Source organism: Aulonocara stuartgranti (assembly GCF_965226115.1).
Source record: "Aulonocara stuartgranti genome assembly, chromosome: 20".
In the NCBI taxonomy this organism is placed as follows: Eukaryota; Metazoa; Chordata; class Actinopteri; order Cichliformes; family Cichlidae; genus Aulonocara; species Aulonocara stuartgranti.
In genome coordinates, this window is record NC_138956.1 from 4,057,536 (window position 1) to 4,179,431 (window position 121,896).

At 40.1% G+C, this 121,896-nt stretch overlaps 7 protein-coding genes across 10 annotated transcripts; 3 read left to right on the forward strand and 4 right to left on the reverse strand.

Moving 5' to 3' along the window:
- Positions 1–9,976: 9,976 nt before the first annotated feature.
- Positions 9,977–12,782, reverse strand: LOC309697882 (pepsin A-like). Its single transcript, XM_082520090.1, has 9 exons — positions 12,714–12,782; positions 12,366–12,507; positions 12,112–12,229; positions 11,478–11,596; positions 11,177–11,373; positions 10,900–11,016; positions 10,623–10,767; positions 10,326–10,424; positions 9,977–10,229 (listed from the first exon to the last, which is right to left on the reverse strand). Exons 1-9 carry the CDS (start codon positions 12,770–12,772, stop codon positions 10,092–10,094), a joined length of 1,134 nt encoding a protein of 377 aa, XP_082376216.1. The 5' UTR covers positions 12,773–12,782; the 3' UTR covers positions 9,977–10,091.
- Positions 12,783–14,677: 1,895 nt separating this feature from the next.
- prok1 (prokineticin 1) lies at positions 14,678–16,172 on the reverse strand (the record flags this gene model as incomplete). Its single annotated transcript, XM_082520102.1, has 3 exons — positions 16,021–16,172; positions 15,173–15,298; positions 14,678–14,797 (listed from the first exon to the last, which is right to left on the reverse strand). The coding sequence occupies exons 1-3, from the start codon at positions 16,096–16,098 to the stop codon at positions 14,678–14,680; spliced, it is 324 nt and encodes a 107-aa protein (XP_082376228.1). The 5' UTR covers positions 16,099–16,172.
- A 5,700-nt stretch (positions 16,173–21,872) lies between these two features.
- On the forward strand, positions 21,873–26,583 carry lamtor5 (late endosomal/lysosomal adaptor, MAPK and MTOR activator 5). Its single transcript, XM_082517842.1, has 4 exons — positions 21,873–22,016; positions 22,111–22,172; positions 24,618–24,735; positions 26,210–26,583. Exons 1-4 carry the CDS (start codon positions 21,982–21,984, stop codon positions 26,268–26,270), a joined length of 276 nt encoding a protein of 91 aa, XP_082373968.1. The 5' UTR covers positions 21,873–21,981; the 3' UTR covers positions 26,271–26,583.
- Positions 26,584–26,934: 351 nt separating this feature from the next.
- On the forward strand, positions 26,935–56,356 carry slc16a4 (solute carrier family 16 member 4). Of its 4 annotated transcripts, XM_082517964.1 has the most exons (11): positions 26,935–27,320; positions 27,682–27,759; positions 32,107–32,244; positions 40,504–40,636; positions 40,773–40,905; positions 41,089–41,232; positions 41,399–41,560; positions 41,659–42,309; positions 48,955–49,166; positions 51,700–51,793; positions 53,042–56,356. In XM_082517964.1, exons 4-11 carry the CDS (start codon positions 40,520–40,522, stop codon positions 53,248–53,250), a joined length of 1,722 nt encoding a protein of 573 aa, XP_082374090.1. In that variant the 5' UTR covers positions 26,935–27,320; positions 27,682–27,759; positions 32,107–32,244; positions 40,504–40,519; the 3' UTR covers positions 53,251–56,356. The 4 variants fall into 4 exon arrangements, with proteins under 4 accessions (XP_082374090.1, XP_082374092.1, XP_082374091.1 ...); XM_082517966.1 differs by lacking the exon at positions 27,682–27,759; XM_082517965.1 differs by lacking the exons at positions 26,935–27,320; positions 27,682–27,759 and adding an exon at positions 31,739–31,839.
- A 3,597-nt stretch (positions 56,357–59,953) lies between these two features.
- Positions 59,954–64,734, reverse strand: rbm15 (RNA binding motif protein 15). Its single transcript, XM_082517963.1, has one exon. It carries the CDS (start codon positions 64,562–64,564, stop codon positions 61,997–61,999), a length of 2,568 nt encoding a protein of 855 aa, XP_082374089.1. The 5' UTR covers positions 64,565–64,734; the 3' UTR covers positions 59,954–61,996.
- Positions 64,735–67,445: 2,711 nt separating this feature from the next.
- On the reverse strand, positions 67,446–92,113 carry alx3 (ALX homeobox 3). Its single transcript, XM_082519879.1, is given in 7 exon segments — positions 67,446–68,140; positions 68,293–68,418; positions 68,565–68,839; positions 72,239–72,554; positions 74,375–74,408; positions 74,410–74,566; positions 91,972–92,113. Coding segments are annotated over 6 exon segments (1,167 nt in total). The 5' UTR covers positions 74,475–74,566; positions 91,972–92,113; the 3' UTR covers positions 67,446–67,789.
- Positions 92,114–96,963: 4,850 nt separating this feature from the next.
- On the forward strand, positions 96,964–121,010 carry slc6a17 (solute carrier family 6 member 17). Its single transcript, XM_082517968.1, has 12 exons — positions 96,964–97,274; positions 101,041–101,447; positions 108,175–108,332; positions 110,108–110,234; positions 111,795–111,976; positions 112,754–112,864; positions 114,044–114,285; positions 114,379–114,571; positions 115,779–115,971; positions 116,049–116,208; positions 116,361–116,523; positions 116,683–121,010. Exons 2-12 carry the CDS (start codon positions 101,147–101,149, stop codon positions 117,043–117,045), a joined length of 2,193 nt encoding a protein of 730 aa, XP_082374094.1. The 5' UTR covers positions 96,964–97,274; positions 101,041–101,146; the 3' UTR covers positions 117,046–121,010.
- Positions 121,011–121,896: the final 886 nt, after the last annotated feature.

Sequence of the window (121,896 nt, forward strand, 5' to 3'; positions counted from 1 at the left end):
AGCCTTAAGTAAATGAGATGTACAGACCGCGATCTTCGCACTCTAGAATCTTAGATTTTCAAAGTCCTTCAAATAATTTTACTGAAACAGAAACGTCCACAATGGCTGAATTTCAGACTACAGGCTCTATCCCCATTATTCCCGAGCATATTTTACCAGCTATAACCAAGTGTTTCGATCAGTTCTCCCAGGTACAATGGGGAATGATTGAACAGGGAATCTGGGACTCTGATCTCCAAGCATTACTGGCTGATATGATAATCGAAATCATTCAGATAGTTTCTAGCGGCATCCTGAAATCTGCACTTCCCACACTTCAGGAGTTAATGACAGACGAATTGTCCCAAACAGGTATCAGCATACCTGTGGCAAAAATAGCTCCGTCGCTGGGAGACTCTCTTTCAACCAGCATTGGCATCGCTCTTAACATCCCCCATGAAAACTGTCAGTCCAGTAAGAAGCTGACAAAACTGATTGAATTGGAGATCTCAGAAAAGGTCGACTCAGCTGTGACTCTACTCTTGAACAACCCGGATTTACGGTCAGATCCTGCCGTTTATGTCAGTGGAAAAATGACAACCACAAAAAACCTTCGACGCATGGTCTCTCACGCAGCCTCGTGTTTGGAAAAATGTGCAGCTAAGCTAAGCAGCCAGTGCATGTCAAAGGGCGGCGCAGCTAGTTCCCCTAGCCCGTCTAATTCAGAGAGTACTGAATCAAAGATCTCTGAGAAGGCAATGGTTGTTGAGGAGGTGAGCAGCGCTCTCACCAAATGGAGCACAGACACAGGAATCACAGAGGACAATAAGGATGAAAATGACATGACGCCTGTAGAGATAAAAGAAAGTGAAACTGGAGAGATGGCGGAAAGTCGTTCCAGCACCACAGGTGAAGTGATCGTGGCTGATGTTGTCAGTGCAATACTTGACACTCTGAAGTATTCGAATGCCGAAGATGACACAGAGATAGAGAAGTGCACAGATGCTGAGACAGCTGAAAGTCTCCAGCGTCCCAGCACGCCAGCAGAAATAGCTGCAGCTGACATTGTAATCACAATAATTGATAATCTGCAGTCTTTTGATGGTGAAGATGTCACATCTAGTGAGAAATGTGACTCACGCGAATCTGCTTTTAATGTGCAGTTAAATATCCAAAAGGTGAAAAACTTTTTCACGTCATGCATCCCATCCAGAAAAAGCAATGACCAAAAGCTGCACAAAGACCACTTCTGCGCTTTTGCCAAAAAGCAGTTTTACAAAATGATCAGAGAGATAAAACACCTGGTGAAGAAAAACAAAAGGTTCTTCATCTGTCTCCACGAACCGGTCAAGTCTCTTGATGATCAGAGAGCAGATTGTATGGACAGCTACAGTTCTTTTTGTAGCTATGTAAACACACCAGTGATGGATAGCATGTTTAAGAGTTCTTCCCCAGTTGATTATAACACCATCAAACCTGTTCTTGAACAAATGTTTAATAAATTAAACGGGCCAGAACATTTGAACCGTATCTGGAACCCCCTGGAAAAGATAAAGGAAATTGAGATGTTTTCCAGGGAGTTGACAGATAAAGTGTATGACCATCTCCAGTCAACTGAAAGATATGTACTCCCTGTGATGCTATCAGGAAAATGTCTTTCAGACTCTGTCATCTCTAGGTCTGCAGAGCCAACAGATGAGTTACCCTTTTCGCCCGAGGTCCTCTATGTGACTGTAGAAGACTCAGTGCAAAAGTTTTTGCAAAACACTCTTCTGTGGTTAGAGAATGATGCTTTGGATCAAACTGTTCAAAGTGACAAGATTTCTGGTGCCGTGGGAGACATCCAGGATGTGATTTTAAGAGCACTGACTCCAACAGAGCAAAAAGAAAATGACAGACTGTCTGAACCAGAGTCACGTCCAGATTGTCCTCCCAAAAATGAAACAGTCTCCTGCGTGAGTGTACTAGAGCAGGGCCCACCCCCAGAAAACAGCCCTGAGCCTGAACCAATCACTGAAGCTGGGCTTACAGAAGCTCAAAGTCAGCCATCAACCTCTGAAAACTTACAGGAGGAGTCTGAGAAAATTGTCAGAGACTTCAGTAACTGTCTGTTAGATGAGCTCCTGGAGAAATGTCTTTTCGACACAAACTGTCTGAATATAGAAAATTACGAAGCGATCACCAGGCGTCTTACAGATCTGCTTCTAGATAAGGTCAGAATCCCAGGATATCTGAGTGCTCTTAAAAATAACAAACAGCGGATGCTAAAGAAAATGAGTAAGGCCCTTATAAAGGAGCTTGACTCTGCAGATCAGTTTGTACATTCGGCTCTTACACCAGATGATTACACTTTTGATGAACTTTTTCTGGATCTCCTGGACATGATTATTGAGGTTGCTTTGGATCAAACTGTTCAAAGTGACAAGATTTCTGGTGCCGTGGGAGACATCCAGGATGTGATTTTAAGAGCACTGACTCCAACAGAGCAAAAAGAAAATGACAGACTGTCTGAACCAGAGTCACGTCCAGATTGTCCTCCCAAAAATGAAACAGTCTCCTGCGTGAGTGTACTAGAGCAGGGCCCACCCCCAGAAAACAGCCCTGAGCCTGAACCAATCACTGAAGCTGGGCTTACAGAAGCTCAAAGTCAGCCATCAACCTCTGAAAACTTACAGGAGGAGTCTGAGAAAATTGTCAGAGACTTCAGTAACTGTCTGTTAGATGAGCTCCTGGAGAAATGTCTTTTCGACACAAACTATCTGAATATAGAAAATTACGAAGCGATCACCAGGCGTCTTACAGATCTGCTTCTAGATAAGGTCAGAATCCCAGGATATCTGAGTGCTCTTAAAAATAACAAACGGCGGATGCTAAAGAAAATGAGTAAGGCCCTTATAAAGGAGCTTGACTCTGCAGATCAGTTTGTACATTCGGCTCTTACACCAGATGATTACACTTTTGATGAACTTTTTCTGGATCTCCTGGACATGATTATTGAGGTTGTACTCAATCCCCCACTGAAGTCTAAAATTACAAGGTTCTTTCGAGCAGTGGGAAAAGCTTTAATGAAGCCGTTTAGGAGCTGCTGTAGGGGCAGCAGCGATGACTAAAAGACCAGCTGCACCCCCCCCCCACACACACACACACACTACAATGCTTCTTTAAAGATCTCGAAGCATTTAATAATTTATTCAAAAACAATGTAATTGGCCAACAGAAGTATATTTCATCTTGTCTCCCTATATTGTCTCTCCATCACCCCCAACCGGTCGCAGCAGATGGCCGCCCCCTCTTGAGCCTGGTTCTGCTGGAGGTTTCTTCCTGTTAAAAGGGAGTTTTTTCTCCCCACTGTCGCCTAGTGCTTGCTCAAAGGGGATCTTTTGATTGTTGGGTATTTTCCTGCTAATACTGTAGGGTTTTCACCTTACATTATAAAGCACCTTGAGGAGACTCTTGTTTTGCTGCGATGCTATATAATCTTAGATTTAACTGAATTTTAAAATCATCCATTATAGCATCAAAGTAAAACAAAATGAAATTTTAAGAAAATTGATTTACCATCAAATAAAAATCCTAATCTCAAACATATTCTGATTTTTCTTGTGTTTTATTGTGTTGTCAAGTATGAAAAAACAATGTTGCATTTGTGCACTCTGGTCATGAGTACTGGTATTGTATTAGAGCAGAATTTAGAGTAGAATTTGATAAAGGTGGTTTGGGTATGAGATGAACACAATTCATGAAACTATTAAATGTTGTTATTATAGACACTAAGTGAATATCTGTGGTAAGTTTAACAGTTTTCAGGGTTTTAGGCACATTTCTGCACATAGATTGGTCCAGAATGGAAAGTCTAAAGCAAAAAGCCTGAGTGAGGTGGACATTTTCATCATGGTCTCCAAGGCCTCCTTTGCGACTTGCCATTTTCTGTCCCTCTCCTCCTTGTTGCGGTTTCCTGGGTCCTCACCCTCCAAACTCCATGGACCTTTCAATTAATCTTTAGGAAATGAAAAATAATAGCAATTAAACAAAAAACACTTGGGAGGTTTAATGTGTTTATTTTAATTTGTTTTTCACCTGTTGTACATGTAGTGGAAAATGATTCTTTGCACAAACTGACAATGCTGAAAAAGCCTGGAGGTTGTGTTCTTTTGCAGGAAAAAATTAATGCTTTCTGAATTAGGGTCATGATCAACTTGTAATGCTTTTTAAATCTTGCTTGAGTCAATACCTACTAGACTGCAGCACTCTAAACCTTCATTTGTGTAATTTAAAGTACCACATGGGTTGACACACTGAATCAAAACATTGATTTGAGGAGAAATGTACAGCTTTCACACACATACAATTCCACCTGACATAACTCTCACGTTATTTAATTTTTTTAAATCGCCTTTTAAAGTATTAACCTAAAACAACAAAAGGAACGGGAGGCAAATGTATATGCAATGAAGTGTCAATTCCATGTGCACGTAGCAGAAATACAGCTGGCCTGTAAACCTGGACCTGCATTTTAGCTGAGCCATATGTTCCAGTAACAGTTGAGGTCTTTCTTGAATGCAAGGTACATTTGGGGTGGTATGCACGCACAAATTAACTGATCCGCTGTACAAAAACCACTAAAAGATCCCGCCACATATCATTTTGGGGTGCAATAAGACACCACATGCACGTCTTTGTACCAGATCTCTTGATTCTACAAATGCTATGTGATCTGCTCTGTGATCTTTGAGAGTGACATCATAATGAAATGGCTGCAACCCTGCTTCTTAAACAAACTGACATAATGTGCTTTAAGTGACACAAATAGTAATACTGGGAAAATGTTGGTAGCTGTGATCATATGCTTGTCCATACCTGCTGTGAAAACATCCATTCTACACTCATCATAATGTGAGTACGCCGGGGGCTTCTTTCGTTCTAAATTGTTTAGTTAGTAGGGAAGTTACGTCTGTGTCGAGGCCTTTGTCGTTCTTCAGAATGTCATTTAACCAAGTACAACCGAAGCCCCCTTTCTCTTAAACAACGTTACTCCCTCGTTATGTCATTCAAGCTTTTGAAAACACATTACAGAATTCCAGGCAGTGTTTTATGTGATCTGGGTCTGAGGTGATTCCGAGGAGAATGCAAGCACATTATGGAGCCACTAAAATGTTAAAATTATCAGCATTTTGTGAGCATGTGACATCTTCGCAAAACAATCGTAGAGTGGATGGGTTGTTTCATAAACACACACACACACACACACACACACACACACACACACACACTGGACCTCATACGGGTATTCTGCAATTGATACATGATTAACGTTCACATACTCACTGATATATCACAGCAGGGCTGTTGTAGAGTGAATGACCAGCAGATGTCAGTATTTCCAAATGAGCTGTTGAATGGGGCTTTGTGTGATCTGTGTTTTGGCGAAGCAATTGGCCGGACAGATTCGACATATTCACAGGGTTTTATCACAGCATCACTAGTACTGTAGTTAGTGTAATGACACCCGATTACAGAAAAAGCAATGTGAATGAATGTGAAACACATAGTCACATCAGACTACAGCAAAACAAATGCAAAAACAAAACAAAAGATCACGTGAATGTTTCCACGATGAAAAGAAGAAAAGCTTGTTCAGTGATCACTCGAGAGATCCGGGAGTGCTTTACTACTATTGTTTAGTTCATAACAGATTTGGTAAATCAAACTTTGTTTCATTTTTTCTCTCTAGGAGTTTATTCATCTCATATACCTGTTTTTAAGAAACTCTCATGTAGCTTTGGGTTTATGTCCAGGCTCAGTGGGTTTTATAAAAGATCCTTTTCTTGTATTTAAAGTGATTTCATGTTTGTATGCCAGCTTTACTCACAGGAGTGTTCCAAGATTAATTTATCAAACCAACAAATTGTGCAAAAAATTGTATAAATAGTTTTGTGTATTAGAATGAATACAAATCATACTGATACAATGCTTAAAACATTTATTAGACCAGCAGTCATTAATAACAGGAAAGCACAAATATTGTTTTTAAATCTGGCAAAAACTTGTTAAAAACTAAAAGTCAAAGCCATGGAACTGAATTCATCTTTTTATACCCATATTTTGGCCTGCACACCGGACCAGTCTGAGAATTCAGAAATTAATCAGACATAACATTCAATCATTAAAACAATTTTTTTCTAAAGCAAATTAATCAGATCGACTCGCCACAGTTTGCCACAGTTTTCAGGGTTTTCCATTATGTCACAGTACCTGGTACTTGGTACTAAATGGTGCCTGCTTGGCCGGGCTTCGAAGAGATCTGAGCAGGTACTAAAATGTGATGAAGTCAGACTGCATGCCACCAACTGATATGTGTATATATATATATGTATATGTATGTGTATATACATACATATGTATATGTATATATAGCTTGGGAGTCATTTGCAGTGACTCCCAAGCTAGGCTAGTGGCTCCAGCAGATCCTGGGAACAACATCGGAGATCTCTGTCCAGAAGAGCGCAGTCCTAGGAACAGCTAAGATCCCCTCAAGCTCCCAGGCCTCTGGTAAAGGACCCGAGCTTGAAGGATTGACCACCCGCAGGGGCGAGCGGGGAATAATATATGTATATATATACTTCAGTTAATAGAAGTTGCCTCCGATGTGGTTTCCTTCTTGGAGTTACTGTTGCTTTCTTTTCACCTTGAAGCAGTCTGGCCTTCTTCCTCTGACCTTTGATATCAGCAACACATTTTCTTCTGAAGAACCTCCGTTTACTGGATATTTTCTCTTACAGATGACTGTGTGGGAAATGCCAGTGGATCAGTGCTTTCTGAAATACTGAAACCAAAACCAACAACCACGCCACATTCAAAGTAAATGCTTGGTTTAAACTTAAGCAAGTATCCTTAAATTTTGACTGTACCATCCAAATGTCTCAGCAGAAATATGTTTTCTCAATACTCTGTTTTCCAGCTTTGGTAAATATTTGTTTTAATGTGCAATATTTTTGGCTCATGTGCAATTAATTTGGTCCCAGTCTGTTTCAATGTTTCCTACACATACACCATGTATATAGTTCCACTCACATATGTATACATATACACTGTTTTTTATTTTATTATATTTATTTAATTATTTATTTATTTATTTATTTTCCGCCTTCGTTGTATATTGGTTTCTCTTCTTCTTACTTTACCTTTGTGGTCCAGCTACCCAAGAAAATGCACAATGAGAATAAAAAGCTCTAAGTAAGTCTAATGACCTCACAAAGTCACTGGCAGGCATAGTTGTAGTTTATGACAGTATAACTTGTTAATGGAAATCACAGTATATGGTAAAATCTTTTAATAGTATTGGAGGCTGAATCACTCACACACACACACACACACACACACACACACACACACGATGTAATAAACACAAATGTTGCATCAGAAGTGAACCAGTTCGGTTAATCTCCTTGTGTCTTTGTCTGTGCAGTAAAATAAAATAAAGCTACCAGCATATGTTTCATGTAGTTGGTTTTATTTTATTATTGTAACCATATAAAAAAGCAATAGTACATTTTGTGTTTTGCAAGATTTTAGTCATGCAACTTAATGAGCTGCTAAAGCGATCACATTCTTGTGTAAATGCAAAACTATGAGACAAATGTTCGCTGTTGGATATGAGGTGAAAGCATTTTCATATTTCTTTTCCAGTGATATTGACTCTCCATTGTCCATTTCCATTTGTGTCCATTTCCAATATGCAGACACATAACACAGTCAAAAAAAGAATCAGCCACAGAACTGTTGTGCCACAGACGTGTCCAGCAACAGTTCCCAAAGCCTCGTGAGGAGCACGTCTTTGACAACTTCCTCTTCTTTCCTCTTTAGGAGGAGCCTTCAATCCTGCAGCAAGAATTCAAAACTAAAACTGTCCCAAAGTGCTGAGAATTAGCGAGCATCACAATGAAGATGAAGTTTTCCATTGTTTTTATTCTTTTAATAGGTATGAAAAAAAAGGCTATTCCACTTTTTCCAGTATTTGAGAAGTTGTATTGACAGCTGTTTGTTTTCCAGATATCTGTCATCTAAAAGGCCAGGAGAGGATTAAAGAGTTCGAGCACATTTTCCTGAGACTCTCCTTTCCTTCATTTTACAACAGTTACAACAAGGCTTGCTGTAAACTGTATCCGGGAGGCTGCTACAGGCTGATGGACAGTTCAGGATATACCTGTGAACTTTTGAAAGGAAGAGTGACCAAAATAGAAAATGATGGCTGGATTGAATTTAGAATAGCAAATGTGCAATTTGTAGATGGAGGCTTTTACAGGTGTGTCGTGCTGGGAGCCCCAAATCACATCTACAGGGACTATTATGTAGAAGTGTCTGGTGAGTATTCTAATAAAACTTTTGACAGGATGCTCTAAATGCATTTCATGCAACAGTTGTTACTGTCATTGTTTATTAGCTGTATTTAAGCATGATTTTTATTTGACTTTGTTATATCTGAAATTTGCAGAAGTTTCAGATCACTTCAGCCATTCACAGCCTCCAATCACAGGGACCACCAAAGCCCCCGGCACATCCACAGCACTCCCAGAGTCCACTAGACCTGCTTTAGCAGAGGACCACGGTGACAGCAACAGGTGGTCACTCTGCACATTGCTCGTTTTTGTTGTTGCTCACTGGTCAAATTGTTCCTGTGTCTGAAACATGAATAGTTTTTTCATTTTTGTGCTCTGCTCCTCTTCAGAGTCTCCTGGAGTTTTAGTTTGCCACTGGCTGTCATTGTGGCAATTACAGTGATGATGTTCATCAGTTCAGTGATTGGTGTTGTTTGCTGCAGAGTCAGGAGAAAATCCAAACTGCTAGGTAAGCAGTTCCCTGAAAACTGCTGTCGCAGAGCTCAGACTGTCTGCCAAAGTTTATGATAAAATATATTCTTTTTTTTCCTCTTATAGAATGGGTAAATGATGTGAAGTTCTGTTGTTTTTCTTTGTAGACAAATATGGACAAACTCACCGTGACTCACTGAACCAAGAAGCTTCGGTACGTGCTAAACAGGGAACAAGCAGTCGCTGTGACTCACTATCATGTTAAATTGGAGACATGTTTATACTTTAAACTTCCTCTAAAATACTGTCTCTTGGCAAAATGTGTCTCTACTAGGAAACGAGCAGCGTAGTTTACACAATGGTGGACTTCAGGGCTCTGCAGAAGCCCGAAGAAGTGTATGCAAATGTGAGGATGCACAACGCACCAACAGGAGCTGCCGACGAAGAGCATGCTGGGATGGTGGAATACTCCATACTGGCAATCCAACCGTGAATTTGAGTTACAGATTTTAATGTCTGATCCACTTTAATTCTTTTGTCAGTGTTTTGTTGGAAAGTTTTTATGTATATGTCAGTTAACTGCTTAAATACTAAAAGATGTTTAATGATCAAGCAGAGACTGATCACTTCTACTTTGTTTTGATTATTTTGTATCCCAAACCTTGAATGGACTGTAAAATCTGAAATCTGATGATGTTTATAATAATGAGCTATTAATGGAGAAATGTTGACAGCATAAGAAATGAAATTAAAACAGTTAACTCTGTCTCTGCAGTAAATGTGTGCTTTGTCTGTGTTTGAGACTTCCCCATTCTCATGTTCACAGGTTGAGATAGCAGCAGAGTTGTGAAATCATGTCATCAGGTTATCATCTGTTCTATCAATGTTTGTCCTTATCAGCTTCTTCGATGTCAGTGGCAACCTGCCCTTTTTTCTTCTGAGAGCAGTTGGGTCATTTTTTTCTTAGCCTGTTGTCCTTACCATAAAAAAGTGAAAACTTTCAGATCCTTTGTAAAAGGTCGAGTGTATAAAAGAACACACTGGACTGATTCTTGTTCCTGTGACATTTCAGCACAACACAGAAACACTTTATTCTACTGATGTGCGATAATAGTAGATAGCCATGCAAGTCCAGTCGACACAGATACACACACACAGAGAAATGCTATGCGTTGCTATAATCTGTTTAATGTAAAGGCAGCTACAACATGTTCACATGCACGTTTTCCACAAACTCCTGTTTGCATAAACTCTCCCATTCCATTAAAATACATGCTTGGAGTATTTATGAGATTACTGATGTCATTACGCTGACTTGGCCAGACCAATGTTCTGGGACTGGGCATTAAAGACGGCATAGTATTCCCGGATGAAAACATCTCCCAAGATCCAGAGCTGCATGGTGCCACCCTGACCAAAGCCAGTCATACAACCAGAGGAGCTCTGTGGACAGGGGAGAAAGAAAAGATATATTTCTTCAAATCTTCATTATTGTATTGTATTATTTGGTGCTGTGGTTGGCAGGATGGTCTTACTGACCTGAGAAACATAGGCAGATGCAGGGACTGTGAAGGCGTTTCCATTGAGAGTGAAGGTGACATCGGGCATGCTCGGGATGTTCTGGCAGTTCACTATAGCCTGTCAGCAGAACAAAGTCAGAGGCCATGAGGCAGAAGAAAATCTGTTTATTGGTATTTTACAGTTTTCCAACTGAAGCAGCTATCCGAATCCCACTTAATTATTTTTATTTCAAAGTTCTGACGTCAGGGTCTTAAATGTCTGTTTACTCTGGGTTCAGAAAAAGGGGAAAATTTGTGTCACGATGGTATGACTCACATCTCCTGACTGGTCGGTTGAGGCTCCAACCCAGCTATTCAGATTGTTGATGTCAGTGGTTGGACCAACAATCTGGGAGGTGCCAGTGTCGATGATGGCCTGGCACCCGCCAGAGCAGGCTACAGTCTGCCCGTTGATGGTAACACTGTGAAGTGGAAAGTTGAATTACAGTCAAGCCAAGAAGTTTTATAACCTTGTGATTTTTTGTGTCTGATATGAAGCTGTAAGCAAAGATGTTGGCTATGAAGAAAACAGCTTTTGGATGACTTATTGGCACCTGTCCATGTTGATCTGCCAGTAGGTGGCAGAAGACAGGGGGATCCAGGTGATTGTTCCAGTGTAGTGGGTGCTGTCAGTACCACCAAAGACCACCTCGCTGCCCTGTTCACTATTGCTAAGATATTACACACACACACACACACACACACACACACACACACACACACACACATACACACACACAGAGAATCATATCATAAATTCACAAAATATACTCAAAAAGAAAAACCCAATAAAGATTTTCCAGCCAACTGAATTCCATTTCATTTCAGTACCCGCTCAGGTAGACTGAGAAAATGGGCTCTGACACCAGCCCCTGAGTGATCATGTTGTTAAAAACTGGTACAACATTGTCAGAGGCGATGCTCTGGAAGGCCAGTCCTAAGATCCCATCAGCCTGCATGTAAGTCATGAAAGAAGCCTCTGTCTCACTCAATCCAAACACCTGCTTGGCCACAGAGATGCCGCCCACCTGGACATGCAAAACAGCTGTCACTCACAGTTCAGCAAACCACAAAGAGATGCCCATCTGAAGTCTAAATAGACTAAGTTTTTTGTTCCACGGGTTTTGGTTACCTCAACAGTGTCGCTGCCCAGTAACCCAGTCATGCTGCCAGTCCCGTACTGGATGGACAGAGACTGGTCACCCCACTGGAAGGTGGATGACTGTGATGGGTTGAATTGATTGTGGTTCTCTGCAGAGGAATGCATTTTTAAGTTTTGCAATTTTATACAACTTGGATGTCTAGCATTTCAGTGATGGCAATGAGTGTTGTTCTGCTGGTAAAGTTACAACTAGAACAAGCTAGAAAGAATGTGCTACCAAAGTAAACCAATTCATTATGTGGAGAATCAGAGTTGCAAGTGCAAATACTGCATAAATCTCAAGTCACTGTGATAATCAAACTGTGCTGCTCTGTTATTATTGCTAAATGACTTCTACTAATGCTCGAAGGATTCCAGTGTTGCTAGCGGTCAAGTTCATCTAGGCTTGTATATTGATTTCGCCTCACGAGTTAAGAGCATATTTTCTGCTGGAAAAAAGTTACATTATGGATAAAATTCATGAATGAAAAAGAGCCTAAAATGAAAAAGGGATATTTTTGAACAGTATCTAATAACAGAAGTACACATTTCTGTATGTTCCAACCATACTGGCCAGGTTGTACCATGTTGTCTGAGCTTCGGCAGTCATCATAGTGGCACTCACCACAGGCTGAACTGTTGCAATACACTGAAGGGACCCACAAGTTGGAGGAGCCAGTGTCAAAAATGACAGAGAAGGACTGAGGAGGGGTTCCAATGGAGATCGTACCATAGTAGGACAACTAGAGGGACAGATAAAGAAGGAACAAGTACACAGATGCAGATTCAGATTTAAAAAGACAATTTTGAAAAAGTAAAGCAAGGTATGTTTTCAACGACATGAACAAAATCTAAAGCTTTTTACTAATCTGGGCTTACGTCAGCGTCATTGGTCATGGACTCGGTGCCACTGCTGTAGAACTTGGCTGCTGGGTTGTATGGGTGACTCTTCCTGTACTCCTCCCACAACCCTTTCTCTTTGAGGGTTTGCCTGGCAGATTTTCCCTTAATCAGGGGCATCCTACATGTAGCAATGTGAGCAGAAAGTCATGCAATGAGCAAGGCAGGCCTGAACTTTACAGCTGGAGAAATGTCTGTGCGATATTCAGGTGAGCAGGAGGACCTTTAGATCTCCTCATAGGAACACGGAGAGTTTCACAATTTTTTATGTATTTAATGTCAAATACATAAAACAAATAAAGAAACAACCAATCAAGTCAGACTTACTTATGGAGACATTCAGCGAAAGCCACGAGGGCAGCCAAAACGACCAGCCACTTCATCATGTTGCTGTCTCTACAGGTAGACTCAGATGAGTGAACGTCCAGTTGCTGAGGCCAGCCCTTATATACAACTAATCAAGGTTGTTTTTCCGAAATGCCCTTTCCTATAAGCTGATATGAAAGATGGTGATAAGAAGCATATGATTTAGAAAACAGACTCTTATCTGGGGACAAATATCCCATTAAGCTTGTGAACACTGAAAGTGTTCAGGAAGATTGTAAAAAAAATGTTTTGTATGAACTTAAAAGTTGCAACTCTAAAAGTCAAACTTGTATTTACAGGGTATCTACTGAAAATGACAACTAACTTCCAAAGGATTGACTTTATTATTCGTCACATCATTTAAATACACTGTAAGTGCTAAACAGGTACACCAATGTGTTGGTGTGCAGTTCAGGAGATATGATGTCCAGACCTTCTACTTAATACCAGTATGCAAACTTTCCTCAAGGTTTCCAAAGATGTGAGCTTGAATTACTTGGAAAGGTTTATCTGATAACAATAAAACAAAGGTAGGACAAGCAAAGATGTAATCATGTGAAAGTGTGAGCCGTAAATTACAGAAACTTGTTTCCACCACTGTATTTATTTGCTTATTTTGCCATCCATAAGTCAAAATTTCTCATTATTATCTCAAAGTTTTGACTTAATAAACTGAAATTAGGGTTAGGTTTAAGATTTAGACAAACACTTTTTCTCAATTTTCATAAGTTCACTGAAAAACAATAGCTGTTTTTCTGTACTACGCTGCAGTAACATTTAACAAATTGGTAGCATAAAGTATTCACACCCAATAGAAGTAGCAATTATAGTACTCCAATCAAAACATACTCAATTACAGTTAGCAAAATGTAATCCTACATTAAACAAATGATGTAAGTGGCTAGTCTTTGAATTTATTCTGGTTTATTATTATTTGCTGTGCATTTATGTATAAGTGGTGTTTTATGCTGTAGCTAAGGCTGCAGCTCTTTATATACTGTAACGGTGAGCTGTATTTGATGAGCATTATAAATGTTTTCTATGTGGTAACTCGACCTAAAAAGTAAGTAGTTACTGCAGATGTCAAATAAATATAAGTACAAAGGACAATATTTTACACAGATGCAGTGGAGTATAAATATAAAGACCAAGTAGAGTAAGTAAAGGACAGCACAAGTACCTCACAGCTGCAGGGTAATACTCCCAGTTCATAACATCTCTGGTGATCTATACTACTTTTTCCCTTAATGTTTTCCTGTTATTAATTTTTTATTAGTTAAAGCTTTTGAAGTCCACGTGTCAGGTCATGATTTCACACTGGACACGGTACATTTCAATTTAAGACAGAAGAAACAAAGAACTACTAACGATTTAACATGAGGGAATTTCACCTTGACTCACGTATGCACTAATCAAATATATTATACAAGGTCAGTTTGCGTGTGAAAGTATTTGCACTAAGATTCTGTTTATGACCGTTATCACACCGTGATTAAAACCAGTTGACATTTCCATTCCATACTGAACATAATGTTTTATGCAACAATATTAACTGAGCCCTCTATAAAACACAACTTTATGTATATGTTTATTGACAGTAATACTCGAACACGTCTCATGATAAATTAATATAAAATGAGCATGAAAGAAACAGCAGATGTGCTAAAGGTTCACAAATAACTCTCGGGGTAACATTTGGCTTGTTAAATTAAAGCTGTCTCATGTTTATTGTAGATCTTGTTGGTTACACTTCCCTGTTTCTTTTTATGTGCTTGTTGTGTGCATCAGTAGAACCTATACATTTTAGTGCATAGAGTACACAAATGAAGAATAAAGTCACTGAAGAAGATTTTGATCCGCAGGCCGTTCAGATTTCCACTCTGTTTGCTGTTGTGCTTGCATCATTCTCGGTGTTCTCTCGTCCGTTAAAAGTCCATGTTTTTGAAGTCCTCAGTACACCTGTACTTGCTGTCAGCATACCTGGTGCACACCAAGTGGGGGAGACAGGGGCAGGTGTGATGTTGCCTTTTCCCTGGATAGGGTACCTGGAAGCGTGAAAAAGGGGAAAGGGAATGTAGCTTTGGGGTAATCTGACAGCTTAAATCCTTTATGAGCTGACAACTGGAACTGCAGGCCCTAAAGCTTCTCTTAATCAGTCTGAGTTTCAGAGATGGATGTGGTGTTAGTAGAAGTAATCGTCGCCTGTTCCAGATAATCAAAGAGATATATGGCTCAGATCTGCTGAGTAGAATCAATACCCCCTGCACTTATCAGCAGCTTTTCTAAGGCTTCAGCCAGCTTGACAGCAATCAGAATTTCTTAAAACAGGAAAGAAGGATAAACGTGTGTGTGTGCCTATGTGCGCGTATGTGTGTGTAACACTGGAAGATTATTATAACTGACATCACATTTATCCCCACCTTGTGGCTAAAGGGGTGGCACTCATCCCCTTCCACACCTCTTGGGACACACATCCTCAGACCCCTCAGCCATAGACTGACAGCACAGCAAAGGCCAAAACCACACTGCACATCTCTCTCACAAGCCTGCAGGAAAGATAGAAGGACAAGGTGGCAGAGGTCTAGACAAAAAGTAATAAAAGCAATTCTATTGTTGCCAGTAAATCAGTTTCATCTTCATATATGGTAATAGATATAGAGTTTATCTTTTCATATATATAACTTTTACTTATTGTAATAGAGATACCCTCCCATGTTTGGCGAGTGAAATCCATTTGATTTATTCCCTGTCCTCTCCCTAAACCATTTACAAATGAATAGCATTCAGGGGGCTGAGATAATTTCCTCTGATTTTTCCAGTTAACTTCAAGCGGGGGAGGATATGATCTGTCATTAGTCATTTGTAATGAAATTTAACAATATTATCCAGAGAAGTGATGTGTTCAGTTTTCATCCACACACAAAAATGTAAGTTAAAATAATTTAAAATAAAACTAAAAATTTATATATATATATATATATATATATACATATAAAAGGATTTTGTGATGATGAAAATATAATGATAGAAACAGACATTTTAAATATTTTTCTTGATTTTTTTAAAAATTATTTGAATATACTAGTGCCCCATTCCACTTGGAATGGGGCACTGAACTGAAGCAACAGTTACAGTTATGATAGACACAATGTAAAATGCACTTTCAATATGACAACACACAGATTGATGAGTTGATTAAAATATTGCTTTAGTCTGATAAATCAAAAACCTTAACATTGAGTTGCTCCATTAGAAATTTCCATCTTACCCCTGTGATAACAGCTCCTCTGCACCAGCTCCCAACAGACAACAGGAGGAAGGACAGCAGCACCTCCCTGAAACCCATGACAGCAACAAGAGAACTAGACTCTCTCAGCACCCCCAGCACCACACAACAACTGTGAACTGTCTCTGTGGCACGTCAAGCTGGTTCCCCGACTCTTCAGCCACTCCTCAACGTTTACTCAACTCCTTAGAGAAGGCAGCCTCCCTTTCTCCTTCTCTTTATCCACCTGTGACCCCCCCACCCAACACTCTCCCCTCCCTCTCTTCTTTCCTCCCTCCTCATGCCAGAAAAATCCCCCTTACACCCCTTCTGCCTGTCCACTCAGAAGCTCTGTCATCTCACCTATCCAGATGATGGCTTACGAAGACTCACTTTAGGGTTCGACTACATCGTCTCTGGACCGGAGCTGTAAGAGTTTCCACCAAGCTAGCAAAAACAAAAGAACCAATTCAGGAGTTGACAAACTAAAATAAATCTGACATGTCTGTGGAAGAAAGGGCACAAGTCCTGAGCTATTTGTCAATCAGAAGTGATCAAGACAAAACAAATAAAAATCAAAGCCATCTAATGAGTTTACTGACATTACCACATTACTGACTTGTGGGTTGGTCTTCTGGTAAAACAGAAACAAGAACGCAATATTTCTTATTTATCACATTACTGTATGGCAGGGGTAGGCAACCTTTCTGATGACGAGTGCCATTTAAAATTTCCTCAGAAGTCAGTGTGCCATATGATTGCATTAGCAATAAATTTAATAACGCTCTACATGAACAGTTACACACTATATAGAACCACTTTATAGAATTATATTTGTTCGCAGATGTTGGCAGCTATCAGTGAATAGTTATCAGCTATTTTGAAACAAAAAAAGACTTTTTATCCATGACAGCAAATGAACTGTACAACAGAAAATGCAAATGCTATTTATGGTCTCCTCACAACAATGATAAGAACAATAAACTGGGCCAATATGGCATGTCTGTTAATACAGGGAAAATGTGATCTCTGGTCTCCCACTCAGAGACACAGGTCTCCGAGTGTCCAGCATTCAGACGGCTGCCTGAGGACTCATGTGAGAGAAAATCCGCTCACACAGATATGTAGAGTCAAATACTGTCAATAAGGCCTCTGCAATGTTCTGAAGACAGTTAAACTTGTCAGGTAGTGATGTCCAGCAGGTGAAAATGCAGCTCCATGAACACGCACAGCTGTGGATTCCAGCTGCTTCGATGTTGCATTAACTGGCATTAACTCAGCCAGTTAATGTGAGACAAATCCAGCTGCTCATTAAAGATTTCTGGTTTGATCAGAAAAAAAAAATTGGTCCATACACCTGAAAGTCCCAAAAACGCCTTGTGTCTCAAGCCTACGGATGTATCCGTGTATTTCCGTGGTGCTGATGCTGTGCTGAGCGGACAGCTCCTGAAGCTTTTGAAATGTCGGAATATGGAAAGCTAACAACGACCCTCTCACCAGTAGGCTAAGTTGGGGTTGTTAGCTAAGATACCGTCATGAAGAAGCAGCACAACTAATGTGTCTATGAGAGCTAATTTGCGATGTGCACCGCTGACGCGGCCATTTATTTTTTAATGCACCTTCTCATATTAATTCACTGCGTGTCGTGCCCAGGGCTGGACTGGGACAAAAATCGTCCCGGGCATTTTGACTAGAGACCGGCCCACCAGGTATTAAAGCCATTAAGCCTTTAAATGAAAACAAACGCTGTTGTGACAGTGATGTACAGTCTTGTTGGTATATATATGATTTCTATATATTTTACGTCAGATAAAAACTTTGGTTGTAAGATTCAGATAATTATTTAATAACAGACATTTTAAATGAGAATAAGAAAGTATTTCTTTGTGCCCCCCTCTCCCTGTTAATGCCCTACCTGCCCCCCTGGCAAAACTTTGCTAAACCCGCCCCTGCACAGTTACCAGCTGTCAGCTAAGTAAAAAAAGGATCCTGGTGTTATTTGTCTCTCAGAAACAGTTCATAACTTCCCTTCAACTCAGTCATGTCACCTAAAAGTTAAACCTGTTTCTCCATCACAGCTCTGATGATTCAGTAAGGACATCTCCTGGTTTCCTCTTCATGTTTCCCTCTCACCAGATAACCAAACCGACATCATGACCAGCAGCTTTACAGCTGTGGCTCCAGCAAACATCAGCTGATACTAGAAAGTAATATTAAATACATTCTAACAACAGCTGATCAAGCTTAAACGCGCTGCTGTTGTTTAGCGCGACATCCGGCGGTTTCCTCTTTCTGGCACAAAGTGGGCGATAAACAAACAAGAGAGAAAAGCCGATCAGCTGATCATTGATCAGTTTCATGATTGAAGTAGCAACAGGAGAGGGAGGGGCAGAGAATGAGAGGAGAAGAGGCAGCTGCAGCGTAAAGACACAGAATAACTCCAGCATTGTGTCTTTTTCATTGTAGCTGAAGTCCGGGACAAACTGCATCCCTTCTCAGCTCAATACGAAACACGTAATAATTTCTCTGAATACGGACGATTCGTCTTTTTACTGGACAGTTGGCAACTCTACTAACTAACCTTATGAATAAAATAAAGTTCAACATCAGTAACATCATAGCACCCACCCAGCTGTATAGAAACTCCGTCATGCTAGCTAGTACGCAGTACGAGTTACTGTAACTGATTGTAAAAAGTCAGCACAATGAGAATACTCGTGCCATCAGTTAACCCTTTCGCGTGCCAACTGTGGCACGCGTGCCTAGGGTTGCCGACCCCTGCTGTATGGTGTGTGTCATGATGCTATGTGTTTTAAAGAGGTTTAAATGAATGATTAAAACCTCGCACCACTCCTCACTGAGACGTCGAAGCTACAGTGCCACTAAAGTGATACGAGAATAGGAATAATGAGTCTTAATGTCTCTGAATTATGGTAGTGAGGATCGCAGTGATACATCGACTCTGAGTCAGGTCTCTATTTCAGATCCAGCTCATTTGCAGATTTACTGCAGCTCTAATGTATAGGTCACGAATAACTGGATTTATACCAACCTCTGGTTGTACAAGATTAAAGATTTCCTGTGTGTGTGTGTGTTTGTGTGTGTGTGTGTGTGTGTGTGTGTGTGTGTGTGTGTGTGTGTGTGTGTGTGTGTGCAGGCCTGTTCTACTATCTTTGGAGGACAAATTTTAATTTGAAATTAGGGAAAAGACTTAGATTTAGGGTTTCATTGAGAATTCAGTAAGGTTAGAGTGACTGGCTTTGCTGTGACGGCTAAGGTTACAGCAATGGGCTTATGGATTTAGTATTTTATTGGCTGTCCTCATGAAGATAGCAGGAGTTACTGTGTGTATGTGATGTGTACGTGATACATGAGCATGCATGTATGGCATAAAAAGCAGGCTGAAAATTGTTCCTTATGCACAGACTTATACTTTTACATGCGTCTGTGAGTACGTGACTGCTTGGACAGTGATGAGCAGCTGGTTGTCAGAGAAAACGGGCAGACTGTGATTTAAGTTGCGAAAAGAGAAATATGAGCGAGAGAAGACGAGAGCCAAAGACAGAAAAAAATTAGAGGGAAGGAGGGAGGGGGAGAGCACCCCTTGGGTTACTCAGCAGGACATTACCCTGCTGCTGCACAGGTGATGGATTCCTCCAATGCAGTGGCCATATAATTACATTCACCCATTTTTGCCCTGTCAGCAGGAGCACTGAAGCCAAGCCATCCTGGGACAGGCAGCAGAAATCATGTGGAGGTGTGCCCAGAGGCCTCACACTAACTTCTAAAGAAATTGCATTAACAAAATCTGCCATCAAGAGGGTACAAGAAACAAGATTTCTGTTTTAAACCCAAAGTATTATTGCTATATTTTACATGCAATAAAAGCCATTGTTACCGTCCTTGTATTTATTATGCTGAGTCATTCTGTTATGTTACATGGATGGTGAAGATTGTGTTTGAAGGGGTGATTTTGCTTCTCAGTACCGAGGAGCACCTTCGACATTGGAGTTGTTTTAGGCAACCTCAGCTTATTTGTGGGTGTCGAGTGACTGCTCCATAGGAATACATTGGGAAGTGAATAATCAATAAATATATTCAGAAGAAAAACTAAACTAATCTGATTTTATATTTATACACCTCTGAGTACCAAAATCAATTTCTAGTGGAGGTGGGTATGAAGAGAGTAACAGATCAATGATGAAATATAGAGGAGCAAGGTTTCATTACATAACCTATCTAGTGTAGACAGTTACTTCAGTGAATGAGGACCTCGGGACACGGAAAACTGTACTGAATATTATACTCATGAATCAAACACTTTTCGCAGAGTGGGGAATATGAAATCTCATCATGATGTAAATGTTACGGTCCTGTGTTTTGTCCACTGTTTGTTTTTTGTTCAGTGTTTGGGTTTTGAATTTTTCCTTTTTATATTTGAGTCTATTTGGGTTTTTGTTTGTTTGTTTATTCATGTTATGCAAAGTTGTTGTTTTGTTTTTGTTTTGTTTTTTAGTTCTGGCTACTGTTTAGTTTTCATGGTGTTTTGGATGCCTTTTCAGATGGGTAACAAACTGCTTGTTTTGGATCCATGATCTTTATTTAGCTTCAGTTCCTAGTTTGAGTTATTTCTCATGCGTTAACTTCCTTCTGTGCTTGCCTCTGTTATTCCCTTCATCTTATCTTTCTGTGTCCTCCAGTGTTCCCTTCTCCAGTGTTCCCTTCATTTTTAATATGAGCTTTCCTGTCTCTGTGTTTATTTGTAGCTTTTGGATTGTTTCCTGCTTTAGTGTGATTTATTTCTCTCTGATTTCCTGTTTTTGAATCGTATTTTCTGTCTGTTGAATTGTCTTGATTACTTTCATCTTTGTCATGTTGGTGTTTTGTTCCCTGTGCATGTGCTTTTGTTGTCTTCAGGTCTCCTTGTATTCTTTGTACTTTGTGCTTTTGGACTTATTATCAGCTTTCTATTGACTCCTCTGTGTTGTGTCCTGCATTCTGGCTTCATTGCACACAAAACTGTGACATACACTCACTGGCCACTTCATTAAATATGCAAGTTTGATGACTCTTTATTTAGGCATTGAGATAGTCGAGATGACATTTTGAAATTCAAACTGAGTATCAGAATGGAGAACAAAGGTGAGCTGTTCTGAGTTTTTCAGAAACTGCTGATCTACGGGGATTTTCCTGCACAATTAATTCTCTAGGGTGTAAATATGGAAGTTACAAAAGTGTATTAGCAAATATCGATCTATCTAGTCACAAACTCTGTGCTTTATATGAACGTAAGAACGGCCAATATATTATGAATTAGATAATATGGAAGTTAACCCCATAGAAAACAGAAAAGGCAAATGCAAGCAGGCAATAGATTTTAAACTGGGGAGTGTGAATCATCATTTTAAATGTCAGAAATACATTTGTATTTGTAATTGATTTTTTAAATCCATTTAGTGATGTCTCTTTTAAAAATTGCATTTTTTCAAAAGGGTTTTGAAAAAATAGTTTTTAAATTTGGCATTAAAAAATGTTTTTTTTATTAAGCTTTTATTTGTTAGTTTAATGCCATTTTATTTTAAATATTTATTAAATTAATGGATTTATAGTTCATTTAGAAATATTTATTTATGATCAGTCCTTTTATTTTCGATTGAATTATCAAATAATTATTGACTTTATTAATGCCTGAATGTCCAATAAATGAATGAATGAGGGAATGTATTTTGATGCATCATTCATCATTAAATCGAAAACGAAACGCTTTATTTCAATGCGCATGACTCACTTGGTCCTACAATACTATTGTATATTTCCGCGCTTGGCATATTTTGGTCCTCATATGGACCCTTAGTTCATGTGACAGTCAGCTGACTCTACCCGGAAACGTTGAGGTAGCAGACAACAACAAAAATACAGCTTCATTGAGCAAACTTCGATTTAAGTTATTCCCGATTGATAAGAATGGAGTCGACCCTCGAACAGCATCTCGATGATACGTAAGTTAAAACCACTCTAGCACTGAGTATATGTTTTACGTTTTTGTGACCTTTAAAGCGACTTTCGCTCCTTCTGTGTGTTTGTTTGTGGCAGCATGAAGAATCCAGCAGTGGTTGGTGTGCTCTGCACGGATCAACAAGGACACAACCTGGGCTGTAAGTGAGGAAACCCCAAACTAGTTCACGTTAACTGGCCTTTTACTTGTCAAAGTGCACTGGTGTCACTGCTCAGATGCTCAAAGTTATGGGTTATTTAGCCATAAGTCATTACGCTTTGGATGGGAGAGAGAGTACCGAGTGGTGTTGTTTTCACGAAAACATTAAGTTCTTATTGATCAATACTGGTCTACAAATAAGCATTTAAAGTAATACATAAGACAATATAAAACAGATTCAAGAGCAAAAGAATAATTCAAATAAACAAAGTAAAAACACAAGTATTAATTAAAAAAAATCCACGTTAAGCTCCTTCATAATAAAAAGGTTGTGGGCATTTCTTTGGAAATGTGGGGATTTTTTTTTTTACCTGCAATCTGTTAATTGTTGAAGCTCAACGGCCATACTAAAATTTCTACCTAAAGCATTGATCATAATGGGTTAGTGACGTTTGTCACTGCATGAAACAGAAAGACGCACTTACATCATTATGAAGGGAAAAAATATTCAAAAAGAATAGAAGCTTCTCAACTTAAAATTGTAGTAAAACTATATTGTATACTGATCTGAGTATTAGCATTGTACATACTGTATTTGTAGTCAAATGTAATCATTAGTTTTAGAATAATAAGTTCTAAGTTGTTTTTAAACCATCCACTACTAATACATTATTCTAATACAATAATAAAATACAATAATTAAAAAACTTTAACTATGTTGATGGAGAATTAATTTTCATTCTGCATATAAGTCAAGTGAGAATGAAAGACAATTAATTATGAAAGCTGAAATTTTGGGAATTTGGTGGTCTGCAGGATTCAGGTGTGTGTTAACACACAATGCCACAATCTTCCCATGAGTGGATGTCTCATGGTAAATGTGTTAAATGTTAAACATCATGAACAAGATGGCTGCAGTGTGCTCCACCGAGTCCCGTGAAAACATTCTTTTTTTACATGACTGAGAGTCAGCAGCCTGCTCCTATGCTTGCTCTATCAAGGATTAATAAATGTTTTAGTGATCCCTTGATTAACTTTGATGTAGTTCCTGTAAAAATCATCCAAACATGGGTATAAATGTTACAGATGGTATTTTTCAAATGTACAGTGGTCCCTCGTTTATCATGGGGGTTACGTTCTAAAAATAACACGCGATAGGTTAAATCCGCGAAGTAGCCAACTTCATCTATAATAATTATAAAAAATAATCTCCAGTATTATAGAATGAAACCAAAGGCACCCGCGGTCGCCCTTGACGGTGCAAAACGTTTCGTTGACATTGTTGTGTTTGTTGGGGAGAAAACATACAAACATACAGTACAGCACTTCAGAGTCACACTGCTAGCGATTGAAGATTTATGTAAATTTGACAAGCTGAACGATTGATTGACAATGGTCTACAGCCAATCAGGACGCAGAACACAACGTGCTGTAAAAATAAATAAATAAAATAAAAACCATGCAAAATTGCACAAAAAGAATCTGCGAAACAGCAAAGCTGCAAAAGGTGAACCGCGTTATAGCGAGGGACCACTGTAAATGTAAACGTTTTACTAGATTTTCTCTGATACAAAAAATTGCTGCTCTTTAATAACAAATTGTGTGTCGTGTATCTTTCATTCAAAAACATAATTAGCATATTGATAGTGGTATAACTCAGCTGGAAGGGTTATCACTTACACCAGATTATGTGCTGCTTTATCAGCATTTGCGGATTTTATTACATTTGACCAACAGACTTTCATATCATTGAAATACAAGTAGACTCTCTACTCACAGGCTCACTTTTCACTGCGATGGAATGTCCACTGTGTGATAGTTGTGTGTATTTGAAGTATATGCTTCAAAACAAACAAAAGAAGATCATTAAAATATTATGAATAAAATCTTACTGGCCAAACAATTTTGCTGTCTGACTCTCTGACAGCTTTCTGTATTGATTTGACTTCTTCCTACATTTTAGTTCAGTAGATTCACAGCACTCTCATGTCTGCGTAGTAAAGTAGCAGCCACTCAACTTACATACAGACTGTCTGTCCTAACGTAACAAAATCTACAGACAAATCCAACTAATTATCCACATAATGCTGTAAAATGTTCATTTTTGTTCATCTTACAAAAACTGAAGTGCAGAAACAGCAAATTGTGTTTTCCAGGGTTTTCTTGACCAGGTGCAGAAACTTTCTGGATTGTTGCTAAGAGTAGGCCTGGAAACGCAGTGAAGTTAGTGTGCTTGTCCAAAACCGTGGATTTGTTCCTTCAGGTGTAGCCTGGTTTTCCTTATCAACAAAGAAATGTGTTAAAATCAAAAAATGTTGGTTTGGCTCCTCAGCTAGAAGCTAGACAACATGAGTTTGTTAGATGCACGATGACCTTAAAGAGAAATTAATCAACACTGGTTTGAGTGTTTTTTTTTTCTTCTAAAAAAAAAGTCTTTTATTTCCAGGCCGCGGGTCCCTGTCTGATGAACATGGCGGTGTTGTGTCCGTTTTGGCCAAACAAGCTGCAGCTCTCACAAAAGACCCAACAGACACTCCAACCGTATGCCTGGAGTCCGAGTCGGGGTGAGCACTGACACGACTCTTGTCTTTTTGGTTTTTGTTTGACTGACTTTCATCTCTCCTTTTTTTCTCCATCTCAGTGAATTCAAGCATTGCACTGATTAATATGCAGGGAGATGAGCACTGTTACGAAATCAGTTTCACCCCAGTTCTTTTTATTCCTCGGGCATCCAGAGACGGCACCGGAAATCAGTAGTCATTTTCACAAAACCTTTATTCATCTTCATTCATCTTCAGTTAAGCATGCATCTTCTAGAAGGGAGGACGTGCAAGGCCGGTGTCCCTCTGCAGATCTTCACTCCTTTGTCTGTGAAACACAGTTTTGTAGAAGCGACTCCATCATAAAACCACCATGGTGTGCTGCAAACTCTGTGTCTGTGTGTGTATGCACGAGCATGTGAGTGCCTGTGTGCCCGCGTACCTGTGTGTCTATGTGAGTGCACGTGAGTGACTGTGCATGTAGGTGTGGGTGCGTCATAACAGTCAAAGCACTGTGTGTGTGTGTGTATTTGTGTACGTGACTTCCTGCCGGTCATAAAAGTAATCTCCTCACCTAAGCTACACCAAATTCCTCTACACAACAGAGAACACAGAGTTAACATATTACAAACACTGAGACCGCCACCCAGGTCTCACCTGGGGAATTTCCACTCAACATTAACTTCTCTTTGTCTTACTTTCACAGCTCAAGTGGGGGAAAGTCTCCTAGAAATCTACTCCTAAGTTTATGACACACTCAGGCCTTTATTACATCGAGGGCAGTGTTAGTGTCTCTACAATAATTCTACATTTCTGAACTCTAAAGTAGGCTAAACATATCTTCAGTACCTCCAAAAAACATCTGAAAACAGGCCAAAATCAAATGATTAATTTCTCTAACTGATCACAGGCTTGACAAAAAGACTTTATTTTTGCAGCTCTGCTGCCCCCTTCTGGTGTACCATTAACATCAGCTCTCAAAATACTTGTGACCATAAAGGAGAAGTTATTAAAAATAAAATTAAGACTTTAAAGTGATAGGATAGAGACAATGGATGAGCCTGTTTTTTGTTGTTATTGTTTTTTAACTGTTTCCTTTTTAAAGGTGGTTATTTATTTTGTTCTGATTATTTCTAGAGTTTGATCATTTGTAACCACTTGATAAGAACAAATTTGTGGTTTTGTGATGAAATCTAGGAAGTGGTGCTTTCTTTCTGTGCTAGTTTACCTCGTTTACTGAAATTTGTGGTAATGATGATGACAAAAAAATTTTTTTGAGTAATAATCATTGATTGATTGCTCATACTGATCATCAGATTAGCAGTGTACGACTGACAGGTTGAAAAAGATTTATCAGTCAAAGGTGAAAACATGTCATAGAGAAAAACAGAGCATTTCCTGAACTTTGTCACCTTTGACTAATCCCTGTTTGTCAGTACAGTTTTTGTTTATCAGCTCAGAGTTTCTACATTTTTTTTTATCTTTATTTGTTCTTTAGGAACATTCTGGTGAGGAGTCACGGGACCATCACAGTAGCAGTTCATAAGATTGCATCTTGAAGACAACCGACTCGCTGAGGATTTTTTTTTCTCTCTTTTTGTAAAGAAGTGTATGCACATTAAGTTTATTCACGCAATCCAAAAACTGATTTGCTGCTTCTGTATATTCAGACTCCATATTTCAATAAGAAGATGCTTGTTCTTTAAATTGAATGGTAAAGGCTGATCTGAAAGTAATACTGTTACTTTGATATCGTTTCCAAAACCAGCTCCGTGCTTTGTTATATCAACGCTCTCTGTTCCTGTGTCTTTTTGATTTCAAGGCTGTCGTACACAGAGTAACAACCCCTAATAAACTTTAACTTGACTTTGAGATTGCCTAATGTGTGTTAAGTATTCATTGTTTTCTCCTTTGCTCAGTCTTACATGGTTGAGCCATTTTCTTGGAAGCTGGATGATATTTGGTGCAGAGGTGAGAACAAACTGGTTTCAGTGTTTGCAATCATTAAACGGAGCTGCTATAAAGCCCCAGTCGTTTTGAGAGTAGGTGCAGGTGGGAACAGGTATCATCTGGGTGCTCTCCTCTCTGTAAGAACTTACACTGATTTTGTAATATTGCTTGCAGATGGCCTATTTTTAGATATAGTTCCCGCCTATCCTGCTTTCTATAGCACATGGTCTCCTATTCACATACTAGACCGTGTAATGTGAGTAAAGTCTGCCTCGCTCTAAGGTTCTGACCGCAGAGGGGATTTTTTTTTCCTTCCTAGTCTCCGAGCTTTCAGATTGGGGCTCATTGGTGCTACAGTCACGTGGTTCTCCTCCGCGAAGGCTTTGCCCTCTGCAGCTCCTCGGCACAGAGAGCGATGCTGAGGCTGAGATGTGAGATGCAACTTAGAGGGTCCCGCGCATAGAGGCAAAGTTATGGCACGATCATCCCCGGAGAAAAACGTCCCGCAGCAGTCTCTCTGTGCCGAGAAGTCCCTCAATGGTGACGCGCACGTCTTTCATGGGCGCAGAAGCTCTGAGCGAGAAAACCCCAAATTACGCGTCAAAACAAACTAGTTCAAAGCGGGACAGAAGCAAGTCGACGGCAGGGGGAAATCAAAGGTACGAGCAGCTTTTTCTTTAACTGCAAACACGTTTCAACTTACTTATTCCTCAGATGAGTAAACGACATGTTCGGATTACATTTTAACCGGATTTTTCTTTTATTGGTAAAGATCTATGTTCTCCCACACACAAAGCTCAGACACGGACAGAAATATAACTGTCCAAAAACAGACCGGTATCCTCGTTGACCCATGAAAGTTATTTCGGGGTTAAGAGAGTTTCACCTAGATTGCGTCAGTCCAGGTTCGGGCCTCTTTTTTTGGTCTGGTGGATAAGAGATATAATCTCGTGTCAGTGCCATCCCATGTCTGCCTGAATTTTCACATCTGTTTGAGCGACCCTTCTCTTCACTTCGCAGCGGTGCTGAGTTGAAGTGAGCGGCGCAATGCAACCGGCCTGCGAAGTGAAGATAAGGACTGGCTTGCAGCTACACAAGGTAAGACCACCCTGTTTTTTCCTCACTATAATACGACTGCAAGTCAAAGGCTTGCTCCATAATCTCACTATTCCTGATGTAGAAGCAAGACTGCTGGATGATATGGGTTATTTTGATTGATGGGACCAAAAGTCATAAAGACAGTGTCACCAAGCAATAATAAACGAAGTATAATTAAATTAACTTTTTTGTGAGTTTTAGCAAAGTCGTAGTTTATGTAATCTCCTAGGAGATGTAAACTCCCATTTAATCTCCCAGGAGAAAAAAAAGTTCAGCTATCGATGCATAATCCACACAAAAGTATGTCACTGGCAGTGAACAGGCCTAATTACTAATACTTGTGCTTTGTTAACACTTTATGTTGACTGGAGTACTCCAAATAAAACATGTTATGATGAAGTGGTTGACTTGTTCCTCTGCTGATCACCTGGAGACTATGAATAGGACTTTGCATCTCCGGTCCAGGGGCGATTCCGGTGTGGTTCCAAAGCCCTGTGTGCATATGAAAAGTAGCACAGGTGACCACAACTATGTCCATCACTATTTTTTATTTTCACAGGTTTTGCATACAAGGGCATGCCTTTTACTTTTAAGTGGAATTATAAACAAGCAAGTCTCAGGTCCCAAGCTGCACACGAGGTGATAAATCTATAAGAAGAAACTTAATGCGAGATAATTAATAGGGAACAAGGTTAAAGGTTGATCTAGCATGTTTAAGGGTTTTAAATAATCTGAGTTGTCTTTCTCACTAATGCAGCTATAGAACACTTTTGGACCGGATGACTGTTTTTCACTAACCTAGTACTTTTAGGTCTTCTATAACTAAATATTGTTATTTACTAAGTCTGCATTCACAGAACAGTGTTCTCTTAGTTACTGATGGTGACTGTAGCTAGGATCATTGGAGTGAAAGATCAGATGCCGAGGCTCACTAATCGCAGGTTTGACATTATGCTGTGCGCAAAGATCACTAATTTAATCATTCATTCATTTAATCTTGAGTCTATAACATCATTAATCTAGTAAATACCTCATCCATACCTGAAAAAAACTGAAATAATTCTTGACTTTTTATGTGACCTCCGCCTGGAAAATGCATCTTTTCCAGCCTGAGGAAACACAAATAATGAACAATCAAATCTATGCAGTGCGTGTTGGATAAGCCTGTTAATGACAGAAGGGAAACTGTGAAACTTAAAGTGCAGGACACAGAAAGTCAAATCAGGTATGTTACTTATCAACTAAAAGCAAAACGTCTGCTCTTGCCACACCTCTGTGTGCCACACCTCTGTGTGCCACACAGAATCTTGGTCGGATAGGACGCCCATCATAACAGACACATTCACAGGATGTTCTTATTGAGGTTAGCGCTGTGTTCTTGTTACCTATTTTCCATCAAATAGGTTGCAAGCGAAGAAGGCAAACATCTGTGTAAAAGCAATGTATTGATGAGTGCATCTTTCACATTGAATTGGTCAAATGCACTCTATCTTTGCTACAAACAGCATTTCCAGTGAGGGTGCAGTGGACTTTTGACTTTTGGCTTTACAGTGTTGGCCTGTAAAGCTAAAAAGTCCACTGCACCCCACTGCACAAAGCGTCCCTTTCCATTATGAAAATGCTTTCAATCCCCAACGAGAGCATGCTGTTCCCTGCCGAGTTAGAGGGACACGTCTTCCGTCAAATCGAACCCACCTATGCCCTATTCACTCCACCTCTAAAGAACTGCCCCAAAATTCATTGGGTTCTCATTTGCTCATGTCCCCTCTCCCCTTTATCCCCCCCCTTCCCCCCCCCCCCCCCCCCCCCACCCCTCCAGTTTCATGAAATTGGATCCAGCTTTTCTCATTGGCTGAAACAACTTTAAATTACCCATTTTTTTGTATGTATGGTTAGTCTACAATGTTACTAAAGCATGTAATGCTGTATTAGTGACACTACAAAGACTGTCATCTATTTTTCTATTGTTGTGATAGTGCAAACAGACCTGCTAGTCTGGATACTGTTTTAGTGACTTCACCTTAAACAAATATGGATATGAACCTGCTGCAAGCCACTTGTGACTGCTTGGAATAGGTTGTGATTCTGCCATGGACATGCCAGTTTATAATTACTTTGATAACTGTGTTGTCTTACTGTGAGCATTTTACACTTATAGACCTGGTTTAAAGACTTAATGTATATAATTAGATGCGTTTTTCTTATTATGTAAGCTTAACGTTAGTCTGATGTATACAGTTATACAGTATCCAACCAGCTACATTTGTTGTGCCTGCCAGCAACTTATTCTTGTCCTGTTTTTTTTCCTTTTACATATAGCTTTTTGTGCATCATAATGAAGACTGTCCTACTTTTTTATATGGATTGGCTGCTGTCTAGAATCACTTAAAACGATACTACAAAGGAAAAGGAATGCGCGTGACTACTTGATGCCACCTAGTAAAATAGCTATTAAAGTTATACTGTATACATTATTGTATGGACCCTCAGTAGTTTTCCTACCTGTTGCTATAGAAGTTGAATAGCCCTGCTGTCAGTCAGCACTGATAACGGATATCTCGATTGTGCCCCTGTTTTCTGTAAACAGGTCCTTAGAGAACTGTACAACCGAAGGTTTGAACATACGTCATGCATACATAGGTTGCATCCTCATGAGTTTTGGGTAAACCTAATGGAAAAATAATGAAAAAAGATCAATTTCATTAGTCAATGCTAAAATAAATACAGGTTGACCTTTTTTGATCAAGTATCGCTTTTTATTAGGGGCCACAATTAATGGCATTTGGGCAAGGTAATTACCCAGCTAAGGGTGGAAGAAGGCAAAGTCACACAGGTAGGGGACGAGGAGTAGGTGTCAGGCAGGCACCCACTATAATGAGGGGCACAGAGATCACGTGGGCATTTCTTTGTGCACAGAGACACCTGACACAGCAGCTGAGGCCAGCTGTGGCTGGGAATTTGAATCGGTAGGCTCTCAATTTAAAATATTTTTAAAAGCATGGCATTAACATTGAAACTGTAGAACCATTCAATAATTATTTAAGTGCATAACTTTAAATGATAAAAGTGTTAAAAATGTGGTTAAAAAGTGTGTTTGGTGAAGGAACTTTAGAACCTTGGTCAAGAATGAAAAGTTTGGTTAAGTTTTTTGAGAAACAGGTTTTTAGTTTTTTGATGTATTATCAAAACAATTCCTCTCGTCTCTGACAGAAGAGAGGAAAGCGCTCCAGTTCAGCAAGTTTTAAATGAAGGCACTATTAAAGAAGCCAGTTGTTGTTTTTCCCACACTTGATGTGCCTTTAACTGATTAATAAATGGTAGTTTATGTGTAGTTATAAGTAACATACCTCCTCCTTTTAAGACATTTGCCCTTTTTAACATGAATTCTGCGCTAACCTGCTTTTCATTTATACTCCATCCCTCTTTCATTATGGCCTACATATGGAGCTCGGTGCTACCCAGTTCAATAGAAACATCCTTTGATTTTTTTTTTAATCAAAATCTTTATTTTTTTAGAGTACTTTTTGGATTCAGTTGATTTTGGATCTTGTGGTCAAATGAAACCCATTTTACAGGCTCTATCTGACAGTAGGAATGCAGCACAGGGAGATCATTTCACCAATTTCAAATCATGGTACTATAAATATTACAGTGATAGAGTATGTTCTCAAACTATCCTGTTTTTCAGACTCCTACCCAATCAAATGTTTTGCCATATGTGAGTAAAGTGTGTTACTATTTTGGAAGTGTGATCTTTGTTTGACCCACTTTTTGTACAATTGCTGCACCGTGAAGCTGATTTTCCTGTATTAGCCCTAAGCCTTTAGACAGAGCCCACTTAAGTAAGAAAGTTATTATTCGCTGTTTAGCCTGTAGCTATTCACCACAAACTACACAGAGTTAACTCTAGTCTAGTAAAAACCTGTTAAACAAGATAGGCTACCTGTTTTGTTTTGTTTTTTAAGCACAAACTCCTCTGTAGGCGTTTACACTTCTCTCAAAGTCATAGTTTAGAATTCAACAGCACAGGAACACATGGATAACTTGATTTAGACTTTTTTGTAGCTCGGGATGAGAAAGGTAAGACACTTCTCTGGGTGAAATAGACACATTTATTTATTTATTTTACCTTGTTCTAGATCTATCACTACATCTTGATGGGTCTTCTTTACGACTGATGAACAATAATGCAACTAGTTTGCTTGTATTCTAATGTAATGGATTTCCCTACAGGCTCTGTGGTTTTATTTATCTTTCTTCTTTCTAAATGGTGCCTCATTGACAGGTGCTAAAACATATGCTTCAACACAATGATTTCTTCTGTTTTTATTTCACTTATATTTGTAGGTTATGAAGCTGATCTTGGTGCAGCTGTAGTTCCAAGTGCCCTTCAATCATTCTGAGGGTGGTACTCAGAAACTAGGACTTCTGAGATTTATCTTCACCTACAGTGCCTTCAGGGCTTCTACCTACAAAACATAACAGGTAAGCTCTACTAAAGGAAGATTTTCATCTGAATAAGAAATCGATTTAAACATCTTAAAATGTAATTCGAATTAAATAGTCATTCACAGCAGGTGAAAAGAGAACTGTTACTCTGCAGGATGGTGGAACAATAATGGAATAATAATTATATTCTGTCTCCATTTCAGTTATTATGCATATATAATTAGTGGAGCTTTGATTTTTTTTTCTTTTTTGTATAACGTTGATGCTTTTTGAATATTCTTTTTCTGCAACCTCTGAATATAAGACCTCACTGAAGAGATCTGATATCTGCAAAGGTTTCCTTGATCTCTTTAGTGCCATGTGTTTCTAGAACTAGTGTGTGTGAGTGTGTGTGTGTGTGTGTGTGGGGGGGGGGGGGGGGGGGGGCAGTATTGGGGTCACAGAAAATGCTATTAAGAGGATACACAACTTTCTGTTAGAGTCTGACATAATTTCTAGAGACAGACAGTCTTTGAGTTTACTGTGCACAAGTCCAAAAGACAAGAACTTGTATGAGTTGGGAGTTTGAAAACCACGGTGCCTGGTTTTTTTTGGTGCCATCAGAACTTCAGCTCAAGCTGGAAGAAATTTATACTGTTATGCTATAGGAACCTCCTGATTCGAACCCTCCAGCTGCTAAAGTCTCATATTACTCTTAGCACGTGGTTCTAAAACCATGAGCCGGGCCCCATAAGTGGGGTGCAGAGCTACATCAATTGGGACACAAATAACCAGGTGAAAGATTTTGTGGGTGTTATTCTAATGATATTTTTAACACTAATAATTTTTTTTAAGTGTGTTAATGGAGCACTTTTTTTTGTTATTTTTTAAAATTTGACACAACATTTTTGGGAAACTCTACCTGAAGCAGAAAACTCAAGCCTCTGTGGGCAAGAACTTCCAACCAGAGCAGAATAAACCTGCATGTATGATTCTAAAATAATGAAACATATCACATTTTAAGATGTGTACTTAATTAAGCTGTTTCTCACCTCTCCTTCAAACTGTATTTGGCTTTCCTCGGGTTTGGATCCAGTAGCGGCCAAACCAGGCTGCTTTTATAATCAAGATCCCGAAGTAATGTGCCAACTGCAGTACAAAGGAGGGGCACATTTGGGAAAGTGTTGGGTGATGTGTTGATTTTAAACAGTCTGAGATTATGTTCATTAATATGCTTTTTGTTAAACACTGTTTACCTATTTACAGTTTTCTTTTGGATAACAGATGAAACACAGTTATGAAATATTTCCTGGAGTGAACTTGAGGATACATAGAGACGAGTTTAGCTTCTTGTAAGGGTCAGACAATGGTGTCAAACAGTGGCTGTACTTCAGGGGCCGCCCTGAAATGAAGTTGTTTTTGTCTTTTGTTATATTTAGTTGGCAATTTGTCATATTTAACTTCATAAGTTATTTTCTTTTTTCTCTAGTTTGGGTTGTTTTTCTTAGCCTGAGTTTATCTGCAGGTTCCGACAAACTGACCTGCAGGCTGCACTAGTCCACTTCTGTAAAGGAAAAGGAGAAATAAATAGAAACTTAGAATGCTGAAGAGTTAAAAGACCTTTTATTTTTGCCGTCATTTCTAAGCAAGGTATTAATAGAGAAAAAAATGTCAATACTCAAAATCAAGTGCTGTCTAGATTGCAAATTGGAAACGCAAACTCTTGAATGCGATTGCCTTTTTTGCATTTTCATCTCAAATAAGGTTAGTCCAGTCACCAGTGATTGCCATTGTCCTGTTCACAGTATAAAAAAATTTAGTCCAATTCATAAACCAGAAATATTATCCCACAGATCAGGTTGCCATAGATACTGCATAGTGGAGAAAAGAAACTGTTGAAATGAGTTAATTGAGCACAAAAGGGGGTTAAGTGTCTCCCCTGTACTCCAAAACATTTGTCTTTAGAATCAGGTGAATTAAAGTTGACACATTCTTCCATTAGATCCCTGAAGACCCCATACCTCTTCTCAGAAGTTCATCCTGGTAGTAAAGGAAATAAAGCACGTCATTTTATTTATTCAATTAGCTCTCCCTTCAGAATGAACAAAATGTGTCTCTAGTGAGCACTAAACTGGTCTAATAGGTGTACTGTCATGGTTGGATAATTTGCATAAAGGCCTTTGGATATTTTTAATATTCTATACTTCAGAGTTTGAATTATCTCACTGGTTTAGACCCCTGTTTAGGCTAATTGTAACCAGCTAAACTTAAAGCAGAGTGCTTGAGTGTGTTCAAGACACGGTGACTTAACATTAATGTTGGATCTTTGAATTTTGATTTTATAGCTCCAGTTTGCTCTCAGGTTAGAGAGAGGCTTGCATGCTGAGTTAGCATGAAAACTTTGTTATTGCCTCACAACAACAATAGCTGGCTGATAATAAGTGGGTTTATTTTGAATAGTACAAAGCCAGGCTAGGTGTGTCTGCCTGATTTGACCTTAAAAGGTGCTCTAGGACTCGACTCAGCTGTTACTCTGTGAAAGGTTTCACAAACAAGGTCATGTTATGCAATGTGGAGGTTACATGCAAATATTTATGGTGATTTGCCAGTCAGGAAGCGGGAGACTGTAATTCGGTATATATGAATGTGCTGAATTGTTAGATGGATGTCATAAATACTGGATTTGCCATACTTAAAAAATATAATTGCAATATAATTGCAAGTGTTTCATGGGAAAGTGCACAAGTTTGCTCAGTGTGGATGTCATGTAAAGTCTTGCACTCAGTGGGTGGAGCTGCAAAATATTTGTTCTCATTGTGTTTTGGTGGGCAGTAGTTTCATTGATAGCAGTATGAAGGAAATGTAGGTGCGGAACAGGTTTTGGAGAACATTACACACACAGTAACCTCAATGAAATGCAGTATTAGACCAGATGCACATATGAAGTCTTGCAAAGAGAAGGTTTGCATGAAAGATCTGCGGTAACACAGTGTGAACACCACACTACAAAGTGCTGGACTCCAGTCCCCTGTCGCTCAAACCCTGAAACTCGGCACATTCACAAACATGCGCTCAAGCACTCTCTAAGGACAACTTGTTAACCGCACATAGGGGGAAATACTTTTCTTGCACTACACTGGCCCAATTCATTCCCATTTAATCCGCTCTGTGTGCTCTCTCTCTCTAGTTTGGGCCTGGCTTTTTATACATTTCTAAGTCAGACTGAGTTAGCAATGCTGGCTACAAAAGACTTAGGGTAAACAGGTGGTTAGGACTGCTCTCTGACAGCAAACAGTTTCGAATAACTGCCTTTATGTCAGTAGTAACCGATAGTTATAGACTGCTGTTGTGCCATTTGTTTAAATGCAGCAAAGGTTTAAAGTTGTTGTGATGCTCATATGGTTCAACTGGTTTTGGGTGGTCCTTTGAAGCTGTTGGTTTTTAGTAAACCAAGCGGGGAACAGCTGTGAACACCAAACACAGCTTCACCTACTGTTAACTTTAAAAAAAAAAAAGTCAAACATGGATTTTGTTCATTAGTTGTTCATAACATTATTAATCTCATATGCTTCTTTACCATATAAACTTGTGTGCTCTGTAGGTTTTATCCAGCAATGCAGTGTTAAATGACAGGTTTACAGATGAGGTCAGACAGAAGTCTACATGGGCTAAGATGTTCAGACACAACATCGTGTTTTGTAGTGAGAGTAGGGAACAGGTGGAAGAGAGTGTTGAGAGGTGGAGGTATGCAATGGAGAGAAGAGGAATGAAGGTCAGTAGAAGCAAAACAGCTGTGTGTGACTGAGAGAGAAGGGTGTAACAGGAAAACTGCAAGGAGTGGGGGTAGTGAGGGTAGATACCTTTAAATACCTGGGTTCAACCATTCAAAACAATAGACAGTTCAGAAGGGAGCACAGGCAGGGTAGAGTGGCTGGAGACGAATATCAAGACTTTTTACAGAAGTGACTAGAATGGACAGGGTAAACATGAGTATGTCAGAGGGACAGCTCAGTTTGGAGACAAAGTTAGAGAAGCAAGGCTGAAATGGTTTGGACATGTGTCGAGCAGAGGTAGCGGATATATCAGTCACAGGATGCTGAAAATGGAGCCTGATTAAAGAAGAGGATCTCAAAGAAGATTGGTGGATACTTGACTCCCACAATAAAAAGTTTGGAAACTTGAAATACGAGTGTTAGGTCCCCTTTGACTCAGCTGCTACATCCATCCATCCGTTTTCTTAAGCCAGTGTAATTTAGGGTTACCCGCTACATGACAAAACTTGATGGAACATCTGTGTCAATACAATATAATTCATATTAGAATTCATCATATTGTAGTTATCATAGAAACATCAGTAACTTGGTTACTCACTAGCAAACGAATCATCTGAACAGCTTTAAAAAAAAAAGTAAGGTTATTGGAGAGTCAGCTGCATGTGCGGTGCCCTATCTGTCTGTAGTCACCACTCAACATCAGCTCTTTACTGCAGTGTGAGAAATGCTCATTAAGAATGTATGGGATGCATCAGGCAACAGTGGCAGTGTTGAGGAGCAATGACTTTGGCTTCTGTCCAGCCGGTGCAGCTGCCTTGTTAGCCTGAGCCAAAACCCATCTGTGGTCAGTATGGAATCACTTTAGAGTTGCATTGTTTAGACTTTAGGATAGCTCTGTTCAAATATTGTCTTTACATTGCACACTGGAATCCTGCTTTCACGTCCTCTTTTTCAGAGCTACGTGAAAGACAGTTCTGCCCTGTGTTAGACTGTCCGGTACCCTTGGCACAGGACAGGCAGTTACAGCTAATACTTTGGTAAACTTGGAGTTTGCCCCGTGGTTTTACAGCTTTGCTCGTTTCTTGAAGTACCGTCTTCTTATACACATATTATCTCTTTCTGCAGAACTTACGATTAATATTTAAAGTCACAGTCCTTTATTCTGCAGATACAGCAGAACCGAATGGCTTACTTATTTATTAAACCTTCATCGACAGCGTATATATCTCTGGTCACAAATACGAGGCAATCTTATGTAACTGACTGTCAAACACTGAGCAGGGACGCGTTAGTATTTTATTGGGATAATTTACCATCATGTATTCTGCTGCAATCACAATGGACAGGGGGCTTTATAGTGTAAAACTTGCAACAGTTGCTGAGATATAATAACAGTTATGTTAACGAATGAATATTGATTTATTGTAACACACAGTTATTATAACTTTCTGAAGATAGCGCTTTTCAAGGCACCCAAAGCACTTTACAATGCCACTATTCATTCACTCTCACACACTGGTGAAGGCAGCTACAGTTGTAGCCCTGGTGCAGACTGACAGAAGTGAGGCTGCCATATTGCACCTACTGGCCAACACCAGTAGGCGGGAGGGTAAAGTGTCTTGCCCAAGAACACAACAACCAGGACAGAGAGCCCGGGGATCGAACTGGCGACCTTCTGGTTACAGATCCGCTTCCCAACCCCCTGAGCCACTGTCGCCCCAAGATGAGGTAAATTGTGATTTAACCCTTCAGTAAGATCCTAAATGCATGTCTTTGCCAACTTATGAGGTAGTTGTTTGGCACCTCGCTGCACATTTCCATTGGCTGTGATGATTCAAAGCTTTTAAAAATGAACACGCCATATGATACATTTGGTGAGGTCTAAAAGGTCTTCGTGTAAAGGATAGCTTTGCCGATTATGGTAAGGACTGCAAAAAATAAAGGAGCTTTTGAACAAACATGTAAAACTTTTCAAAAAATCCAATTTGCTTGAGAATCATGGATTGCTTTGAATCCAGGCTGATCCAAGAGATCACCGTAACTCTTGTTTGAAAATTGGGCATATCGTTCAGAAGTTAGGCGCAAATCCAACTTCAGCCCATTAGTGGTGCTAGAGTGCCCAAGGCCCAGACATGAAACTTTGTAAAAACAATCAAGGGACTGACCCCAGTCAGCTCCAGCTGCTGCCATATTCTTCCATGGCAGAAGAAAAACAGAAGAAACATTTTGGGGGTACCTAAGCGCTTTTATTGTTTGGTTGCTAAATAACATGTGTGGCTGTCAAAGCTATGGGTGGATCTATGGGTGGAGATGGCAACTGTAAAGATATGAAGTTTATCAGTCAAGGAGTGTCTAGAGCGCAGTTTGGAGAGGAAGCTATCACAGTTTCTCCACACCAGTAAAACAACAGTTACAGGTAAAAGAGGATGTTAAGGATAAACCATCACTACGAAAGCTAAAATGCACATCCTTCTGTGTCTTGGATCTCAACACAGATGCTTAACTTTAAACGAGTTTCTAAACTTACAGCTGAGTTTGTTTACTGCTGTCTGCATTGTTGTTGAGATGCATTAATCTGTGCTGCTGTTTGCCCTTGTGTTTTATCGCTGACCCTGGCACAGCCTGCATTCAGCTGCTGACTCAGTTTGTCATTATTCCTTATTGTGAGAAAGTTTTCATTTGGTTTATTTAAACTTAACTCTATCTAGCTGTTACCTTTTCACCTAAAATCACTTTTGCCTTTTTTTGCCTCCATGGATGAATTTTTTTGTCTTGTATTTTCAAATAAGGGTGATTATATATATATATATGTTTGCTAATACAAGTCAGCGTATTTGAAAACATGTTCCAACAAGGGCCCGAAGTAATTCAAGGTCACATGTTGCCCGTTGGGAGTCAAACTGCAGTGAAGCTGGCTCACAAAAGAGCAAGTCATTTCTGAATCTGTTAACAACAGAGGCATGGGTTCATTTGAAATAAGCCAAAGTCTTACAGCTTAAGTCTTAACTTGTTTAGTTACACATAGACCACATAGACACACACACAATACGTGTGTGTGTCTATGTGTCTATTGTGCTACACGTATTGTGCTACGTGTAGCACAATACGTTAAAAATCATTTCATTATTAAACCACTCACTAATCCATTATTATCCTCTTTCACCTCTTCTGGTATCGGCCAGTGAGGACATCACTACTAGTATAAGTTCATTTTATTTTAATGCTGCATTTCTGTTTTACATTTCTACTTAATTACCAGGTTATCATGTGCATCCCTTTGAATTCAAACAGGGAAGAAAAGTCAGTTCTGTTTAAGCTACAAGCCAAAAACGATAGTTTGACAAATGTTTTTTTTAACAAATAACTCTCTCACTGAGCTAACGTAGCCAATCCCTCCACATGTTTGTACTCTCTGCTCATATTACCTTTATATTAAATCATTTTTTGCTTTTTAAAGAACTTATTTTAACAGTGCATGCAACAACAAACAAATCCTCCCCAACAAAAAAGCCAAATTGCATTATCTTTCTTCATGTCAATATACGGGCCGCAAGTAGGGGTGATGTGGTCCACAAGTGGCCCCCAGGCCAAGTTTGAGACCCCTGCTTTAGAATGTGTAGTTTAAAATTGTTGAAATGTTGCTTTGTAGCTGTAGGTTTACTTTGCTGCTGGTTTAAGACAACTACTTCTCTTTTAGCTGCCCAACCCAACGAACCATTTTTTATTACATAACAAAGACAAGAAATCATCTACCAGGTACACACAGGACACAGTGTTAGTTCTAACAGGGACTTAGAAGATGCTGCAGTCAATAATCAACACTTACACATTACACATTGGTAGAGACAATATCTCAGCAGTGTTAGCATTATATCCAGTCCAATAGCTGAATAGGGTGCAAAAGAGATGTTACCAGGTCTAGTAGTACTGAGGTCACCCCACTTCACAGCTCAATGAAATGAAAAAGTAATAGAGTATTACTCTTGAATATATCTGTCTGTGTGGGTTCTCTCTGTGTACTCCCGTTTCCTCCCACAGTCCAAAGACATGCAGTTAGTGGGGTTATGTTAAATGGTAATTCTAAATGTGAAATTGCCCATAAGTGTGAATGTGAGTGTGAATGGTTGTCTGTCTCTCTATGGTAGCCCTGTGACAGACTGGAGACCTGTCCTGGGTGTACCACGCCTCTCGCCCTATGGTGCCTGGGATGGGCTCCATCCCTCCCATGATGCTGAATTGGATAAGCAGAAGGAAATGGATGGATGTTTTATGTCAGTATCATATATAATATCAGACTTTACTTTTATTGATTCGAAATGATTTAACGTTTTGGCTTGTGGGTTTCTGTAAAGTTAAATCAAAAAGCAGAAAGTCACAGTTTTATTTCGAACATTGTTGTTCTATTGTTTTATTTTTTCATGTCTGTTTGTCTTTACTTGAAAAAACTCTGAAAGGCTTCTTGGTCTTATGCTGAATATAACTTCTGATATGATATCCTTTTTCTGCAGCTTTGAGGTGATTTATTTTATCTTTCTTCTCCAAGTGAAACCAGGGCCATAATGAACCTGTTCAGGAAGGATGCCATGACCTCGAAGAAGGACAAAGAGAAAGAGATCCAGTATGAGGACCCTCCAGATGGGGGCTGGGGCTGGATGGTCGTGCTACATTGCTTCCTGGTATGCGTACCTCTGTTCTCTATAATCTCCTTTTTTTCCCCACTGAACCATTTATTTATATGTAATTAACTGGAAAGTTTCTCTCAGAGAAAATATATCTGTCATTATCTGTATATTCTCATTCGTGTCTGTGCAGGTAAATGTCCTCGTTATGGGCACCCTAAAGAGCTTTGGGATCTTCTTTGTGGCGTTCCAAGATGAGTTTGGTGGCTCAGCAGAAAGTATCAGCTGGATCGGTTCCATCATGTCAAGTCTGCGTCTGTCTGGAGGTTCAAACTAAAAAAAAAATCTTTTCCTTCTATTGCATCACATCTTTATCGTCATTTTCCACAGTTTTATTTTCTTGTGACTTACTGTCTCTCCTTCACAAAATGTATTTAATAGCCTTTTGTGGTCTGTATGTCTGCATTTAGCTTTTTGTCGTTGTGTTTCGTCTCCTCTCACTTCTGTAGCGCCCCTCGCCTCTGTGGCATGTGCCAAGGTGGGAGCCAGAGTGACCTCGATCACCGGTGCAGTGCTGGTTAGCGGAGGCTTCCTGTTGAGTATATTCGCCAACAGCGTGGTATTCCTCTACATCAGCATGGGCGTGATAGTTGGTGAGTTTAACTAATTGCTAAACAGTAAAGTACCTTAATGTTGCTGTTTCCACACGAACTCTAGTAACAAGACGACTTCTGTGTCGTGTTATTAATTCGTAAAACCAACCTGTGTGTCCCCGTGACTGACGCAATGTCAGATAATAACATTGTTTGCTCCTCTCAGGAATGGGGTTTGCACTACTGTATCAGGCCTTCTCAGTGGTCACAGCACTGTACTTCAGAAAAAGGTTAGCAACGGCATATGCTATTGGACGCTCTGGTATGGGTTTGACCTTTGCTCTTGCTCCCTTCACTCAGCTGCTTCTGGACCGGTATGCTTGGCAAGGTAAGAAGGAGAAATTTTGTGCCTAAGTGTAGAAATACAGGCCATGGAGTGATCTAAAAGTGATGTTTTAGATCCTAAACTCTCACTGTCATGTTTAGGAGCCATGTTGATTCTCAGTGGTCTCATGCTGAATCTGGTGGCCTCTGGCATGCTGCTGCGACCCATCAATGTAAAGCCACCTGTTTCAAACCCTACCTCCTCTGCCATCCAAAAGAGTCCTGCTGTTTCTCTCAAGAGCTCCTCAGAGAAGGAGTACTCCAAGAACTGTTTGAATGGGTCCACTCACGTTTCCAATGGCGTCTCCAAATCAGACTGTCTTCAATCCCCTCCTCCCTCTCATAGGGACACCGTGAACGTGGGGGGGCAATGTACTCAGGGACTCCAGGACCAGTCAGTGAACCCTGAACTGACCAGACTGGTCCTGAATGGAGTAAATGGCCATGAGCCCCATCATGACCTGGGTCAGTGTAAACCCACAACTCCAGATTGCTCAGCGGAGCTCAATGGCAGTATGAATGGGTCCACGATTGTTGGATTTTCCTCACATGCAAACTCGCCAAGTGAGGTGACTGTCACAAAAGCCAAAGTACTGGATTTCTCTTTGCTGAAGGACCCTTTCTTTTGCATATACACTTGGTCTTTGGTCTTCAGTCAGCTTGCCTACTTTATTCCCTATTTCCACCTGTCTGCCCGAGCCAGAACCCTGGACATTGATGCCATGGATGCTTCCTTTATCATCTCTGTCGCAGGTAAGGTTTATGTTGGCTAATAGATTCTCTGTGTTACTCCAAGCGTTTAATGAGCAGTGTGATATTTTGGAAAATAGAACTCTCTTGTTTTTTTTTTTTTCGTCTGTGCTGTAAATAATTAGCTAGAGCAATACAGCTTATGGCCTGCATGTGGTCTGCAGTCATGGTGAGAAGTTTGGGCAGTGGGACAAATTTTGTTTTTATACACTTTTCTGCTTCCTTTGCTTTTGCTTCCTTACATGTTTCTGTGATGTAGTGAAGAACAATTACAAAGATTTGATAAGTTTCAAAAACATTTATTTGAAAATACATTTTTAAAAATATTTTAGCAATAGTATATAATATAAAATTAATATAAAATTAAATTATTATGAAAACACAATTTAAATAAATACAAGCCATCTAAAGTCATCTATAAAGTTTATCAAAAGCTACAAATATTATAGGGTTTCTGGGGTCCAAGCCTTTTTAACATCACTGTTGAATTAAAGATATAAAAGCAGACAGTCACTTGCAGATTACAAGATCACATCTGTAATCTACAGCCAGTGGCCCCCCTTTTTAAAGAAGAGTCATCAATATCAAGCTTGTTTCCAACTTAATGAGAAATATTTATGTGTAACTTTTTACCAAAAATGACTGTTTCTAATCCACTTAACTCTTGTACCAATGAGAGAAACATTTGCAAGCGTCAGTTAATTTGCAACACTGTTGCACTGTTGCATGACTTCTAACTCGTTTAAGCTGGATCAATGTGGAAACTTATTGTCTGGTTGTCTTCTGGAAACAACTGGCAGTATTTCAGGGCGTTCCAGAGTGTAGTTACAATATCTAAGCTACGCTGGCCATGTTTCAAAAGCATTTAAAACAAAACAAATAAAATTGCTGATAGTTTTGAGGTGGCTTTTCGGGAAAGGTTTCCCTTCTGTTGTTATCCACATGGATTTTAACGTACATGTGACCAGTGCCAGCTCAGCTGCTCTGTAGTACTCTGACTACAAAAAGAACTAAGAAAGCTTTGGTTTCCAAAAATGTTGCTATTTGCTTACAGGTTGTGCATGTTCATATGCAGAATCTCTGTATGTAGATTAAAGTAGAAGTGAATTTTTGGCTTGATTCTGCAGCACTAGAGTGCTCAGACATCCTTAAGTTTATGACAGTAAGAGTTGAAGTAGTTTCACAGATGTGACAAATTTAGAATTAAACAGCTATGTCTTATAAAAAATAACCTTTAGTAGTGACCTTGAAGTATAAAGATGAAGTTCCAGTTTAGTTTAGTTTTTTCAGACTGAGTCTGAGGAGGGATGCAAAAAAGTGTTCAGTCAACCTCTAGCCATTAATTATTTGTGAGCTGCTCAGACTCTGCAGTCTTATGTAATGGATGTTCTTACATAAAAGCTGAACTTTGGTCTACTGGCCAGGGTGGGTGGGTTCAGCAGTGTGCCACTGATGAGGCCACTCCATATGAACAGAGAACAGCATTAACATTATGCACACCATGCATGTAATTCTGTAGATTTATGAATAACTGAAAAGCTCCATGTGTGGTTGTTTTTAACCACTTTGTTTTATAATCTGTCCACTGATAATCAATAACTGTTACCCGATAGAGACTGTATTAATATTAATGAAAGGCATACTTTAGCTATAAATAATGACACATAGGTACATCTATTATTGATTGGTGTAGTAGTGATAAGGGGTTTGAGAGGAAAAGGGGGTATCAATAAATCAAACTTCTATTATATCACAGCTCTTATGTGATAGCACAACAAAAGTGCATTTGTTTGTTTGAATTAAAGCAAAACTTTTTGTGTACAATTTTTTTATTAGTGTCAAAATCATGCATTTTGTGCGTTCAGAAAAAAAGCCCATCTTTTTGGTTTTAAAATTGCCTGTAGCCAATCTGTGTCAGCATTAGTGGGTGGGAGAAAGGATCTCAGAATTAAATCACAGGACATCTAGAAAATGTGATGCTTGCAGCTTGCAGGCAATCACATTAAATGTAAATTTTCCATCCTTAATCAGTGAGCTGCTGTCACTGATAACCTAATTCGAAGTGTGACTATACTATAACAATAATGCAACAGCAGCATGTAGCCCAATAACAGTCACTCAGCTTTAATGAAATATCAGTGTTGTGTTTTTCCTGGATATTTTAAGTAAAAGTATAAATAATAATTGCTGAGCACATAGTTTAACAATAACTAAAGTGATGTAGCTTTGTGACTCATAAGGAGCTGCATAATATTATCACAGAACATTTTCTATCTAAAAGTTTTTTATCTTGGCTCAAACTTTTTCACCATCTGCTTAAAGCCCTGCTCTTCCACCAGGTAACCACATCTGTAATTTCCATCTACTGTTTGCTCTTTGTGTCATATGGAGTGCAGCTAGCAAGTGGTCCAGTGACACTCACTAGTGCTGAGTGATACTGCAAATTTTGGTATTGATCCAGTATCAAGTAAATACAGGGTCAGTATTGCCAATATCGACACCGATTCTGATACTTTTAACCTATAAAGGCAGCTTATGTATGGGCTAGCAGTTCATAACTTCCCTTCAACTCAGTCATGTCACCTAAAAGTTAAACCTGTTTCTCCATCACCTGTTCAGCTCTGATGATTCAGTAAGGACATCTCCTGGTTTCATCTTCATGTTTCCCTCTCCCCAGATAACCAAACTGACATCATGACCAGCAGCTTTTACAGCTGTGGCTCCAGCAAACATCAGCTGATACTAGAAATTAATATTAAATCAATTCTAACAACAGCTGATCAAGCTTAAACGTGCTGCTGTTGTTTAGCTCAACATCCGCTGGTTTCCTCTTTCTGGCCCAAAGTGGGCGATAAACAAACACGAGAGAAAAGCCGATCAGCTGATCATTGATCAGTTTCACGATTGAATGAGAGAAGAAGAGACAGTTGCAGCGTAAAGACAGAGAAAAACTCCAGCTTTGTGTCTTTTTCCATCCTAGCTGAAGTCCGGGACAAACTGTGTTCCTTTTCACCTCAATACGAAACGTGTAATATTTTCTCTGAATGCGGGACAATTCAGTTTTTTAGGGGACGGTTGGCAACTCTACTAACTAACCTTGTGAATAAAATAAAGTTCACTATCAGTAACATCATAGCACCCACCCAGCTGTAGAAACTCCGTCATGCTAGCTAGTACACAGTACAAGTTATTGTAACTGACGGTAAAAACTCAGCACAACAAAAATAAACTCCACCTAAACTTGGTTTATATCTGACCCAGATAGACTGCAGGTCATAACTTCTTACCTGAAGTTCAGTTCACCTGACACTCGGACCAGCGGCCGCTTCGGATCTCTGCTCCTCCTGCCTCCCCTCTCCCTCATCCACCTGGCCTCTTGTGGCAGCTCCGCCATAGCCACCACCAAACAACTGAGTTATTTTTACACATCTGCCAGCTTCTGGCCAATCCATCACCTTTCATTGTTTATACTGTTATAAAAAAAAAAAGTCATCGGCCCATAAAAATGAAAAATCACCATCAGCCCACTGGACAAATGCCCGGTATGCCCGATGGCCAGTTACTATAGTAACGTGGCGTTACTATAGTATTGTTCTCCTCATATAACTTTTAAGTCTTGTCGCAATTTATATGGCGATCATTGTGGACGATATGATGTGGCACAGACCGAGGCAGTATTTGTATGGAACAGCAGCATTTGAACTGGAGCCAGATTCATGCAATTACAGAATATATGAAGATTAACTGTCTGTTGTTTCTTAAAGCTGTAAAGCCAGAGTATAATAGTCTGTGGGTTTACTCCGAAGAGCTTCCAGAAAGCAGCAAGACAGGTTCTTTTTTGTCAGCCACGTTTTTTCTGTCACTTTCTCTGCTCATGTGCTGTAATGGTGGAGAAAGCGAGACAAAGTTAAAGAGATGGGGTGCTGCTCACACCACAAAGCCACCATCCCAATGTCCCGCTGTCCCTCTTTCTCTGACCCAGTGCTTGTCATTGAGGCCCATTAACTTGGCTCGGTTAGAGAGGCCACTATCGTCCGGGTCAGTCTTTTCGTCAACCCTCAGTCACCAGCACTGGAACAAACCGGAGTCGCTAAGCAACAGCTAATGGAGTAAAGTTGTTGGCGTGTTGACAAGTGGGGCTCCCAGTTTTTTGTTGTTGTTGTTGTTGTTTTGTTTGTTTGTTTTTTAATTTTGGAGCCCAGTCCTGAAGTAGCTGATACTTTGCAGAGGAGCTCTGAGGCAGAAGTGTGTGCAGAAGAAGAGACGAGACGAGAAGGAAGCAGTTTCATAGAAACTGGGAAAACCAACATGCCCCTCCCCCCCTCATGATCTGTTAATTCTCAGAGGCATTCACAAATGTCTGTACCTGGTAGTACTACTAACAGAACTGGTCAAAACCAGTGTACCACATGAACTTGGCATAAGGTGCTACTTGGTGAAGCCTAATTTAAATAGCAATGTGCTGAGTTTGAACAAGGACAGCTGCAAAGCTGAATCGACCTGCTGAGGCTAAAACACACAAACAAACTCACAACTTGTCAGTATGCAAGCAGGAGACACTGCAGGATATGTCTTGGATCACAAGAGGAGGACACATAAACAGTGAACAGCTGCCTCATGTCAATTTTCTAACCTCCATGGAGAATGCTGTCATATAAAGAAAGCACAGATGTTCGATGATGAAGCATTTTATAGTCTATTCTTTTACTAATTTACTGTTGTTACTTGACATCTGCATGTTAATGTAGATTAATGTAAGATTTATTCAAATTTGCTATGAAGAGCGACACTGTAAAACATAAAGTGGGAATTTAGACTACGTAAGCTCATATTCAGCAGGATTTTTATATCATGCATTGAAGTTGAGAGTTGCCTACAGCCTGCGGAGTTGTGCTGCAGAGGCTGTGCAAAGGATGGATAATTCTGAATCCGTACCGCACCAGTTTGTTTCATTGATTAATTGCTCAGCACTGCCTGCTTGTAGCTATTCCTGCGACGCTCAATACACCACTGCAGTTTCCACATCACCTATCGCATTCCAGTTGACCTCAGCAGAGCGCAGTCCATATCTGCCCAGTCATCATACCCAAGTAGAGCAAACAATCAGTCAGATGAGAAGAAATGCTTAATAGGTAGTTTGCTTATTGTTGCTGGTGTAATGCAGATGTTAACAGGTCGGTGTGTTGCCACCCACTGTGCCGGTTACACAGTATTCTTGTGTCAAGAGAACAGGAGCAACAGGGAAGTTAGGTTGGATAATAGTGACCTATTTTATTTAGTTCAGTTTCCTTCTCCTCACAGGCTTTCTTTACCCTTTCCTTACACATCATTTATCTGCACAGACACCCTTCACATTGAGAAATGTACTCACAGTTCCTCCTGGCGTTGTTTTCGTTAAGCACATAATAACTGCATCAACCTGTAATCCTAATTCTCAACACCAGAGTTAGCCTCGAACCAAGTTCTAAAGTAGTAGTTGATGGATTTAAATTTGAAATGTGAGATCTCAATTTCATGTTAATCCATCTAGTTGTTGTCAAGGTATTTTACTAAAAACACAACAACCTTATTGTGGGAATAGAAGAAAGATCAGGAGATACAGGGCTGTTCAAAACGTCATTTATTTATCTGAAAAAGTGTTGATAATGACCGATCATTAAATGGCTCAAAGTGTCAGTGTAACAGACTCGAGGATCATCTAGTTCTGCCTGGGCCCCTTCCTTTCGAAAGCTGAGCTTGTAGATGATTTAACACTAAAATGTTTCATAGATGTCGAAACAAACACACTTGAGGAATGCAGTCCAACATGAAGCTGCTTCTTATAGCGTTAATACTGAAATTGCAATGAAATGTTGCATCATTTTTATGCAGCTGTTATGCATGTAAGTAACAGCTAGTGGAATATTTTTCATGTCTTTGTGCACTAGCCTGTATATAAAACTGGTGATCATTTGGTTTGTGGACTGTTACAATCCTGGTTTTTGGTCATGATCTTTTTGGTTTTTTTGTGGGATTTTTTGGCATCTTTGTTTTAAACTGAACATAATCATTTTAGAGAAGAATGTAGAGCTAGGAAGTTCCATCAGCTCACAGTCCTGCAAAACTAGCTAGATTAGTGCTTCACCTTGATATAAAATGAATTGAAAGCTTATTTAATTAGCAAGACAGGAAGTAATGCACTTACAAAAAAACCTTAAAGGTTTTATTAGAACATTGGAAAAAAAAACATTAGTTACCTGAGAAGTGGCCACACCCGTATGTATGCAAGATTTGCATACTAGTTAAATGTGTAAATTGGCTGGAATTTTAATAAGGGTGCCTTGAGACTGAGTTGCTTTTAAAACTATCTTCAGCTGGATCTTTGTGAACCAGAGAAACTTCAATTCAATTCAATTTTATTTATATAGCGCCAAATCACAACAACAGTCGCCTCAAGGCGCGGTGAACTTCTGTGTTACCTTTATTTTACAACCACAACATTCTAAAATGTGAATCGTTTTATTCATCGTAACACTCTCTGCTGTAATGAATTCATCAGTATAAATGCACAGATCAAAAATGGCCCTACACACATTTATATCAAAATTTAAAGTCATATAAATATATATCTTTCTCATCCAGTTGTCTGTCCACCTTTGCCTGTTACAGGTATCACAGAGACCATCGCCCAGTTGGCCTCGGGCTGGGTGACAGACAGGAATCTTTTCCACAAGTACCATTTCCACAAAGCCTACCTGATCCTGTGTGGCTTGGTCAACCTGCTTTCCCCACTGGCAACTTCTTACATGCTGCTGATGGTCTACGCAGTCTTTTTCGCCATCTTCTGTGGTGGCTACATGGCTCTGCTGCTGCCTGTTTTGGTAAGTGGGATGCATGCATCTCTTTGGAAACAAACAACCTCAATTATCTGTTCCCCATGGTTTCAACACTTTATGTTTTTTTTGTAAATATATACAGTGTATATAATAAAATGAAATATATAAATACATAATTCAAAATACCATCCCTGGAATAGACGTGTCATTTAATATATGTTTAAGATGAAAAGGTTCAGTTGGTGCATGTGCAAATAATCAATTCTAGTGTCCTTTAGTCAGTGAACAACAGGTCAGTCTGCAAGGCTGTGCAGGTATACCATTTAAACACTAATGTCAGCATGCTGATATGACCACGGTGATAACAGCAATGCTAACAAGTGTATGTTTTTAAGTCTTGAGTATGAACAGAGCAAAATTCTCCAAAATACTCCAAAAACACTTGGAAATGACAGAACCAGAAAACTAAAATGTTAGTCAACCTCGATGAACAAGTCACGAGGTTTAGACAATGTTTCATCCATGCAATAGGATTAAAATTGTTGCTTTGTTACACCATGCAGGAAAAGATTTCTCAGTGTTTTTCTTTTTAAAAGAAAATGCATGAAAACTATTAATGGTGGTTAAATGCTACATATTCAGTGGTATCTTTGGAATGAAACGCAGGGTGCTCTCTTAGTGTTGTTTGACTTTTTACCAAACCTGCCGCTATCACCCTCACTATACTGTTAGTCTGTAGTTCATTCACCTTGCAAAGTCAGCAATATCAGATTTGTCTGGCAGTTTAAGGGCCATGTAAAGGTGAACTGGCTTAGTAATTAGATTATATCCCACATGGAAAGAAAAACTTTGAAGCAGGTGGTATGAGATGTTTCCTAACTGCTATTATGGGTGGATCAACACATTAAGTCAGTGGGTATCCAGTGTCTTGTAGATATATCACCCCTCAAAAACAAAAGCATGAGGACACACGTTTGACCTCACTTGCCAATGGTATGGTCTCAAAGGTCAGGATATATCTATGGGCTGAAGGGATGACGTCCGATTCGTCTTTTTTTTTAGAAAATCTGACTGGAAGAACCAACAGACAGTGACAAACAGATAAAACCAGCCTGCTGATGGAAATTACTTATTTTCCAGGCAAAGGTTTTCTAAGAAAGGAAGATCATAGCAGTAATCTGTAATTTATTGATTTATGAACTAAGAGTCTCTCCAACATAAAGTGCTTATGTGAAGAATGCTGTCACTATTAAACTGAGTGGTTTATCAGCGCAGCGGCGGGGACTATACAACAACTAAATGCAGCTAAAGCTTTTTTTTTTTTTAAGATCAATAATGTTTGAGGAGCAGAATCATGCTGGGTTATTACAGATATAAAGGCACAATGCGGGTTTATCTTTATACATCTACAGTAGAGTGCAAAAGTCTTCAAACAGCATTTATTTCTGTCTTGAGCAAGTTTTCCATTCTTTCTGAAGGTCTTTCAAAGTTTTTCGTGGACATTGGCTGTTTTTAACAAATTTTCAGTCCATTTTGATCTTTTTTTTATTTCTTTTAGTAACAAAAAAGAAAACAAAATTATCTACAGCAGATAAACAGTAACTGATAGTCATGTCCTTAAGAAATAAGAAAGAAAAACGGGAAAGACCTGACACACAGCCAGAGAGATGCATCTAGCTCTTCTGTTCACTGAGGCCTCATCAGGAATGATCTCTATGGCATGGTGCCTATCAAGAAGCCATTCTTAAGGAAGTGAAAGAGGGAGGAAAGGCTGAAATATGACTAAATACGCAAGAACTGTACTGAAAATCAATGTCATGAGGTCTTATAGAGTGATCAATCCAAATTTGAAATTTCTGGTGCAGAACATCACCAGTTTGAGGTCAGGAGAGAGGTACAACAGTGAAACATGGTGGAGGCTCTGTCAGCAAAACTTTATCTTGATAGAAAACGATAAAGTCAGAGTTTGGACTCCCAGATCTCAACATTATTAAAGTAGTGTGGGATCATCTTGTCAAATAACAGAACCAAAGGCATCCAAAATCCAAAGAGGAGCTTTGAATATCCTTTAGGAAGCCTGGAGAACTATTCCTGAAGAATACTTAAGAAATTACAAGAAAGCTTATGCAAGCGTATTCAGGCTGTGCTGAAGAAAAAAATGTGTTCTTACCAAATATTGAATTTCAAGCTTGTTAGAACTGTACAAACTGGTTTTGCCTTATGTACTGTATTTGATTTATGTTTTATGTTTTTTCATATAAAGAAAAGATGGGGGCTCAAGACTTTTGCACAACACTGAAGGTCATGTTTGCTGTACATGGAAATTAGGGACTGCAGAAATAAAAGTGAAGCATTTTTTAAACACATTTAACACATATTCCATTATTTTGAACTGGCTTTTCTATCGTTATCGGGCTAAATTTTTCCAGTTTCTCGCTTTATTTAAAATTGTTGTGCTCTCAAATGTTTGTTGGAAAACCTGTAGTAATGTTCATGGTTTGTAGTGCTGCAGAATGGGCTGTTTAAAATGCAAATAGATGGCAGTGACAAGTGCTTGGTATGTTGTTTTGCCCCGCAGGTAGATCTCGTGGGGTCGGAGAAGCTCAATAACTCCATGGGCTTCTCAATGTTCTTTGTCGGCCTGGGCTGCCTCACAGGGCCTCCTTTGGCAGGTGAGTGATTCACATCTTGGAAAACATTCAAGCATGTTCTGTCTCACTTTTCACTACATCTGTATGTGATGTGATGATAGCAAAGATGTTACTTTTGTGTGTGTCTGTGTGCTATTTCTGACATGGAGTGAGTGTATGTATGTATGTATGTATGTATGTATGTATGTATGTATGTATGTATGTATGTATGTGTATATATATATATATATATATATATATATATATATATATATATATGTGTGTGTGTGTGTGTGTGTGTGTGTACATATTTTCCTGGGGCCCTGAATTCCTTGTGGTGCTTCCCAAATGTGTGTCAGCCTGTCTGGGTGTATGCAGTCACTGTGGAGTGTGAAAACTGAAACACAGGAGAAAAACAACCTACAGTCAGAGCTCGCCTGGAGACATCGAGACTAACTGGAATTTCAGTTTAAGGAAATGTATACAAAGGTTACAGGGTCAGATTGCATTCTTCATGTCAAACCCTTAGAATAACAGCGATGTATCCATGGTAGGTTTGAGAGAGCTGCTTTGTAAACGGTATTATTGTTACACTGATTTTGCAGCGTAAGATTGTTGCAGAAGTAACATCTGCCTGTGTGCTCAACTGGCAGGCTGTCTCCTTAAATATACAAAATGCTGAATCATAATACAGATATAGTGCCCTAGATTTTTTTCGTCTTCATATGTGTGAGCTACTTCTAGGAAAAATAAATGTATCTGGTAACATTTGGCCCACATTAAAGTGAGAGGCTTTGAACCCACTCACACTGTGTTGAGCAATCCCCACAGAGGAGCTTATGGATTTCGGGAGTTTTAAACGTGAGTAATGGCCCCCTTTATGGCCGTATGGAAATAACGTGTGGCTCTGTTTACTATCCCTTCTGTTTAAACGTTTGGCAAGCCATGGCCCCTGCCTCGGGCTGTAGGGCATTAAAAAAATGTTTTCAAATATTACAGTCAGGATAAACGCTCAAACTTCAGATGGCTGTGTAATGTGTTTACACCTGCCTTTCTGCTCCGTCTCATCTGCATTCGCATGCTTGTATCAACACGGCTTGTGTAAAGGAAATAAATAGAAATACAGGAATGAAGAAAGTAACAGTTGAGTTGCTTTGTAGTTTATCGTGAAGTCATGACCCTGTTTTTAAAAAGGGAGTGGGGGTGGCCAGAAGAAGAAAACATAATAACTGTATTCACAGATGAACACACAGGCTCTTAACGCATCCTTGTGATCTTTGTGCTTTCTAGGGTTCTTATATGATTACACTCAGACCTACGACTGTTCCTTCTACCTGGCGGGGCTCTGCTATCTACTCTCCTCCCTCTCTCTGTTTATGGAGCCGCTGGCTCAGCGCTGGAAGGCCAAGAGGAAACTGTCCCAGGCCAAAAGAGCAGAAAGCAGCTGTAAGACCAATGGCTGTTTCACCCCTGAGCACCTGCAGAACGGCGCTGTGTAGGAATTAACTCCAGGGTTCAATCTGGAACCAACGCGCTCACGATGACAGACCTGCCCACTGTTCACCTTGGACTCCAGCTTGAAATCGGGACCTTGTCCGTTCATTTCAGCGGGAGCATAACGCGGGCTGCACAGCAACACGATGTTTAAGAACTTACAGTAGTCGGGATGTCGATGAGGAAAAAAAATGACTTTTCTGAACCTTCAAAGCCAAAATGTTAGTGCTCTTCAAAATACTTTATCCCCTGGTGTTCTGATGAGAGGCACACCGATTCAAAACTGGAGAAAATCCTTGCGTACAACACCTGCCACAATTTATTATACGCACATATGCAAGCATAACTTATTGGGAGAGAAACATAAAACTGCACTGACTGTGCAGAAATGTTTTGTTGCTTATTACACTGCTCGGAAAGAAGCTCTGCAGTTGAACTCGAAATCCTGTCTTCTGTTGAGTTTCCTTTCTTTTCTTTTTTTTTTTGTTATGATCCATGGAAGCACGCATCCATGATAAAGTACTTTTCACCTGATGTCTTTGGGAAGCTTTTACCTGTATCTGGTAAACATTACTCACTGATATGCACTTTGGGCCAGCTTGTGATTATGCTGCATGACATTCTCTCAAGATAGCCGAGATACCGAGCTGCCGTATTATTTCAGCCTGCGCCTGTGAAACAATACATAATCTGTAATACGAAGCCAAAAAGCCTGCATTGCTTCTGCAGTTTAACCGAGAAAATGTATCTCTTTGCTAAGTTGATTATTGTAGGCGTGTGGTTTACTGGTGTACTCACTTTGAGACTCGCAGTGGCATTCTTCATTTTTCCAAACACTTTTTTTGTCCGTTGAGTATTTCAGCATCTTTTTATGATGACACAAAATTCAGTCTTGTTGACCTTTTTCTCAGATGTTTGAGCATCATGCTTTCAGGTTTTTTCCCCCCACAGAAATTGTTCTGCTGTGCCTGTCACCTCTGGATTTTTTTTTTTTTTAACCACATTCATACTTATTTTCAGTTGTGCACAGATGCTAATGGTGGCATTAGCTCAGTTTTTCATACCTTTCATGGTTTTCCTGGAGTCACATGAGAAGTTTTATGCTTTTTAGAGCCCAGGAGTTTTCATGGGTGTGCATTGTGCCGTGGGAGGGTCTTCAGACAGCTTGAGCATTTAAGGGCTGCAGGACGTTTGCATGAAACGCAAGCTGCTTGTGGGGCGTTCACTTACCCCAGCTCTTTCACTGTTGTCATGCAAAGTAGCCCTTTTAAAGCTTTTACACATCGGCTCCTTTTAGCAGTAAATGCATCTGCTGAAATGTTTGTCCCTTATTTTTAACTGACATTTAGGCTGCTTTCAGCACTGCAGGCTGACACTTTAACTGATTCTACTCAAATGTCTATTGAACTATTTTAACCGACATTCAGCTGCTTACATTACTCACCTAATACTTTCACACCGTACTCTTCAGCTATCTTTATTTTATTTTTTACCGCTTTAATCACTCACTATTTGCTTATAACTTTCTTATGTAACACTGCAAATTATTATTCAGTTACTTTCTCCTGTGAAGTAACTTGTTTTACTGGTCAGTAAACTGAGAATTCAGTTGCAACACTTTGAGTTCGCCTAACCTCCTTTCGGTGCTTCAAATACAGTTCAGACGTACTTCATCTTTTTTGATCACATAGGATATTTTAATCTTTTACACAGTGATTACAGCTGCAATCTTCTGAAGTATTTTCTTCAGATTTTTTAAAAATGTATTAAATTAGAACCTTAGGTAGTTTATAATTATATAAGGAAACAACTTTCTCCTTTTCTAGGTCACTGATGATGACAAAAACATTCAGATGTCAGTTATCTTTAACTTGTCAGCACACGCTCATGAGCTGTTCTATGCAAATGCAGAGAGAGAGAGATTTTCCTTTGGTAAATGCGCACATAAACACATGTTTCCTTCTCTGCAACTATCACCAGCTCCCGAAAGCCTGTTGTTCAGTTAAGGTTTCAGTGTTTTCTATGTCGCAGTTAGACTGAGGAGTGATGGAGCTGACGAGCTCCCCTGAACAGCAGCATTTTGTTCTTGTTTTGTTTGTTATTTTGTCATCCTTGTACGTCCTTGTATGTCTCTGACCAACTGTGTTGATAGTGTAATGTTGACCATGTAAATGCACAGTGCCACAAGTGGACTGTTTAAAACTGTTGCCCAGTCTTTACAGTGCCTGCAGGCAGCCAGTGAATGGCAATGCAACTTCTAATGATATTGTATTTGTACATGGGAGTCTTAAATCTTTTTTTTTTTTTTTTTATTGTAGAGAGGGTTTTGTTTTGTTCTTTGTTTTCAGTGGATTCCTTGTTTTTCACCACTGTTTGCCTTACAAGGTAATGTATCTTTTACTAACTTCCTCTGATATCAGCCAAAGATCACATTAGAAAAAACCTTCAACTTGAAGCTTATTGCTGGTTAAAAATGTACGTATTTTAAACCACTATGACCACCCACTATTCAGTTATTTTTAATGTCTTAATTGAATCGTGCGCTTTGTTTTGCTGCCCTCGTGTGGCTGAATGAGGCTTTTGCTCAAAGAATGCTGTCTCAATTAGTACCAAATTATTCCCCCTCAACTCTTTTTCACAATACTGAGCGAGGTTCTTTGTATTGTTTCTATAACAGCAGTCATGCACAAAGGCTCTTTTGGCTCACGAGTTGCATTCACCATCAGTATGCTTTTGTGATTTAGTTCCACTGACTATTTTGTACTATAATGCATCTTTTATGAAAAGTATTTGATGCTTTAAAGGTAGATTTGGGTTAGGGATCATTTTACTTGCTAGTTATCTGGATATGTTAAGAAGCTGTACGCTTAAACAATATCCATGTGCCGTTTGATGACATTTGATTGGATGCTTTTGTTGCAGCAAACACATTATTCGGTAAGGTACTTATTTTAAATTCCTGACTCTCACTCCTGGATTTTTTTTTTTAACTGATTGACTTTAGGAGATATGGTTAACCAATCATAGATTTCTGGTTCTAAGCCAGTAGAGTTCATTTTTAAGCGCTGTAACAGTGTGCAGGTCAGCTGTAATAAACTGATGTGTACCTCAGTCTGTTATTGTGTGATTCAGATGACAAACTAACACCAGGCCAAGAAACACAAGTTTTAACAAATAAACTTGTTTTATTGACACATTATCAGGACATGCTAAATAAGAATTACACTCATTTTCCTAAATACCAGATATTCATCTACAGCTGTCACAGATTTCATGCTACAGCTACTCACAACATACGGGGTACTTACTGCAGATGACACCTGGTGGTGTGTCAAGTATCCTGGGAACAAAGAGCTGTCCAGCTGAACCCTGAGAGGAAAAAAAAAAAATACAAACATGGTTTCACTCATAAAAGGTGCAAAATGATTGCAAACTTTAACACTTTAAAGTGTGTCAGGTGAAAAAAAGAAAAGAAAAAAGTTATATTAGAAACACTTATCAAGAAATAGGAAATCTCACCAGCATAAAATGCTAATATACAAATTGGTGCTTAACACTACAACGAACTACACTGCAGTCAGCATGGATACTACAAGCAAGTATGAATATGTGGTTTTTGTGGCCATAACAGCAAATCAGATCATCTTTTAACAATAATGTATTAACAAGGATATCATATCGTACCTCGGTCTTAGAGATTTATTTCACAGTGTTATACTTCGCTTCAGATTATTTGCAAAAATACTTATGTACAAAAAAGGTGTTTGCAAACATTGATTGCACAAAATCATGTAAGTAGTGACACTATAACCAGAGTCAGTATAGTTGGATGATATGCAGTGCTTAACAGAGTTTTGACTGCACGTGATAAAAAATGAGAAAACAAATATTTTAGAAATCTGTCTAAAAAACGTTTTTTAAAAATTATGTCTTGTTTGTTTTTGTTAACAAACTGAATTCATGTTTTTATGTCCAAATTTGAGAAGTCAGAAATTAATCAAGTATAACATTCAACCACTAAAACTAATTTTTCTTAATCAAAAGTTAAAAAATAACATCATGTGCTTAATTTTTTGAATTCATGGATAAAAATAACAGGTACATTTTAACTATTAAAATATTTTGTGCATACTGCTGGATTAACCATTACAGAAACATTTAAAAAAATATTGTGTTAATTACCAAAACTGTTAATTTAGTTGTGGCATGAACCTTACACTGGGTGGTGGTCTAATAAGCTGCATCGGTTTCAGCAAATAATCTTGGAAATGTGTGAATCTGCAGAATTCCTTCTCTCAAAAAGTTAAAAACTTTATACAGCTGTGATTTAAATAATCTTTCTATTTGTGTAGATTTTTCTATAATTGGGAACATTTAAAAAACAACAACAACAGAAGAAAACATTACCAGCTATGATCTTGCTGCTGACCTGTAAGATACATTAGTGTACAGTGATACCTAATAACACTACTGCACTCTGCTTTGACAGTATCTGAGCTCCCTGTTTCTGTTTCTATTTACACAGCCTCAAAAAAAACACGCACTGAAGTTCTGACCACAGATTGGACTTTTTATTTTTACTAGCTTCAGCTGCTCTATGTTGGATTTAGAGGATCTGGGACTAGATCTCTGCAATCAATCAATTAATTTTGCTTGTTTTTATTAACTGGAGACTATAATATATTAAAGGTTTCTGCATGCATAATCATTAATATTATCTATGACAGAAAGTACTCTTAAAAGGAACTACAGTGATTTGAAACAATTTTGGAAGAAGTATTTAACAACAAGTATTATAAAATACAGATTATAATTACTCATTCACTAGTGTCTGCATCTCACTGGTAAAGGTGGGGCTTACATTTAGTTATTTTATATTCCTATACATCAATAAAGTGTTGTTTCACTTGTAATTTAGTCAGAGTAATTAAGATCTGCACAGGAATCCGCAACTACAGGTTACAAATGCAGTCGAGTGAAAAAAAAAAGGTCTCTAAATCTCGTATGAGCATACTGATACATACTCAAAGCACCTCAAATTTCATACTAAAGGATTTGTTCAATAATGCATTCATTTATCACCAATGCTTAAAGCCATCTTTTGCCACACAATAAAAGAATGAGATCCTTATAACTGAATTTATACCAGTAACTTCACAGAGCACAATATTAGTGTTGCCTTTAGTGCCTGACAATCAGTGACATGATTGATCTCTGAAAGAATGATATTGACCTGAAAGCTGCAGAAACAATACCCAGGATTTTGTACGTGATCTAGAGGTGTGGCAGTTGCAGTAGCCTAACAAGCAAATGTTTCCACATAATTTATTAAATTTTAATTTGCAATTGTTGAATTGGGACAGTTTATCTTTTTATTTAGCTTAATCTTAAAACTGGCGACGGTCAGCGCAGTACTGTATTCTCATTCTGTCCTACATGCCCTTTGGGATTCATGCCAATTGTCATTAAAGAAAAATAACCCCAGTAATGAAAATCACCGTGCTGCTGTCCATTTGTTATTGGAAAACGTGAGGTGTTGACACTCAATACTCACCACTGCTGCCAAAGCCAACGATACAGACCTGGCAGGCAGCGCTCGGTCACCTTACTCACCATCGTGCTGTCTCTGTACAGCAGTTTTAGTGATAGCAGCTCTGTATGGTGTCAGGTAGATGGTGAGAGAGGAAAGCAGGTGCTCCGTGGTCCTCAAGATGGCAATGTTTCTCTAGTGAAGCAAGGGCTCATCCTCAGCACAGAACACAGCATTTGCTTTCACACTAACATGACTATAACAGGTTGTTGGGGGAAATGGAAGCTTTCTTTCCTCTTTTTTTGTCTACAGCGGTCTTAAACTTATAAAAGGGAATTGTCAAAATAAACAAGTCTCCTAGATGAATTTGGGGAAGTGGTGAGGTGCATCGTAGATTCCTTCCAGCGATGCAAAAAAAGGGTAAAGGATTAGGCCTGCTTGTGTTTCAGCTCCATGCAGCAGCAGCAGACCTCGGGTGATGACGGCATACGACTTCAGAAAAGCAAACGAGCTTCCTCACTCGTCTCCTCGGAGAGAGTTCAATCAGAGGAGAACACAAACAATATTCCTAGCTGAGGTTTGGCCCAATCCTCTTCCCTGATACAAACATTTAGTCAAATCAACTCATATAACTGGGCAAAGTGTAATAAAGACAATCAGCCCAGTGGTTCAGCTTGGCCTCTGCAGTGAGAGTGACAGCATGAACTGTAGATGCTATGGAAATTTCAGAGCGGCGTCGCCCACAATCTCCCGAGTGGAGTGTGCGACGGAGGTGATGAGCTTCCCTCGCCTCGTATTCAGACCCAGGAACACTGCACATGAAACCTTTAGAGTAACAATCACAGGAGACAACAGGATACTGGCACGTGCCGCCACTGCAAACTGGACTCTGGCTCCTCGATCCTGATCAGTCATTCGCATGCCAACAGGAACAGTTGAGGACATAAGCAGGAATCGTGAGGGAGGAAGTAATTTAGGCAACTGAGGAGGTCAGAACTGGCCTGCAAGTAAGCAGCAATCCTCACTCGAAATGGGGGTCTCTCTTCACTGGTGCTAAAACTGCAAATCGTCTCCCCTCTCGTGTGCAGAAACAAAATTTCAAGTGACAACTCCTTTTTCGAAACACAATAAGGTACGGGCAGCTCGTTTCTTCAATTCACTTCCATCGAAGAAACATGTTTCCCTTCAAATGAACAATTTATTGATAATCGGTCACATTAAGTGCCCAAATGCACTTGCAGGTATGTGAACAGCTTCGCATGGGCTCTACGGATTTTCCTTCCCCATGACATCAAAGTGTACATTGCTCAATTTTTCCATTTTAAACAGAAGTCATCACAGGTGCAGATGGGCTACACAACTTAAAAGCTGCCTCATCAGTGAGGACTCACAACCACCAGGGTGCCTTCTCTGCAGAGGTTTTCAGCTCTGTGCTCGTCTCCTCAAGAGTCCAAAGCCGCAGTGGGTGTGATGTTCACATATACAACAATTTTCTTTTCTTTTTTCCCCCCCCACATATAAATGTTTTCAATACATATTAAACCAAATTCAGCAAATTATAGTGCATGGCAGGTTACTACTACATGGCAAAACTACACTGGCAAAACAAAACAGGGTAGGCCTTGGGGAAAAATAAATAAATGTTGGCAAGCGTGAGTGAAATACTGTCAAATTTAGACTGCTAAAATAAAATCAACATTAACTGTTAAGATACCTCTAAAACTATAAAATTGCACAGACCTACTTACTGTACAAATATTAGGTTTGTACTGGCATATTTAATATTATTATTATTGAAGGACCTACTGGTTTTAGGGTAAATAAATGAAGCAGTCTGTCAAATCAACACAAAATCCTCTAAGCTTTTTATCCATTACTATTATACTTTTTCATAGTTCACATTTTCACAACCATTTCTAAAGACAGGGATGCACAAAATAAAATATTTTGTGAAAAAAAAAAAAAAATGTTAGTAGCTGTTTTTTTGTTTTGTTTTTTAAACTACGCTATGTGTAATGGGCTGTTCCCTTGAAAATAAATTCTGTTAGTATTCAGCATTTCATACAGAGTTGACATGACCATTTAGCTTTACCAGTGGACTCACACTGAGTTCATTGTCTATCTTGCAATTTTGGCGTTCCAATTCAGAGGAGTACAAGACAAATACACCTAAACCCAAACAAGCCTGAACATAATCTGTACTTTTGTTCCAAACTGAATTTCTAATGCAATTAAACTGAGCTGTATCTAGGAAAGTTGAATCTGCTGACCTTCACAATGTTTTCCAGTTTTCAAAATCCACAGCGACAGACAAGCATGAGCATCGTAACACTTAAAAGGCATTGCACAACTCTTCCTCAGTGAACCACACTTCATTTGCCTGACTTTTTGTTAAGGATGAAAATAAATGAGAGATGGGACAACGCTGTAATGTGGTGGGTGAGAGAAAAATTGTGCAACATGTTTTGACCTTGAAATGTAACCAGAGATAGTTCACCGACCCTCTAACACAAAAAAAGAAAAGAAAAACAATTCAAATCGCGTTTGTCTCCCTTCATCAAAAAGTGGTAATAGTAGACATATTATTGCACTGCAATTCAAAGCTTTGAAGAAAAAAAAATTGTATTTTCTGAAAGCCTGGTGCAAATATCAGGACACAATAACAGCACCTGTTTGTCTAATGCATGACATTATAATAGAAACATGTCTTCTTCTGTTACTGTTAGCGCCCTGTGGAAGGTGAGGTTTCAACACAGAGTTTGTGGTTCGATTTTAAATGGAGCTGTTATTGTGTCCCCTTCTTAAACTTCTAACGCTCCTGCTTTTTCTTTTTTCCTTTTTTCTGTTGCAGACCTGGATGGCTAACATTTTAAATCTGCAAATGAACTACAAAGAAAAATATAGTCTGCATGACTTCTCTGTTCATAAATTAAGCTTACTAAACTTTAACCGCTTTACAGAATTTTGGCTAAATTACTGCAGATTGATGATTGTGACTGACACCTCTGAAAAGTAACTTCAGAAACACACATACTTTTAGCTTTGCAGGGGGGCACTGTTTGTCCTTTAAGTGGTTTACATGGTAACATAACACTCAATAACCATACTAGTGTACTCCATGATGCAGAACACACAGCATGCAATAGTTACTGACATACAGCAGATCCTTTTTTTTTTTTTTTTTTTTTTAATTCCATTTGAATTTAGTGTGTTTTGTTTCTTTAAGATGCTCCGCGGACCACAATCATGACTAGATAGTCCTCTTCACTTTTTGCCAGAGCTTTGGCAGAGGAATCCAGGAACTGCTGGGAGAAATCACAGGGAGGGAAAGCATGAAGAACCCCTGTGTTGTCTTTATCTCTGCTTCCTCCCACAGGCAGGCTGATGACTCCAGCCGCTTGTTTTTGGTTGAGGTAGGACACCAGGTTGCGAAGCGGCCGCTGAGTTGAAGCTGCAGGGTCAGATGAAGATGCATCCTCTGTGGTGCCGGGAACCGCCAACAGGATTGCGTAGCCGCCCGGACCTGCCACCTTGATGCGCCGAGACACCTCGTCGAGCTTGGGCTGGTCCAGCCGGAGTCGCTGCGTGATCTTTAGCTCGCTCACTCGCCTTCCTGTAGCGCTGTCGACAAGCAGGTCGCTGGCGACGTTGTGGTCTCCCTCTAACAGGTGCATGTTGGCTGGAAAGTTGCTGTTCTTCAACAATAGCATACCATGCCAGGCCAAACTGAGTTTGGTGCCATCCAGCTTGGATGGCTGGCCTCCCTTTGAGCTGCTCTCAGAACGTTCTCTCTTGGCTGGTCCTTTGCCACCATCGATTGCCTTGCGCTTGCGCTCTCCAACTGCTGAAATAATGTTGCTTGAAAGTCCCTTATCAGACAGACTCTGGCTTTTGGGCCTTCGGTCTGACACGCTTCTTTCAAGGCTGCTGTGGCGTTCTGTCGCAGGAGAGGCTCTCTCGCCCCGCAGGGGGCGTTCTGAGTCACTAAAGCGCCCCCCATCTCTGCTGCTGCCTCCAGGACTGGCATCTGGAGAAGCACGTCTGCGTCTTACTGTCCTCTCAGTGCTGTCAGGGGAGTGGTCTATGTGGCGTCCGTCCTCCAATATGCGCCGCTTTCGAGCAGGCTCTCGCCCCTGCAGCTCTCTTTCCAAAGACCAGGGCTCACGAGTTCGCCTCTCACGGTCCAAATGCTCCAGAGGCTCAAAAGGTGAGGCACGTACTCGCTCGCGAATAGCAGGATTGGGCCAGTCAGTTCCAGGAAACAGCTCTCTCTCCCTGAAGTGAAGCGGCGGTGGAGTTCGTTCCCTGACCCTCAGTGGTTCAGGTGTGGCACGGTGGACAAATGACTCAGCCACCATGTCAAATGGTGGTATTGGGAGAGGCTGCAGGAACTGCTGCTGATAACGATGTTCAGTGTCTGCAAAGTCCACTCTAAGTCTTCTCTCTGGACCTCCCAGTGGGAAGCCTCTCATGTGTGTGCATGCTGCTTGTGCAGCATCTAAACTTTCATACTGAATATAGGCCCAAGTGTCCCCTTTTCTGTAGTCAATGGTCCTTATAGTGCCAAAGCGATCAAACTCTCTTGCCAAGGCAGCTAAGGGAACCCAAGGTCCAAGACCACCCACCCACAGGCGCGTGGTTGGTGTTGCTTTCCCATAGCCTATTTTTATGGGATTGCGGCCCACTATTTTACCAGACATGCTAAGCTTAGCACGATGAGCCATGTCAAGATTCTCAAATTTCAGAAATCCATACGTGCTGGTTTGCCCCCGTGTTGGTCTCTTAATGTCCACTTCTGTTATGACTCCAAACCTGTCAAAGGCCCTCCTGAGGTCTGCTTCTGTGACAGTTATATCCAGATTGCCTAAAAACAACGTCCTGTTAGCTCTTTGGTCATCTTCTGGAGAAATAAAATCCTCTTCTCGGAAAGCTGCCCGTTCTGCAATGAAGGCTGGGCGTGCTCTGGCTTCAAACAGAGCGAACTCCCTATCCCGCTCCAGTTCTCTCGGCAAAGGTGGGGGTGGGGGTGGAGGAAGCCGTCCCAAGGCTAGCTGCTGCAGCCGGTAGTCTCTATATCCCAGCCCGGTGGGCGAGAGGGGTCTCTGCAAATGTCTGTGGCTTTGAGCCGCACCGTACACGTCTCTCTCCACCGGAGACCGACTTCTCCTCCGGTTGATGTAGACCGCCTCGATTTTCAGCGGCCGGTCGTACAGCACCAGCCGTCCCCTGGCGTGCTTAGCCGCTCTGGCGTCCTCCGGCTTCCTAAAATTTACGAAGGCTATCCGCTCGTCGTTGCTACGACCTATCTTGACGCTCACATCGCCAAATTTTTTAAATTCGTGAAAGAGTCCGTCCTCGATGTCCTCGTCGCTAAGCTGAGTGCCGAGGTCGCTGATTTTAAGCGTTTTGTACTCACTCTCTGTGCTGGGTGGCTGCAACCGCGGCTCACCCCGAGAGGTGGTCCTTGGTGAGGCTAAATCCAGCGTCAGGCTCAGGTTGTGGTTTTTGCCCACGGAGCTCGCTGCAGCGGCGGCGGCAGCTGCAGACTGACAACTGTGATTATTTCCAGTCCGGCTGTGACCGTCGAAATCTCGGTCTCTTTTTTCCCCGAGGAGACTCCGTCTTGTCGAGCCGCCGTCGCCTTTGGACGAACTGTTTCCATTATTACTCCCACTGGAAACGGACAGAGCCCCCATTTTCTTGCTGGTCGGATGGCATCCTCCCCTGTCTCGAATATCGTCCAGGGCCCGGGAGCGTTTTTTAATCGGCGACCGCTCTTTACCTTTCATTTCGGCCCACTCGGTGTCGACCGTCGGGACACTTGCTCTTCCTTGGTGCGATTTTTTCTGCAATTTAATGCAGAAATTTACTGAAGTGAAAAACAGGTTTATTCACTGACCCTGCGGCAAAACAACAACAGTCGCCATTTTGTAAAGATTAGCTCGAAGACCCACCCCTTCGTTCTGATTGGTTAGAAAGTGGGTGGGAAGCTTTAAAGCGCACGTCAATCACCCAGCGGCAGGCACTATATTTTTTATATTTTCTTAATAAATTGAGTATAAAATAAAAAACTAATAAATAAGTTATCGAAATTGTTTGTGTTTGTTTAAATATAAACGTACATTTTACTTTATTTGTATTTTGTATTCCTTTGAAATTTCAGAAAAGCTTTTACCTTATTAAGACACTTGCATTGTCATATTATATTTTTATTTTGTTGAGCTGTATGCTATTCTACTTATTTAAATAAAAGTGGCCTATTTGTTAGGTCTAAATGGCTGCACCTTAAGACTTAAGATAAATCTTATTGCTTATATCACAACGCCAGTTTCTGCTGTCCATTCACTGTTAACTGTAGCATAATACTGTGGGCAGGTTTTGTAAGAATATTATTCATTTCGTTTTTCCCGGGAGGTGAGACTTAATTATGGTGTCGGGGCCAGCAGATAATCCTTTTATCTTCAATTAGATCCAATACCACAAGATGGCAGTATTGAACAGAAAGTGCAGCAGCCCACTCCCCTTAGCGTTGAGCGGAAAGGGCCTTTCCTGGCAACTATATGAGCAAATCAAGCTGCTGATATTGACTAATATCTGCTACAGTGTAGGCCACATGTAGCAGTAGATATTACAGCCTTTTCATGGAGACGATTAAAACACTTTAGTTTTTAAGTTGAAAGCATCACAACCTACTAATGTCTGCTCTTTAATGTCTCACAGTATTTCCCCATTTTTTACAAGTCATGCTTTGGCTCAAATCAAGCACTGCTGTTTGCACTTCGGCACAAACATTTTATATTCTGAATATTTGATCTTCTCGAATGAACTGCCAAAACATTTTTCCTAGCGATAAAATTTTGGAAGCAGCCTTGACAAACTGCTGAAACCGAGTCAATCACACAGTGCACTACTTTGTTTACCTTAGTGGGATATGTTAAATAAAAGTAGCTTATCTGTTGTGTCTCAATAGCTGCACCTTGAAGCCAAGATCAATCTTGTTGAGATCAAAGCTCAGAGCAGTGGCCAGCAGTCAGCTTTACAGACTTTAATGAGCCTTAAATCATATTTTTTTAGTCAAATAATGAGGCCGAGGGTATACTAGCTTCCAGGCTCTTGTGACAGTCTACAGCTAGCAACCGTGACATACTGAGTGATGATTAGCTCTAGCATTGTGCAGCGATGACTCATCATTTTTCATTTCTTTCTGAAAAACTCATAGAGGCTCTTTGGATCCTGATACATTGATTTAACACAGATCAAAGCCAATGCAACAGCATGATAACTTTAATGAGAGCTTGATGAAAACCTATGGCCCCCTATAGTGAAATGACATCACCGTGTGTTCACTCTGAGACATTTTTGAAGTAGAATAAGCCAAACTATGATCATGAGCCCCTGAGTTAATCTATTACAGCTGTTCTGACTGTTTTAAGGAATAAAAATATCAAAATCAGTAAACCACCAAGCTTCCTCTTTTGTTTATGGGTGGATTTGATTAACCTGCTCACACTGTAAAAATAAATATCAAAATTAAGCTCTGATCCACCATCTGCTATTTCTCTAGCTTTCCTAAACACAGCAATCTCCTCAACCCCTTATCCCTTCTGACAGGTCTTCTTATCTTCTCCTCTTAATCTGGGAATTAATCAGGGGGACTATGTGACTGCAGTGAGAGCTGCCGTCTCCCAGGGACTGGCTGGAATTTGAAGCTGTGGGTGTGGAAAGTGTTTCTGATGGCTTTCTGCATTCTTCTATTGGAACCACATGTTAGTGGCTCTCAGGAAACTCCGGCACAGACTTAGGGGAAGGCAGCTAATCCGCCCCTGCATCGCTGTCAAACCGAAGCAGGCAAAGACAAAGGGGAGCCAATATATTCCCCTGAAAGCCATGCACACTCCCGGGGAGTGAGTTCAGCTTGGCGGGACTTTGTCCCACAGTGAAACTCTTTTTCTCAATTCACATCAGTCTCACAGATTGAAATGTTTGCCAGTTTGACATGAATGCACTGGAATTTAGTAATTCACACCATATGGGATGTACCGTGCAATTCAATGTTTCCTTGACAATAACATAAATTGTTTGGGGAGATTTTTCTGAAAACGATTATTAGGACAGCATTCAGGATAATGTGAGTATATTCTGTTCTATTCTGCTTGTACACATGGATGCAGAAGACATTTGACCTTGACCTGGCCTCAGCATACAAAATATGCTGCGAGCCACAGTAATCGATTAAACACCTCACATGGTAGGACATGCATGACAAATACATAACCATCTGTGGTTATCTACTTTATTATCAGTAGTGAAGTGTGGTCACCAGGTTAGTTTTTCCATTATGAACCTGCCACTTTCCCCTGATGCATGGAGTGCAACTTGAAGTGAAGCCTAGCGGGCTGCACATTCACTCTGTACACTTTCCGCACAGCAGAAACCTTTTTTTTCTCCACAGTCTGTAAAGTATTTTTACCTCATAACCACATTGCCAGTTATATTTGCATCGCAAACATGGCTATTATTTTGCAAAAGAGTCATGGCTAAAATAATTATAACTGAGATGGTTTTTGTTCATTTTGAAAAAAGAAAGAAAAAGAAAATCCATCTTCCCCAAAATAGTTTGCTGCTGAATAAGACAGTTAAATTTACATGGAGCCCTTTATTACTCACGCACAACACAACAGACATTAAAAGGGATTAATATGATACATTTTTTACATGCTTAAATAATTCTCCTCTTTGGTCTCAGTACTGTGATACAAAATAAGAACTGGAAACAAGAATGTTTGTATTAATAAGTTGGGTTTTGTGCAAGATTCTCAAGTTGGCCTTATTGTTTGCAAAATGCCTGTTCCAACAGTTCTGAATAGCAACACGTCTCTAAGTTGATTTATATAAATGTTTGGAGGAAATATTCGAGTCAAATCCACAAATGTACATCTGGGATCGTGTATGGGTGACGACTGTAATATGCTGCGGCTCAGTCAGTGCATAATGGGGAGCTGGCATTATTATGGTCATGTTGGCCAGGAGAGAATGCTGCCTGGTTCTTTGGCTTTCATCCTCAGCGCCACCAGGCCTGTTGGCTTGTATTCGGTCTCGGGGCCCTCGATGGAAGGCGACCCGAGGCCTCCTGGGAAGCCGTGGAGAGAATAGAGACTGTTGATGCCTGGATGGTGAGGCGGGTGATGGTGATGGTGCGGGTGGCTGGAGGATGTGGGCATGCCCATGAAGCCCTGCAGATTACTGTGGGGGTGAGGGTACGGACTCATGCAGGATGAGGAGATAGAGTCAGCCCCTAGGACACAGCCTGCACCCGAACCACCGCCTCCTCCTGAAGCTGCCCCCGGCCACAGATTGCTCTGCATCTGGATAGGAAGAGATTTAGAATGATATCAGCAAAAGTTTTAATATTGTTCAGTCCTGTACAGTGAAAACAAAAAGCAATCTCTCAGCAGGTTTTATGATGTTAAGTTTACGACTAAAACATGCATGCCATGTGAGAGCTACATTGGCCTACCTGGTATGCGTCATGGCGAGGAAGAAGAGAAATGTCATATGTAGCAGCAAAATGGTTGCGAACCTCCTGGATCTTCCCATAGCGTTCTCGTTTCCTCCATTTGGCTCTGCGATTTTGGAACCAAACCTTTTAAAAATAAAATATATTATAACACAAAATAGTATAACAGTAAATTTCCAGAAGACAACTTTTTGTTAGGGCATCATACTTTCTTCTGATTACATTTAGAAAATAAAAAAGCTGTCAACTGTGATGGAGTTGCCCTGGCATACCTGAACCCGAGCCTCAGTGAGCTCCGTCCGCAGCGCCAGCTGCTCCCGGGCGTACACGTCGGGGTAGTGTGTCTTTTGAAACACTTTCTCCAGCTCCTCCAGTTGAAATGTGCTGAAGGTCGTGCGATTACGTCGCTTCTTGTTTTTGCCAGATAAGTCAATGGAGTCAGCGATAGAATCTCCTTGTAAACCACTGCCTGGCTCTTTGAGCTTGCCACAACAGTCCGTGACAATCCCAGGATAGCCCATGGTTTTTGGAGTGTCTTTGTCCCGAACTGAAGCAAGGCAGGAAAACGCAAAGGAAAAGTTACACATCCACTAAAAAAATATAAAATCATATACAAATTCTAACAGTTTTTTCTAAGTCCATCTGCATCAATATATACACTGAAATTTAATCATTTGAGACTATCATTGCCTGAAGATACAGCTTAAATGACTTTTTATGGAACGCCAAATTTTATTTAGATTTTACAATTGTTTAAGTACAAATCTCTGCAAACATAATGAATGATCTGGTTTGTTTGTCTTGCTGCTGCTCATTTTGGCCTTTATGACCTGTTGGTCAGAAAGAGTTGATTTTGTGTACTTTCCTTTTTCTTTTCACATAGTTTATACAAAGTTGCTGAAAGCTTTTTCAGGCCCTTGTGCAAAGAAATAGAGATGAGCAGTCCTTTTTAAACCAGCACAGCTCACCTGGAAACAGCTTTGGCCCACATGGACACATTTTAAAACCAACACACTGCAGTTAAAATAAACACAAATTGTGTATCACATCAAAAGTTTTGTCTGTGATGTATGTGACTATTTTCTCAGTTTGAGAAAATAGTCCCAAATTATACTAAAAACTGTGAGCCGCCAGAGAAAATGCACAAGCAACACAAATTCAGATTTACTCCGATTAGCCAGACGAGCCATATTTAGGTAGAAAATACTCAAAAAGCTGGCTAAACTTTAACCTGCTGATTAAAATATGCAGAACAAAGGGCATTTTCAGGGTCACCTACACTTGATAGGAACTTGTTGAAATATGTCACAAATATCTGAAGAGAGGAATTAACTGTTATTTATACAGCAGCAATACACAGCAACAGTCCCGCCCAGGCTCTTTACATTGCATGTAGAGAAAGTCTAAGAGAAACACAATTTTTTTTATCTGTTAAAGCACATGATTGTTTTGGACTAATTCTATATATTCTGCCATTTACATTCAGGAGTGAGGGAAAATCTCAAAGCGTTACTTTCCTTCCTGTTAACAGACCATGGAAAGGGCTCCTCCTGCAGTGTTTGGATGTTGTTGTCCAAGTTCATTATGTTTAACCCTGAGCTACGAAACAAAACCACTTTCCATCTTTCAGGAGGCACTCACTCACTCTGGGCAGCTGAAACACTACTTTGCTGTGCTCTTAATTCAATATAGGGCCCAACAGAGAACACTCTTTATTGCAACATTAATTTCCTCAAGTCCATTAGTTCCAACCTTACACCACATGCTGAAAATATACTCAACTGCAGGAAAAAAAAGGGGGCATTGAGCTTTTACCTTGTCAAGCACCCATATCCGCTATGACTATACTCAAGTGTAATTGGAGATCTATATGAAATGCAGGAAAAGGCAAAAAGGAGATAAGTTCAAAATGAAAAGGCAGGAATATCATGCTGCGAGCACGATGAGCTATTGTTTTGCGACTGTGGAAATTTAAATGGCATTTTTCCAGGCATTTTGCTATGGATTTTAATGTTTTAAATTTGTCTTAAATTTGGACAAAATGTTACTCCGAGGTTTTAAAATATTCTGAATTTGTTCAGTTCTGAATAAAGAATATTTATTAGCCGTGATTGGTGTAGTAAGTTATTAAGTTGCACAGTTAAAATATTAAGTTATTACAGCACATGGTATCTGTGGAGTATAAGAAGGTTAAACATGATTGGAAAAAAATGAAGGTATGTGTGGCATATTTCTGAGGAGTAAAATAGGAATAATAAAAGAAATATTAAGCCTGTGCATGCAGTTTATCTAAAAAAAACTCAACTGTGGCAGCTACGCCACAGTCACAAACACAAACAAACAGACGTAAAGAAAATGAGTGTCAACGAAGATGAGTCTAATAAATACAAAAACAACGTGCAATCATTAAAACTGAATTTTTCTCTTTTCACCAAAAGAATTTACATCTTCCCAAATAACAAATGAAAGAAAGAAAAGCAAAAATAAAGGACTGCTTTTGCATTTCAGAATCGTTGGGTTTTTTCTATATAGTATTTTTAAAATTTTAATCTTTTAGTGCCCGACGATAAAGCCACAGATCGGCTAATCACCATAACTGAGTTAAAATCTGACCGTTCTAATTTTTTTCAACTTTTATAGTAGAATATAGCTGATTGCGAAAAACTAGAAAATATTACAAACCAATGTAAAAAAGTTTTGGGTTTTTTTACGTTAAACTTTCCTCTCACTGCAGACGAAACAGGAAGACGCGTCTGCTTTTGAAAGTTTAAAAGAGAAAACGTAAGAACACACACGCGCGCGCACGTGTTCTGCAGGTACATGCGCTGGTTTACACACTCGCACCAATAAGCATTAAACTGCAAAATAAATCAAACTATTTAAGTAGTTATGAGTGGAAATCTTGCGCATGTCTGTGTGCGCGCACGAGATAAAGACAGAAAAGGAAAAGGGGAAGCACGCACACCTCATTTTCCTTGAGCAAGAATTAAAATAAAAGTTAATTTCGAAAGAAGCCGGCTGATATTATCGTGTTATCATAAGTAATTGTGCAAAAGAAAATTTAATGAATGTGTTCGCTGTCTTTGGCATTAACTTGAATGAAACTAATGTATATTATTCTGGACACTGATATACCGAGAAGCTTATCGGGGCTGATATCCTCTGCTGCTTTGCAGAATCATCAGCACCAATAAACAAGTGAAAGACCACATAATTTCTTCAGGCTTCAGTTCAACATATACAGCGGTTGCTTTCCTTCCCAAGATGGACATTTGTGGGCGATCGTGTCTGACATTTGTGCAACTCCGTGCTTGCAAAACAAAGTCAGTTCTGTTTTGTGTGACCAAAAAGTCTGCAAAAGAAGGAGAAACTGAAAGCGTGAGCGTCTGCAAAAACACAGAGATACCAAGCTGAGTGCTGGCCTGAAAAGAAGAGTAGTAGTCTAATGACACAAACCAACTTGCTGTTAGGCTGACCTTTAACCTCTGTAACTTCACATCAAGGACTGTTAAGTGAAAAAAGAAAACTTGGTGACATTTTTATTGCAACCACACTTTTCTTTGCATAAATGCACTTTTGTTTTATTTTTATTACTATATGAAAAGTACACAAAATGCAGCATACTAAAAATTATTTGTAAAAAGGATCCACTGAATTGAATAACCAGAAAAAAAAGTGTAAAATGATTTCCATATTTGATTTTCCCATTTACTTATTTTTTTCAACCAGTTGCCAAGTGAATGATGGCGAGCATTTTCTTTAGAAAAACCTAAGTTACAAAAAATTTAAAAAGGGGGTGGGGCAAATCAAACGTAAAGTACTTTTAATGATTCTTATTTGATCCAAAGCCCGCTATCAAGCTACTGCACTTTGTTTTAGTTAAAACTGAGATAGTTAAGACGCGGCTAATTCCAGTAAATGTTCACTCAAAAACTCTTTAACTCACCGTCCGTGTTGTTCTCATAAAACGACGGTTTGCCGCTTATTGCCACCCCTTTCTGGTCCTGGTTGATACTGTCCAAGAACTTGCTGTGTTTGGACGGTGAACCGGTCGGGTTCGCTGGAGAAGCGCCGTGCGTAAAGTCCACCGCAGCATCACCAAACCTCCCCATTGCGGTCGCGTAGAGATCCCCTCTCAGGCTGAGACGGTGTGGAAGAGAAGGCGGAGGAAGGTGCGATTTCTGGAGCTCATCGCAGGGGAGAAAGGAGCTGGAGCCGCCGTGCTCGAGTCCCGGAGAGTTTGTTGGCGTCCTCCTGCTGGTCTGCGAAGAGAAAGGCAAACAGCTCTCCGTCTCCATCTTACAGGTCCAGCAGGCTGTGTCGACAACAGCAACTGGGTGCCGTTAACGTGGGCGCCCGAGTGAGAGATTTTTTTTCTCCTCTATGTTCATGTCAAGTGGGTGGGATTTAACAGATCAGAAACAAAGACCCGTGAAACCGGGACTGATCGCGCGCTCGCGCACATGTGTGTGTGTGTGTGTGTGTGTGTGTGTGTGTGTGTGTGTGTGTGTGTGTGTGTGTGTGTGCGAGCGAGAGACAAACAGACAGACAGAGAGAGAGAGCAAGACAGAGAGAGAGAAAAGGAGCGAGGTAGGGGGAGAGAGAGAACGTTTCTCCACAAGTCTGACATAATCCGCCAAAAATTCAATCACGTGTGGTTTCTGTCCTTCCAATTAAGCATTTAATTTCTGTTTCATATGCTGTTACGATCCTAATCACGAAATCAAGCGAGACAGGAGAGGCAGGCATCAGACGGTGCAGTTTACGCACAGAAAAGTGACAAGATAAAATAATAATAATAATAATAATAACGATAAAAATGGCGGATACCATAACTCTGCCCGTTAGTGTTTTATTTCATTGAACTTTTTTTTTTCATTCTAATATATATGTTATATGCATTAAAATTATATATATTATAATTCTGATCTATATGAAAAACAGGTATGAAGTATTGAATACGTAGCAACGTTATTTTCTTTCTTTCTTTATTTTTTTTGTACATCCTATTGATGATACATATACAAACTTGTCCTGTGACCAGAAAAGGTGACATATATATCTTTTTAGATAAAAGAAAACAATAGTATTCGCTGTTTTGTGACTTTTATTTGTGATATTAAAATGACTTTTAACAAATGGGGAAAAGCCCTAGTGTTGCTTTTGGTGTCTGCGGTGTCCATTCAAATGAATTCCGACGTCGCTGGGACGATAAAATTGTTATAAATGATCAAATAAGGTAATTACTGATAAAAAACATTAAAAGTGGGGTTTTTTCCACTGTGATAACCTTTTTTTGTTTGGTTTTGTTTTGTTTGTTTTCTTTTATTTCTTTTGTTTTTGCTTTTTTTTAATAGATCATGAAAATTATAAAATTGTGTTCGTTAAAAATACGCTGTCGGTGACAAAAAAATGTTATAAATATATATTAAAGAGTACATATCCTTTCCAGGAGCTCGTTTGTAAAGGACGAGATTTTAGAGGCGGTATGAAATGCTTTTTTTAACCGCAAGAACATTTCTAATCCACTTACAAAATGGGAGTAAGAAAAAAAAACACCTCAATAAGCAGCCATCTCTGAAACAGTAATCGGCCGAAATATCGGTAATTGTTACCGTAGAAGTCAGACAGATTAAATGCAAAATACCAACTTTGTTGCATGTGTGTGTGCATGAGTCTTCAGTGTGTCGTTCTCCTCTAAACTATGAAGCCGAGTTCATGCGGCTGTGCTAAATAATAGTGAAAGAAATAATAAAAACAAAACAATAGTTATGAGGCTCATAACATTTCCCTGCTGATACACAGTTTTAATTATGCCATTTTATTCTTAGATTGTGCGTTTTTTTCTTCTTTTTGTCCTGTTAACTACGTGACATCGGCTTTAATAAGAGTCTTCTACTATAAAACAGCGATATCAAAAATAAGGTCATAAAATTATATTTTGTGCACTAGATCAATGTTTCATTTTTGCCCTTTAGATGAAAACATCCTCAGAAACAGACTCAGCATTAACTGAAAAGGCTTTTTGATTAACACCTTATCTCTGATCTAGACAAACCTCATGTAAACACTGTGCACTTACCAGGTTCTGCCATGGTGCTGTTGGGTTTGGGGACATCTCTCTGGATACCTGAGGCCTCACACGGCTCCAGTGATGGACAAGTGCGTAAACAAGGGTCCATTTGGCCAGAGAGGCCACATGAGCTTCCTACAATTCCAGTTTATGCTCTTCAGTATCAGCGTATCCACCTTTCGGCTGAGTGTGGGGAATTCTCTGCAGAAAGAAATTTGCTCACAAAGTGAGCTACAAAAAAATTAAAGAAATCTGAGAAAACTTGCAATTCTTTCTGTAAAAAGAAATAAAACAAAAAACAAATCCGCCAAATGAATCAATGAGAAATATATTAATAACAATCACTGTCCATTATGGAGTGAGCAGATGATAAAAAAAATAACCTCCCTCTTTTACCCATTCTCTCACAAAAAGTGTGTTTCTGGAATAAAACAAAACTTTTTCTGGACTCGAATCTCAAAGACAATGCTGCTTGTATTAAAGAGAAGAGCCCCTTAAAGTTTAAAATGATTAGTGACCTTAGATATAAGGCATAATGACATTTATGAGTAACATGACTTAGATTAACATGTGTGGGTCAGTCGAGTTGTCATGTTAATCACAACCACAGTGCCACCTTTTATCCTCCCACACTCTAAGTGTGTTCCTCCTCATAAATTTAAGCTTAGGTGTAGTTGCCTACTTGTCTGGCTGACCACCATTAAAAACCTCTTAACACCGTTAGAGGTGTACAAGTTTTAAGATGTACACATTGCAGCCACGTATATATGCTCCTCAAATCTCATGACAAGCATGCCCTCAGTGGCCCGAGGCAGCAGAGCTCTCTTTCACAGACCCAGCTGAGTAAATGCATTCCAGAAATGTGGGCAAGAGGAAGAAGGACCATGCTATGATCTCTGAGCTGCCCCAGGTTACAGTGTTTATATGAATATTGCATCAAGAGAGCACAAGATGCAGTGGATTGTGTGGGTATGTTAGATTTGTTGAGGAATCAAGGTCTTCTTTAGGTCTATATAGAAATTCATGTGTGCTGTGGCTTGGCTAATCAATCTTGGTGTTGTGGAGGATCCATTCATTCAAGAACTTAAAGCTCCTACTTTTAGACTAAAATAGATGTTGAAATTCCAGCCTTAAACCAAGTACTGTACTTTTCCATTATTAAACGAGCACATTATGTGCAAATCTGAGTAAATCAGACAGATATGTATGTATGTAAGTATGTGTTGGTTAAAAACACTGAAATAGCAGAAAATAGCATCAACTCTCCTGGTATGTGTCATGACCAGTGCCGCTTGCTACTCCCTGCGGTCTTAAACCCTTGTCCTCCAAGTCTGTCCTGGGCATGACCCTGTACAGGAAATCAGTTCAGCCTGGTTGGGAGTCCTACAACTCCCCACCACCACCCCAACCTCCTTCCACTGCCTTCCCTGCTCTGGGCACAGACAGATAGGATAAAGGTGACCCTGCACTCTCACTGCACACTGTGCAGCCCTCAAGCTAAAGTCACTTCCACGTCTACAGGGCGACCTGTGAAACCTTACATCCTCTCACTTACACACACACACACACACACACACACACACACACACACACACACACACACACACACACACACACACACTTTAATAGTCTGCTGAGTAAAATATTCAGGCTCTAATGCCTTTAAGACGTACATGCAATAATTTATCAGTGCAATATGAAGGTGAATACAGTTTGTCACATGTGACCTAGTCTTTCTCAGTAACCCCCCCGCCCGCCCCCCAACACCCAGACACACACAAACACACCCCATCCCACCCCAAAAGCAAGCAAGAAGATGGAGGGGTTGCTACGATCCACCTGCCACATGGATACCATCACAGACTGCCAGCTAGAATGAAGTACAACTTTGGCTGTCTTTGTCCGGGTATCAGTGCCTGGGGCCTTTCCTCTCACGTTCAGGGTGGCAATTCAACCTGAGGTTTGCATTAGAATAGGAGAAGGATTGCTAATTTAATTAGGCACCATGAATGCACAGAGATGATCCCATATGCAGAGCCGGGGCTCCTCTCAGAGGCCTCCCTCACATCCTCCAGTCAATGTCCAGAAGCTGTAGAGCCAGCTGAGGCTAAGATTGACAGCTGCCGACCTTGGGGTCAGTTGGCTAGAGAGGTGCATTATGGGAAGCTAAAGCTTAAGTTGGTCTGCTGTAGTGGTGCTTGTTTGGGGAGTGGGGGGGTGAAGGAAAATGGGAAGTAGGACTGCTGTCCTCTCTCTGACCTCATACGAGGCGTCATAGTGCACACTGGAACCCAGTGAGTGTTAGCAGCAAAAAGGACCCACAGCCACAACACACAGTAGAAGACCTGTCCACATCAGTGATGAAGGGACACAGACTTACGCAGACAAATAAACTATAAATGTTTTGTTTTTTGTTTTTCTGATGAATTTGATTGCATGAAACAAAACTATTTTCCATAGAACTTTGCAGGAGCATAAATCGCTGAACAGAAACATTTTTCCATACTTCTCCGCTACAAAGATCACCTCATACTAAACTGCTCAGTCAGCCCCCTGATGATTTTCAAACCAGAAGACACCGTGTGACAGTCTGCACTGACAAATAGTGCAATATTTCAGAACTAATTAGAATGGAAATTGGCATTAATATGACTAATATATCAATCAATCAATACATAAATAAACAAAATAAAAAGACTTGTTGCAATATCTGCTCAGTGTAGTTCTCTCTGTGTTTTAGAAATGAGGGATTTTTTGATTAAAATTCAAGGCAGAACTACCATAAAGGTGCATATAGGCCACAGCAATACTAAAGTTTATGAAAATTGTCAGTTCTGTCAGTTTAAAATAAAAATAATCACAATGAGAACTTTTATGTTATACATTTTTAGCTTTTTGGCGCAAATGCACAAAGGAACCAGTCTCTAACAGGCCTAGTTTAACCAAAAATCATTGATGTTATCTGAAACATTTGCAGCTGAAGGGTGCAGTCATACAACAAGCTAAAGGCCCCTTGCAGGCGTTATCTTCAACTCTAACGTCTCAGCACTTTAAAAGGAGCATTTAACATCCTCTCTATCGGCCATGAATGAGGAGGCTCGCTCTGCACAGTAGCGCAGACACAGAAACGCTGTGTGTCCGGCAACATGTCGTTATGAAAGCGCAGTCTGTCGTGATAAAAGCCTCCATGCTCTGAGTGGCTTAATGAAGGACAGACCGGTGCAGCCTCACTCCGCACAATCTCCAGGAATCCGTAAACATACACTTCAGCAAAACCATCTGGATGTATCGGCAAGGCCTCGATACAGCGGACACACGCCAGAGCCAAAAATAAATAATCCCTAAATGCGTTTAAAAGCAGGCTGGGGACTGTTGGCAAAGCGGCTCTGATAGGCGGTGACGCATGCGTAACGGAGACTGAAAAATAGCCTGCAATTTCCCGTAAAACAAATCTGGGTCGTTTGTCAAGTGTCAATTTATGTAGCCGCATATCAATTCTTATTTTTATGATTTAAATGGATACTTTGCTACTCTCAGCTGGTCCATTTCCCCCGAATGAAGTCAAACATAAACTAGCAGACAATCAACGTCGCAGGTTTAAATAAGCATTGGATTAGAAATGGTCAATAAGGCTGTTTCCTTGATGTCGATGGATTTTTTCTGTAGGAGATTTGCGTCTGATATTTGTTTGCTTTAACCACTGGACAAGTTTTTTTGAGTTAGCATTTTTTTTGAGGTAATGGTTTATTTCTGGGGGAAATATATAATATAGGTCCAACATTGGACAAATTGCTCCTAAGCGCTGGCTCTTGAGGTGAGTAGCCCAAATTTGATTGATGCTGGTTTAAATCTACCCACGACCAGAGTCTCGGAATTGAATTAGATGTGGTGACCAGCAATGAACCGCACGGACCGGAGATCATGGGATTTTCATTATCCAGTGCTAGAAAACAGGAACCTCCCCAGGTTCTCCTGTCCTGCAGACACTGCGGGTTTCCGGTGAGATGATTAATAAAAAGGTCCAGATAACCGGTGCTGCTAAATCTGGAAATGGATAAACAGCACGCAGAAAGCAATGTCAAGTTGGCTCTGACATGAGTTTCAAAAATATGTAGGTCTAAATAAAATAGTTTTTAAAATGCATATGCAAAACCTGACGATGACAAACGGAAGCATAAAGCCGATTGGTTTATCGCCACTTCTGTGACATTGAAATAAAATCGCTGCTTTAATACAGAACTCCAAAATAGATTTTTAGAGACGTTTTTTATATTAATCATTTCTTTGAAGAAGCCATTGAAACGTATTTTCTCACGTGTACGAACGTCTGCTTTAGATATTTAAAAAATATTTATGGTAAGTTGTATTTTTAAAAGAAAATCGGTAAAAGAAAGAAGAAAAGGGTTTATTTTGTTTTCCTTTTTAAAAAACACATTTTCGTTGCGCGATAATGAATTGTAACATAATCAAAGAAATACAATTTATTTCTATTTGTTTATTGAGTTCGATTTTTTGTAAAGAAGTAGAATAATATATATGTAAAAAATGCCAAATACATTTCAACGAACGAAATGAGATATTTACCCTGGAGTGACGCTGAAATTTAGTGACATTAATTATGAACTACACGAAAAGAAAATAGAAGTTATACTGCAACCACTTGATGGTCAAGTCTGTGCAGATTAAAACATCGAAAACATGTCTTATTATTTATTACATCATTATTATTTTTTAATTTAAATCAATATAACAGATTTGCAGCTCTATTTGACGGAGAACGTCAAATAGCTGTGTTGTTGAGTTAATGTTCCTCGTCTCATCTTCTTCTTCTTTTTCAAGATCGCAGCTTCCATTTTACCGTGTGACAGTCTGTATGATTTGTCTGGCACTGGCACAGATAAACAGACGCACACAGGTCTGTAATCCTGAGGCTCCAGACAGGACCTGCGGGTTTGGCAGCGGCTTCCGTCTCCAACGCATCAAATGAGAAAACTGACGCACAGGAGGTCTCCGGTAGCCCAAAATCTTTCAGCTATATATTCTGGACAAATACTTGTAAAAGTCTCCAGAAGAAGAACACGAATTTTTTTGTTTTGTACTTTTTTTCACGGAGTGTCTCGCAATAAATCAGCCTGTTTGGGGAGTTCAGGGAAGGGAAGGGTTGACAGCTGCAAAAATGATAACCAATTAAACGTGATAATATTTCTCTGTTGCTGTAATAGACTATAATAGCATACTTAAAGAGGTTTTACCAAGCTAGATAGATAGATAGATAGATAGATAGATAGATAGATAGATAGATAGATAGATAGATAGATAGATAGATAGATAGATAGATAGATAGATAGATAGGAAATGTTGCCTGATAATAAACATTCAAGTGAACAATTCAAAGTAATGAAAAATTTAAAAAATTACATTTTTTATCAATTTTTCCATGTAACCTTTTTTTAAATCAATTCATAATAATCAGATTAGAGAGCAGAGATCACTGCCTGATGAAATATATATATTATACTGATGAAATATTGATGAAAATATAGTTCTGATTCAAATCAGAAAACAATCAGTTCCTATATCTGCTGAATTCCAAACCCCCTGCTGCAGCACATCCCTTTGTTCCTGTCCAATCAGATACAGCTGTACAAGCCAAACTCCACAGGGATAGCGGAGGTCAACCTCCCAGCGGATGCTCTGGCCCATCCTGCTACTGGTGCCCCGAGGGCCTGGGCACAGTGCACGACCCCCAAGACAGCCACCCAGACACACCATTCAACCACTGAGTTCATTGAAGCCAACATGGTGGCTCTAGCTTTTTGTGTCAGCTCTGACTCAAACACTTCACATTTGCTTTTATTGTGTGTCAGAAGATGCTGCCGATCAACATACATGACATGCAGTGGACACAGAGATTCACACTTTTACATTTTCCCTTCTCCAACCTGGAAAAGATTACTTAAGAAGGGATCTTTTTCCATCAATGCACAAAGTCATCACTGTGTGACCTGAGCGAAAGGCTTCATGCCGGTGAAAGTGGTCCTGTTTTTTTCTCAACAGATGGCTTCCAGAGAAGGATGAGTCTGTAAATGAAAAGAACTGTGACACATCTGAATCAGACTGTCACAGCTCTGCTGGGGAAGAACAGACCAGCGTGGCAAATTAGACTGAGTGGAGTTCCACCAAAAAGGACATCTGAGAATTCTGCCTGTTTATAAAGAGAAAACGCAAATGACCTTGGGGGCTGAAGTGGCTGGATAGAAAATAAACTGTTTGGAATTACTCTGCACATTGAGGAATAGAAAGCAGCTGCAAAAATCTGAACTTACTCACTTGATTTCTCAGTGATTTGGAAAAGCTTTCAGCGGGCATATTACACTAGCCTCTAGGCTTAAAGTGCAAAAGCATGAATCGTAATGTTTTCAACATGTTCTCCACATTCTTAAAGCATATAAATTGTGCTGCTGGTGTTCCGAGGTATGCTCAAATAGGGTTTTTTTGGCATTGAAATGTAGGGAAACAGCCCTGCTACAGACAAAAAGAAAATAAAACTAGCTGGTTGCAAACTCAGATAAGTTGAGTTACGTGACAATGGAGCAGCAAAGTTTAAGGGGTTTAGGTAATGATAATGAAAGCTGCCGTGGGTGAGTGGTGCTCGAGCAGTCCAGTGAATGACACACTGGAGGCTACGCTTGCACCAAGTTTCAGAAAATCTAATTTATGGCCACTTCGCAGCAGCTGGATTTGCACTTCCGACCAGGGGATACTATTACCAAACACCACGGAGAAGGCTGATGGATATGCAGAGCGTAGGAGTCTTGGTCTTGTTATTTTGCCTTTTTCTGACACACAAATACACTGTATATTTACAGAGACGTTCACTCAAGCAGATATGTGCTCACAAAAGTGCATGCTTGTCTAAAGGTTATGACACCTCAACATATTGTGTGATCTTGATTTGAATTTTTCCCATTAAATATCCTTGCTCTTACTTTCCCCACTATGTGTAACTAAATTCTCAGTAAGTGGGTGGCACTGAAAAGGAAATAGCACATATTTATATGCAACGTGTCTCACTGAGTAATTTAGAACTAAGTAACCTAGAAAGACTTAGTAACACTTAGATCTGTGTTCTGGGGATACCCTAATGTCTATAAATTGAAGACTGACTTTGAAGTCTGAAACGTACTAAAAACTATCACTGTTTAGTGCTATTTGGTGAAGAATCTGACCTTTTTCCCTTCCTCCATTCATTATTCAGGGGAATTTGACAGTGCTGATTATAGGTATGAGTACTTTTTAGTCCAGTCCATAAAATATTGACTCAATGGTGTATCACAGTAAGGATTTTAAGCCCTGCCATGGAAAGTCTAGTCAGCTGTGACCATAATTTGTTCCCCAAGAACCACCGGTCACTGCCTCTGTGAGAGTGTAATCTTACAATAGACCTTTCTACGTTTGACAGTGTTGTTCTCCAAGAATAATATGTATCACCGGCGCTAAATTTATTATCCGATGTGCTGAGGTTTATAAGTTTGTTGATCAGATAATCCCCAAAAAGACATGTACAGTCATCATTTAGTCTCAAATTTCAAATGTTCAAAACATTTCACTCCTCAAAGCAACAGTTGTTGCAGTTTTGGACTGGTTAATCCTCAGTGTCTTCAGTGGTACTTTTAGTCTGATGGTTTGTTGGTGTAGTGTGGAAAACAAACCCGCTACACTACATATTTGTCAAAGGTCATTTGACGAATGCTAGGCTAGTGGAAATGGCCACTATGCTCTCGGTTTGGAGACCTGACAATGAACTCGGAAAGGTCAACCACCCCCCAGACTGCTTCCCCTCTGGCCTCCAGTCTCCACTATCCAGTCATTGCCTGGGGACCAATCACCCCGGCTGCCCTCTCTGTCTCTCTTTCCCCCTTTTCCTTCTTGTTCGCTATCTGTCTCCCTCACTCTCACTCTTGCAGTCCCTCTTTCTCTCATTTTCTCTCTCTCCAGGCTCTCTTCACTTAGTCCTTTCAAGAGCTCCCTGTGTCACCAGACTGATTAAAACAAACACTGACCCTATTTTGCTATCTAATCCAATTGTGCTCTTTTTCTTCTCACCGGCCCTGGAGCACGCAGAGTATTAGGTGTCCTGGGAGCCACAGGGCCCCCTTCTGTGACTGATCTTAGATTTCAAACACTCAGGAACATCACATATGGTGGGCAAAGAGTAAATAAAGTCTTATTAAAATCAATTTTAGCACTCGTGCAAACAGGATTTTGCGTGTATCTTGAGTACGATTCTTTAATTGTTGTAGTTGGTGAAACTGTGTCTGACTGTATACATTTGCATAGTTAGTTGCAACTGAGGTAAAAGTAATGAGATTCAAGCCTTGGTTTGAGCCCTGCTGGTGAGGTTTGTTGAGAAAAGACTGCTGCTTATTGTTTTATTAATAAGGGCATGTTGGTCTCAGGTCAGGGCTTTACCTTTGACCCTAAGGAAAAGACTACAGAGAACCAGCTTTTGAGAGTCAAACAGGCCACTGTGCTTACTGAAGTCTGTGTGTGTCCACGAGCTTTAACAAACCATTACATTTTTAGGACACTATTAATTCTTATTGCTTTACTTTTAGGACTTCATGTATAAGTTTGCTACTTGTTCTGTCGAGTTCCTTGCTCTTTCACTGTGGTGTCAGAAAATATTTCTTGCACATGAAAGCCATTTGACTTTTTTTAGTTAAATTAACTTTATGCTATCTATAGAGACAGCCTAGGAGTGTTGTTTGTTTTGTTTGGCTAGCTTCAGCGCTATTGTAGATATTAGATATCTCTGTGGATTTTAATCATCATGCTCTGAAACACAAAATGAGTCTTCGCAGTCAGCCTGAGCGTTAAGAGCCACGTCACAGTAAAGTAAAACAGGGTTTATGTGCATGGAAATACTGCAGGATCACGGTAGTCCATCTCACGGAGCAGCATACAGCTTGTGTCTCCAACTGTTGGGAGCCCGCAGCAACATGCTGACACTTGAAAATGGGTGGACTCTCAAGCTTCAATTTCATTACATCAGATCATCATCCACAGTGACATTATTGATACCATCTAGTGGCGATCAACAGTTATGTCAACTATAATTTAATGTCTTTTCATTTCACCATTCATTCTGTGCTTGAGGGCTAACATAAGGTACTGCACTTTACCTTAGTTTAAAATATAAACATTGAACTTTTGAGTTTATTGCATTGATTCAGGAGCTTTACTTAGAGATTACATTACATATTAAGAGGTTACATGGCTTAATGCTTCACAAGGACTCTTTTCTGAAATGTGTTTAGTTTCACTGGTAATACCGTTTTATTACGTTTTCAGATCAGCCCTGTTACTAGTAATGAAGTGATTTTTTTTTTAAATCACTCTACTGTATCTTTATTTTGTGTCTTTAACACATTCGTATCCAGTAAATATGTATAACATAGTTGTGTTAAATGTTAAACACAGAATGTGCCTTTACACTCTTAAGTAACGATGAAATTATATCATCAAAATTCTGCAACTCCAAATTATTTTGCTCTTAAGGTCGGCTCATATATCGAGAGCTGAGAGTGTAACAAGCATGCAGCCAGACAAATGGCCTGTCAAACAGGCACCTTCACTGTATGGAAACCAGCTTTGATTATGGCCAGAAAGTCTTTCGTGGGCTTTGTGAATTATGGCCAATTACCTTTACTCTCTTATAATAATCATTTGTTTTCCCTACTGTCACAAGCAGGACCTTGGAGTTGCTATTACCTAAAGCTTCAGTAGGCGACTACAGGTTGAAATATATGGCCATAATCATTCCCACTAATGGTCGTGCAGCTCAAAGCAAAGGCAGTATTTTTTTTTCTTACAGAACCCAGAACTGTACATCAAACTCAGAGACCAGCAGGATTTTATGGCCAGGTCATTTCTCCCTTTACTCTGTTGTTTATGGTTTTAATGGCAGACTGTTGCCAGCTTTCATGGCTGCAGTGGGTGATTTTAACTCAAAGGCAAAGTGCTGCTGACCCCAAAGTTAAGCATCTTTACAGCAGGAATGACACTCTTGCTTAATCACTTGAATCATTCTGTCAAAGCAGCAGCTTGTGGATATAACAGAGTTATAACCAGCATTCAGCTTGGTAAATGAACTGGTACTTATTTGGTGCCTTTCTACTCAATTTGAGCACTCTAACCTCATTTACCCAATCACACACATTCATACAGTGCTTTTATCTTTATCTAAGCACTTTTATCGAGCATTCACACATGCATCAGGGGCAACATGGGGCTCAGGTTCCTGCTCAAGGATGAAAGGAGGAACTGGAGAATGATCCACTGACCCTCTGATTGGTAGACAAGCTGCTCTACTGCCTGAGCCACATCCACCTTCTTGTTTATTGCTGGTCAAGATGCTAAATAGGAGGAACACTTATCAGTGAGTACTGGTATTCTAATCTATTTCTTCTTTACGATCATATCCATTATGTTATTTAACATTTGCTATTGAGATCACTATTTGTCTTCATTTTATAACAGTGTGCATATGTGTATGCTTGTGTGTGTGTGTGTCTTCATGTCAAAATGGGCTGCTAGAGACACCTACTGTGGCAGAAAATTACTGCAAATATGGTTTTAATTAATTTGTCAGGTGTTAATATGTGTGTCTGAGACTTTGTCAATTTCATGGTGCAGCAACCATGCAGCATCAGCAGCAACAGTCACAACGATTTTCAGGTCTGTAGTTGAGATCACAATAAACACTGAGTTTCAAGGTAAGAGTGGTCTGACCTGTGAAAACGGAGTGAACGTTAAAGTGAACTCACCCCCACCTTATGAAATTCTCAGCACACCAGCTTTCTTTAAAAAGCATAGATTACGTTTATAGACTCTGTAAAGAAAACTGGTGAGAGAGATATATATCTAAAGACCCCGGAACAACTGCTAAGACACTCATGAATGACAAACGAAGAAAAACAGTTCTGCTGAAGAGACACCTTATAACCAAGCTGAAGCATGCTAAAGTTAAAGAGAAAGATTATGCATACTGGAAGCATGTCCTTTGGTGAGTAAACTAAACTAAAACTCGAGCTCTTTTGCCACAGAAACATTGCTTGTGTTTAGAAAAGGATGGGAGAGGCATACAACAGCGTCCCCACAGTGAAGAACAGCGGTACACTGTAATGTAATGTAATATAAAAGTATTTTACTGTGTATTTTACAGTTTTGTACTATTCTTCTAGAATATTATTAAATTTACATAAATAGACTGTGATTTTACATTTCAAATGTAAATTAACGTAAGATCACTGTAAATGTAACAAAACATAATTTTCTTGTTTGTTAAATGTATTTGTCTGTACATATGCATATTGAGATTGTTAAAATACATTCACAAATGTATCATAATTTCACAAATATTTGTCCATTATTTGAAATTGAACTGTTAAATTCAAATGTAATGCTATGGAAAAATATATAAAATGATTCTTATAAATTTTTTTACATCAAATAATAATAATAATTATTGTTATTTAGGGCGATCGCGGCTCAAGAGTTGGGAGTTCGCTTTGTAATCAGAAGGTTGTCGGTTTGAGCCCCGGCTCGGACACTCTCGGTCGTTGTGTCCTTGGGCAAGACACTTCACCTACTGGTGATGGCCAGAGGGGAATTGTAAAGCGCTATATGAATGCAATCCATTATTATTTAAACTAACTGTATATTTAAGTATTATTATTCATATTGCCGCATTCATTGACCTTATTTATAGGTAATTTCATTGTTTAATCACATTAAAATGTTCCTAATTTAATGTTTAAAAGCACTTGAAAAAGGCAAAATCCCATGTAAATTAGGGCAACAAACTGTATTGTCATTACTGAAAATAACCGTATTTTCATGGGAAAGTTATTTTCTGTTATTTTATGGTATTATTTTGGCGCCCCAGCTGTTTTTTTAGGATTTTCTTTTTTTTACGGTGTAGGAGTATTATACTATGGGGCTGAAACTGGGAATCTCATCAGTGTGGAAGGAATGATGAAGAAAAAAGGTAGGTGAAGATTTTGAAAGAAAACTTCAAGCAGGCAACAGCAAAACTGGGTCTGGATTATCCCTTTGACCCAAAACATACTTTGCTTCTTGTCAAGAACTACCTGCGGAGGACCAAAGTGAACATTGTTGACCAGCCTGCACAAAGCCCTGACTTGAATCACATTAAAAATCTGTGGTGTGAACTGCAGACCAAATTTCATGCCAGAAGACCCTCAGATCTGGAGCAGCTCGCTCACTAAAGAAGAATGCACCTGAACTGCCCAGGATGTGTGAAAGACTTCATAAGAAAGTACAACTGCTACAAGTGTAGCCTGTTACCAGGAAAAAGGGTACACAATTGGTGATTAGCGTCAGGGTGGCTAATATATTCTGAACCTGGCAGTTTTTGGCTTTTGTGCAACGTTTTTGTTTCTGTGAGCAAAATAAAATAATGTAAGCATAAAAACAAACAAACAAACTCAGATGTTTGGAATTTGAAAATACTTTTTAAAAATGAAAATTTCATGTCTGCCTAATAATTATGTCCTCATTTGTAACTTGTAACTCTTCATGTGAAGCATCTTAACCTGGCACAGACTAGTGTGTGTGGTCTGTGAGCTCACTGACTTCTCATTGCTCCATTATCTTTGCTTTTAACCTTTGCAATGACTTTAAGGTCCAACTACAAAAGAAACACCAGACTGCAGTAGAGACATCAAGATTTTGCCACCCTGCATTCCAATCAATAAGGCAACGAGGGGTGAAGAAAACAAATTAAATGAGGTATAAGAAGAGGGTGGGGTGAAGGGAGAGTGAGACGGGAGCAGTCATAATCGATGGCGGCCGCGGTGGGATGACAGCGATGAGGTCGTTTATCTTTGTGAGAGGGAGAGAGAGCGACACACAGAGAAGGAGGGGCTAATAGACAAACCTGTCTGCTGAGAGAGCCGGCAGCTGGCCAAGCTTTGTATGAGGGCATCTGAACAACTGCGGTATTTGTCACAGTGACTGTTGGCCTTGTTACTGATGAAGACATGCATCTGAACAAGGACAGCGAATCAAGCCGAAGAGGCGGGTACATCAGACATATTCTTGGCTAAATATTCAGACGAAGCACCCAAAAAAAAAACAACCCAAAAAACATTTGTTCATTTCCTATTGCAAGTGTATATGCCTCGTTTGTGTGGCACAATGTGCACACAGATTTGCTCATTAGTGTCATAGCAGATCATGGAACAATGCTCTGCTGTAGCCTTCTCTCCTATTTGAGAATCACTGGTTTTGGTTCTTGTTTTCTGATTATATTACCATATTAATTCCCCTCTAATCCAAGCTTTTTCAGATGCACTGTTTTTGGTCACTATGTGCAGTAAACACATCCCTGATTTGAGCTGTAACATGCTATAATCCCAGAACAGTTTGCAAAAAGGCCTTGAAGCTGGATACTCTGCAAAGCCTGGCATCTAAAGCCAGGCTTTGTAACTGCAAATGGTTTTAGAGATGATGTCTTTGATTTATGCTATGGCCATACCTACATGCCATCTTGGTTATTTTGATGGCTTTAGTTTTTTTTTCTTTGTCCTTTCCGATTATCCTCAGTTCTAAGCTCTGCAGAAAAACAGGCTTTTATTCACCCATATCTGGGGTACATTTGCTGGTGCTGTCTCGGTTGCCACTCCCTGCTGCAGCCCAGATGGCAGTGAAGCCCTCCCTCCACAGCAGAGGTCTCACCAGCCTGCCTCGACAGCCGGAGAGGAGATGGAGGGAGGAGCGAGGATTACGATGGTAATCGTTCTGAGACAAGAGGAGAATTGCGCAAACCTGTGGAAAAACACCAATCAATATTTGAACATTTCTGATGTTGTTAAACAGCAGACTCAATAAAACACTTTAAATCAAACAGTGTTAAAATCATCTCTTGATGATATTGCATTAATATGTGTAATATTTTCTCAATTCACCCTCCCATTTATTCAACAATGCAGACATAACAGGACACTAGCTGTATTGTAGTTATTTAATTACCTAGTTTATCTTTTCACATTGCATGGTGCTTTCACAATTTTAACCAACAGAGGGCACAACAATATCACAGTGGCTCTCCCAGAATCATGGAGAACACACTGGTCACTTAATTAAGTAAAACGTCTCAACTGTGTGTTAAGGCAAATATCTAATCAGCCAATCACATGGCAGCAATTCAGTGCATTTAGGTATGTAGACATTGTCAAGACAGATAGCCAAAGTTCAAACCGAGCAGTTGGGGAGAAAGGTGATTTTGGTGGCTTGTTTGTTGGTGCCAGATGTGCTGGTCGGAGTATTTCAGAAACTGCTGATCTGCTCTACTGGGATTGTTCACGCACAGCAATCTCAAGAATTTATAGAGGATGAAAGGAAGAAAATATCCAGGCAAAAATGAAAATCCTTGTTAATGTCAGGTGTCAGGAGGAGTATGATCAAACTGCTTCGAGCTGATAGGAAGTCAACACAAGAACATATCTCAATACACAACATGTCAAATCTTGAAGTAGATGGACTACAGCAGGGGAAGATTACACCTGGTGCAACTTTTGTCAGCTAAGAACAGAAAACTGAGGCTCCAATTTACCAAGGCTCAACAATCTTTTGACGGAAGTCTGGAAAAACATTAGATGGGCTGATGACCCTTGAATTCTGCAGCAACATTCAGGTAACAAGTAAAATGTTGATGTAAAGAACATGAAAGTATAGCTCCATCCTGTAATGTGTGGAGGATATTTTCAGGGCAGAGAATCAGCTAGTCATAGTATCATTTATATGTCACATCCTAGCTTAGTATTTTTACTAACCATATCTATTCCTTTGTGACCAGAGTGTACCCATCTGATGACAACTGCTTCCAAAAGGATAGTGCACCATGTAACAAAGCTCAAAATTATCATTACACAACTAAAATCAAGGAGAGCAGAATGATGGCACAAAAACTATGACTTAATTGATAAGAGACAATACTGCACAATGTATTTTAATAATTTAAGGTATTGCCCATTGAGTAAATATTGCACTTGGCTGGAACATTACACCGGAGAGAAATTATTGCAGGAAGAGGAAGTGGAGGTAGTGGTGATGGGGAGGAAGAAGTGAGGGTTTCATTGTTGTTATGGCACTTGAGAACAGCCTGTTTCTTAGTCTGCTGTCCTTTATTTTAGGAGCCTGTAGTGCAACAAGGGGGCAGCAAGTTGAGCAGGTGAGAGCCATGCTTTCTATGGAGGAGTGGAGAAAGGTGACCAGCAGCTTTTCGCTCAGGTTATTCTTCCTGACCTCTCAGGAAGTGAAGTCACTGCTGAGCTTTTTCAGTTACTGCTAAGGTGTTTGCAGTCCAGCAGAGATGAAGATAGCCCAGAATTTGTTGGTTGGGTCCCAGTCTGCAGCGTTCTTCCTTAACTTTGCTTTCCTGATGTTCAGTGTCAGGTTGTTCTCTGAACACCAAGCTGACAATTTTAGGATCTCTGTGAGCAATCTCGCATTCTAAGTCACTCAGTGCATTGGAGAGTTATGGCAATGGCATCCTCAGGAATATGTGTTGAATGTGCATGTTGAACATAGGAGGTTTGATATGATGTGAAACCAGCCTTTCAAAGCACTTCAGCACCAGAGATGTAAGTGCTATTGGGGTATAGTCACTGACATTGTCATTTTTTTTATTTTACAGAAATGATTTTTGCAGTCTTTTGTTGGTGAAGACGTGATAGTTGGTCAGCACACACTTTTAGCACCTTCTCGGTAATCCTGTCAGGACCAGTCTTCTTTGTGTTCCCTAACCTGAGGACCTGGCTCATTTACTGTTGTAATTGTATAGAGAGTCTGGGCTCTGGAGTGTGGAAGTGGCTGAAGGAACGAGACTGGGTGCTGCTGTGATTCTCTCAGTGTCTAGTTCAGTTCTTCTGTCAGTGGGGTTGCCGAATCCACGGATGTTGTGTTGTAGCCACTGTGCGATATCCTCCTTTCCCTCCCACAATCACCTCCATTCAAATTGCCTCCACAGGACCAGATCTCAGTCCAACAGAGTGTGTTTGGGATGTGATGGAATGGAGATTTACATATCATCTGACATATGTGCATTTTTAAGCATTACTCTGAAACAGCACTGGCTTTACATAAGCTTAGAGTATTACCCACCACAGTTGACGCAAATAAGAGCCTGGACTGTGAAGCTGAGGAGGAAAATAAGGATTTCTTATATTGACCGAATCCAAAAATCCTTTAGGACTTTGAAGAATAATGTCTGATGGATTTAAAAGAAACACACTATTATCTGTAATAATAGTAAAACAACTTCCTGTTTTTGTGACATCTTTACTTGACAGCTCATTTAAAGCACTGTCGGCCATGCAGACCGGAGGCAGCGAATCATGAATCACCCGGTGATCTGTTTGTAAGCAGTGACCTTTACAACAGGTCCATTAGGTGTTCGTTCATGAACAAAATAAGCCATAGGTTTTGATGCTAGAATTGAGTAAATTAATGCCATGAAAAGCTGAATTCATATTACTGATGTGACATATTGACAGCACAGGAAGTTGATTATGAAACCTTGATAGAATAAACAGTTGGTATGACATGAATCCATTTGGGTATATCACTGAAAAAATGACAAAAAAAGAGCTTCCTGCAGCTTACATTCTTAATTGTCCTACAGCATTGACTGTGGTTTAGGCTGGTTAACCAAGACAGACATTAGCAGCACGGGGAGTTTAGTTAATACAGCTGTACAAAGCATCTCCAACAGTATCCAGACACACTGCACACTCACAACACAGTGCACGTACATACACTCACAATCTCCCCAGGGAGTATAGTTTTTTGACATGAATGCAGTGGACACGGTGCCAACATTTTCTCCAGTCTTTTTTGTTACAAAAAACAAAAACGATGCATTTTCTGCTTCTTTAAGTACTGCAGTGCCCTCCTGGCACACATCACCATGGATTAATCATTGTGAGGTGGCATAGAAGTGTCAGTACAGTCAGAGGTGGACTTTTCACAGGCCACTGACTGGGTCAAGATGGTTTTCATATCATAGTCCCTGTTTACAGTGATCCTCTGGTTAAAATGGTTAATATAATAGTGCTGCAGCTGTAGTAATGGTTCTGTATTATGTGATGTTGCATAATAAAGCAATAGGCAACCATCACAAAAGTAACATGGGTTAAAATTTTGCCTTTTAATAAGACTGTTCTGTTTGTAGTCTTTTTTTTATAAACTTAGGAGGAACAACCCTGGACCAAAAGTTTTGTTGTTTCTATCCAGGCATCTTAAAATCAACAAGGGCCAATCCGGTTGTTCAGTGATGACGCGACGAATCCTACTTCCGGGCCTAAAGTAGTCTGCGTTTAATATGGCTTTTGTGTTGTTAACATGTTTGATGTTATGTATTTTCTTCTATTTGATCTCAAAAAGCTCCTAAAACAGTCAGTGATCCCTGTTGACCTCCCTCGGCTTTTATTACCGCTAATCATTTATTTAAGCTCAGTTTTTAAAACCTTAGGATCTAACTACAGCCCAGCCCATGCAGCAGTATATGAATGACTAACCTCGTATTGTGGATGGATTATCTCAGTTGTTCTCCTGGCTGAAGTTTGGTCCTTTTACAGCATCCTGCCATGCGATTACATTTGTTCCTGACCACCGAGAACACTCACGTTAACTTTTATCGAGTGGAAAAAAGTTAGCTTGTTTATATTATTGCTAACATAGCTGTGTCGCTAGCGGTCACATATCACATCATTATATACCAGCTAGCCAAACTTCAGTAACCCTACAAACGTCACTGCTGTTTAGTTTTCTGTCTTCATTTATGTTGGAAGTGATAACAGAGCTGTACGTTTTAATTTGTTTCCAAAACCCCGCAGTCAGGACATGCTATATTGTATTTAGATAGAAGCTGGCGAGCTAACTCCCTGCTAACTTCTAACTCCGTTAAATGTCATAAATTCCGTTTTCGTGGATGCCTGGATGTTAAACTCAATTGTTACACCTGGTAGAGCAGAACGCTGATCATTTTATTAAAGATGAAAGACTTTAGACAGTTTTTCAACTCTCAGTAATGCCATAGTGATCGTTTGATATATGGACCTGCAGCGGAGTTTAGACCCAGACACGGCTAGTGACGTCAGACTGAACAATCGGATAGGTTTCCTGATGATAAGGCTCAGTGTACAAGTTGGATGTTCTCCCTGTTTTTATATTTCTTTTAGTGTAAAGTCTGAAACAGTGAGGCTAACTGTCTATTGGAGAGCCAAACAAGGAGGATAAGTGTTTACATAAAATTGTTGCTGTGAGCGCGTTATGCTGCTGAAAGAGGCCACAGCTATCAGAGAATACTGTTTCCATTAAAGGGTGTACATGGTTTGCAACAATGCAACAATTGCTTAGCTTGGCGGTACATTGCAATAATAATAATAATGGATTGCATTTATATAGAGCTTTTCGGGTCCCCTCAAAGCACTTTTACAATTCCACTATTCATTCACTCTCACATTCACACACTGATGGAGGCAGCTACAGTTGTAGCCACAGCTGCCCTGGGGCAGACTGACAGAGGCGAAGCTGCCATATCGCGCCATCGGCCCCTCTGGCCATCACCAGTAGGCGGTAGGTGAAGTGTCTTGCCCAAGGACACAACGACCGAGACTGTCTGAGCCGGGGCTCAAACTGGCAACCTTCCGATTACAAGACGAACACCCAACTCTTGAGCCACGATCGCAAAGTAATATCCACCTGGATGTTGCTGTCCCAGGTGAACATAGGTGAAAGCTGCATCTTTGGAGATGCTCTGAGTCATCTAGCTGTCACAGTCAGGCCCTTGCAAAACTCATTCAGATCCTTGGGCCTTTTTTCGTGCTTGAAGCAATTGTTGAGCTGTGATGTTGTTTTCTGTTTGACAGCTTTGCCAGTGATCTCAGTAGGTCTAAAGATTACCTTTGGTGGAAGTTTGTATGGTGTAAAAAATATGGAATCTATATTAAAAAGGTTGAGTTCCGCTTAATTTATGGAATCCACTGGAACATCCTTTTTCAAAATTACATGTATGTTGTAAAAGTTTAGTGCATCAATGAAGAACAAGTTTGGCCCACTGCTGGAGCTTAAATGCTGAAGCAGCTTACATGAAACTTGTGAAAAGACTTAGGGGACTTGTCTCAGTCGGTGTGCCATGTTCTGCGTTTTTTTTGTATTACTGTTCTTGGTATAGCCATTGGCACCAATAGAAGACTAAAGTGATGTATGAAAAGGTAGAAACATTAGATGCCCATACAGCTTCACTGCTTGGCTCCTAATTAGGCCATAATACTATACTGCTGATTGGCTCAAACACCCTACACACAACTTGCATAACATATTCGACAGAGAATACAAGGGTTGATGCAGTAATCCTGCTGACATGATAAGCTGTTTGATCTATTTTCAGCAACCCCTGCTTTCCACACACCCACAGACATGCTATGTTATAGGATACCACAGAGAATAAGGCATGCATGGTAGATGCACTAGAGCCATAATCTATGAAGTAACTGTTGTGAGCGAGTGCAGTTCTTATGATTGAAGGGGGAAAAAATCACAAAAGAACTCAAGCAATATGAAACTATCGCCGCATTTTAAACAAGCAAAGGGCAGCACATAAGGACCTGCAATCATCAACAGCATGAAGCAGTGGAAAAATGAACAGGCGTGATTTTTCCTTACAGCTGAAGGTTTCTCTTGACAAGAGGTTGTTTTCATTGTCTATTTATATTATGTATTCTTCTGGGAAGCAGCAAGGCTTCTTCATATACGCGAAAGAAAAAGAGCCTCAAATCCAAGCTTCTATTTAAGCAAACATAAATTGTCAAATGATCATGCACCATCATGAAACATCAGAATGAATCAGTCTCACAGCTAAATCACTGCAATTGATTTTACCTCCCCACATTCATCACAAGTATCAATACTCATGCCTGTCCTCTTGTGGTCATGACTTTGGTGTATTTTTCTTTATCTCAGGAAGAGCAGTGAAGCTTTAGCAGAGTGCTAATGAGCCTCTTGTCACCTGAATAACACGGACAGGTGATTAAAGGGAAGTAGGCAGAGGCAGGTGAGGAATACAAATGAGTTATTTCTCCTCAACAACAGTGTACTGCCCTCTTGGTGATGTTGCACGAAAAAGGCCCTTACTGCAGAGTACAGTTGCCCTGCAGCACACTTCTTTCCCCTTATTCACAGACAGAAAGGCAGCAGTTCAGTCAGACTGGCTGCATTATCCATCCCTCCTCATTTGCTCACCTCTTTCCAGTGTCTGCACTCTCACACCCAAAGGGGAGTAGGAAAGGTGTCAGCACACTAGCAGAATTGAGACTGCACCATCAATAGCCAAAAAAAGGGGGGGGGGGGGGGAGCAAAGAGACAAAATTGAATCGTAAGTCCCGACGAGGCTGAGCTACACAGAAACCCCCCCGGAGATGTGGATCACATTTTACCCGCTGGTGCTCGTCAGCATGTTTAATTCGTGACCTGGCAACTTGGTTCTCCTGAGGGTGGAGGAAAGGAAAGGGCTGGTGGTCCACTCACAATACTATCTATTATATAAACATCACCTTCATTCACAATTATCATTCAAGCTGAACAAAACCATTACACCTAATTGAGCAGTGAAGTGGGTAAGCGGGTTATCCATCACTTGCTCAATCCTATATTCACATTCAGAATAAAATCTATATTTGATGGGGCGCTCTTTGTAATTTAGTACAAGAGCACTGAGATGAAATTGCAGTCGGTCTCCGCTTCAGTGTGTCTCAATTTTCTGGGTGTTTAGCAGTTCATCTCCACAGAACTAAACCCTTACAAATGATCTTAAAAGGCTCAGTAAATCACAGTCCAATCAAGCGGCTCATTACCCCTCTGTTCTGTGCTCTAACTTAACAACATGTGAAATATTAAGGCCGTATCCATCGGTCTCGCCGCAGCTTGTCCCTCACCTACTGTCTGTGCTGTACATAAAAATAACCCGGCACAGGGTTGAGATGTTTGAGATCAGAGCTGTAGTGATGGCGAGTCATGTTCATGCCCATAACATAAATTTCTCCTTTGCCACTATTTGTCACATATGAAATGTGATTTTCATCTAGTTATTTAAAGCCATCACTGAGAATTATAGCTTGTGGTTATTCATGAAGCTTTAGGTGATTAATGCTGCACTAGAATTGCGGCTACGACAGGATGTGGGAGGACACTGTGTCTTCTGTTGCATAATTTAAAGGTGTGATAAACTCTATATTTACGAGTCGAGTCACACATCAGAAGCAATGAACCACAAGCAGGAAAATCAGTCCTGCAATAAGTTTTTATTTTGTAAAGTGGAGGGATGTTATACTATACTTTAGCAGGTCATTCACTGCCGTGGTGCAGAATGCCAGTAGGTACTCGAGAGGAGGAGGAGGAGGCTGGAAAAAAAAGAGAAAAGAAATGAAAATGCTCACAGGGTGAGTAACCATCATATGATCAGTTGTTGCTATGGCAACTGATCCCAGCAGCCAGCCCTTGGAAAGTGAGTCACATGAGTGAATTGAAGGAGACAGGAAGCATACTGTGCATACATGTTGCCAGTTAGATGCGGTATACTTGTGAGTGAGAGAGGGAGGAGAGGGAAGTGTGTGTTTTGTGTGAGTCTTGTGATGGAAGCAGAGATTATCCTGAGGTTAGCACGTACAGAAGGGTTAGACTGTCCTCCACATTTATTCCTTTTAAGGTTTCTAATCATAGGGTGGACTATGGTGCAAAGTAGTAGCTGAGAATAAACACCTGAACTGTGAAGACCCAACATATATCTGGCTCTATGGGCATATTTTGGGTTTGTGATAGTTAATAAACTGTGACTGTATCCTTGTTTAACTCACAACTCCCAGGCACAGGCAGACGATGTTACCAAGAGCATCTACCATGTTGTCATCCGTGTTGTGTCATCATCCAGCAAACTACTGGAATGAAAACTACAAGGTTGTGCAGCAGACCTGTCTACTGTATATGTGGTGGTGGGGGGCGAGCCACCCAGTGAGGCAGGAGAGCCACACGCAGAATAAATTACTAGTGTCAGAGAGAAAAATGACTCTGCCATCGTTTCACACCTATTTTAATTGTGGGTACACATCGACACGCCTGTTAGGTAAGGACCAAAGACAACTGAGCAGTGAACTGTGAACTTTAAAGAGTGTGGGGAAAAATCTGGCCCAATGCATTAATAATAATAATAATAATAATAATAATAATAATAATAATAATAATAAGAAGAAGAAGAAGAAGAAGAAGAAGAAGACGAATGCAATTTGCACATTAGCATATTCAGTCAGTTCCTTTGATCCATCGGATTAAAGGCTACCTGTGTGACGCCCCTATTATCTTAACATCCTGGGACCACTGCAGATGTTCGGATCAACTGCTGACGTGCGCACGAGCGGATGAGTCAAACCTGCGTCAGACACCGTCGTGACTTACCATAGTAATTTCTCCATCCTATTGGGGGGTGATTTATTCCACAACACAGCCATAACCACGTGGAAACCAGAAGCGTGAGCGGGTGTGTTTTTCAGATCTAGAGAACATTACATAGAGAGACAAACGGTTGCAATAAATTGTTACCTGCTCAAGTTAATGTGATTATAGGAGCCCAAACTTGTGGCAGGCGCCGAGCTCCTGCGTCAGACTTTACGCACCATGCGCCCTATGTGACTGGAAGCTGTGATTTTGCATCTCTTTACGCGCAGAGATGGTGCATACGGAGACCGTGCCTGAATGAAGCTAGTTTATCGTACGTTGGATGTATGTTATCACAGTGAGTCGTTCTAACCGATTCTACACACAGCAAAAGGTAAGAAACGCAGTCCGGTAACAATTTTTGTGTTATTTATTAATGCATTCGTGGTGTCGCTCTGAGACGAGTAAATTGTTTTGTATTGTCGCGATGCACTTGCACAGTTGCAAAAACATCCTACTTGAAGTCATTTAACAGAGAAGAGCGACAGCTTTCAACACATCACCTGACAAATGGTGGCTTCGCCGCGCCATTCACGGTGTGCGTCGTTTATTAATCCCTTGCTTGACGCTGTCGCGCCATGTGTGTCCAAATTTGACTCAAATATAACAAATTCTGCGGGGAGGCGGATCATCTGCTGACTTACATCGGTGCCTTTTGCAATTCCGCATTTTTATTATAAGGTGGTTGGTTTGACCTTGACAAGGTATCAGAGGTTATACACACGTATAGAGTTACTTCTCGTGCTTATGACCACGGGCCTGTGTAAAACATGCCTGAAGGATGCTTGAACATGGCCACACAGGTGATGTTCTGATCCCACCTTCTGCCTCTTTGTTGTTCAGGAGCGAATCAGTTTCGTGGTCCCTGCATGGCATCGTGCCATCTAACCAAATGCAACAGTGACACCATCTTCTATCCAGAAATGAGTCAAATCTAAGATCTGCAAGTGAGACAGTTTGTGATTGCTGCCTGATTGACAGTGCAACAGATCCCACAACAAACTGTCACCTTCAGTATTCCCACTCTCTCCTTCCCACTGTTCTGTCACATTAGCTCTGTGTTATTTGCAGCCGTCCTTCAGGGCATATTATGTCTGTCCATTTGAGATGTTGAGAGGAGAGGCAGGCGACCACTGATGCTGCAGGGATGGGATTTCAATTTTGCAGGAAGAGCCATTGCTTAGCAACCACACTAGATAAAAGTGGAGCATATCTTTGTAGAGAACCTGCGCTGTTACATCATCAACACAAAACTGTCTGAGGAGAGTTGGGAATACAGTTCCAGGAAGAAGAAGCAGGAACAAGCATCTGCCTCTGAGGAGGCAGCCACACACACGAGCCACAGGGGTCTATTGCCATCACTCCTTTGGAAAGCAAACGCTTTAAAGTCTGCAGCACATTATCCTTTGCATGAATGTTCTGTTTTCTGTGCAAGCACAATCATTTTTCAAAGTATTCTGAAAGAAACAAAAACACTTCTTGTCACTTTGTTTCCCTCAGATGGTGATTGACAACTGAGTCATAATCTGTAACAGTGTCTTGCACTGTATGTGAAGTCCTGCTGTCTCTGTAATGCACCATCTGTGTCAGCACATACTGTGAAACCCAGAAAATTGCTGTGTACTGCTACAACAACATCGAAAACTTTCACCACACGCTATTAGTAGGTCACAGTGGCAATCCTATCTGCCATTTGTGTCTAACAGACCACCATCATCCCAACCCATAAGTAGAAATTAGGCCAGTTTGTTACTAACTATACCAATATTTCCATTCGTTTGGAAAATAGGGCAAAAACATCATGTGGACATTCTTGCAGGGCTCAGGGTTGCAAGTGCCAAAACTGCAGCTGAGTCAAAAAATAATTTTGTTTTGCAAACATGCACACTGTTGTTTCACACCTCATTCAGAGAGTGTGTGATGATGAGTCAGTATTGTGCAGTTGTAGACCGCTGTGGGAAAGGTCACCGCTGTTCTGGGATCTGTTTCGAGCACTCAGCTTCCGAGCTGCTGCGTGTCGTGACTGCAGTTGAGGAATTTGATGTGCGTGCTACTGGTTCAGACTTTGGATGGGCTTAAGAGTCTGGCTGGCTGGCAACTATTCTTTGAGAAGTCGCTGTGAGTACAGGACCGGCTCTGATTTCAGTCGAGTGCATCTGTTTTTTAAGATTAGAAGTTTTGTCTTCAGATCAAACACCTCTGGCTTCTATTCTCTGTTCTTGAACTGCCAGAGTGAAAAGTCAGATCAAACTCCTCCCACACAGCGAAACAACAGCAAAAGAGGGGGTAGGAGACAGGGCAGGTTGAGGGGGTCTGCCTTCAAGGTCTGTTTTCATTCATCCACTACTCCTTTAGCAGCTCTTTTGACATTTACAGCAAAGAGTAACTTTCTCACAGTGTCTTCACGTGATTTTCACACCAGTCTTTGAAGGTCAAGCATGTCAGTTTGAGCTTTCATGCTTGCAACCACAAATTTACATTTTAATTTAAAAAGAATTAGGTTGCTGGTGTTTACTGGGTTTCCCACTGTGTTTTATTGCAGGAGTAGATCACCAACACAAAGACCACCCCTCGTCATGTGCAGTGCAGCTATTTCACTCAACACATTCGGTATAGTTTAAGGCAGATCTTCACTTATTTTACTCCCTTTTTTTAATTTTCATGATTTTCAGTCATTTTTCCGATTGAATATCTGACTAAACTGCGGTCAATTTAGGAACGGAGGTGAAGGTAAACAAATTTTTGTGGGCAAGACCAGACTAACACCGGTACCATACCACTAATACTCAGATGCTTGAATCATCAGTGACTTATTATAACATACATACAAGCTGTTTTTTTTTGTTTGTTTTTTACTTTAGCCGCAGTTAATTACAAATGCAGCTGAGTTGCTTGAGCTGAGTTTTTCATTGTCAAAAAAGCTCGGGACATAATTACAGTAAAACAAGGGCTTGCCCTGTTACACCGTGTCTTTGTGGGGCTAACTGTGGAAAGATGACCCCACTAGATTTCAGACTAGTTCTGCTGCAAGCAAAGGTGTTGCAGGAATATGCAACAGTGGGCAAGTATTCCTGCTCTTGTTTGGTGGATGTGTCTGAAGTGTTAATAATCCTGTGCTGTGTTTCTATACTGCTTCTGCTTCCATAGAAAACCAAAACATGAAGTAAACAGGATGTTTAGTGCATAAATGTCCATCGTTGCATATGAGTGTAATGCTAAATTTGGGTTTGTTATTAAATTACTTAATATTTATAATAATATGACAGCTGGGATAGGCTAGGACCCTTGTATGAATGGATGGATAGGCTAATATTAGCGCAATTCCAAGAGACTCACATCTTCTGGACAAAAAGTAACGGGCCTCTGAAAAATTAACACAAGAAGTTATTACTGTGCTCGATCAGCATCAAAAATGTTAAAATAACATGTAGACAAGATTTTGAAGTTGTGCAATAAGAAGAAAAGTATACAGACACTAATAACTGATGAAATCTGCTCAGAGGCCTTCGTTTTACTGCTTTTTCTTGAAACCAGTAGTCACACAGACAGGCTTTATGCTGCTGGTCATCCTATTCACATGACCCAACTTTAGTAAAATGGGCCCTGCTGTGAAATGGATTGTGTTTCAATCTTTGTACCTCATTCACCACAATGAATTGGATTACTGAAATGCCTCATGGCTCTGAAGTGCTGCTGTTTTTAGAAACGTTTTGAGTTCTGGAAACTAGTTGAAGCAACATGCTCTATATCATGTTCCATTAGTGTGGCTCCTGAATTGGGCTTGTGATGCTTTATAGGCCTGAAACTAGCTATTTTTTAACAGTAATTTTTCTTCTTTATATTCTTGAATTAATTGCATTTTTTAAAGAAAACCCTGGTGCCACTTTTAGCTTGATTCTGGCTGCAGTTCTGTACTGTATGATTTTCCTTCTGTAAAATCTTCATTGTGCAAAATTCACAAAAAACATTGCTTTAAAAAAAAAGAAGAAATAATGATGGATGAACAATTACCAGAAGGAGTTTTGTACATAAAATATCATTATATCAATCATAATGAAAGGTTAGATTAAAACTTTGGGGGTTTTTTTTTCTCTTTGCAGACCTACTAAACCACAAAGTTCATCCCCTGGAAACTTGCCAGCCTCCATCCATTCTCTCTCCTGGCTCTCATCTTCTTGCTTCTGTCAACGCCCCGGTCTCGCAGCCATGCCAAAGAATACCAAGGTGACTCAGCGGGAGCACAGCAATGAGCCGGTCACTGAGTCAGTGGCTGACCTGCTGTCTCTGGAGCACCCCATGGACTATAAGAGCAGTCAGATGAGTATGGGTCTAAGTCCTGGCTCTACTGCGCCAGTAAAGGCCCTGCTGCCTTCTCCTGACCCAGATGCAGAGGATGGCCGACCAGCATGGAACAACAAGTTGGAGTACATCCTGGCCCAGGTGGGCTTCTCTGTGGGTCTGGGGAACGTCTGGAGGTTTCCCTACTTGTGCCAGAAAAATGGTGGAGGTAAGTGGATGAATACATGAATTTGTAACTACAGGGTGGGCCATTTATATGGATACACCGTAATAACATGGGAATGGTTGGTGATATTAAAGTCCTGTTTGTGGCACATTAGTATATGTGAGGGGGCAAACTCCTCAAGATGGGTGGTGACCATGGTGGCCATTTAGAAGTCGGCCATCTTGGATACAACTTTTGTTTTTTCAATAGGAAGAGGGCCATGTGACACATCAAACTTATTGGTAATGTCACAAGAAAAACAATGGTGTGCTTGGTTTCAATGTAACTTTATTCTTTCATGAGTTATTTACAAGTTTCTGACCACTTATAAAATGTGTTCAATGTGCTGCCCATTGTGTTGGATTGTCAATGCAACCCTCTTCTCCCATTCTTCACACACTGATAGCAACACCGCAGGAGAAATGCCAGCACAGGCATCCAGTATCCGTAGTTTCAGGTGCTGCACATCTCATATCTTCACACCATAGACAATTGCTTTCAGATGACCCCAAAGATAAAAGCCTAGGGGGGTCAGATCGGGAGACCTTGGGGACCATTCAACTGGCCCACGACGACCAATCCACTTTCCAGGAAACTGTTGAGCTAGGAATGCTCGGACCTGGCACCCATAATGTGGTGGTGCACCATCTTGTTGGAAAAACTGAGGGAACGTGCCAGCTTCAGTGCATAAAGAGGGAAACACATCATCATGTAGCAATTTCAAATATCCAGTGGCCTTGAGGTTTCCATTGATGAAGAATGGACCCACTATCGTTGTACCCCATATACCACACCATGGGGTATATGCCGGACACCGGTGGCGCCAGTGTCCGGCAGCCTCGCCTCTGTCGGTGCGCCCCAGGGTGGCTGTGGCTACAATGTAGCTTGCCATCACCAGTGTGTGAATGTGTGTGTGAATGGGTGGATGACTGGATATGTAAAGCGCTTTGGGGTCCTTAGGGACTAGTAAAAGCGCTATATAAATACAGGCCATTTACCATTTTTACCATTTACACCAAACCATCACTTTTGTTGTTCCAACAGTCTTGGAGGGATCCATCCAATGTGGGTTAGTGTCAGACCAATAGCGGTGGTTTTGTTTGTTAACTTCACCATTCACATAAAAGTTTGCCTCATCACTGAACAAAATCTTCTGCGTGAACTGAGGGTCCTGTTCCAATTCTTGTATTCTGCAAATTCTGTGCGCCGATCTGGGTCATCCTCGTTGAGATGCTGCAGGAGCTGGAGTTTGTAAGGGTGCCGTTTGTGAGTAGCTAATATCCGCCGAAGGGATGTTTGACTAATGCCACTCTCCAGTGACATGCGGCGAGTGCTACACTGTGGGCTCTTGCTGAATGAAGCTAGGACAGCCACTGATGTTTCTTCATTAGTGACAGTTTTCATGCGTCCACATTTTGGCAAATCCAACACTGAACCAGTTTCACGAAACTTAGCAAGCAGTTTGCTAACTGTAGCATGGGAGATGGGTGGTCTCGTAGGGTGTCTTGCATTGAAATCTGCTGCAATGACCCGGTTACTGCGTTCACCAGATATCAACACGATTTCGATCCGCTCCTCACGTGTTAACCTCTTCGACATGTCAATGGCTGTGAACAAAGAGAAACTTGTAAATAACTCATGAAAGAATAAAGTTACGTTGAAACCAAGCACACCATTGTTTTTCTTGTGACATTACCAATAAGTTTGATGTGTCACATGGCCCTCTTCCTATTGAAAAAACAAAAGTTGTATCCAAGATGGCCGACTTCTAAATGGCCACCATGGTCACCACCCATCTTGAGGAGTTTGCCCCCTCACATATACTAATGTGCCACAAACAGGACTTTAATATCACCAACCATTCCCATTTTATTACGGTGTATCCATATAAATGGCCCACCCTGTAGTTTGCTGTCTCATAGAACTGGAATAAGTGGCCAGATGGGAGCAGTTAACAGCACTCACTGTTTTTATATTTTGTCCTTTCCTTAAGCATGGTATTTGTTTCCTCTCCACAGTCCTGCCTGGAAACTATTTGCTCAAATATGAGTTGAGTAACAATGTTCACATTTAGTGATTGCCATAAAAGTTAATTTCCATCACATCACAGTCAGAAAAATGTGAGTGATTTCAGCTAATTTAAGTCCCACCTAGTTAGGTAAGTTTATTTATTCAAGAAGTCTCATTAAGGTTAAGCTCTCTATTACAAGAGAGCTAAGAATAAATTACATGTACACAAGATCACAGTAATAAATCCCGTCACTCAAAACAGTCTCCACATTCAGATGCACGAACACAACAATCAAAACTCTCGTAAATATTGTTGAAGCTTTGAAGTCCCTATAGATATGTCTCTATCTTTCGGGTGTGTTGTAGCTTAATCCTGCGTACTCAGCACTAGAAAAAAGTGTGGGTAGGTGGATGAATATGTGTGCATGAATTTGGTTTGGCTGTCTGATAGAAGCAGAAAAACCTGAACATTTTTTGTGACCAAAGTTGGAGTAAATAATATTTGCTGGGTTTGGGTTTCGCTTCCTATAAACAGGCCACCCATGGTGAACATGTATCCTTCAGGGTGCTGAGTAATGTTAACAGGAGGTGCCAAGCCAAGGCAGTTAAAGTGATTTTTTTTATTAGTTCTGTAAAATATTTCATTAAATAAGTGGCCAGATGGGAGTAGTTAACTTAACAGCACTCACTGATTTTCTTTAACCTTTAAGCATTTGTTTGCTCTCCTCACTCCTGTCCGTAACCCTGTGTGTGCCTGGAAACTATTTGCTCAAATATGCTCACTTTTGATGATTGACATAAATAATAATTCTACATTATTTGCTGTCATAAATCCCTCATTTCCATCACATCACAGAACGAAATATGTGAGTAATTTCAACTAATTTATCTCCTGTTTTTTCACTTAATTGGTTGCGTTTGTTCATTCAATAAATATCATTGAGTCTAAGATAAAGAGCGCTGAGAAAAATTACACAAGATCGCAACAATAAAATTCATCCACATAACCACAATAATTAAAACTGTTATAAATGTTATTAATGCTTTAATGTGTCTCTGAGTAGCGAGTGTCTCTAACTTCAAGGTTTGCTGCAGCTCAGGCCTGCAATAAGGTACAAGAAATAGTACAAGTACAAGAATTCAGTCCAGAGCAGAAGGTGTCAGAGTCATTTGCTGTGGTTGCCTTGTTTTGGTATAACTGCCTAGTTAGAAATTACCATTGCTGAGCAAGATATTCAGCATAAAGTGATGTAGGTCAAGCCACAGCTCTTCAGCAGATTTTAAGATTTTAATGCTGAGTGACAACTTAGCACATGGATATATATATATATATATAATATATATATATATATATATATATATATATATATATATATATATATATATATATATATATATATATATGTATGTATATATGTATGTATATATATATGTATATATGTATATATATATATATGTATATATATATATATATATATATATATATATATATATATATATATATATATATATATATATATATATTTACATATATATAATCATTATTGAATTCAATTGAATTCACTGTTATTTCTATAGCAGTGATTCACAACAGTCACCGTATGACACTTTATGTTGTAGGGTTAAGACCCTAAAAAGCCAAAATGTAAAAGAAAACTAGTGGTTGGATGTGGTGGTGGTGCATATGCACACAGAGAGTGAAAAGGTGAAGAAGACATGCTCAGTGCATCCTGGGCAGCCTAAGCCTATCACAGCATAACTAGGGGAAGGTTCAGGGTCACCTGATACAGTCAAAACTATAAACTTTATCAAAAAGGAAAGTAAGCTTAAAAGTAGAGAGGGTGTCTGTCTCTTGAATCCAAACTGGGAGATGAGGGGCCTGAAAGTCAAATGCTCTGTTTCCCATTCTTCTTTTAGAAACTCGAGGAAAAACCTACAGTGTAAAAACAAGGTGCTCTATTAGGATAATTATGGTATTGTGAGGTCTTTAACATATGATGATTCCTGATTATTCAAAAGTTTGTATGTGAGGAGATGGATTTTAAAAGACTGTCTGGATTGGGAGAAATACACTCACTCTCTCTGGTCCCAGTTACTACTCTCGCTGCAGTGTTCTGGATCAACAGAAGACTTTTCAGAGAGCTTTTAGAGCAAGAATTGTAATAGTCCAGCCTAAAAAGTATTGACTAAATGAAGGATAGACGTTTATTGGTCAGGACGTGCTTGTAATGTCGAGCTGAGCTGGACAGTAAAAATATTGATGCACAGAGTAAATAGTGTGCCTAATATTGAGCTTTGAGGGACACCATGTAAGTCATCTGGGGAAGTGATTAAAAACAATTAGCAGCAAGAGTTTGAACACACAGACGAATGTGATTTTAATGAGCCGTTTGCTGTGACGATTGAAGCACAGTGTTGCTTTTCATCTCGTGAACAGCAGCAGTTGTAACAGTTATTGTGTAAAGCTTTGCTGCTCTGACTGATGCATCTTATTATCTTATTATAGGTTAGCTTCCAGGACTTGGGACAGACAAGACAGCAGCAGTGTTTGCTGTTGCATCTGACACACACACAGACGACATTAACCCAGTTCCTCTGCTGTAGTCAGAGGGACAGTCTCTTCAGTGTTTCTCAGATTTAGCCAATCCGTGCTGTCAGCAGCTACAAGACGAGGTCGTCTCCTCACCGAGACGAGGGAGCTCCGAGAGGTCTGGCATAATGTTGCGAGATCCTCCACTTTAGGCTTTGTTTGCTTTTGTAGCAGATTTCTCAGCCTTGTCTCTCAGGTAGCGTGATTTACTGGTATTATGATGAGATGAGATGGTGGCGATGACTGAAATGGAGGAAGTCGAAGAGTAAATATTAATTTCCTTGGCTTTCAGGCATCGTGAGTGCTTTGTGTGGGAGGTGTGTGTAGAGAGGGTATTTGAAACGTGTGATAACAAAGCGAAATCTGAGTGTGCGTGCATTTGCTCATATTAATCAGAGTGTGTGCATATTTGTGCACATTAATAAGTGTCCCCGCTGACGCTTGACTTGGTGGGAGGTGCTGCATTGTCTTGTCTGGGCTTGTTCCCATGATAATGACAAGCTGTCTCTAATTCTTTTCCTTTATCAAGTTTTCCATCACTTTCTTAATATTTTGAGTCAAGCCTTTCATGACAAACACACATTTTAGGCTTACGCATTTCACCTAGAACTAAATAATATTCATAATTAATTTGTGTTGTTGAGCTCATGCCTCATGGTGAAACCTACTATTCGCAATATGCTTGAGTTTGTCTTTACAGAAAAAAATAATAAAACAACTCAAGTTTTAAATAATCTTTTGAATGTAGTCATACTTGGATTCATTTCAACACAATTTAACTGTTTTCTCTTATAATCAAATGCAGGATAAACTCATGTCATCACCGCAGTGTTCAGCAAATATCACTCAGTTCTTTAAATTTGCAAATAGGGACTACCATTTGCCAACACACTTAAATATATACGAGACACAGGAAAATACATTTGTAACAAATTTAAAAAAGGTTCAGTAAAGCATAAGTTTTACTGCTAGAGTATTAAAACTTATGCTTTAGTGTACCTTGGCACTGATTCTCAGAGTCTCTTGAACTCTACAGGAGGCGTGAAACACTTCCGAAAGACATTTCCTCCTTTGGCGTTGTGATGATGTGGAGCAAAGTGCTGGCTGGCAAGTCGGTTTAAAGTCTCCCACAGGTGGTCAGACAAAACCAGCACGAATGAATGTTAAGTGTTTAACTGTGTGGAAGCATTTACATTCATTGTGTTTGTGGATGTTTATATTTAGCTTTTACTTCAAACAGTTTCTCTTTTTAAATTAAGAAAGAAATCGATACCATATTATCTGCACCAAGAACCTGCTCATGAAGACCCATATCCCTAAATATGGGGTTTCTAGTGTGTTCTTCATATATAGTGGTTTGATATCTTGTCAAAAGCATATAAATAGTGTGGACTATCACTGTTTTGGCTCAGGTGAAATGTATGTAAGGAAAAACAAAAACTAAAGCAGTCATCTCGGCTGTTTTTTTTTTTTTTATCTCGCCACATTTTCCTTGTTCCGTGTGTCTGCTGCCCGACGTAGACATCAAAAAGAGCTCAGCACATTAGCCACTTCTCCACACCACTGTGTAACACGACACTGTGTAACACGACACTGTGTTCTTGTCTTTGTTCTCTTTGTCTGCTGCTACCTCTAATAGCCACTTCCGATGTTATCAGAAATTTTATTTGAGTCAAACGTCACCGGCGTTTGTTTTTAGTCTGAAAACAGGCTGCTCTCTCTAGCTTTCCATCGCTGACCCATCCTCTACGGCATTGAATGGTTTTGTCACCATGGTGCCCCTTCATTTCTTGACGTAAGCATGACTGGACGTGACTTGTTTTCTGTGAGTGCCTGCTGCTCTCCCCGCATCGCTCCCCCTTTGTGAAAATGGAAATGGAGATATCAGACAGAATGAATGGAAGTTAAAAATGAGGAGTGAGAGGAAGAAAAAGAAATTGTGAGGGGCATTGAAGACGAAAAGATTCCAAAAATAGGATCCAAGAAAAGAAGAGAGAAAAATTTAACAACATCCCCTCTGCTGCTTTGAGCTTTTGTCCTTCGCTGTGCATAGATTTAAAAAAGCACACAAAAGAATCTGTGATGTTGCAGCCAATTATCCTCCCCCTGCTCTTTCTCTGTCTCTCTCAGGTGCATACCTGGTGCCATACTTGATTCTTCTCATCCTCATTGGCATCCCACTGTTCTTCCTTGAGCTGGCGGTGGGTCAGAGGATCAGGCGTGGCAGCATTGGTGTGTGGAACTACGTCTACCCAAGGCTGGGCGGCATCGGGGTTTCCAGCCTGATGGTAAGTGGGTTATGTCGCTTAACATGACCTCCGATTCACACTCAGTTTACATGTGATAAGTAATGACTTCACTGATGCCTGTCACTTTTAACTTGCAACCATGTTAGTGGCTCTGTGAGGACATATTGACGTCAACAACACCTCCCTAGAAATGTTACTGCATGTAGGGTTGACGCAGGGCACAAATATTGTGATTGGTGTGTTGGCAATTCCTTCTGTGCATTTACCCTTTCACTGCAGTTTTTGAATTTATCAGTGAGAGACTAACAACCAAAGCCTCATTACAAAGATTAATAATCATAGTAGCAAAATAAAGACTCACAAATGTCAGCACATTCCTGGAGAAAGGTTGCTGAAACAGAATGGATGTGTGCAAAAACATTCCAGCGTTTTATTTGTTTCATGTCTGGCACTGCAAATAAAACATGACCACAGACTAATTAACATATAATGCACAGGGGCAATGACGTCGGCCACTGAAATCGGTTACGCTGTAGGCTTTACAAAGATACCCCGCAGAAGTCAAAATCGGGACTTAGTGGTGACCCATCCAGTAATTATGTGGACATTTCAGGTCAAACCACAAATGTCTCTGTCACGGTGGCAATAAAAGAAAAATCAGAGGGGCCATTCTGGTGAGTTCATGAATGCCTGTATGAAATTTCATGAATTATTCATTTTTATTAAATTCACAAGGTCATGATTTTCTCAGTTTTTCTGCCATGAAAGATTTACTCTTGTATCCAGCATGAAGTCCACTCTATTAAAATAAATAAATATAAATAGATAATACTTGTGCTTCTCTCTCTAAATTAACCCAGTTAAATAAACATTTCGCTGCCTAACCACTGGACCAATGCAAATTTATTTATGAGCGACTAAGATTTGACGTTTTACTGTTAGTGGAAAATTTGGTGACATATTTTTTCCACCTCGTAGTGAATCACCGGACTGTAAAACAATAAATAACAGATGATATTCCAATCTAATGGTCATTTTATGATATCTGAGTTGATCTTTTTTTTAAATTATTATTAATTTTACTCAATTATACATCCATAAAAAACAATGATTAATAAAGGCAGTGAGCCTTATTTATGGATGCTTTATTTAAATGCAATTGAGTATTGTGCTGCTTTTGCATCGTGATTGAAACAGCCTGTGAAGACATACAAATGCGTTTAAGACCAAGATCCACTTTACACAACTGTGTTAAAGAATGATTTTCATCACTTTAAATGCTCATTGTTCTCTAAGACTACAGACATGCTGTGCCGGACTCCCTCTGCCTGCTCATATTACTTCCTTTTGTTGCATTAAAGAGAGCAACATGCAAAGATCAGCGCCGATCGCTGTCACAAACTATTCCCATCAGCAGCAGCAGAAGTAGTGACCCATCAGTGATACCAGCTTAAAATATAGCCAGTCAGCAAATGAGTCTGTCGGCCTTTCTGTTTGACTCTCTTCCTGATAGTGATTTCATCCATCCAGTGCAAAGGCGGAGATGGAAAGACCTGGCCCGGGGCAATGAGGCGTGTGGCAGCTCGGATATGGCAGAGGGAGATCAGGAGCTATAAATACCTCCTCATAGAGGACCCGAGCTTTAGCTGCTGAGAGCAAACAGCTCAATAATTGATATGCACTCTAATTTAAGCTGTGTGCTTTGCATCTATGCCATGACTCAAGAAAAAGAGTCATGGCATAAACAATCTGGATTTGTGTGATTTGTTTTTCACAATGTTAAGTGTTGCTGTTTTCCTCTTATTTTTCTTCAGGTTTGCGGTTTTGTGGGCCTCTATTATAACGTGATTATTGGCTGGAGTATCTTCTACTTCTTCCAGTCTTTTCAGTATCCACTGCCTTGGGCTGAATGCCCCATCCACAGAAATGGAACTCAAGCCGGTGAGTGAACAGTACAGTCCACTAAATCACTAAACAGCTGCAAACGGTTGAACATAAACGCAGAGCAGAAAACACATGTCCACATGAATGCTATTTTGTTTTATGCCCCATGACACCGAGTACAGAAAAATAAATAAATACTACAGTTTCCAACGAGGTAATTTCATATTCAGTAATTATGGCAGGAGATGCAGACGCGGCACTTAGCAGGATGCCTTTGCATTGAAGCAGCTTTCTGCTGTGGCTCTGTGGTCAAGCAGGAGTGTTTCGGCAGACATCTAGCAAATAAGTGTTTGCGCTGTCTCTATTGCTGGGCCGGCCCTGCGCTTCATGCTACATGGCAGCTCTGTTGCGGCACTTGTCAGACCGCATGACCCGTCTGAGGGTCAGTAGCTCTAATGGCTGGCAGCTGGTAGTCTTTGGGGCACACGCAGGTTCTGGCAGAAGAAAAGGCATCAACTTTCATTAGCATGAGAGGGCAGGATCCTGACTCTGCTCATGGTTGTAAAATCAGTGGGCATGTAGTGATGTTAACTATTTCCAAAGGTGGAAAGCATTGTAATTAAGCAGGTTTACATAATTAAATGCGATTTAACTTATTTCTACTTTATTTTCCATTTTACTGCAACAGAGTATCAACATAGCTATATTTGTATGTTTTTTTTAAATATTCTGTAAAAAAGGAAAATTATAAACATATAGTGATGATTTTCACTGTCAAATAATCTCCTGATTATTATTTTCTAAATGACCCATTTTGTTCTCAAAGTGTGAAGAAAGAGGTTTTAATAGGATTTCATAGTTTTGAACAGCTGGAACCTGTAAATGTTTTCTGTTCTTTAAGCAGTTGCTAATTAATTTATGCCAGCTGACTAATCATTACCTTACAGGGTTTTTTTTCACTTCTGTTCCTAATTAACAGGCCATTTTAAAGCACTTTTTGCATGTACTTGAGAACGTGAGATGTGTGTGTGTGTGTGTGTGTGTGTGTGTGTGTGTGTGTGTGTGTGTGTGTGTGTGTGTGTGTGTGTGTGTGGGGTTTGGGGGTGGGGGGATGAAACAAAGGTCAGCTGGCCAGGAATCAAACTGCAGACACCACAGTTATGTGGCGTGTGCACATAAACCATTAGGCTATCGGCATCTTCAATCTATTTTTTTTTAGTTGTTTTCATTCATTAAAAGAGTTTTACAATGAAATAAAACCAAAAACTTGAAATATTTGGCTGTAAATTATGAAGAAATCACTTATTTTGTAAAATTCATGCAAAAGCCAACTGCATTTTCTCCTCAAGGAAGTAAGGAATTACATTCAAAGTAATTATAAAAATCATGAAAATACTTCTTATGTAAATGCATTATTTATAGATTAAGACTAACAATAATTTTCATACTGTGCTATTTTTTGTAGCTGCTGCTACTAAATTTCCATTTCTGGCCTTTTACAAATGATTTTATTTAAGATAAAACATCTGTCAGGTTTTCTATTTTAAAAGTACACTGGATGCATTTAATTATCGGTGTGCTTTTCCCTCCCCGTCTTCCCGTTTGTTGCTGTTACAGTTGTGGAGCCAGAATGTGAGAAGAGCTCAGCCACCACTTACTTCTGGTACCGCCAGGCTCTTAACATCACCAGTAGCATCGACGACACTGGAGGTCTGAATTGGAAAATGACCCTGTCCCTGCTGGTGGCCTGGATCATGGTCTGCCTGGCTGTCATTAAGGGCATCCAGTCCTCTGGAAAGGTACAGGGTTCCACTGAGTTAACAAAACAAGGCTTAAACCTGCTAACTATTGAAATTAGGATTCTGAATTCATTCATACACAACACAGACCCAGAATAAAAACCAAAAATAATTTGAAAAAAACAACAACTTGAAATTTCTATTTTTATTCAGTGATTCATCCTCGTCAGAGAATGTTTGGGGTTGTTTTTTAGGCGAAGGTACGATGCTAAGCCTCTTGTCGGCACTTGTCTATTTTGGGATCTCATCCACATTATGGAAGAAAGGAACATGCAACATTAATAAACTTAAACTGAACCAAATAGAAAGTGTTTCAGGATGCAGATGGAAAATTCTTAGTTTGGCAACAACTGCAACAACATCCTGTAATCTTGATCCAGCGAATGAGTCATACGCAACAGCAGCATCCAGCCCAGCGTCTCAGTAGGAAAAAGCACAACAAAGAGCCGATCGCCAAGTTCTGACACACTATTTTAAACCCTAAACTTGATGATCTAATTATCATAGCCAGTTCTGTAGCGATTCCCTGAAATGCTGCAGGGAGAAATATTTTACTTCACGAATTCATCTTCATGTTTCAGTCCACAGATTCAGTGCCAAGCAAACACAAAACACTGTGTGTGTGTGTGTGTGTGTGTGTGTGTGTGTGTGTGTGTGTGTGTGTGTGTGTGTGTGTGTGTGTGTGTGTGTGTCTTTGCACATCTTCCTCTATGTGTAAGACCTCTTAATGCATATCCATGGAAACACAGTGTTAATATACTTGACTTTCTCTCTTAGGTGATGTACTTCAGCTCTCTTTTCCCGTATGTGGTGCTGTTCTGTTTTCTGGTGCGAGGTTTGATGCTGAAGGGAGCAGTGGATGGCATCGCTCACATGTTCACCCCTAAGGTGAGGGACAGTCAGAGTTCATTTGACCACAGAAAAAAAGGGAACATTTTCAGAATGTTTTTATGTTGGACTACAGACTAAAATCTGAAGCTTTCTCCTCTCACGCTGCTGACAAGTGACACTCTAAGTGACATTTGGTCCACCAGGCTGTTCAGCCATGTGTGGCTGATGGTTTTAGCATCACGTACTCAGATCCTCTCACAGGAAAATGTCACGAATGCCCATCACTTGTTCTGTGTTGGGTTGATGGCTCCCTCTAGTGGTGAAGGTTTATGACAGCAAAGTGCTTTGTAGTACAGGCAGTTTGGTGTTGATAAAATTATTCAAAAATAGCCAGAATAGGTAGTGGAAATGGAAAAGTGAAAAGTAAGATCAGCATCCTTACTTATTGTGGAAGAAAATGCATTTACATTATTATGTCCTTTGTATGATCACGTAATGTGCATTAATTTGGGGACTGATTAGCTCCAAAATGAATATTATAGTAGAGCTCAGATGAAGTTTAAGTTTTCCACTTACAGTGAACAGGACTAAATGGTAAATCAACTGGTTCTTATATGGCACTTTTCTACTAAAGCACTCAAAGAGCTGTATGCAGCATTCACCCATTCATACATTCACTGCTTTCTATCTGACATTCACACACGTTCATACTCCAATCAACAAATAAGTATCATTCCCAAGGACGCTTATTCGTTCACTGGAGGACATGCAGCTGGGATCAAACCACTAACCTTCAATTAGTAGATGACCTGCTTCTGATTTATAGCCGCCTCATACATAAGCACATCCACTTTTCTCAGATACGTACAACTGATTTAAGAAAACTCTCTGTAGAGGTTTCATATTTCCCTTAGTGTTCAAGTACAGTGTGGCTGCTGTGTTAACTTTTTGAGTGGCCAATTTAGACCTAAATCCACATAACATGGTCAAAAATCTGGGATAAAAAATTCCAAGCAGACTTCATATTCGTCATTACAGGGTAACCACATGCACCGGGAAAAGATAGTGTAGTCAGTTCATGTATTTAGCTTATGGTGCTGGATATGTTAATTTAAATCATCCAATGAAAACACGTGATATGTTAAATATATGAAATAATAATATTCTGGAGATTTTTAGAATAAATATGAAACATTATCTAAACTTTACAATCTTTTCCTCTTTTTGTCTCTCCAGCTGGAGAAGATGTTGGAACCACAGGTGTGGAGAGAAGCAGCTACGCAGGTCTTCTTTGCGCTCGGACTGGGCTTTGGCGGCGTCATCGCTTTCTCCAGTTACAACAAGCGCGACAATAACTGCCACTTTGATGCAGCACTGGTTTCCATCATCAACTTTCTTACCTCCATCCTGGCCACTTTGGTAGTGTTCGCTGTGCTGGGGTTCAAGGCCAATGTCATGAACGAGAAGTGTGTCGTCGAGTAAGTGCGTCGCACTGAAGCAAATGCAACCTCAGCAATCTCAGATAGAAAACTAACATGTTTTTCTTCTATACATCTCCAACCCATGTGCAGGAATGCAGAGAAGATCCTGGGCTACTTAAACACAGGTGTGCTGAGCAGAGAGCTCATCCCTCCTCACATCAACTTCTCCCACCTGTCTTCCCAGGACTACGCAGAAATGTACGCAGTTATAAAGACAGTGAAGGAGGAAAACTTTGCCCAGCTGGGCCTGGATCCCTGTATCCTGGAGGATGAACTGAACAAGGTCAGGGGGAATAAATCTTCGAGGCAGAGATGATCATCTGATTATATATCTGAATGAAATACACGAAGGATAGTTTCGAGATTAGAGAAAGGTGGCTGCAGGTAAAGGTAAATTATTATTAAGGAGACCAAATGATCCTTTTATGTTGTTAGCCAGAGACAAATTTGGGTTAGCGTTACCATTGAGAGTAAATGTACTTTATTATGTTATTATATAATGAGTATAAAGTAGCTGGGTTGTTATGAGCTGCTTAATAACCTTCAGGTTGTGATTTTATTTCATGATCAGTGACTGTTGTAATTAACTCTCTTTTTGGTGCCAAACCCATTTTACAAGCACTTTTAAAGTGACCATAACTCCGTTGCCATTTGTGCTAGAGACAAAATGCAGCAATATTCAATGTATCATCGTAGCTCAAAGCATTCACAAGGTACTGCTGTCTTCAAATGGTTCCCTAAATATGAGAATTGTTTTGTAATTTTACAGCCAAAAATGACAAAATGAGTCCAGGTAGTCTGTATGATACTTGGGTGATAAAGCGTACAGAATACAGCAGATTATTTAGTTTTGTTGGATCATTGTGGGTTTTCAGGTCTCTACGGGCATTTATTTGGTGTAAGTGGATACAAATTATTATTGCTATGCAGTTAGTTTAGGCTATGAGTTGCACTCTGGAGAGTACCCTGATGCCACTACATGGTTACCTGTGAATCACTGGATTTGAGCATGTTTAGCCTGATCCCCTGAGCTCAAACCAGTATGTTACCTTGCCTCCCCAGCTCCATCGGTTTAATTTAAACCCTCAAATTCATCTTGCTACTCCTTACTTTACAGATGATTTCCGCGCTAGCTTGAAAATGACCTTGTTAGATTGAGTCCAGAGGCTATAACTTTCTCAGAGAGACGATAACTCATCTCTGTGTTATGCTAATATGCTCATAACCTGCCTGGCCACCCCTGTGTAGTCTCTAATGTTGTTAAAGCTTTTCAGTGTGCCTCTTACTAGTTAAGATCACTGAGAGGCCCCTGGAAATATTTTCAAGAGCAATTGGCTTGCATAATTTGATTGTTGGTCTCTGTTATGTTGTAATTTTAAGCTTAATGCACTATCCCGCTCAAAGTGCATCTTTATGAACTCTTTATAAATCGCCTTCATGGCTACACTGCATAAATAATGTTAAGTGGGCGATATCTCTCCATCTTCTAGGCAGTTCAGGGCACCGGTCTGGCGTTCATCGCCTTCACAGAGGCCATGACTCACTTCCCTGCCAGTCCCTTTTGGTCCGTCATGTTCTTTTTCATGCTGATCAACTTGGGCCTGGGAAGCATGATCGGCACCATGACCGGCATCACCACACCCATACTGGATGCCTTCAAGATCCGCAAAGAGATTCTGTGTGGTAGGTGCTGATTCTGCTTATATTCTTCTTCTATCCTTTGATGATTCTAACTCAATATTTCCTCTTGCCTCCCTCAGTGGTTTGTTGTATCATAGCCTTCCTGTTGGGGTTACTGTTCGTGCTGCGTTCAGGGAATTACTTTGTGGCAATGTTTGATGACTACTCTGCTGGTTTGCCCCTCATTGTGGTGGTGATCCTGGAGAACATCTCTGTAGCCTGGATCTATGGAACTAAGAGGTAATTTGCAGATATGCAAAATTAAGACTAGGCCCTCATACTACAGCACAGTCATTCTTTCATTCACAAGAAAACATTCACCAAAAAACTCAATATTTTCCCCGTTTTACTCAGAGTATATTTGTTGAGACATCTTTTCTACCTTGTTACAGGTTTATGCAGGACCTGGAGGACATGCTTGGGTTCAGGCCATATTCCTTCTACTTCTACATGTGGAAGTTTGTGTCCCCTGCTGTCTTGGTGTTGCTCATCTGTGCCACTGTTATCGAGATGGCCATTAGTCCTGCAGGATACAATGCCTGGGTAGAAGCTGAGGTCAGTAATCAGAAGCACTGAAGTTGCTTGACTGAGAAACATTTGACCAAATCCTCCCTTCTTGCAATTCATCTAATTTTCTCTCCTCACCTCTTCTCATCTCTCCCTTCGTTTCATTTGATTTTGTCGGCCATCCTCATTGAATTCTTTTGGTTTCAGGGCTCGGACCGTTTCCAAAGTTATCCTCCTTGGGCTTTAGCCATGGCCTATGCCCTCATTGTCGTTGCCATGCTGCCTTTACCCATCGTCTTCATCGCCCGCCACTTCAGCCTAATCTCAGATGGCTCCAACAAGCTCTCCGTCTCCTACCGTAAAGGTATGATGAAGGACATCTCCAACCTGGAAGAGCAGGACGAACAGCGTTTCATCCTCAGCAAGAACCCCAGCGAGGCTCCCTCTCCCATGCCTGCCCACCGCGCTTACCTGGGCCCCGGTGGCACCCAAGAGATGACCAACACCAACTACGGCACCAGCACCAAGACGGGCTACCAAAACATCGGCTCGCCCGAGTCTGAGCTATGATCCACTGACGTAAAAAGTCCCGCCATTAAACCCCTGCCCTGCTTACAGAGAGGGAGGCAGTGGGAGTGAAAAAGGGAGAGAAAATTCACTTGCAGCATTCATCACACCTTAACCCCCAGAGCAAAATCCCTCTATTCCCCTCATTCTGCTCCATTACCCTTCACCTATGTTTCTCATCGTCTTGTGCCGCTAATTGCATGTCAGTCTCAGACATGATGAAGAGCTCATGAGAACGTGAGACCAAACAGATATGTCAACCATCTCCATCTGCCAGGAGATGGGGCGGAAAAAGAGCCAAATGAAATATAGAAGAGTCCAAAAGCTCTGGTTGAGGTTAAGGTTTTTTGTAATGCTAACATAATTTACATTGTAGTGAACTGTAATATGTGTTCATCAGCTCGTGCTTCTTTTAGTTCACCTGGAAAGGATTGTTATTTGTGGGGATAGGATGGAAGGAGATGGAAGAAAAGCACTCATCTTGTCCTGATCTGCATCACGGTATGAGAAGATTTCTTATCTAGAAAATGTGTCAATAAAAAAATAGTATCTAACAATTGATTCCAATAGCGTAAACAGTGTTACAAGCACATTATATCTTTAAGTTTATTGTGCCTATCACACATCAGCAATAATAACCAGTCACAATAGTGTCTTCATTCAAATGTGGATCTCCTTCTATCTTGTTTTTCCCCCACTGATGTAGAATACTGTACATATATGTCGTGCAATAGTTTGAGATGTCACCGTAAATTGTGCATATACACTGCAATAGTGCAAGTCAAGGGGCGGCGTTTTGCCTCTTCATGCCATGAACACAGAAGCACAGGCACCTGCTATCGTTAGAGCATCTCTGAGCCTTAACACAGAGCAGCACTTTCCTTTCAAAGGATCCTTCCCCTCAGCAAGCACTTCCCACTGTCTCTGTGCAGCTCCAGACCTAGATGGCAAAGACAAAGCTTTTCCATTTTAATCAATTGTTTTAATCATGCTGTTTTAATTAAAGCCTTAGAAGGGCAGCAGCGGCAATGCACGAGCAAGAACAAGCACGGCGACGTGTGTTTGATCAGAGGGCAGCTTCGTGCTTGTCTGTCTCATTGTCAGAAAAGCGAATGCAGAGGAGGAATTGGAAATGTGAGTTTCGTCTTCGTGTACACGTCCAGATGCGCATGTGTAATTGTGCATGCACAAATGTGTTGTCTGCCACTGAATGAGAGCTGCTGGTGACCCTGCCTGTTTAAAAATAGAGCTGCGTTGCCCAAGGGAAGCCGTGGCAACACACCATAGATACAGATCCTCTTGTGATGTGGAGGAGGAAGAGGAGAGCAGACACCTCGCTCTGTCTGCTCCACCTGCACGGCTGTTTGCTCGGTTAAACAGACGAGACATTTTACGGTTGATGCCCTTCAAGAATATGTTTCTTATGTTATACCTGTACATTGAATAACAGGTTCACTGCCATGCTGTGCTGTGGATTAATCATATGTCATCCCTGAGTGGATGGTATTTTATGTTCCAACTGAATTGTACATTCCTCGAATTGTGACCACTCCATAGAGATATAATTTCACAAGCACCGCAAACTACACCTCTATGTCTTTTTCTGTGATCTGAGGTGTGAAAGTGAAACCTTTTTTTAATTTATTTTATTGTGTAATCTCAAATCATAGCACATTTTTAGAATTATAATGTGGATATGTACTCTGATATAAGTGTTTGCAGTGAGTGGTAATACATGGTTTTCACCACTGGGTGACTCTGCTGGCCAGCAGAGGAGCCAATGACACTGTCCTGTGGCCCCTCCCTGAAACAACACCAGTACTTGAGACTGAACAGATGTAGTGTGAAGCACAGTCAGCCACATTGTTCGGTGCCTGAACAGATTCTGTGTTGTCTGTTTGCCTTAGGCTTTATGGGGTTTTTTCCCCCCTTGATTATTTTATTATTTTATTATGTAGAGTTTTCACCAATGTTCCATCATATTAATTTGCACTTTAATTAGGGGGAGACCCTGGAGTTGTTTGTTAAGCACACATGTAAAAAAGAAAAGAGCGCAAAGTAAATATAGGGGCCAAATAGTTTAAGATGACAAGGCTCAACAGAAATGCATGACAAGGCAAAAACATCTAGTCCGCTGTATCGTCTAAAAGACATTTATCTTTGAGTGCAAAATGATAGTATTTTAAATCTCATCATCTGGCATCTTGTCAGAAGTACTATGTAAAATTTTGCCCTGTCATCCCTTTGTGGTAGCCAGTAGCAGAGAGCTCTTATTACCCTGCATCCTATTTTGCTAAGCAATCCCTATGATACGATGGCCAGTACCCCCTACAGCATGGCTCTTGCTTTTAGTTGATGACCTACAATGGCTGTGATGCATTGCTTGGGACTGACTGGTATTAAGACAATACAACTCAAATCTATTGCCCTGTCTCTCAAATGATGCTTCGTCTTTCATTCATAGAAACCTCTGTCCATGATGGAAATGAAAGAGTTTAATGAGTGAAAGTCTGCATTAAAGGAAACATGATATAGGGGATAAAAAAGATACAAGTTACAAAAGAGTAGTATTAACATCTGTAGATGCAACTTAACTTTGCAGCTGACAGGGCCTCCTGTAAAAACTGTGCATGAGAACTACATGTGATGGAAATGGCACTTAAGCTGAGGTAGACACTTAACCTGTATTTTAAAAAAAGCAGTTTTGGTTTGGATAAAGCACATTTTGGGTAAGCACAAAATAATTTTATGTCTAAATAAGCATCAAAATCATTGTGAATGAAAGGGGTGATGAAACTTAAACATCATGTCAGTAATATAGCTGTGATTGCTGCATCCTGCAAGACTCCACTAAAGCATAAAGCTGCACACTGAAATACATCCTCATAAAAAATTAAACTGCACCATAAGTCTACAAAAGCACCTGAAGCTACAAAGTGATATGCACAATACATAGATAACAATGTTGAACTAATGCTAATGCAGTGGGTCATATATGAAGAAAGCACAACAGCAGGCAGGCTTATATTTTTCTCTACAATTAGCAGCGATCGGCGCTACTGGCTGCAGAGTGGCCGTAATATGACAAAGCACAGCTGAGATTCCCTCTAACAATAAAAATCACTGAAACTCTGCAGCAAAGTGGGAAAATGTCTTCTCTGGTCCAAACCTAGCCTGGATACAGGTATCGATTTCTTACCGAAAACAAAGATTCCAACTCCAGGGTCTCTTTTGTCTACGTGTTAACGAGGTTAAGTCAGTTCAGTTACTAAGATGAACTTCCCAATAGCAACGTAAAAGTACATTTATTTAACCGTGCAGATAATCTTTATGTGACCAGCCATAGTTATATTTATAGTATTTAAGACAGTGTATTTACTCTGTACATATCGATGTACATTCTGATAAATTCACACTGATTATCTATAGTAAGAGTGACAGGGTGTATACTTGAGCTGTAAATAATAAATGTATATTTTGAGATATTTTTTGATTTTTTGTACTGTCAGTGGTGTTACTTTGGTGTCTGTTGGTTTCTGGTGTTTGTGTGTGGTCGTTCTCGAAACTTAGCCGAGTGACTGTGCATATGTGTATGTATATATCAGCGTGTGTATGTGAGTGTATGTGAGCGAGTGAGCGTGTTTAAAGTAAAGGTATATGTAGCTTTTTGGTGTTTAAATGTGTGTTTTTCGCCTCTCTCAGTGTTGTGTGCTGCTGACCTAATCCAGTAGATAAAATCCTGATGTTACAGTCAGCTGGGACCACTGATGTAAGCAATCTCTATTCTGTGTTTCTCACTGGAACTGCGGTGGCTTCCAGCACTAAACTGGCAAAACACAAATCAAGATGAAATGTCTGTCTACAAGAAAGAAGACAGAAACTTTCATTTGTTTGTTGAAAAGCATTCAGATCTGTACAAACATGATGGAGGGAACAGGAAATTAAAATAACCACTTTTATTAAACAGACCATGATGTGCGTCTCATTTGTTCTGTTGTTTATGCTGAAATGACTTAACACATTATGTTTATAATCTATAGATTCAATAACGGCAAAAGTTTTGTTCAGAATAAATTAGATTGTAGTGATGGGTGAAGGAAAAAACAATATTATAGACTTGTGAGGCTGCTATCTGTCGAAATGCACATCCTGTGTCATTGATCATCCCCACCACGCATTTAAAAGTTAATATCGCTCATATTTGGCTTTGCTGTATGCATATCGAGGTAGATTTTTTCCCATCCGTGTACAGTTACTGTGGCTTAAATGAGGACGTTAATGCCAAAATGTGTGAGAATGAGGAGGAATGACGCTTTTACCGTGCTTTTAGGGGATGCACTTGTTTACTTGGTAGTAATGCCACAATATTAAGCAGTTTTAGAAATTATCCTTTAGGAAAGATGAATAACTTACTAAAAATGTCAAAATCAAATGCATATGGCTTGTAGACTGTTCTTGTATCTGCCAAACCCATGATAAATAATCAGATTAGTTTTCTGTAACCTGTAATGTTTTATAGTTTATTGCCCTGGCTAACCTCCGAAAATTTAGAAGCTTTTCTCATGTGGCTTCATCTTCCTGCAACTAAACTCCTTGAAATGAACCCCAATCTGTGATTTCACACATACACGTGAAGAACGGTCTACCAGGCCAGGCTGTGCAAAGGAGTAATAAGCCAGCACTGACATAAGATTCTCCCTCTGCCATGATGAAGGCTGCTCCCACTTGTAAATCCATCATATGATAGACTTATAACAGCGTGTCAACAAGGACTTTTCACCTGCTGTGTCCTGCCGTCGCTTTACAGCTGCTCAAACAGATTCAGAGTTTATATAGCAGTGCAGTCAGATGGGA

Excerpts from the sequence above, each read along its gene's own strand:
- rbm15 (XM_082517963.1), bottom strand. The coding sequence starts at position 64,564 with ATGAAAGGTAAAGAGCGGTCGCCGATTAAAAAACGCTCCCGGGCCCTG.
- lamtor5 (XM_082517842.1), top strand. The coding sequence starts at position 21,982 with ATGGAGTCGACCCTCGAACAGCATCTCGATGATAC. Across the intron at positions 22,173-24,617 it reads ACAAGGACACAACCTGGGCT|GCCGCGGGTCCCTGTCTGAT; the intron begins GTAAGTGAGGAA and ends TTTTATTTCCAG. Across the intron at positions 24,736-26,209 it reads TGCCTGGAGTCCGAGTCGGG|GAACATTCTGGTGAGGAGTC; the intron begins GTGAGCACTGAC and ends TTTGTTCTTTAG.
- slc6a17 (XM_082517968.1), top strand. The coding sequence starts at position 101,147 with ATGCCAAAGAATACCAAGGTGACTCAGCGGGAGCACAGCAATGAGCCG. Across the intron at positions 115,972-116,048 it reads CCGCAAAGAGATTCTGTGTG|TGGTTTGTTGTATCATAGCC; the intron begins GTAGGTGCTGAT and ends TGCCTCCCTCAG. Across the intron at positions 116,209-116,360 it reads TGGATCTATGGAACTAAGAG|GTTTATGCAGGACCTGGAGG; the intron begins GTAATTTGCAGA and ends ACCTTGTTACAG.
- LOC309697882 (XM_082520090.1), bottom strand. The coding sequence starts at position 12,772 with ATGATGAAGTGGCTGGTCGTTTTGGCTGCCCTCGTGGCTTTCGCTGAA. Across the intron at positions 12,230-12,365 it reads CCATGACCAATGACGCTGAC|TTGTCCTACTATGGTACGAT; the intron begins GTAAGCCCAGAT and ends CTGTCCCTCTAG. Across the intron at positions 10,230-10,325 it reads CATCTGCCTATGTTTCTCAG|AGCTCCTCTGGTTGTATGAC; the intron begins GTCAGTAAGACC and ends CCCTGTCCACAG.
- slc16a4 (XM_082517964.1), top strand. The coding sequence starts at position 40,520 with ATGAACCTGTTCAGGAAGGATGCCATGACCTCGAAGAAGGACAAAGAG. Across the intron at positions 42,310-48,954 it reads CTTTATCATCTCTGTCGCAG|GTATCACAGAGACCATCGCC; the intron begins GTAAGGTTTATG and ends TGCCTGTTACAG. Across the intron at positions 49,167-51,699 it reads CTCTGCTGCTGCCTGTTTTG|GTAGATCTCGTGGGGTCGGA; the intron begins GTAAGTGGGATG and ends TTTGCCCCGCAG.